General features: G+C 39.5%; 14 protein-coding genes across 18 annotated transcripts in view; 9 read left to right on the forward strand and 5 right to left on the reverse strand.

Moving 5' to 3' along the window:
- zdhhc23b (zDHHC palmitoyltransferase 23b) overlaps positions 1-4,449 on the forward strand; it is a 6,082-nt gene extending 1,633 nt beyond the window's left edge. Inside the window, exons 2-5 of one of the 2 annotated variants that reach the window (XM_079361259.1) lie at positions 849-998; positions 1,493-2,179; positions 2,602-2,769; positions 3,283-4,449. In XM_079361259.1, the coding sequence (XP_079217385.1) occupies positions 859-998; positions 1,493-2,179; positions 2,602-2,769; positions 3,283-3,556 (1,269 nt within the window). In that variant the 5' untranslated portion in view covers positions 849-858 and the 3' untranslated portion in view covers positions 3,557-4,449. Of the gene's footprint in view, positions 1-844; positions 999-1,492; positions 2,180-2,601; positions 2,770-3,282 lie in introns of both variants that reach the window. The other variant, XM_079361258.1, reaches the window with a different exon arrangement.
- ccdc191 (coiled-coil domain containing 191) lies at positions 4,311-15,636 on the reverse strand. The gene is made up of 17 exons (XM_079361280.1): positions 15,370-15,636; positions 14,780-14,818; positions 14,402-14,537; positions 14,130-14,285; positions 13,137-13,315; positions 12,811-13,034; positions 12,241-12,385; positions 11,957-12,147; positions 11,615-11,867; positions 10,701-11,122; positions 8,739-8,830; positions 8,327-8,409; positions 8,124-8,225; positions 7,824-7,967; positions 6,552-6,704; positions 5,622-5,776; positions 4,311-4,696 (listed from the first exon to the last, which is right to left on the reverse strand). Exons 1-17 carry the CDS (start codon positions 15,442-15,444, stop codon positions 4,555-4,557), a joined length of 2,691 nt encoding a protein of 896 aa, XP_079217406.1. The 5' UTR covers positions 15,445-15,636; the 3' UTR covers positions 4,311-4,554.
- A 309-nt stretch (positions 15,637-15,945) lies between these two features.
- On the forward strand, positions 15,946-27,499 carry qtrt2 (queuine tRNA-ribosyltransferase accessory subunit 2). Of its 2 annotated transcripts, none has more exons than XM_079361256.1 (8): positions 15,946-16,488; positions 16,570-16,625; positions 18,034-18,110; positions 19,104-19,313; positions 20,749-20,948; positions 22,798-22,967; positions 26,464-26,578; positions 26,729-27,499. In XM_079361256.1, the coding sequence occupies exons 1-8, from the start codon at positions 16,232-16,234 to the stop codon at positions 26,970-26,972; spliced, it is 1,329 nt and encodes a 442-aa protein (XP_079217382.1). In that variant the 5' UTR covers positions 15,946-16,231; the 3' UTR covers positions 26,973-27,499. The 2 variants fall into 2 exon arrangements, with proteins under 2 accessions (XP_079217382.1, XP_079217383.1); XM_079361257.1 differs by having other exon boundaries at positions 22,798-22,949.
- An 18,899-nt stretch (positions 27,500-46,398) lies between these two features.
- On the reverse strand, positions 46,399-65,766 carry drd3 (dopamine receptor D3). The gene is made up of 9 exons (XM_079360737.1): positions 65,566-65,766; positions 63,476-63,802; positions 58,663-58,775; positions 56,465-56,601; positions 54,701-54,894; positions 51,640-51,705; positions 50,870-50,926; positions 49,723-50,092; positions 46,399-47,531 (listed from the first exon to the last, which is right to left on the reverse strand). The coding sequence occupies exons 2-9, from the start codon at positions 63,758-63,760 to the stop codon at positions 47,335-47,337; spliced, it is 1,419 nt and encodes a 472-aa protein (XP_079216863.1). The 5' UTR covers positions 63,761-63,802; positions 65,566-65,766; the 3' UTR covers positions 46,399-47,334.
- A 2,280-nt stretch (positions 65,767-68,046) lies between these two features.
- LOC306834690 (thiosulfate:glutathione sulfurtransferase) lies at positions 68,047-70,827 on the reverse strand. Its single transcript, XM_079360773.1, has 4 exons — positions 70,608-70,827; positions 68,932-69,054; positions 68,687-68,849; positions 68,047-68,364 (listed from the first exon to the last, which is right to left on the reverse strand). The coding sequence occupies exons 1-4, from the start codon at positions 70,789-70,791 to the stop codon at positions 68,310-68,312; spliced, it is 525 nt and encodes a 174-aa protein (XP_079216899.1). The 5' UTR covers positions 70,792-70,827; the 3' UTR covers positions 68,047-68,309.
- A 2,361-nt stretch (positions 70,828-73,188) lies between these two features.
- On the forward strand, positions 73,189-75,020 carry LOC306834968 (cystatin-B-like). Its single transcript, XM_079361314.1, has 3 exons — positions 73,189-73,363; positions 73,469-73,570; positions 74,684-75,020. The coding sequence occupies exons 1-3, from the start codon at positions 73,292-73,294 to the stop codon at positions 74,810-74,812; spliced, it is 303 nt and encodes a 100-aa protein (XP_079217440.1). The 5' UTR covers positions 73,189-73,291; the 3' UTR covers positions 74,813-75,020.
- Positions 75,021-80,522: 5,502 nt separating this feature from the next.
- On the reverse strand, positions 80,523-83,413 carry mix23 (mitochondrial matrix import factor 23). The gene is made up of 6 exons (XM_079361696.1): positions 83,359-83,413; positions 83,117-83,224; positions 82,343-82,468; positions 82,099-82,245; positions 80,939-80,998; positions 80,523-80,850 (listed from the first exon to the last, which is right to left on the reverse strand). The coding sequence occupies exons 2-6, from the start codon at positions 83,165-83,167 to the stop codon at positions 80,800-80,802; spliced, it is 435 nt and encodes a 144-aa protein (XP_079217822.1). The 5' UTR covers positions 83,168-83,224; positions 83,359-83,413; the 3' UTR covers positions 80,523-80,799.
- A 70-nt stretch (positions 83,414-83,483) lies between these two features.
- Positions 83,484-87,255, forward strand: fam162a (family with sequence similarity 162 member A). The gene is made up of 5 exons (XM_079361056.1): positions 83,484-83,683; positions 84,336-84,437; positions 84,893-85,004; positions 85,479-85,587; positions 86,420-87,255. Exons 1-5 carry the CDS (start codon positions 83,641-83,643, stop codon positions 86,534-86,536), a joined length of 483 nt encoding a protein of 160 aa, XP_079217182.1. The 5' UTR covers positions 83,484-83,640; the 3' UTR covers positions 86,537-87,255.
- Positions 87,256-87,672: 417 nt separating this feature from the next.
- kpna1 (karyopherin alpha 1 (importin alpha 5)) lies at positions 87,673-93,888 on the reverse strand. The gene is made up of 14 exons (XM_079361055.1): positions 93,782-93,888; positions 92,985-93,118; positions 92,751-92,864; positions 92,546-92,645; positions 92,235-92,329; positions 91,890-92,021; positions 91,654-91,742; positions 91,463-91,562; positions 91,131-91,294; positions 90,733-90,811; positions 90,513-90,638; positions 90,293-90,420; positions 89,895-90,070; positions 87,673-89,710 (listed from the first exon to the last, which is right to left on the reverse strand). The coding sequence occupies exons 1-14, from the start codon at positions 93,846-93,848 to the stop codon at positions 89,523-89,525; spliced, it is 1,692 nt and encodes a 563-aa protein (XP_079217181.1). The 5' UTR covers positions 93,849-93,888; the 3' UTR covers positions 87,673-89,522.
- Positions 93,889-95,352: 1,464 nt separating this feature from the next.
- On the forward strand, positions 95,353-96,160 carry LOC306835321 (nanos homolog 2-like; the record flags this gene model as incomplete). The annotated part of the gene is made up of 1 exon (XM_079361789.1): positions 95,353-96,160. One exon carries the CDS (start codon positions 95,353-95,355, stop codon positions 95,839-95,841), a length of 489 nt encoding a protein of 162 aa, XP_079217915.1. The 3' UTR covers positions 95,842-96,160.
- A 1,824-nt stretch (positions 96,161-97,984) lies between these two features.
- LOC306835372 (uncharacterized protein) lies at positions 97,985-100,144 on the forward strand. Its single transcript, XM_079361854.1, has 7 exons — positions 97,985-98,197; positions 98,367-98,511; positions 98,619-98,732; positions 98,945-99,089; positions 99,219-99,367; positions 99,461-99,600; positions 99,719-100,144. The coding sequence occupies exons 1-7, from the start codon at positions 98,098-98,100 to the stop codon at positions 99,868-99,870; spliced, it is 945 nt and encodes a 314-aa protein (XP_079217980.1). The 5' UTR covers positions 97,985-98,097; the 3' UTR covers positions 99,871-100,144.
- A 1,425-nt stretch (positions 100,145-101,569) lies between these two features.
- Positions 101,570-104,378, forward strand: LOC306835102 (uncharacterized protein). 2 transcript variants are annotated; one of them, XM_079361524.1, is made up of 8 exons: positions 101,570-101,740; positions 101,835-101,943; positions 102,066-102,210; positions 102,516-102,629; positions 103,373-103,517; positions 103,633-103,781; positions 103,879-104,018; positions 104,215-104,378. In XM_079361524.1, the coding sequence occupies exons 2-8, from the start codon at positions 101,844-101,846 to the stop codon at positions 104,364-104,366; spliced, it is 945 nt and encodes a 314-aa protein (XP_079217650.1). In that variant the 5' UTR covers positions 101,570-101,740; positions 101,835-101,843; the 3' UTR covers positions 104,367-104,378. The 2 variants fall into 2 exon arrangements, with proteins under 2 accessions (XP_079217650.1, XP_079217649.1); XM_079361523.1 differs by having other exon boundaries at positions 101,570-101,943.
- Positions 104,379-104,989: 611 nt separating this feature from the next.
- Positions 104,990-114,410, forward strand: LOC306835181 (uncharacterized protein). Its single transcript, XM_079361608.1, has 19 exons — positions 104,990-105,295; positions 106,396-106,439; positions 106,758-106,828; positions 106,916-107,052; positions 107,227-107,287; positions 107,397-107,604; positions 107,714-107,803; positions 107,999-108,079; positions 108,304-108,483; positions 108,595-108,935; positions 109,120-109,587; positions 109,755-110,286; positions 110,378-110,448; positions 111,809-112,316; positions 112,408-112,478; positions 113,128-113,268; positions 113,649-113,809; positions 113,893-113,983; positions 114,096-114,410. The coding sequence occupies exons 1-19, from the start codon at positions 105,272-105,274 to the stop codon at positions 114,176-114,178; spliced, it is 3,363 nt and encodes a 1,120-aa protein (XP_079217734.1). The 5' UTR covers positions 104,990-105,271; the 3' UTR covers positions 114,179-114,410.
- A 21,963-nt stretch (positions 114,411-136,373) lies between these two features.
- Positions 136,374-140,606, forward strand: part of vipr1b (vasoactive intestinal peptide receptor 1b) — a 36,324-nt gene continuing 32,091 nt past the window's right edge. For both annotated transcript variants that reach the window (XR_013780560.1, XM_079361420.1), the window contains exon 1: positions 136,374-136,618. Coding sequence is in view for 1 of the 2 variants with exons in the window: in XM_079361420.1 (XP_079217546.1) it covers positions 136,565-136,618 (54 nt within the window). In the remaining variant the exon portion in view is untranslated. The remainder of the gene's footprint in view (positions 136,619-140,606) is intronic.

Genomic DNA, 140,606 nt, shown 5'->3' on the forward strand with positions numbered 1-140,606 from the left:
GCAAGTCAAACGTTTCTACATGCTGGACAGAAACCAGTCTGAGGAGAAACAGGACACAGGGCTGCAGAGCGCCACAGTCGTGCTGTGAATCCTTGCTGCTTTATTCCTTTATCTGTCAGGGAGCAGATGTGCTGCTTTTGACTTCCTCACACTGACACAGCAGTATCTCAACTCATTTAGCCCAATCTGGGCAACGCTGGTGACCTCTCCTGACCTTGAGTCCTGACCTAATTACGGTGAATCAGCCGCTCGCACATTGTTAAAACACAACACACCAAGTCATGCCATGATTTAGCACATCCAGAGGCGAGTTCAATGCCCTCGACCGACATAGTTCAGAGTGAGATGTAAATGATTTGAAGGATTAATCCCACCTTGTGTACTTCAGTCGTGCGATCTGTGAAGGGAACAGTAAAAAAAAAAACCCTGCAGTTGTTGTAAATGCTGCTACCAAGCTCACCTCAGCTCGAATCCACGTTTACCCCTTTAAACAAGCAGCAGGCTGAGACAGCTGAGCTGCTGTCAAATCATTAAAGCCTGACAGATGTGTGACAGATGTGAGGGTGGGAGGTGGACTGGCTATGGTCAAATGAGCAGGGCCCACTTTGCAGTGTTGCGATGTGAAAACGTATTTGGAAAAGCTCCACCATCCAAAACACACTCGCAGAGCTGTTAAGCTGCTGCTGTGTAAAAAAGGTCAGTACTGCAAATGGGCCTTTAGCACTACTTTATCTGCTGCTTAGGCCGACACTGAGCTCAGTTTGATCCATCACACTAATGCTCACAAAAGTTCGGTTTATAATGGTACCAAAAAAAAAAAAATTAAATGTGATTAAATCCTCAGATAGACTGTCTGCCATGAAGAAGAGAGGCAAAAAGGTGCTGGAGGAGGAGGAGGAGACGTTGTGCTGCTGTGAGTATGTGAACACACACGGAGATCGCAGCCACATAGCCGCCTGCTTCTGTGACTGCGAGGACCTGGATGATGCCTGCGACAGGTGAGAAACATTTATTGGATGGACCTGCAGCTCAGGATTATTTTAACTGATGATTTTTCTTATATCGTAAAATGTGTGTGTGTGTGTATATATATATATATATATATATATATATATATATATATATATAGTGCATGTTTACAAATAACAGACAGGCACAGGATAAACTTTAGTCAGCAGTTTAGTCTTGTCATTAAAGCAGAACTGCACAAAATGAAAACCCAGCAGAGCAGCAAGCTTTGTTTATTTAATTTTCTCCAGTCGCTGCTGGTTACTGTGGTCGAACAGACAGATGTAGGATACAGGAGAGCAAATCCCAAAAATTAGTTTGTATATATATACAGTATATATATATATTAGTTTGTTTGAACCCTTGTAAGTCAAAGTCCCTATAAATACAGCTCCTTGCTATAGACGCTGCTAAAGACAACTCTTTAGCTCTACGAGGCCTCTTCCCTCAAAGAAAAGAATTAAACCTTCTTTTACTTCCTCAGGTTTCTCAAGAGGGAGCCTCAGAAATCTGAATCCATGTCCCAGGTGGCTGCAGTGGTCACAGACCGCCTGCGCGTTCCCTGGCTGTGGGGCGGAGCCCGAAAAGTGGACTTGTCCATCATCCCTCCTCTTGTTCTTCTTCCTGTCCTGCTGCGCCTGGCTGCTCTCCACTACCTGCTTGGCATGGTGGTTATGACCGCTCTACCAGTCCTGGTGCTGTGGTACTACTATTTCACACACCGCAAGAAGGGACGGACGCTCTTCTTCCTGAGCCTGGCCCTCTTCTCCCTGGCGTACATGTACTACCTTTTCATCACAGAGGTGTTCCCAAGTGGGAGTATTGGCCTTGTGCAGCTAACGGTGGTAACAGTAGGTGTCTTACTCACCCTGATGGCCCTTATCCACACAAAAAGAGATCCTGGCATCTTGCGTCCAAATCAAGAATCAGTCCACAGCACGGTGAAATATTACGCCCCTCTAGCAGACAGAGACCCCGCAGTCAACGGGGGGAGGCAGGAAGTGACCATGGTATCCAATCGTGCAGGATTGACGGAGCCGGTGGGGGACGAGCTGAAGGAAAGGAACAAAAGGAACTGGTGCCCAGTGTGCAGAGTGGAGCGGCCACCGAGGGCCGGACACTGCCGGATCTGCGGCGTCTGCGTGCTGCGCCTCGACCACCACTGCGTCTGGTGCGTCCTCTCGAATCTCTTCTCGCCTGACTTGTCAGCACTGTTCCTTTGTTTTGTCTCACATCTCAAACGCTGTCGTGTTCTTATTTGTCTTGCTTGTTTTCAATACAAATTGTTTAATAAATATACAAAGCAGCCTTTACATTTTAAAAAAATACCAATGAGCTAGGTACTTCTTTCCAGGAAGTGTTTTTACAGTGTTAGCAACTTTCTCTTTCTTCATTGACATGATTTGTTATTGAGTCAATATAACGTTAACTACAGCAACAAGTGCACATATGTATATTTGCTCATACACTTACAGTACGTGTCTGGTCCTGCATGTGTGTACAGTAATGTAACCCTGTGGTCTCAGTTCAATGTTTTGTCTACCTGTGTGTGTACCTGTGTTTGTGTGTCCCCTCCTGTCGCTGCTTGAGTAGGATTAACGGCTGTGTGGGGCAGGCCAATCACCGCAGCTTCCTGCTTACACTCGTCCTGTTCCTGTCGACGTCCCTGTACGGGATCAGCCTTGTGCTGCAGAGTGTGTGTCCCAAACAACACCTATTCACAGCCCTGCTGTACTGCCCGGGGGTCTACAACCAGTACAGGTACTGAGAAAAAACATGTCCACACTTGATGCACTCGGGTAACTGGATTCCCTCTTTCCCAAACACCTTTTTTTTTTTTTTTTTTTTTCACCTCAGAGAAACACACGAGTGCAGTGTAATTAAGAGTTAAAACTATCTGTTCTGTCACCTCTGTAAGTTCATTTCAACCTCCAGAACAATTAGCTCAACCTTATAATATGAAACGCCGAAGTTGTTCTCACTATCATCACAAATATTAGCATTTTTTTTACTCTCATGGATTTTAAATTGGTCATACAGCACCTTTTTTTTAATAATAAATTCACAAAGCAAAAATATGTAATAAATTGTAATTTCATTTACATTGTAGCATTTACATTGAAGCTGGTTGGTTTCATGTGTACACCTCTTTTACCAAGAAACCATTACAGAGACTAACTGACCATTGAAATGTCAGCTACATGCCATCTGTGCTTTGTTTCATTGTGATTCTCCTGCAGAATTGAGCAACTTTTATCTTTGTCTGTGTTCCAGCACCGCTCTTTGCTTCACCTGTGCCTGGTACTGTAGTATTGTGACGGGCGGCCTGCTCCACTTGCTGGTGGTTCAGGTCATCAACGTCTGCTACAATGTGACCGAGCGCGAGGCTCGAGTCGCCCTGCGAGACAAAACCGCTCGCAGCGCCTGCTGGGGACTCGTCGTGGACACTGGCATCTACTCTCAAGGTTTCTATGACAACTGGGCCGAGTTCATGACCATGGGGGAAAACCTTAATCCCCCCTCTCCCGCTGCAACAGACCTGGTGTGAGAGACTGTTACACAACCATGATTTCAAAAAAATGAGTTTCGAGGTTGTGGTTGCTGTTCTGTTTACGTCCACTTGATGGCAGCATGGCTCCTTTGCTGTTCCACAGCCTCCATGACTGATATCACCCGGCTACTGCAGCCCTGACTTTGACACATAGCAATAATTTCACACCCCAGTGAGATACATTTTCTCCTCTTAATGTCACTGATAACTGGAATCTCCTCTATGCAGCTTTATCCACTCACACTCTAACCGCCTTTCACAGCTGCCTCATTTCACCTCTCATGCCCAGAAAACGTCACCGTTTTCGTCACGCTGATGGTCTTCCCTGGTCTTAATTGTCTTTATGTCTCCCATACATTCTAGTGCCTTGCTTAGAGACATCATACAAAAAAAAAAAACGAGAGAACCATTAGTCTGTTGATGCTCATCAGGGCAATTTTGTCAGAGCCGTAGTAGGTCGAACCTGCACGGAGCGTGCAACATTTGGTCCACATCTACAAACTCCGAACCACAGTCCTCACCAAGCAGGACACCTGACTTCACACATGAAATGTGTTGTGGTTATTTGTCACAGAGTCATACATCACTAATCACATAATCCGGCTCATTAAATTCTACTGCGTATCATTGAATTATCATAATAAATGATTTGCCGGTTATGAGGGGATAAATAGCCACCTTTACTCCTAAGCTACATCAAACTGTATGAAACAACTCTGAAAAACAAATTACAATTCACAGTAATGTCAGCTAGAGAAGTTATCATTATCGCTGCTTTTATAAGTTGTCAAAGAGATTGAAAGTCTTTTATTTGTATCCTGAGCACTTTGTGGGTTTGCCCGTGTTTATTGTCTTTATTTATGATAAATAAATGTGAGGAATAAGCAGTGTGTTCTCTTAAAGTGTGCATACTTGTGTCCTCTCCTAAGTAACTGAGATGTTGTCCGTGTGGTCTTGAGGCGCTCCTCTGACTGTGATGGTTTCCTCCAGAGTCTTTACAGCGGATGGGAGCAGAAATCAGGCAGAATTTGAGTGACTTTCCGGCCCAGCCTCTCCCGTCGCACTTCTTTCTCTCTTTCCTTGCGCAGCTGACATGGAAGCTGCTTCCAGGCCAGGAAGCATCGCTGCTGCACCCGTCTATAGTGCAGGCAGATGGAGGGACAGACGGGAACAAGTAAGTTAGCCATAAAAAATGAATTATGGAGACCTCTGGGTTGATGAGGTCTAATGAGTTTTTCCACGGTGTCACTGCAGGCTTATTGGCGTTGGCAGCCAGTGGAAATACACATACAGACTGTGGTCATTTAGCTAAACTGACTTTTAAAGCTGAACTTCATTTACATTAACATTTTATGACAATAAGTATGAAATCATTGTACCGCAGCTGAAGTAAATATTCATTTAGATCACAATGGGAAAAGGATGAAAAAAAACACTGTTAAATGTGTTTCTACTTTTAAACTATTTAAATGCAAATGTGAAACGTTCCCAAAGACTTATCTTATTGTAAGACTCCACGTGGGACCTAGAATAACACTTCCAGTGTGTCTGTGCTGAAATATTTCAATAACTATGGAGCTCATATAAATAGGTCATTACTTTTACACTCACATCAGCCTGCTTGGTTAATGAAACTACATTTATAACATAAAGGAAGGACTGTATAACACGCGTACATTACAGTGAAGATACAGATGTTTGTTCATTTACGACTAAGTTCTTGGGTCGACGCAAACATAAAGACAATGAACTGTCAAAGCTTGAAGATCTTACACTGTCAAACTTTTCTCATAGCACTTCATTATTAAAGTCAATCTTGAAAGTGGAAAAAAGGCCTTGAATTTCCTCACTTAAACTGATTTGATGTTTTCTAGGAACTGGAGAAACAGTATTTTAATCATCAAACTGACGGTGTTGTTATATGTACACACGTAGTGAAACTTTGAAAAGCCACTGGGCCCAATTTAAACATCACGCCTCGTCAGTGGGTTATGTTTCTGGGGGTGTTAAGGGACACTGCAGCATCCGCAAACTTAACATGGGAAATTCACAGGTAGCAAACCTGTTATTGTGCTCCTGAGACAGCTCCTGACGGTCCCACTCCAGCAGCCTCTCCTGGCTCACATGGTCCAGCAGCGCCAGCAGAAACCTCCTCAGAGTGCAAGTGCGATGATAACGCTCAGCTCTCTCCTCTTGAATCATCCGCCAGTCCTTTAGCTGCAACGGGCAACAATCACTCTTACAGGTACAGTTTGAAGTACGATCATGAATGTTGGTCCTTATTTTGAACCTTGGGAATGCTGGGAAGCACCCAAACCTTCTTTCTCAGGAGAATCCACATCAACACATGTCCAAGTTAGCGTCACATTGTGGATGGAAGTGGCTTAAAGCTCCTTTCAGACTGTGTACACTTTGGAGCGATCAGTGGACCAAGCAGCATGTCTTATCTCTTTGCTGATGCTGTCCATTTTTCAGGACTAAATGTCAAAATAATAATACAAAAAGCTGTTTTAAAAGTCTACAGTTTATCATTTTTTCTGACACCTGTTGCCCAGGAACAATTTTAAATAGCCATTAGAACTAATCAGCCTTGTTGCTGATGACATCATTTATTTTCATATGTCATAATGAGCCATCGATATTAATTTCAGTCAATTTCATGAGCAGTAAAAGATTCCCCCAGGTAGTTTATAGACATTAGAGAAGAAGGAGAAAATCCTCTCTGGTAGTTGATAGGGGAGACTGCCATCCTGTGTGAACACACTGTGGACACTATCTATTCATTTACTTTGATTTGGGGACAGAAAGTGGGCTCCTTCCGGTAGAGGCTCAAGTTTCAAGGTTAAGACTTACATGACAGTGAATAATGACAAATACGGCCAGTAAATTCAAAGTTTGTGGGTGGTAGAAAACATATCTTTATAATGTATTTTAATATCATTTTTAATGACATTTGTGTTTGTGTGTGTGTGTGTGCTGTGTGCACACTCACTCTTTTCCAGCAGCTTAAGCTCCTCTGTAGCAAAATGTGCTGGTACAGTTGGTCAGCAGAAGCTTCCTTGTCAGACAGGGACTCTCTTGCTGATTGCAGCCATCCTTGTGTGCAGCGCCTCAGGAGGACGAGATTATGGTGATGGTCTGCCAGCTGGCGAGGATTGAAAAGAAAAGCGTCGATATGCGCTGATGAATGCATCCAAACTCAATCTCATGTGCCAGGTCGAAAACAATAGAGCGGTGTCAAATGAAAAGCCGCCTGTCTTCGACTGCGTCGCACATTCAGCACAGCGGGTTTCTATTTATCTACGTTACATGAATGCACCGGAGGTTTTGTGTGGTACTGTGCGGACGCGGAAACATTTTGAAGACTTAATGGAGATACTATCAGAGAATGTGGCGAGAAAGCATGTTGATGCTCATAGAGGCAATTTTGTCAAAGCACAGCTGGAGTCGGTCAATCCTGCATAAGCATGTTTCACATGCTTTGGATATGTTCCCTCTCTGTCCTCTTTGAGTATCCAAGAGTTTGAGCAAGTTTTATATCTTTGGCTTGGGATGCTTATTTTGATTCTGAGTATTTCTATTGGAGCCAATTTGACCAGTACTTCAATTTTTTCTTTTTAGACTGGGTGTTATGTGGTGGGTGGTCCCTTATCATCATAACACTCGTGAAAAAATATATTTCGCAGCCAGCTGACATTATGAATAAACGATAATCAAGAAAAATCCTTTCAGGAACAGTGATATAGGTACAAACTAATGAATGCATACAAAGTGGCAGCTGAAGCAAACATACACAGAGTTAATATTCTATCTGTTTGAAGAACTTAAATATCTAAAACACGTCTGGTCCTGCCGTCCATGTTGAAGCTGCAATGCAACATTCAAGACACCACTATCACGGTTAAATCTGCTTTGAGCAGATTTCAGTACACACACAGTGCTTTTATAGTGCCAGCCACCAAGCCAGACAGCCAAGAAAAATGTATGTTTTTTTTTGTGTATAAGCAACATGCAGGAAGCTTTTTATCCTTCCAAACCTCAGTGTGTTCTGGACTTGGATTTACAGTTGAAGGTCACAATTCTTCCCTCCCCCCTGATTGTGATGCTGTTGTTGCGGGAGGAGGTGTGATGATGGAAAGCTTGATGAGCTCCTCGCACGGTGCCTTGTTCAATTAGGATTTTCATGTGCCCTTCAAAGTTAATGTTAAATTCAAGCTCACCTCCTGGGTCAATAGTGGGTGGGATTAGAGGACAGGTGAATTACCATTATGTTGCGTTGTCTGACTTGTAGGAGGCGTTTCCATGGCGCCAGGCCTTGACGTAGAAGTACGTTTCTGTGGTAGTGTTGGCGTGCCAGCTGAAGGAGCTCCTGTTGCCTTTTCAGTTGCCTCAGATTTTCCTCTTCCCTCTACACAGAAAGAAAGTGACATCATTTAAATTGTCTCCAATTTGTCAGATGTTTTATGCCACTTAGAGTTTCAGAGAATATATATATATCCTCGAGAGAGAGAGATATATATATATATGTATGCATGTATGTATATATATATATATATACTTTTACCTCTCTTTCCTGCTTTTTCTCCTCTCTCTTCTTCTCTGCTGCTAAGCGTTTCTCCTCCTCTTCCTCCCTCTGCCTCTGCTCCTCGGCAGCTTTCATCTCAGCCTGGAAAGAGATATTCATGTCAATTTGTGTTATTCTTACGTTACTGTTTCGGGCTCGTCTTTGGAAACAGTGTGGTGGTCCAAAAAGACAACAACTTGTACCAGTTTTTCCTCTTCCTTCCTCCTTTTCACTTCCTCGATTTCCTTCCTCCTCTCTGCCCGTTGATGTGCACGAGCCTCCATGGCTTCAAGGAGAGAGAGACAGAGGTGAGTGTAGCACAATATTCAGTGAATATTTGATTGTAATTTCATATTTCCGCTCTTTATATTCTGAACACGTAAGTCAGAGCGAGCGTCACACAAGCGCTTCCACTGAATCATTTCAGACCTTAAGGCTTTTATGTACATGCAAATTATTCCTCATTATTGTGAGTCAGGGTTATACGTTTTTTTTGAGAGAAGAGCCACAGCATTCTTTTGCCACTTGTTAAATATATGAGTTTCACATGCAAGGTTTGAAATACGTTGCATGACGTATGTGTATGCTTTTAAGTGAAGAAGTCTGCAGACTGACCCGTGATGATTGGATGTGGACATCTCTGCCGCGTGACAGCTTTCCTCTGAGGTGCACAGACACCTTCAGCTCCTCCAGCAGCTCTCTGTGCTCTGCGACAGTAACAAAAGCCATTGATACAGAAACACAGGCTGGTCATAACCTTGTCTACAACCTCACCTGTTCCTGATTATTGTCTGAAACTTTTCAATTCAGACAGCCAACCTAAACCTAGCTAAGGTGTAAACTAAACTAAGTCTAAATCTAAATCTTTTGAACTCCTTTTTTAAGATTTAGATTTAGACTTAGTTTAGTTAAAACATTTTCTTTTTCTCTTAGAAAGATGGTTATAAGTCTGTTCAACTTTTTCAAATGTATGCAAAAGCCTGTTTCATTTGGCATCCTATGAATATATAATTAAATGAACAATGAGTGAAAAAAAAGATAGATCTTTCACAACCTCCTGACTTTAGCACTCTCCTAGCTTCAAATTCTCTCTGTATTGTGCTCTTTGTATCCCCCCCAGTGCAAGTTGTATTCAAAAGGGAAGGCTATTAAAACATAATGAGTTTTACCCCGATTCATCACGCTGTAGCTGCTGAAAACATTAAGTCTCTACTATTTCACACATATGAGTTATCATCTTAAAAGGATGTTTTTGGGTAAAAAAAAAACCTTTCAACCCTCCATTACCTATTGAGATTTTCACAGACAATGACGTGCCAACAAATTCTCCATTAGTCAGCAGAGTTGAAAGTGGAGCGAGCTAGCCTGAATTTCATTTGGAGCACACACACACACACACACACACACACACACACACACACACACACACACACACACACACACACACACACACACACTAAAAAAAGCTACTATGTCTTTCATTTACATGGCGCTGGCTATGCAGGTTCAGTGTCAGGCCCAAGGACACGCCCACATGTGACCTCGATGCTGCAGGAGCTGGAGGTTGAACACGGACCACTCTACCACTGATTCACTTTTACTCCCGGAATGTTTAGATGTGGAAACAGTTTAAATAACAGAAACACAGATATTTAATCAGTTAGTCAATATAATAGTTTTGTTTAAAAAACTTAAATGCAGGAGTAATGTTTTTAATTTGGTGTCAGTTTCACCTCCTCCCATTCTTCATCCTTTAAAGATCTTTTCATCATTCTCCGCTCTCAATTTCTACTTTGTCCGATTAACTTCCGTTCACGCTATCCTCATCTAATGTCAAGCGCTATATTTTTAAAATTAAAATAATGATGTTTGGCACTAACCTTTTGGATAATTGTATCACACGAGAACATCCTCCTGACTAATATGATACGTTTATCCACCATCCGAGCCTCGAGTAAATTATCATTAACAAATTATTCTGTCAAAAAATAGTAACTCAATAGAAAAATGTTTTGCACTAACAACCATTAAAAAAAACTACAAGGAATTATTGCAGCGTATTTTAGTCTCGATGTCAAACTTGAATATTTTGATGTATGAATAAAGAACGGTGAATAATTTCGGACCTAAACTTATGTTGCAAAAAACGTTATGTAAAGGTAAAGCTGGTCTTAACAAGTAGCTTTATTAACATTTCAAAAGGATTCACTGATGGGGTTTTTTTTTTGGAAACCCTCATAAGCCAAAGTGATGTTGTATTTAACTTTGAAGCCAAAGTTAACTACAACATTAGTGGGTTAGGGTTAACAACATTAGTGTTGTCAGGTTTTCCTTTCCAAGATGGAGACCATTTGACCTTCTGGGTAAGAAAAATCCTCAAACTTTTTAAGGTCAACATTTGTAACACTGAATAGATATTTCGAAAACACTTAGTTGACAATGAACTCGGGTATATTATATTTAAAGAGTAAAACGCCTTTAGTTGATGTTTGAGTAGTTACTTATGAACATTTGTACGTTATATTTGAACTGAACAATCAAGAAGTTGGTTGCTTTGAATTTTCAAAGTGAGTCTACCTCTGGTCTGTGGGCTCAGTGTTGTGACTTTTTGGTCTCTGGCCTCGCAGTACTGAGAGCTGGGTAAGTTGTGCAGTTCTCTCCATGTCCAGCTCCAGGCTCACCATGCTCTGCTCCTCCTTCAGCCGAGTGATCTGCTCCTGCTGCTCCTTCAGCAGGTTCCTCTGCTGCGTGATGATCTGCTGTTGCACGGCATGTCTGTTCTCAAACCTGCTGCCCAGAGACCCGGTGCTCCTTAAACAGGGCACGCCATCGCCCTCACCTCTCCGCCGTACCTCGTGGAGCTCAGCAGCGTTCGGTGCTGCATGATGTCGGGTCACCTGCCAAGGCTCAGTGGGCTGTGTCAGAGCACCCACAGGGGCCTTTCTCTGATGCGGTGCACAAGTGTTAGAGGTCAAGGGGCCTGACTTGTGTTGAACTTCCTGCAGAGGTGGAAATGGAGATGGTGTCTTTAAGTCGTGAACAAAACTAAAGTCAAGTCACGGCTAAAGGGGAGAAACATGGATAATGTATTGAGCTCCTTAATCTTAACTGAGCCTCAGGAGTTGTGAAATATATAAGCAGCAGGGCTCTCGTTTGACCCGTTCAACATGAACTCCTCCAAGTTCAATCTTCTGCTCATGTTTCTTCTGCCCCTCAGGTTCTGGTCCACAACTATGCCTCATCTACTGCTTTATAATTCTTTCTGCTATTCTTTCTATCTGCGCTATACCTTCTCATCCCCTACATATTTTTTACTCCCTCTTTCCGGAATTGTGAATTTTTCAGCAGGAATTTTTTTCTTTTGCTCCTTCAGACTTGCTGAGAAACTTTCAGGTCCTCCGAAGAAAAGTTAAGAATTGGAAAAACAACACTTTCTGTTCAGTTTGGACTCAGTCTCTTGGCATTATGAGGATTTTGAGTGCATCTCTCACCTTATTCGTCCTCACTGGCTTTGTAGATGCAGCCTCAGGTAGGGCCATTATATGCTCATATTTTGGAGTTTCCGTGGCCTTGAGTTTGCCTGTTGTTGCTGCATTGATTAAGGCAGTCATCTTGCGTCTTGTCTCCTGCTGCTGGGCCAAAAGCTCTCGTTGTTCCTTCTCCATCCGACACAGCAGATGCCAGTTATTCAGGAATCGCCGTAACAACCGCCTCCTGTCACTCTCTGCAGCCTGCTGGCATTGTCTAAAGTAAATATTGCATTTTTAAAACGCAGATTTTATAGAAGGACCGCTTTAAGGGCTCTTTAGCATTATGTCTTTTTTAGCTCTTGCCTGTTTTCAGCTCGTAGCTCCTCCTCTGTCCTTGCCACTTCTCGCTGCCTTTGCTGAGCCCACACAACTGCCCGCCATGCTCGCCATGCCCTAAGTTGTGTCTTCCAGTCACAGAGGGCCATGGCCTTACCCAAACGCAGCCTTCGATCCAACACTACAGAATACCATCCAGAGAAATGCTTCTGCAAGCACTGAAAAACAAGCACGAGTTAGCAGATCTAAAACATTACAATTGCTGCACAAACCTGTAACGCAACCTGACACACACAGTCACAGGTTGTTACCTTGAGGTCATGCATGTGAATCTTGGTCATAATTTTCTCTTCATTATGCAGTGGCTTTGTGCCCCTCTGCTGTTGTTTAGAAAGTAGTGGAGGAGCTGACTGCAGGCTTCTTGCTGCCCTCTGTCCTTCCACTCTCTCCCTCTCCCTGTTGAAAAAAAATCCATGCAGTAGACCAGGGCAGTATATAAAGGATTAAAGTCATTGCCAAAGGTTGCAACAGCATGCATACTACTGGATGGTTGGGAGGGCAAAGGTCAATCAGCCAAGCTTTAAATCAATATGTTAAACATTCTTGGATGGTTAGGAGAGGAAATAGTCAATGCGTGATAACAGGCGAGCCTGTTCCAGGAGCTGTGCAGCATGGCCCTGGCTTATGTTCCCTCGACAGGGACACTCCTACAATAATAGTTTGGGTCATGGATTTGGCACATCAAAGACTTACTGTCGAAGAGATTACTGTCAACCACTGGAGCAAATACCAGACAATGAAACCTGGGAAGGGGGGCTGAGGGTCATTACAGCTATGAGCAATTCTGAAACCACTTCAGCAGAGGGGAGCGTTTGCCATACCTCTGTCGAACCAAATGCTCCAGGCCTCTCCTCTCCTCCATCTGGCGTCGCAGCCTCAACATCTCCTGCTGTACCATCTCCTCCTGCCTCCGCACATCCTGCTTCCTCCTCCTCTCCACTTCTTTTTCCCTCCTCTTAGCCTCCTCTCTGGCCCCCCGCTGCGCCTCCCTCTCTCTCTGTTGTCTGTGCCTCTCAGCCTCCCGCCGTGCCCTGTTCTCCCGCACCTTCAGTGTAAACCACAGACAATTAGTCTAATTCAGAACAACTATGTTTCACACATTGTTTCACATCTCATTTGTGTCTTGAGTAATTAGGAAATCGCGCACCTGCAAGTGTCGAGCTTCCATGGTCACAATCGGGTCTCTAAACCTCTTCTTTGTTTGTCCTACATCCAGAGTCAATTCCTCCATAGCATCAGAGTCAAGCGCCTCCCGCTCCATCAGGTCTTGAAGGAAGCTGCTAACAGCACTCTGCTCTTCTTCCTCAGCTAAGCAGTTGTATAGATCTATGGGAATCAAAGGGGTAATATGTGAAATCTGAAAGAGCCCCATGATACATAAATCCATGTACCTTTGTGCTTTAAATTATTGCTGCCTGTTATTCAGCATCACCTGAGCATAACCTGAGGTTGTTGATGAAAATCCTTTCCCTTCCACAGTGTGAAAGTCATTGAACCAAGAGTCAGCGCTTCTTTGCAAGATTATCGATCACAAAAAAACATTTGTTAAGTATGAGTAGAATTTAATAGGTTTTAAACCGCTTTTGTGCAACTTTTCAGATTTGCCAGTCACTTGTTAAAAAGTCACAAGATTACAGTATGGATCTGCTGTATGAGGGACTATGGAACTTAAAATACCAAAAGCGAGCACACTGTCAAAAGAGAATAAAACAGAAAAGAAAGAAAAAATATTCAATAATTACTGATATGTATTTTAAGCAATTGTAACATCCCTGCTTGTAGATTTTCAAATCATACTCACATATATCAAAATAACTAAGAAAGAACAAAGGAAAAGATCCATTTTAAATAATTGTGATAACCTGATAGTCAGACTTTGACTTTGTTTTAGACTGATATAAATGCACAAAACTTCTGTTGTTGTGTAGTCTGTGAATAGTTTGAATAGCTGTTTATGTTTATTTCAGAACATTAGGCATGCACTGTAGAAGCATTTAGTACAAACCTTACCGTAAATAATATAAATATAAAACCTCCTTTTCTAAATTATTGCTAAGTAAATCATGTTCAAGGCTTGATGAATTCAAACAATGAACATATAAATTGGACATGAAGCACAGTTTCTGTCCTTGATTCATACCATCAAAGTTGTTGTATTTCAGGTCAGCAGGTTGATCACTAGCCAATGCAACAGGACTTCTCCCAGCAGAGCACACTGTGTCATCCTCCTCCTCCTCCTCCAGCTCCATCTCCAGGCGCAACTTACTGCTTAGCCAATCACCAAGTAGAGCCTGAGCTGCAAAAAGACAACCACTTTTTTTTTTACCCTGCTGCTGCCCAGATTGAACCTTTTATATTAAACGTAACACTTCTCCTGCGGCCCCTTGTTATTTTTTCCATTGGCTGACCTACCTTCACTGTAAGCGTCATCATGGTCTCTTAACTGGTCAGAGCTGTGCAGAGGCATCGAGAGGCTGTTGTTGCCTGAATGAGGTTTCTTTTTGGAGAAGACTTTGGATACAGCCAACTCTGAAGCCATCTCCACACGCTGCATAGAACAACACAGACCCATGAACTTGAGGTTATTTTAACTATCAATAATCTGATAATTACTGATTAATTACTGCTCAGTCCATAAATGGTGAAAAAAAAACAACACAGAAAACATCCCTAAATTAAAGTCCCTTTTTGTCCACTTATCCTTTAAAATCAAAAAGAAACATATTACAGAAATACAAAAACAGCTATCATAACAATGTAAACTAACAGCTTCACAATATGTTTTCTCACCTTCCTCCACTGATCAATATCTCCGTTTTTCACATGTACCTGTCCATAAAAGAAAAACAAATTCAAGAGTAAGTTTGCAAGGACATGGAAATAAGGTCCATGGAAATTCTTTTCTCAGTTTGCAGATACCTTGAGCTGTAAGCCTTGTGTGCATATTAAAGTCTGAGCATAGCCCTAATGTCTGCAAATTATTTCACAGGACAGCTAAGCTGTTCCCTTGAATCAGCAGATTACTTTAAATTCATATCCCAGACGTCCAGAAGTTGGTGCTTAGCTGGGAGGGATTCTGCTATCTCTGTCTCATGCAGGCATGAGTAGGTTATAGTAATCTGAAAGAGGCCATTTATATGACAGTTGTCCCGTCATGAACAATGCCTTCATACATAGTATTAACCAATAGGGACAATTTTACAATCATGCTAAATAGTCTAGGTCTAGGAGATTTGATATTAATGGGGGAAATGTCTAAAACGTTAACATTTACAGAAACGTTTTGCTTTTTTTCATCTTGAATGATTTATTCAGAAAAGTCAGCCACAGTTGATTTGACAGTTATTACACAAGCCTTATAACTCCTGATTTTAATTTACCTTGTGTGCAGATGTTTGACTCTTTCCGAGCTTGCTCCAGTTAAACAGGTGAGGATTGTGACCTGAGAACGTCATCTGTTTGGAGATATTTAACTCTCTGCTCCTGTAATCGATTACAAACTATAGATATGTTTTCCCCCCAAACTCTACTTTTAGTGGGAAAAACAGTTCAAATGTATTCAAACATAACATGCAAAGAAGTCACCACAAAGTACCAAAGCAAACACGAACTGAACGCCTAACTGCCATCACTGTCACATGGGATACTGGGTAATGTAGTGGGTTAACCCAGTTTATAGACTTATTTTACAATTATCTGAAGATTTCAGGACTACATGTCCCACTACGCTTTCTTTGTCGTTCATTCGCTTCTCTGGTAACCATAGCAACGTCGTCCAATCCTCCAAATGAGTCAAATTGTGTTAGAAAATTTACTGAAAAAGGCAACTTAAGAAATATCATTGGTTATTTTTATTTATAACCAAGCAATAGAATAACTTTTTGCTTTGATTAAAAAAAAACAAATTCGTTTTGTAGAAGTGGGCAGCTGGTGATGACGTCACATTTCCTCGACTTGCAGATCTGTCAGAGAGTTGAGTTTTTAGAGAAGCGAGAGAAAGATGGGGGATTTTTTACGTTCAAATAAATTAAGACTTCAAACCAGGACCGGTTTTTAATGCGTAGTTCGTCGTTTAAACGCAGTACAAGTCTCGACTCGGCAAAACCAAGACTCAAGTCGTAACACGTGAGTGACTCACGTGGCTACCTAATTCGCATGCTTCTTCCGACCAACATTAGCTGACGTCGGCTGGGTTCATTGTTACTCAAAGTCTTTATAGGTAAAGTTGTTGTACGTCAGTATATGAAAGTCAGTCTGTATTTGGACACATCGGCTGCTCCTGTGGCTGGCAGCAGGATGAAGATGGAGCTGTCCCGAGTGATCCATGGAAGTGTTCGGCTGGGTGTGTTGAAGGGTCTCGGCAGGACGGGACAGCATTCTCTAGAGATCCCGGGGTGTCTGTTGTACACACACTTGGGAACAGTACCACACCTTACCCAGGACACTCTGCACACTCTGAGCAACCTGCCGTCCGTCACACAGGTCACCCTGTCCAATATGTAAGCTGAAGTCATCACACACTGACAACTCAAAGTATGTCTGAAGTCTAGAGTCCCTCCTCATCCTGTTGTTTCCTTTAGAGCAGAACACCAGGAAGTGATGGAGGAGTTTAAGGACGGATTCACCAAGTTTTCAGGTACATTTTCTTCCATCCATAAATCTGATTGGTTGTAAATATTAGTATTGTGGGACCTGAAACTGCTCAGAGTAAACAGCTTTGATTGGACATGATTTTGAAAGTCTCCCGAGGATAATCAAATGGTAAAATACTACTACATTATGAGCTTTTGTCTTACTGAAAACCAAACATTTTTGTTTACATGTTTTGTGTACATGAATGAAGCAGATTTGCATAAAAAGCTTTACAAAGCGCTGGAGTCTTAAATGCCAAGAGTCAAGACTTTATACGGCACAATGTTCTTTTTTTAGTGAGTTATGTTTCCACTGAGATTAAACAAGGCAGGAAACAGGTACATTGTAGAGTGTGGCTACCTGTGATTAAAGACTTGTTACCACAGCAACCGGTCAACAAAGACAACAGTAAGCAATGAGTATCCAACCACTCATTAAGTGCAGGTTGAATATATATCATATACTTAAAGCTTAAAAACAGTAAGTTAGTGAAGTCTGTGGGGTATTTTTCTGTCTTCAAGCTCAACATTATTTGATGTGTCAAGTTTACTAATTTATTTTAGCAGCTATATATTTGAAGGCATGATGTTGGAAATGGAAAATGTAAAAATCCCTTACAGCAGACGGTGACACACCCACTCACATTACATCTACAGATGTCACATTTCTATATTTCTCACGTTGCTGAAAGGGGTTCCTCCATGATTGTTTTTGAACACCCTGCAGTAGTCGTATTGGCTAAGAGGGGAAAACATCAGATGTATGACTCATTGATTGATGTAAATGTTATTCATGCACACTGTGTACATATACACCAAAGAGCTTAAGATGTATGAATAAATTTGTGCTGGCTAAATTGAAAACGCTAGAGCAAATTGCCTGAGAATGTGCAGTGTTTCATTCAATATTGGCAAGCTGATTAGCACCGTGACTACAAAAGTGCTGCTGCTCTGAGTGATATTAAAATGCCCCAGAGTACGACCTCGTTCGTCTTTGCTGTACAACAGTAAACTTTATTCTGCCTCAGGCAAAGACATTTGAAATTAGAAATCTAACCACTGTAGCGCCACTTGTGGTGAGCTGTCAGAGGATTACTACTGCTCTGTCTCTTAAGTCCCTGAAGGGAAGGGCATTGATTGAATAATTAGAATTATTAGGAGTATTTTCTGCTATGAAGCCTTTTGTTTCCTGCACCTTTTGATCATCTGCTGCAGCTGTGTTTGCTGATAAGACCACACCTCATTCCTCTCCTCAGACGCGGAGTCTCCACATTAACATGAAATAATGAAGCATTTCACCCCGTCACCTCGCTACGTGCTCGGCCTGTGTTGGTTGTAACAAATTGTCTGTTTTTATTTTTTTTTCCCACCGTCGAAGTGACGCGCTGTAATTTTGTTTCATGTGCTGAGCAGGTCTTCATGACACAGTGTTGTATTGCTCTCTGCACGACCCTGCGACCCGATGCCCGACAGGTTACACCACCAACAAGGTGAGACCTTTTCTCTAAGACAAAAATATAATGACACATTTTTGGTTAAAATCTAATCTATGATGCCGAGAATTAGATTTTAGACTTTTGTTACCACTTTCATGTCTATGCACTGTTAAAGCCATTCCTAGTCCTATTGTCTTCGAGACATTTTTTTGTAGAGATGGACCTATTGTTCCAGTCGTATTGTACTGCAGCCGTTTAAAGGAGTTTTTTGGGTGCCAGCGGGTATCTTAACCAACAACCTATTTAAAAGTTTGTTACCAGTTGATTAAAAGGGACGTCTTCTCCCATGATTTATTACCTCAAGTAACATTTTCCCTATGAGTAAATGCCCTGCATTTTTAATTTTTTTCTTCTTTTTTTTGTCATTAAAGTATTTTTTTTTTCATTCATTCATTTGTAAACAACATTAAGTAGCAAACAAACCAACGACAGACAAACAGAGAGAAACAACCGAAAAACCTCTACAAAAAAGAAAAAAGAAAACTACAAAAATAAAACATGGGCACCAACCTTTGAAATGTTAAAATGTTCTTTTTTTTTTTTTTTTTTTTTTTTGATCTGACAGTAGCCATTTAAAGTTTGGGGCTCTCTAAAAGAATTTGGTTTCACCTCGAGAGGGCTTTTAAGCTGTCCATCTTTTTTTTATAGTCAGTAGTCCTGCCCAGGGAGCATTTGCCAGAAAATCAGCCCCAGTAATATTATTCCACATAGCCGTATTGTATTGAGCTCAGGGGAGAAAGGGAATGATCCTGCTTAAATACAGAACTAGTCCAGCAGTTCTCTTCCTACAGTAGTCTTTATGCTAAGATAAGCTAACTGACAGTCTGTAGATGTTTATATTCAGCTCTTATCAGAAAGTGAATGAGCCGTCCTTTGAGTGCTACTATAAAGAGGAATGTATCCAAGCACATTTCTAAAAATACCTAAGTTCCTGTGTATCATCACAGGTGTCTTCTCATATTGATCTCCTCTTTGTGTTCTTCGTAGACGGTTTCAGTGTGGGGCAGCGGTGGGCGAATAGAGCTGACAGTGGACAAGTTCATGGCGCTCCAGAAGGCCGTGAAACCGGACTGGTACCAGAGCATGGCAGACGGAGAGACGTGGCAGAACAGCACCTCTCGGAAAAGAGTCCGCAAGTCAGTGGATCGAACGCTGGCCCACTTGGATGAGTGTCTGCTCATTCACCAGAAATCCCAGGTGCACACACAATCTGCAGCCTTCACACGCACGCACACACACACACACACTTTTCTCTTACATTGGTGAATCAGTCATGCACGGCACGCGCTCAAAGGACAGGTATTGATGTTTGCTGTCGTTGTGCAGCCGTGCCTCGGCTGGAAACACAGCGAGATTAGAAGATGTACGTTATCAGTGTCTGTGTTTTTAAGGTTCAGCTTCATGCATGACTAATGAAATCAACTGAGATAATGTTTTTTTTCTTTATTTTTTTTTTCTTTTAAAGCACTAAGTCGATTCTTCCTTTCATGATTGAGAAGAAAACACTGATCCAACATGAAGAGGTGCAGAAGAACCCTCATCACGAGACATATTTCACTTTGAGTTACGAGATAACATATTCTATCCAGTACTCCTTAAACACCTGTGAATGTGTTAGCTTTCACATGAATGATTATTTAAAACAGTTCACTGCTTGTTGAACTTTGAGAAGTGCTATGTTTGTGAGACACAAGACAGAAACAAAACACCAACGAAAACATGAGAAATCAGCAGCAAAAGAATCAACCCATGTAATGAACCCACCAGAAGACAACAACTCCATGCACGAGACCAGGAGGACCAAAGATGTGAAATAATACAAGAGGTCGAATCAGTCAAAGATATAAAAGCTCTCAAAAGAAGGAAAAGCCTTAAAACGAGATAAGAGCAAATACAAATAGACAGTAATAATAACTAACCCTAACAAAAGCAGTAAAAACATTTCAATGTGGTATCATAATAACAGATTAATAGTGGTGAAAACAAAAAAAGAAGAGATTAAATCAGTTGAAGTAGATGCAGTCAAAAAAGGAATGGTGATGGATAAAAGCAGGGAAAGAACTTGAGAATGTTTCGGGAAACATCAAATAAACAAGACGGTGACTTTAAAAGAGTGTCTGATTCTGCTCTCTCCTTACACCTCGTCAGCCGCTTCATTCCAGAGCTGAGTGGCTGCTATGACCAAAACATGATCTCCCCCAGCGTGAAGCCTTTGGAGCCTTGGTTTTTAAACCACCAGAAGGAACTTACCTTTTGATGATACCAAGAAATAAAATGGCGTCCCCCCCCTGCTGCTAGAAGTAGGTCATTAGTTACCTTGAGGAGGCTGTGCTACAGCACACTCTGAAAGTGGATTGACAAATCTTCAAGAGGTTATTCTTAGACATATTTTGAGACTTTGTACTCAATCAGCTGTTTCTTCCCTTCTCGTGATATTAGTGTTGCGTTACAAAAAAAGTCTATTTTTCTGCACACGAGAAAATATATTCCACTTATGCAGCATGTTTGCCTTTACAAAAGCTTGAGATGATTTTCAGAGAGTTTTTTTCCCACTCTCTTGCCTCTTGTTTTTTGCTCCCCCTTCTATCTCTCAGCGTTTCTGTCGGCTGTATAAACTGTCTCTCCTTTGCAGGAGTTGGAGGGAGTGGAGGTGTTCGGGGTTGTGGAGGGAGGAGACATCCTGGAGGAGAGGCTCCGCTCAGCCAGAGAGACCGCCAAGAGACCTGTGGCTGGATTCTGCCTGGACGGCCTTCAAACGGGCGCAATTGACCAAAACCTGAGGACCCAGCTCATCACAGCTGTGACCAAGGAGCTGCCTGAGGACAAACCCATGTGAGTCCTGCTGATGAACATGTGAGAAAGTGTCCATTGATTATAGATATATATATATATAGAGAGAGAGGTCATCAGTTTGACTGAAAGGCAGTCCCTGAAGCAGCCAAGAAAAAGAAGCCTGCCTACAGCAGATCCACTATGGAGCTGAGAAACATGGAACACAAAGGCAGGCAGGGTGATTATTCAGCAGATCACCATCAGCCTGAAGGGATGTCCTGCAGTGGATCTATAAACCTAATGCCTGCCAGGATAAAATGAATGATGTTTAAATCAATAAATGTGTTCAAAGTGATGTCTTCTAACAGCTTACATGATCAATCTGCAGCTGAAGATTACTGTCAGCCTGATGATCACGTTCCAGCTATTCACAGTTTGGTGTAAAATGTCCAGCAAGTAAACAAATGAATTCAGTTAAGAAAGGAAAAACTTGTATATAAAAAAAAAACTAGTGCAGCAGTGGAGATTAAGATGCAGCGAGCGAGGCCGGCATGGCAGGATGTGAGCAACACAGTGTGATGCACAGATTAATGGGCCAAGTTAGTGAGTCCTGCCCACTCAGTAAATGATCCATCCTGATTGATTACAAGTTAGGTGCGTTATGCCACATTACATACAGCAAAGAGAGCGTGACATTATTCTCTAGAGATGGTTGTTTTCTCCTCTTTTACATGAATGAATCAGAGCTGAGAGGATTTGTGGATTATTCATCATCAGAAATTAGGGTGTTTTATTTAATGATCACTTTTATTGAGTGTCAGTTCGATTGCCTGCTCCTGGAGATGTTCTGTGTTATTATCGTTTAAATGAAATATCTTTTGGTTTTGGAGTGTTTTTTTAACCTTTTTACCAAACCAGGAAAGAAACTTGACATTTCAAATCTAATTTTCAAGAGTTTCTTTTCAACTGGCAGCAGCACAAAATGAATGGCCTGTTGCTGATACAGCCATTTTTTTCCCCAGAAATGTCAAACAAAAAAAATTATTCATTAAGTTTTGTAAATCTGTACTTTTATTTTTATCATTTATGTATTTTTAAAATCTTTCTACTGTTAGCTCGTGGCTCGGAGAGAAATGTCTTTTAAATTTTTCTGTATGTCCTGCGCAAAAATCGACAGATGTCCTGGACCTTATTCTTAGTATCATATTATACATTTAAATTTAAGCAGGATTGAGGTATTCTTCAGAAGACACTATTTACAAATGTAAAGCACAAGATAGACAAGAGGAGCTGTTTAGTTCACAGAGGGTTCTTCACAAGATCTTTACATATCGGGCACTTCATTTTGATCTTTATCTTACAAATAGACTTGGTGCTTTATTAATGTTCAAACACGTAACTCACACATATTGTGATGCCTTTGGATTTTTTTTGCGTGATCGTAATTCTCCACAAGATATTAAAAGGATTTCCTTTGAAGGGCGCTTTTCTCCCAAAGCTGCCCGTTCACTTCCAGCTTGTCAGAGACCTTTGAGTGGAGGCTTCCCACATTAGTGCTCCTCTCTTCGACTTGATGGAGGAGCTGTGGATCTGAGTTTCAGAGGAAGTTTCCTGTTCAGGGTGATAGTCTGTATCCTCGAGCTCTGTGCCGACTTCTCTTAAGTTTTCCTTTGACAAGCTCTTCTCGAATACTGTCGAGTAAACAAGTCGAGAGGAGGAACTATTGACATTGAACGTTGACGCCACAAGGCAAACATCAGACGGAGCTGAAAAGCACAAAAGATTCTGCTGGGGGTTTTCCTCTTGTCGGGCAGTCCATATCATCAAACAATTGTGTTTTTGAAAGGAATTTGAATGGTCACTTTTGGTTTTAATGTCTGGCTTTTTTTTGCTGTCGTGTCACCCTCAGACTGCTGCAGGGCGTAGGACGACCTGATGAGGTGCTGGCGTGCGTGGAGGCCGGCGTGGACCTGTTTGAGAGTTTCTTCCCTTTCCAAGTAACAGAGCGGGGCTGTGCTCTCGTCTTCAGCTTTGATATCTCCCCGGATCCAGAGCGCGCAGGTAGAGCGCCCCCTAAAGGTGTGGTGGATAATTGCCCTGAATAAAACACTTTGACAACTTCCTGATTATACTTATGTAGAGGCTAAATCAACCTCTCAGCCAGCCGTACAAAGCTATCACAATACATCTTTGCTAATGTTCGCCATACATTGAAAAAGACATTCATTGTGCCCAAGGACGAAAGCAAGATATTTTTTAATTACTGATTTAATTTAAACAAAAACATGCGTCTGAAATTTGTTTACATTCTGCTTCTCCAACATTCCCGTTTCTGAAGTTTTCCTTTCACATATACATAGTTTGATTTCCTGCAGGGCTCATTCTTGTCTCAGAGAACAGAGGAGTATTCTTCTTTCTGAGTAGGGACCCACCCAACACTCACTCTTATTAGATATTGAACATGTGCAGTAAAGCATTATGACATTTTAATTCCTTGTATTTACGTAATGGGTTAAATTACCAACGTTATAATAAACCAGTTTTTTTTCAAACCAAACGATCTTTCACGTCAAAGACCTTCTATAGCCACAAAATGACTCTTGGAGACTATGCTGTTTCGTAGCAAATTGTCCCTTACAGATGGAAAACAGTGTTCCTCATAAGAAGCTTGCAGTATATGATAGCCGAGAGCAAACTGGCATGTCATGATGTCATTTGGAGATTTGGTAAGAGTGTCTCTTTCACAAAGATTCAATTGGGTGAGAATAAAATGGGACTGAAATGTGGTGGGGAAATATTACTCATCTTACTATTAAAGTATATAGCATCATTTATGGTTTGTCAATATGCAGAGAAAACGAGAACAGAGGTATGAATGTTATAAAATGAGGCTCACGTCTATATTTGTAATGGTGCACGGTCACTAATCAAAACACAGAACTGATGATTGGAGCTCAATAATTAGCACGTCAGGCCTATGTTAATTTCTATAGGAGGAGTCTGTGATGTTGAGCTGGATACACTTACAGTTTTCTGGTACTTATATAATGTAAACAGGAATTCACAACAAAGCAAAGTCTAATTACAGCCTGCTGTGCCAGACTTAAATGGTTTAGACCTTGCAGACTTTGCCAAAGGAAGAACAACTCTTCATCTACATTCATTTGTTGAGCGTAAGGAAAAGGCTGCCTTTCCAGTCTCTTGTCATGTAATGAATAATAAAGGAGTGTGAGTCCCAGAGGGTAGATGTCTTATATGTTCAAAGTATACATTGGCCTTTTTGTCTGTGTGAAGTTGCTAATGTTGCTGGTATATTCTAGCCCCAGGTCAATTGGAATAATTGGGAGAAATATTTTCATCTGCTGAAATGAAATCAATGAAAAATGTCTTGACAGTGCCGATATGTGCATGTTTAACTTCAGGCTTGTTGTTGTTCTTTGTGCCACAAGTGAACCCAGGAGAAATGTAATGATAAAAGCTTTTGGACTTGGGCCCGCCGAAGACTTGTTTCATTAAAAAGTAGTTTGACAGACTGAGTGAAGTTTGGTATCCAGCAGTAGTGTCAGGCAGTACTAATCAATTCTGCGCATGGAGCATAATGGAGTTCAATGGGGATGGGGGCAGTGATGGTGTCAAACCTGAAGAGCAATTTCTAATTCCCCACTCAGCCAATTACAGGGCTTCACGGGGGGATGTCAACACCCTCACTTCCCAGTTAAGACCCTTTTTGAAACTCCAGACCTCATGCTAATTCACCCCATTGCTCTTTTCCTTCCTTCTCAACCTTACAGAACGTTCTTTATAGCTCTTAACGTTTTTTTATTTTTCCAAATCCTCTTTTCTGCTGCTTCCACACATTTAGCCTCCACTAAACCACAACATACAAACGTACTGGTCTGTATTTAGTCAGAGATGAGTTAATGACTGAACCTGTTACATAGAAAACTGGAATAATAAATAAAATGTGTATTATTTTAAAGCACTGTTTATTGTTTAAGATAATCAAATTAGGTGAGTCTTGAATCTTGAGGATAAATTAAACTACTGCAGTCTGGCCTTGAATTTTTTTTTTTTTTGTTCAAAAATACTTCTGATACAAAAAGCTCTCAATAGTTGAATTTTAAACAACATATGGATAAATAAAGAGATAGATGTAATGAGAATGAAGAAAAAAAGTATTGGAAACTACTTTGGATTCAAATTCAAAAAACTTTATTTGTCCCCGGGGGGGCAATTCAAGGGCACACAGAGCAGCAAATAACGACAACATTTAACCAATCAACAAAGAATAAAGTGTCAAAGAAGAATAAGTGTCAAGAATACAATCACAGAGTTAGGTACAAGGAAGCAGAGAGTAAAGTGTCTAACTAGCCTAGCTTATCAGATAAGCAACATGTACTACGTTAGTTGAAATATCTAGTAAAGGCCAGCAGTTGACAGCCTGAGTTTTTAAAATACTATGTAGATACTTTTACCTTTTAATAATTGAATGTGTTATAAGTATTAATAAAGCACGAGTAAACTGTAAAGCAAACAGATGTAAAAGTAATATGAGTGAACTAGTTGTGCTGAGCTAACTCACTTAACTTATCTTAAATAGCTAACTAGCTTAAACAAATGTAGGCTCTGCGGCAACAACCCTTGTGTTAAACCAGTGATTTGATGATGTTAAGCTAATTAATTACCACATTTAGATGAGATTAAGTAGCTAATTTGTTCCTAAATGTAAAGAATTAAAGATACGTTGAAATGTGTTTTCAGACCAGTTACTGAATTCTGCATCCCAATGTTTTTTGTTTTATTTGTTCACTTTATGTAATTCTGCAATAATGTGGAAATAATTATTCAAAAAGCAAAACATCAAGGTTTGAACAGCTTTCTTTGAATAAATAGCTTTAAAACTTAAAGCCCTTTTTCTCAGCCTCACCGTTTTTGTAGTTTACTGTGCTCTGTTTGTGAGCCAGAATTCCTGCACAAGTTCCTGGGTCCTGGTCAAGCCTCATTTGTCCCTTTTTTACTCTCATTCTTATCAGCCCCTCCTTATGGCACATACACACACCACCACCAAGCTCTAATAGTTTCATGCTTTGTTCATACACATACACAGCTGCTTCAACTGTTTCAGTTTGCTCTTAATCCTTTTTAATCCACATCTTTAATTAAATGCTACACTCTTTAAAAAAAAATGTTCTTCTTCTTCTCTTCCTTTGTTTTATGTTATATTCCCTGAATCCCAGGTTTGTAGCCAGAGAGATATTTAAGTGTTCCCTCCAGCTAACATCAACAGCATCCTTCACATACATTTCCCCATTCTCACTCTCAGTCTGTAGGGAACACGCGTTTGTGTAGCATGTAAGCTATCATAAGGCACAGAGAATGTAGGACACTTGGTGTTTAAAAGGGGTCAGCCCAGTGTTTCGTTGCAGTCGTTCGGCTTAATAAGCACTGTGGTTCTGTATGTAGTGACATATTCCTACTGAAGTTTTACATTATGTTGTGAAAAGTAAATGGTATGCTGTGCCTGATGTATCTTACATATTACATGTATCAATGTGTATATGCTTTTTATTTGAAGTGCTGGAGCTGGACGAAAAGAGGAACACAGTGGGGGAGAAGCTGCACAACAGAGATGTGAACCTTGATGATCAAACACAGATGACATCCTTTGAGATCAATCTCAACGACAAGAGGTTTGTTGTGGCTATTATCAAACCTCATCGCCTTTTTAATCAGCAGTCTCTGCAGAATTTCTCTTTTCATATGCTTATGGAAACAATTGATTTTCATTAAGGCTTCCTGTTTCTAAATCGTGATTGAACTTTCTTTGAACCCCTCTCCAGGTACCATGACGACTTCAGACCCCTGGTGGAGGGGTGTGGCTGCTACTGCTGCAAAAACCACCAGAGGGCATACCTACACCACCTGCTGGTGACCAATGAGCTGCTGGCTGGAGTCCTGCTCATGATTCACAACACAGCCCACTATCACGGCTTCTTTGGGGCCCTCAGAAATGCGCTGGCCACTGATAAACTAGACCTCCTCAAGAGACGGGTGCTTAAGGAGAGAAAGGTCTTAGACGGATAAATCAGAGAGCGATAGTAGAATGATTGATCTTGCTGTTCCTCCAAAGATCACTACACTCAGCCAGAGGCAATCCAAGCTCTATCTCGCTCTTCCCAGTTCATTCAGGATACCTTGAGACTGAGTCACATGCCTCCCAAGAAAAGAAGATTGGATGTATAAAGAGCAGAAGCGATAAAGACAACAGTCTAATGATTGTCTCTAGAGGAGGACTTGTGTATTGATCTGAGCTGATAGCCAGGAATCAGAGATGGGGTTTTTGGGGCCAGAGAGGGAAAGAAGCAGCATAAAAGGTCAAGAGGAATCTGCATTAAGAAACAGTGTGATGGATGGTGGTGGACTATCGACTTTGAGTAGGTCTCTATGCCTCCTGTTGTCTGATTGCAGGTCACCAATATCCTTCGGACTCATTAGCAGAAAAATATTGACATAGTAAAAAATGTTGTTGACTAGTTTTTAAAGAGGGGAAAACTGAACCATAGATCTCCTTCATCTGCTGTTTTATATTAAAAATCAATCTTATAATGTGATTAATTTTTGGTTTTGATTTGCTTCTTGTCATTCCATGTTATTTATCTGTCTCTGGGAATATTTGTCACATCTCAGTTAAATACCTTGATAGAAAAGCATCTTACACACACAGATTTGACTTGAGCTTGTATGATGAGATTGTGTTTGCATCAGACACGGGTGCTGTGGTTGTCGTCTCTCGTGAGTTTCAGGGGGGGGTTAGCTGAAGGTCTGTGATGACAGCTCTTCTATTCCAGCTGTGGTGGAAGGATAAAGATCAAATAAAGATATGGGTCTCTTGAAGGTTAAGAGATATAATAGACTGCCAGGCCATGTGGATGTCTGGGGGACGTGGGGAGTGGGAGGGACCGTAGAGTATGGTGGGATTATGAATCAGCAATGAGGACTTTGATAGTACCTGTGGGTTACCTTTACCACACTCAAAGCAAACTTCACAAAACAGCTAGAAGACGCTTCATTGTCTGTGAGTTGCATAAAAACTTTTTTTTTGTTTTAATATAAAATGCGTCTGAAAGATGAAGACTAAAAATTGAACAAATGAAACCCTGAATCAAAGCAGTTAATGGTCTGTTATTGTGATAGCAGTAGTAAAGGTTGTAAGACCAAACACCGAGAAGGTCATCCAAGTAGAAAAGATTATTTATGGATTTTAGCTTCCTTTACTTACAGAGCTGCTGGACAGATCTACTGCTGAGTTCTTTAAAATCTCTTTTTAAATGATTCCCTTTAAAGGAAGATTTCTTGGTTATATCGATATTTAGGCTCAGTAAAAGCTGACAACTGCTGAGTAAAAACTGTAAAATCTATATAACTGTACTCTTGATATTCATCGAGCTTGTGACCTTCAACTGTAAGATAATGTGGAATTTAAGTGATTGCAAAAAAGATGGAGGACTGCACGTTAAATATGAATAAAAATAAGAGAATAGCAGGAGGAGGAAGGGTGTAAAGCAGGAAGATACGTGTGAGAATGAGTTGAAATGGTTCTAGTTGACAAAAGATGTGAAGCTTTTCAAAAAAAAAGTTACTCTTACAGATGCCATAGTCATTAAGGTTGGTAAAAATGTGCTTAACGTTTTATGTTTAGGTAAGTTTGCTTTTTCCATCCGCTCTGTGAAATCAGGAATTCAGCTAAAGCCACAGATTTGATCTGAAATCAGCTGTTCTGTGTTGACTTCTGCAGCCTCTGTGGATCACAGCTGTATAACAAGATGAACTAGAAAACTTTTGTAGGGCCATAGCAAAGAGGTAGCATGTTTATTTTATGCTCATGGAAAACAAACTTTGTTTTCAAGGTGTTCACACACCTGGTTTAACGTAGTGCTTAGAGTAGGTTTACACAAACTGGTTAAAAGTGAATGAGAGGGCAGGACATGAGTCCCCCCCCCTTAAAAAACCTTAACTTCCACCAGTTTGGGAAAACTTTTTAATAACCCTTTCAATAATAAATTAAAAAAATTACAGTTTCTCATTATCTAGAAACCTTAAATGTACCCCAATTATGTCTTGGACATACAGTGTCAAAATGAAGCCCCCTAACAGCCAACATGAGTGCGCAAATAGAAAAAAATGGACTTCCTGTGCCCCATACTTAAAATAGATTAACCAAGAATGCGAAAAGTCAAAGAAAATAAATGTAGCACAATCAGGCTCATAGGAAGTGACAAAACAATCCTCATTCTGACTTGTTATCAGAGGAAAATAAAACACATGACATGTATGGATATCTGCGTTATGTTTCTCTGATAATCATTCTCTAAGAGGGAATGTTTATGTAATAAATGACAATCCAACAAGTTACAGCTTTGTATTAAGGCGAACATAACATCACTTTGACCTCCATGCACTCCACACAGCAGCATCTCACAATGTGTTATGTTCAATATACACAACTCCATACATCAGGTTAACATGACTGCACCACAACACCCAGACAGATGTGAGGAGTTTAATCCTCAATCACATCAAATCAAATGGCAGTGCTGCAAAGGAAACCACTTTAATTTGTGAGTATATTTCACTCTCATCCACATGGAGTCATGTTTGTTCTCTGGATGATGTCAGTCCAGCTCTGTAATGCAAAGCTCTTATCACAAATTATCCAGATCACATCCTTTTTATGAGGATCAAGTACTTAACTGAAAGCAGTTTTTTCACCAAAAAGCTAAAGTGTCAAATACAACTTTAAATGATTTATTAACCTTGATTTGATTCTATGAAGCGATAATTTCTATCAAAGATTTGAATATGTATGAGAAGTAGACGGGAGTTGATGTTTTTCTGTGTGCCTCATTTTCAGCAGCGTTCAGTGACATTGGCACTATGTCGATGTAAAAGAGCTCTGAATGACACAGTCAGCAGGGGGCCGTCACTGCTCATTTCAACTAATTATAAAGATGAAGAGCGGTATTCAGGCTGGATCACTACAAGCTGCTTTTCTCTCTCTCCACTCTTCTGGACAAGTTTTGCAGCGTGAGCCAAGCCACACATTTGTCTCACACTTCACATGGCAGCAGGATTGTTATCTGCTGTTGTTGCTGCTGCTGCACAACAGGAACAAGTTCAGCTGCCGTCCCAAAACAACAGAAAGCCTAATAAAGGCAGCGGTGTTTGGTGCAGCGAGTGTTTTCCGTTGAGGAAATTATTTCCAGAGAAGGGCTGTTATCAGGGAGGGATTGTGTTGTCAGAGAAGGGCATCCAGAGTCCTTACAGGAGTGAGAGAGTGCCAGTGCTTTTATCTTTGAGCGACATGTCTCAGTGATGTGTAGATGCTTAAAATACGTATTTGAATTGGAAATACTTTATTAAGGGAAATTTGGTTTACACTCTGTTATTTTAGGGACATGCTTCTTACTTTGGGGTCCAGTGCCTTGCTCAAGGGCAGTGCTTGAGAAGTGCCCTGGCACCTCGTCAGCTACCAGAACAACTTCGGTCTTTTGGTCTGCAGGGCTGCTGCTTGTCAACAGGCATGACAGGCAACTGCTTGGGGCCCCAGACCAGTAGGGGGGCCCAGAGGGCTGACAAACTTTTGAATGAGGAAGCAACTTTTACAATGACAGTACATCTGAACACATTCTCTCTTTTTTCCCTGGTGAGCAGGGGTCGGTGGACCCCCGAAATAACTTTTGCCTAGGGCCCCAACAAACGCTAGAATCACCAATAATGATTGGAACAAAAGACGGAAGTTATCGGTGACCCTTTGGTTCCAAGCCCAAGTCCCTACAGGCTGAGCTACTATGAAACACAATAACAAAAAAAATAAAGACTGATGAGAATCATCAGAAAACATAAATGCTTTAGTACAAAAAAGTACCAAGAATATACTAAATTAGTACTAAGAAACACAAAAGTACTTTAAAGAGACAGTCAAATCCATACAGAAACATGACAAAGAGCAGTGCCGAGAGTGTCTTTGTCAGATTGAAAATAAAAAACTAATTAAAAAAAACACTCTGAAACTTCAAAGAGAGACTAAATGGCTGCAAAAAGGTGCTAATGAGACACCAGACAATCACTTCAGAGAAAATCAGCTCTCTGAGGTTTTACTCTATGTTGGAAGGGTGAAGGTCTTCTTCTTCATGTCTGTTCTCAGGAGTCTGTTGTCAATATCGGACCCTCACTACAACTAAGTGTAAACTATACGTTTTCAGGATAAAACACTTTACAGTCACATTGCATTAGAGATTGTTCTGTCATTTCAGTCAGTCATTCACCAATCAGACAACCATGAACAAGCTAAGCAACAACTGTCTCTTCAGCTAGTGACCCTCTCCTCTGTCCCCATGGTAACCTCAGGCCACCAGCAAGGAGCAGCCGTGACTCTTGCCACTTTGCCGGCTATAAATAATCGCTAAACAGGAGGCCAAATACCGTATTACCTCCCTGTTGTATTTCCTGACACGTTTATGCACATAAATCATCAGGTGACGGTGTGTTAAATCAGATGGGACCGTAAGTGAATACTATACCAGGCCTTTATCTCTGCACATTATCATGTATAAGTGTAGGTTAAAGTAATGTGCTGGAATACAGAGAAGAGGTCATAACTCATTAAAGCACCAGGCTTATTGGTTAACATACCTCATGACCTTCTGCCCCAGTGTCTCGTGTGAATTTAATTGGATGTGATATAAAACTAGTAAAGGCAAGATAGTTTTCACTTTGTTGAACTGTGAGTTTCTTTTTCTTTTTTTATTGTATGCTGCTATTTTTTCTGTGGTGAAGAGATAACCCTCCTGTCTCTAAATAGTTAGCGCGCACTAACCTAATATAAAAGAGTAGTCCTAAATGTCACTGTTTATACTATAACAAGGCGGTTTATACCCTGCTGGAAAGACCACTTTTGATGACAATTTTACATATGACATATTTCTGTCTCTGTGTTGAATGATCTATCGAGCAATAGTAAGCCATCTATACATTAGTAAAACTGACACATCTAATGGAAAAAATAGTGTGAGAACTCAATTTAAAAGATCACAAAAAAATGAAAATTACAAATCTGTGGAGCCAAAGAAAACTAGATTTAAGGAGCCTCTAGCTTGACTTTTAATGATTAATCATACCGACTCTTCTTTTGGACTCGTGTTTCCACTCTTGACTGTGCTCACACTAATTCATTGACTGCCAGTGTAAGAAAAAGTGCAGCAGTGTTTCCTTGAGTGTAAGTTGGTCATATTTTGTTCGGAGAAGTGTTTGCCTCTGAGTCAGCAAAATGGTACTCTGGAGTAAGAAAAATGGTTGACTTTTTAGACAAAATTAAATGCTTTTTCTGACATGTATTTGTCAAACCGGTCGATAGCAGAAAGATTCACCCGGGGACGCTGAGGCAACAAGCATTTTTCATTTTTGGCAGCTTTAAATTGTGGGCGGTACAATCCATCTGTACAGTGATCCAGTTCTTAAATGCATGGTTATTTTGAGATGTAGGCGTTACTATCCAGGGAGCTTATGAAAAAATCTTTTCACAGAGTAAGTAAGAATAAGTCTAATGTTTTATTAATTACTGGTTAATTAAATGTTGCAGAAGGTCAGCTTTTGCTTCTGTGTTTTCTGTGTTCAGCTTAAGCAGGCTTCTCATTTCTGTTGGTCTGCTGCCCCACAGGTCACAGGAAGTTGAACGAAAGGTCAGCTGTGTTAGGTTTAGTAGGACAGTGGACGGATGAAAAGGCCACAAAGGATTTGACCTTTACTGATGAGCTTCAGCTGGAAGACTGGGAAGGAAAAAAAATAAGAAATGAACGTCTCAGTCAGGGTAATCTCATGTCTGAGCTTTTTGTTGAAATAAAAGTAAGGAGAGATTTATCAAAGAAGGGAAAAGTTGAGCTTTATAGGACATGATTGGCTGTACCTGAAGTGTTTACAGCTGCAGTAGAGGATCTCCAAGGCAGCCTCCCTGGAGTCTCTCTGATTGGCCTTAGCTTGAAACCCCTCCTCACAATGAGCAATGATTGAGGGGTTTATCTTCTTCTAATTGCACGAAACATGTTGAATATAACCTTGAGGGGATTGTTTAAGATTTCCATGAGGAGTTTAAGAGGGTAATTTGTAATGCACCTTCAAAGCAGTTGCGTTTGATTGCCATTGTTGTTTATTGCTTGTGTGCTGCTTGTTTGAAGGAGAATAATATGAGCGGCAAAGAATGAATTAATGAGAGAATTTATTGAACGTGATCACCCTGCCATCCATCAAACTGCTTGCATAGATTCAACAGCCAAGGATCTATTTTCATTAAAGGGATACTTAACCCATTTGCATGAAGCTTTGTATCATTAGAAACATGGTAGTAGTGCTGAATGGTCGTGAATCCAGCCCTCATTTTGACCTGAGACGAGAAAAATATGTTTTTCTTTGCCTGGAAGTTTTCTTCATGTGATGCAATATGACGCTTTTTGCATCACATGAAGAAAACTTCATGTATCGTATGAAGGGATAAACGTATCCCTTTAATGTCAAGTCATAATTCTGGGTGGTTTGATGATAAATATGAATTTATTATATATAAATAGACAACATAGACAGTATGTCTTAATTGTATACTACACATTTTCTCACACATTGTTAAGTGCTTGGATGAGGAAATTTGAATACTAATTAACAAAATTGAGGTTTTGCCGTCTTATTTGCATTTTTAATCAGCAAACTATCCTTTCAAGGAACAGTGTGTTCGTATAAGTGTTTACAAAAATCAGCACACATTTGCGGTATACCTTTCAGTTGGTTCATGCTTCGACGATGGCAGGAGGCTCAACATTTACGTGGTGTGATTGGCTGTGTTGAGCCAATCACACCACCAGCCAAAATCAGTGGAATTTGATTGTAATGACAGCCTACAGGGGGTTTGTTCTCAACAGCCTGTTCCTCATCCTGGTTCATAAAAAGCAAAAGAAGCTTGTTGTCTTTGAGCATGTTTTAATAGCTTCTATATGAGTGGGACTATCTTCGTATTTTGCTAACTTTATGAGTCAGTATATTTTTTTCTGAGAATCTCTGGAACATTTCTTTTTTTTTTTTTTTCTATCAAAGGCTTACAGTAGCTTTTTACATGTAAAAGTTAATCCTGGGTGGAGAGAAAGACAGACATGAAGGAATGAGGGGATCATACAGAAATGACAGGCGGCAGCAGCCTTTGAAGGATCAGGCGACCAGTATATAAAGTGAATTTTAAAATGAGCAACAGATATATGATCCTTCTGCTCTTGAACATGACGATGTCTCTCCTCTCGCCCTTGCTGTCTGAAGACAGCCGTTAGTAGAGAATTAAAAGTTTATCTGCATTTGAAGGAACATCAGAAGCAGACACACTTGCCAAGCTTTAATATCACAATTCTGTCTCAACATTGGGTTCACTTGCTTAATATATATATTTTTTTTAATTAGAAAAAGCTATACAACTAATAATAATTGTATCTTTAGAATGTATTTTTTACTAATGAAAGTTGACGCCAAAGCTGGCAAATCTTAGAGAGCACATCTTGGGTCTTACCTTCTATCTCAATTTCTTGGCACTCTGTCCACTGTTGAGTCTGGTTCTGTGGTTTCTGTCTGATGAAGGGAGTTTTTTTTTCTCGTTGTCATGCTTGCTCATTGGTGGGTTAATGTTTGGTCATTGTAAACTGTATAAGAAAGATTTTGGATGTGCTCTTTTGGTTTAGTGTAATGGAAAAGCTTTTGTTGTGATTTTTTTATGTATATAGAAATATGTCATAAGCACGTATAAAGAGGTTGAGCTGACCATTATTTAGGATTTATATCAGTACATACAGAAATGAATGGATGGCTTATCTTACATGATACTACTGCTGCCATATACTGCACATTTCAACTGAAAACCCCCAGCAAAACATTTTACTTACACTTTGACAGATTTAGACCACCTTACAATCTGATTTTGTTTTTGTTTTCATGTAGACGTGATGTTTTTTTGTAATAGCCTACAATAAAAATAAAGTGCCTATCCGTTCCTGTGATGGACCCCAAACAACATTTTGTCTGTGGGAACCGTATTCCTCAATAAAACAGCATTTGAGCTGGTTTGATCACAAACATCACCCCAACTTTGATCTCAAATTAAAACTGCAAACAAAAACTGTCTGTCTCAATCTGTTAGCTAAAAACAGCTGCTAGTGTTGAGCTAATAACATCAAAGTCACTTGGGAAATATGTTGTATGTTTTTTACTGGTTGCTTAATTAGATAAATACTTTCACAAGCTGCCTGAGGAAAAATGTCTGCAGGCTTCAGGATCCACAAAAACAATATTTTAGGTGTTAGTATGTAATTTCTTTTGATCTGCCATAAAGTATAAACATTTTTAATTTAACGAGAATAAAGACTTTTCTGTCCCCAAACTTTTTTTTAAATAAACATCTGTTTTTCTTTGGGCCGTGATTGGCTGCCACTAATCAAGATTTAACAAATCCTACACATTTTCCTCTGAAATTGCAGGATTGTATAAAAAAGCATACAGCCATTGAGCAGAAGAAAAAAAATACCTCAGTAATTCTCTTTATTCAGACACAATCAAAAAAAGATACCCAATGCAAAACAACAGAAAAAGTTACATTAAATGGAGGTCATCATGGCACCTGTCTGGTGCTGTTAAACACAAGCTTTAGACAGGGTCTAAAAAGTGCACTTCATGGTGTGATTGTTTTTAGAGGCTAAAACATTTTTTGCTGCAGATTCCACCCTGGTGCATAGCTTAGCTTATGTGGTGGCAGCCTTGACTTTCTAAAGATTGACACTGACATAAGTCCCCACTTGGATAAATGGTGGAGCCATATGAGATTGAAGTCCCAGCCCTTCTGCAAAATGAATATTTATCATGCGGATGAAATGGCAGATTCACCTAATTGGCACGGGTTTGAAGTGGACACATTTTTATGGCATAAAATAACAAAATAAAACTTCACTTCAAAATGTAACACTTTGTCATAAATCCGCATTTACTTCAAAAGAAACATTTATGAAATAGGGAAACACTAAATTTCTCAACGTGTCTTCTGTTTTGGGCGGGAAACCTTGGGAAGTTTGATTGTTGCTGTTGTTTTGATAGACGCGACAACATTCATTCAATTAAAAGGCTATTTTCTTGTGACTCCATTAAACAAGATACATCAGTTGCAGATACTGTGTTCAGTCAGATGTCATCCGCTGTCTTAAACCACCTTAATCATTAAATTCTACACAATCTGTGATTAGGATCCTTCAACCCACGCTGAGGGGAGTGTGCGTTTCTGTGAATGATGGAGCTCGAGCGTACGTTCAAACTCTGGCATCAGTCCAGTGTTTTGATGTCTTTCGCTGATGAAAAGGCTGTCAGGCAGTTGCTTGTAGACACAAATCTCTGCTGTTGTCCTCTTCCCACCACAAGTCTTGAGCACATAACAGTTACTCAAACCCCAGTGGGAGATTTGACAGAGAAATACCAGCAGCAGTGTGATCAGTGGAGCAGATGATAGTAAATGTAAACTAGGATTTTTGCATCAGGTTTCCAACAATGTCTGTCTCGACACACAAAGTAATTTAAAATGCATGAGATGGGGCCACTGTATGCACATGTCCAATCAGCACTATTCCTCCTTCTTCAAGTATCATTACTGAGGGAATGTGTGTGACATCCATATCATTTACTGTATTCAAACATTTGCACGAGGGTGATTCAAAAGACATTTCAATTGCTGTGTGGTAAATTGTTCACTCTCAAGTTAATTTGAGGTTGCAGAATAAAATGTGTAGGTGGAAAGTTTGCGTGATCTTAATTTGTATGCTTGTTATAACTAATTCATTACAAATGAGCAAAAGGCTTATTGATAGGTGTATGATGAAGTTTGTTAAATTATTTCATTTAAAAAATAAACCAGATCAGATTGTCCAAGAAAAACAGATACAGAAACACAAATCACAGAATTGGTTAAAATAGCTGAGTGTACAGGATCTGTATTATTGTTTCAGGCTGATGGTCCCTGAGGCTCTTTGCCTTATGAATACTGGTTCCCTTAGGCGATATCGCTGTCACAACATCTTACGTCTCTGTCATACAAAGACACAAGGGAGGCCGCTTTATTTTCAAACTGACCATATGACAATTCAAGGTTGATGACAAAAAACAACCCACAGTGGATGGGGAGTTCTGATGTCATTCACAGAAGCTCGATACGTTTTCTTCACTTAATATAAAAATCTGTTTGGAATCTTATTGTCACAACAGACATCGTATAGCAAGCCCTTTTGACATTTAAGTATTTGTGATAATAGCAAATGTATATATCAATAATTTCTTTTTGACATGTTAGGATTTCAAGCCGACATATCCACAATGTAAAGTAACAATTCTAATTAAAGATATCTACAATTCATTTTTCACTCGGGGAAATGGTCATTGTAGATATCTTGTCAGCCTGACTTGTTTAATGTTAAAAGGACTCTGACTTCGCAACAAAATGTTAATTCATAAGACAATCTGCATTAATCGTACTGCAATCCCTGTACTTTTTGTCCAAAGTATGATGATTAAAAGATAACCTAGCAGGGCTTATATCACTTCCCTACATCAAACTCTTTTGCCTTTTGTTTGAAATCCACATTTGTTAAAAGGTAACACCGATTGTCACTCCTTATCAGATGTTACTGATTGTTACCATGGAAACACAGCTCTAAGCCAACCTGACATTAAATGCATTATGTTATTATGTCCAGTTTCCCCTAAATTTAAATAACGAAATACAAAATTATGACCGAACTGACATACTTTTATGAATCATGTTAAAGTCATGCTGGGGTGCTGATGACAACTTTGCCTCAGCTTTAAGATTATTTTTCTATTTTAGGAGTAATTGTTGTGCATGTAGTGATTCAAAGCCATGTGTTCTCTGTGACTTTGCTTTTCGGTATTGTTGCGGGTTGTTACCCAGCAATCTGGGTCAGGTTGTTGTTGGCGTAGATGGGGAGGTCAGATATAGAGTTGCAGGGTGGCTGCAGGGGCAGAAGAACAGCTGGGCGTAACAGTATACTGCCTGCAGTTGAAGAAAGGCCATGCAACCCTCTGTGTGTGCACTTTGTATGTGTGTTAGTGCTATACTCTTTATGCATGGGAATTTGTCGTTATTTGGTCATGATTGAACACTTTTTTAAACTAATTTGCACGCAACCTCTTCTCTTCTCGTTGTGCATCACCAGTGACGTTCGTCTGGTTAGAAGAAACCTGCTAAAAATATGGTACTCATCATAATCTCCACACAAATGCCTCCATACAAAAGGAAGGAAAAAAGGAAAGCAAGGGATAACAGAGCTAAAGGGAAATCAGGATTGGGCAAATGTTTTGATTGAGATTGAGAAAAACAATTAAGGTGACACATTGAGAGGGAGAGACACCATTTACTTTCTGTGACTGAGGGACATTGTTAGCATTTAGTCATTGATTGAAATTGCTCCTACACTGTTTAGATGTCCCTTTTGTAATTGCTAGAGTATACAGACACAGGCATGCACACACACACACACACACACACACACACACACACACACACACACACACACACTTCTCTATGGGAGGAATTTCGTGGAATGAAAGTTATGTATTTGCGCTCATCGATTGAACATTGTTCCCCGGGGAATCAATCTGCACATTTAATGAATATGATTCCCAGGACTAATAGAAACTAGTGGATGCCTGCAGCTGAGAGAGTCAGAGTGTATAATGGTGGCGAGGAAAGCAGGAAGGTGAGAGACTTACAGGAGATCGGCATAAGAAATAAATGAGGCCTAAAGCAAAGACTGAGCAAGGAGTGGAAGAATGTGATTATTTAAAGTTAGGACACAAAGTGTGCACAGTGGTACAACTATGTCATTTACATAAGCCCAAAGAAATAGCTGGAAATTTAACTTGCATGTAATAATAAATAAATGTACTGTCTGCAGATGTTTATAGCTTGATTAGCCAAAATTCTATGAAAAATATCTAATCTGTCTAAATCCAAAGGTACCAACACTGACATCTCGTTAATTTGTTCACAGAGTCTCTTTTTTTCCTAGTCAGCTTCTGAAAAATTCAAGTTTTGCTCGTCAGGGCAAAACTCGATTATATTGGTCCCTGAATTAAGGGAAGACAAAGTAAAGACACCCAAATAATTAAGCTCATGTGGGTTTTTATGAAATATGACAGTATAGTTTGACAGGCTTATACATTATACAGAGCAGTATTCTTGCATGTGTAGCTGCTGACATAATATACAGTATTTGTTGTATTGCAAAATGTTCTTAAATTGTTCTCACAGTCTCTGGAGATGTGTGTTGAAAAAGTAATTATGCTGATATCACAGTTAAGAGTCTCATCAGGCATCGACACATTTCTGGGAAAAAATAAACTGTCAGGGAAACTTTTTAAAAAATGTCTCATTTGCTCTTTAAACCTCGACTGTTTCTTAAAGCTGTGCAAGCATGGCAGATCACTTTTTGATTGACACTTTCTCGCTGATTAAGTGACATCTGTCTTGAGTTGATTGACATCTTTCCGGCTCACAACGCTGGTGCTTGAGACAATCAGTGTGGTGAAACTTTTCAGATTCAGAGAAGCAAGCAGGAGCACCCACATATCTGAAAATTATTACTTTTCAAATGAATGGTCACTCACTGGTGAGCTACAAAATGCTTGATATCCAAGACATAGTTAGCTAAGATCTAAGTTCTCTCAAGGCCTTGATGGCTCTGAAGCATCAGCTACTGGTGTGTAATACCTGATATGAACTCCCTACAGCGGTCAAAGAAGGATCAATAATACTGAACTCCAGAAGACATTTACTGACAGTAAATATACAATCACCTCTGTGAAATTCAAAATCCAACACTGAGTTAATCAACATAACATGTTTTTCATTGTTGTAAATTAACCTTATCATTCACATCTAATTTATTTTTAGATAATATGATATGATATACATTTACACTTTAAATAATAAAATTGTCTTTGTAGTTGTTTTTCCTGAAGTTTTGATAACTACTAAATATAAATCCATACTAGATGTTGAAAACTATTCCAAATGTATATCTCACAATCTTAAACTCACCTCAACCTTGGTTCATTCATATCCCATGTTGTTGTTTCGCCTTGCTTCCGTTCGTGCTGCAATCTTATCAATTATAGATTTTTTCGTTGCTGTCAGAAAATGGGCAGATGGCATGAGAGAGTGTCGGTTGCTGCTTGTGACTCATGATTAGTAGAAGCGTGACATTTCTTGGCCCTGATTGGCTGTGTCTCTTTATGCTCACTACATTATTTGGATAATTCAACAGTGGTTTTAATATATACTTTTCCTAATATATTTGTACCAAAAATGTCCTATCTTCCAGCCCATATAGACTGCAGTAAAAGCATTCAGTGTTCAAATGGTCACTATTGCTTCACAGTGTCCACAACCTGAGGTGCAACAGAAACAATCAAATCACTACAACTACAGCCTGACACACGGAAGAAAAAAAAACAAAACAACAAATGTGATTCCAAAGTAGAATGAGCAGGAAATGAAACAATTAAGACAAACTGACACAGGAGAAGGCAAGAAATAAGGAAGGACATTCAATCTGAGGCGGGGACCAGTTTAGTATGGCTGTCGGACTCTACAGCTTGGCGCTGGAGTCACGTGCTGAATATCTCAGAGAAAATAGGGAGCAGAGTGGGAATTGGAATCAACAGCAAGCAGGATAGACAGCAAAGAGGTCTTGCAGGATACAAAGAGATAGAATGTGTGTCTTCGTGCAGAAGACGGAGGCATCTCTGTGCTTGTGAAGGTGTAATAACACACCAGAAGTAAACCCTGACTCTGGAAATATGGGAAGCTGGGAAGACCCACTAATGAGGAAAGAGAGGATTTTTTTTGTTTCTGTTCATGACTGTATTGAAGGATTTTTATCAGCAGCCTGCTTAAAATGAACAACGTGCATGAGAACAGTATATAATTAGTAGCCATTATGTTGGCAAAGGTCTAAATGTGAGGTAATTATATCATATAAATTATATATTTTCTGTATGTACTTTGGCGCTTAAAGGAGTAAAATAATCACCAAGGCTTTCCGTGACCATCTACTTGTGATTCTTCTGCCTCATTGGTGCACTTGAGTAAAGGCACATTTTTCTCACTATAGTTACACACAGCAAGTCCCTGGCAATCCTGCTAAATTGTACAAGAATGTCTCACTTAATTGCCCAATAGATGGACAGAATAATGGACGCCCAGGTGCTGTGGGTCCAAAGTGAAAGGCGTGACCAAGCATGGAAGGCATTACTTGTGCACGCTGACTCCTGATACATTATTGAATGTGTGCCTCTATTTTAAGTGTGCAGCTTATCTGCTGCTAAGTTCAATTTAAAAGATATTGTAGGTCCTTTGCCAATAAAATAATCATTTTATTGGCATAATTTCCCCAGAATTAATCGTCTCTCAGGGGAAATACAGGAGGATGTTAACCCGTGCAGCACTCCCAACTAAGAGGGAGAGCGGACAGCAGGTATCGAGGGGCTGTTCTGCCTCTATCTCACCCTGCTTCTCCTGCTCATTATTCCAAAAGTGGCACCCGGGTTGAGCCTTTGACTCACAGATAATAATCACATTTGGCATTGTGATGGTAATTCTCAGGGCAGCAGTGTTTGCACTTTAATCTCTTTCACGTGAGAGAATCTAGAGAAGCATCGAAAACCCAGCACTCACCCTGAGGTGGCAGAGTACATTGGCTTCTACAGAAGACCTTGAGAGTGACAGCATGCTGAGAGCTTTCTGAGCTGACCTCTGAATTTGGTGTGTGTACTAGTGCTAACTGTGTGTGAAGGTTTCTCAGGGGCTTATCAGGTGATCACGTTGTGCTTTATTGACTCTTCAGTCTTCACACAGAATTTACAATTAATGATACATTGTCAACTCATGTGTAGCATACAGATATCAGAATATAGAACAGGTTCCTTTTAGCATCTTGAGGTATCTTGCTGTTGTAATTCTCTTTGAAAAGTCCTTCTTGCAACCTTCCCTTCACTCTTATTTACCAACAGTCTGCATCACTAACCACCTGGAACTAATTACATCTAATCATGCTAAATAGTTACCTGAAATACTCAGTGATGCTAATTCATGTAAGTCACGAAACACATGAAGAGCATTTGCCTCAAGAGTCCTTCATGTGCCTCATGAGTCCTTCTCTCCTAACACCTTCTCACAAGAGCAAGATAAATACAGCAGGGGATTAATGAAGGAAAGAGGAGGGAGTGGGATGAATGCCTTCACCTTTTCTTTTTTTTCTTTCGACACTAAGTATGTAGATAACATGCTATTTGTGAGTGTCCAGGCTGTTGGTAGAGATTAAATAATGGAAAGTCCAATCACTCTTGGTGATTAATGTTTACGTCCCTGTAACGTTTCACCTTCAATCTGAATGTTGAAGAGGGTTGTGGGGGTACTTAGTGGTCCCCCTCTGTTTTGTCTTCCGAGGAGGCATTGCAGGGGCCAGACGGGATTAACTGAGCCAGTGGGAGAGAGCAGCGCTGTGTTTGTGCATGTCTGACCTTGTGTGTATGTGGAGCTGCCGATGTGCCGTGCTTCTGCAATACTGAAACATAATGTGAATTCACTGACTTGGATTAGAATATTGCACTATTGCGGATTGAATATAAAAGTACAAAGACGTGATGACAGCTGAGTTACAAAGTCTAAAAGAGTGAATTTGATAATACAATCAGACCTAAAACCACCTTAACACCCTGAAAGGTTTAAGGCATTGTTAAAAAATAGTTTTCTTATTGCCCAAAGTTAAAGGACAAAAACTGTATCACTTACATGTGTGTCTTTATAAAGCTATAACCTGGCACTGTAGAAGCATTGGAAACGGGAAACAGCTGGCTTTATTCTATTCAAAGAAAAACAATTACCTGCTTGACTTATACTTATCTATCTATCTATCTATCTATCTATCTATCTATCTATCTATCTATCTATCTATCTATCTATCTATCTATCTATCTATCTATCTATCTATCTATCTATCTATCTATCTTAATGACTGCAAATGAAATACCCTGTAATTTTAAAAGGTGATAGACTGCCCTTCATGTTAACACTCACAGACGTACATTTTTAGCCTGACAAAACAACAACAGATGCTAAATTTAAGCTAGCAAAGAAAAAAAGAAATCAGAGTTTATGTTGGTTCGCTTAAAACCAGTTTATATTATCCTCAGAGATTTCCCATTGTGTACAGTGCTGAGACGAAGCTAATGTAACCATCTGCTGGTTGCAGCTATGGACTAGGCCTACTTAAAGCACAGATATGAGATTTGCAGTTTTATGGATCAACTCATCTGACTCTTGGAGGAAATGTAACATGCATTTTTCTCCCATGTCGAATTTTTCTTTCAACCTTGTGTTGACCAGTTTTTTTCGTGTTTAAACATATTTTGTCTCATCTGCATGATTATAATAGCAGACTTCACACAAATGAAGTACATGTTTGTTTGTGAATGAGAGAGAGAGAGAGAGAGAGAAATACATTACTGTTTATACGGTTTATCTTACTTACTGTGCAATCAAATCTACATAACTCATTTCTCAAACCCTCCTCACATGTGACCTTCTGAACTTTGAAATGGCATCAAATTATAGGTAAAGGCAGCATGTGTGTAAAGTACAGGGAGGGAGAGAGAGAGAGAGAGAGAGAGAGAGAGAGAGAGGAGGATGATTATTTTGCTACTCTGACTGGTTGGAGGAAAACAGGGGGAGGTATCTGTGAAAGGAGAGGGACAGACTGAATGTCAGTCAGTGCCTGTAGCCATCGTCTTTGTGCAATCACATCTTCATTAACCCATGCTAAACACTACAAGCTGATCACATATGTTTGTCCACCCACAGAAATGCACAAAGGCTTTCATATCTCTGCATGTTTAAAAACCTCTGCAGCATATGTAAAGCAAAAGATGAGACGTTTACATCTAAATTGAACTCACAGGAGTCTGAAAAATAATCCAATTCAAATTAAAGTTTAGGTAATGACACAGCCCCCTAAAAAGATGTAATTCTTTAAGTAATGTTTTGCTTTTCACTGCCTTGAGGCTATCTCATGAAATATCCAGTTTTCAGCTATGTTGAAAAATGCAGTTAATCCAGTGCACACAGTGCTCCTCCACTGTGTGCACTGGATTAACTAATTGGAGGAGGAACATCGAGAGAAAACTAAAACTAACACAGGAGTCATCAGACTTTCCATAACTGGTTTGCCAGAAGCCAGCTTTATATCATGCATGGGTGGATGTCAATATTCAGATTCAAACACGTTTTTATTTATAACAATCCTCAAAATAGAGTGATTCTTGGCCAGGACCAATACGATTCCTCACAGTCAAGGGAGAACCCTTGAAAATGTAATTTGTGAATGCATTGGTGAGTAACTGACGGCTCTGATGGTGAGGCAGGGGGATCAGGGGAATTGAGAAACATCAGTTAATCCACACACTGTGGTTGCAGTGGGCATGAGGACGGAGTTCCTCACTGCTCTGCAATTAATTTACCAGCCTTAAAGCTCCACTGTGGCTCCAAAGAGCTTCTAAACATACATTAATTTGTGAATCCTGTGCAGATAAACAGCTCCCATATTGTACAATTGGGTCCAATGCCTTGTGTTGTTAATTAGACAGTATACACATATCTGCAAAGAAAAACTATTCAAATGGGATCCAAGCAAAAGTTTGAGTCTTTTTTGAAGAAGAAAATCACTGTTTGAATTTATTGCATAAACAAGTGTCTATCCTGCCGTTTCTGTAAAGTTGGGATGTGAAGCGCGTTTAATTCCAAAAGACTTTCAGTAACCTTGAGAGCGCGCTCCAAACCAGAGGGATCCAACCTGAGGGATCTTTACTGGTTTTTTTTTTTTTTTTACATGAGTTAAATGTTTGATTTTGGAGTATTTTGACTTCATTATTGTACAATGGGAGGAGGTAGAGACATGTCGCCCATCTCTTTATACAGTCAGGCGTTAAACGGTCAAATAAAAAGTAAAGGAGGGGGACACTTTTTCAGATCCATGATCAACTGCATCACATTCATCATTTTTGTTCATACACCATCTCACTGAGACCTGTTTACACAAGTCCCATCATCCACTGCACATACATGCTCATTATAAAACCACATTTGTGCTTGCACATATAGAACACAGCTTATTCTAACAGCCAATGATTTCATCCCCCAAGTATGTGCTTATCATCCAGATATATTTGTTTGTTTGTTTGTTTACATGAGTGGTGCAGGTGTATATTCATAAAAAATTACATCATCCCTTTTTCTATTGTTACTCCAACATACTGTTGTCTTGTTTGTTGTTCGGTCTGTCATTTAATCAATGACACAAGCTTGTAACCCTTTCCTCCACTAGTATTTTTTGAGAAACAGGGCGTATTTTAGGCTCACTAATAAAACACACGTCACTGTTTGATCCGTCAAACCACTTCATTAAGTCATCTAAAGAACATCCCTGTCTCTGCGGTCAGCAGAAGAGCCCATAGCCTGTGGGGCCTTGAAACTCATATGCAGATCATTTACAGTAAAAATTGAATGAGTGACTTTAATTAGTGTATTTGAATGACTGCAAATAATATAGCGACATGTGTGCACAGCTGTGCAGCTTTAACACCCCCAATAAGATCTTTGATTTAATTACTTCTTATTCAAATCCAATTAGGAGACAGATGAGTGAATGCCTCTTCTAATCACGATGAAATCTTGACATCAGTGTCTTTTGTGCTGATGACACCCCTGTTAATATGCTTCTGTTATAATTAGTGTGTTTTTAAAAAAAAATAGAGTTTCTAGTGAAGGGATAAAAGAATTATTGATGTTTACGATTATGGACCTGCACAATAATCAAGACTGAAAGGTTTTCCTCACCAACGCACCTGGTAAATCATTTCCATATTCTCAGTGGAACGATGCCGAGTTGACGTAATGGCACAGAGTGTCAGGGGAGCAGGTGTTTCTGCCTCTCAGAGAAATAAGAGAGCTTGAGACGTAGGCTGAGAACGACTGACAACCCCCACCCTGCTCCTCCTTTCATTTTTGTTGCAGCTGTTATCAATCCATCAACAGCCTTTTTTGATCCTTGCTCTTTCTTTCCATTTCTCATCTGTTAGGCTTTACTTTTTACCAGCTCTCCCATCTTCCTTGATCTTGTCCTGTTTTCCTCTCCTGGTTCTGTGCCTCTGTTTTCTGCTTCTCTTTTGGTCTCTAAATCTCAAAATATCCGGTTCGCTCACATTAGTCCCTCCATCGTTCCTCCACTGACACTTTTGATCAAAACATTTAGAGCCACACATGCTAACATAAAATGTGTGATACAAAACATGTATAGATGGATGCTCTCACGCTTGTCAAACATTTAATGTTTTTTATTTTATTTACAACACTCTCCACGGCGACCTGCATGGTTTACAATCCAGCTTGATTTGTTAAGACCACAAAGCTCGTTTTTTCATCTGCTCACCAGAGAAGCCAGTAGCCAGCTTTATATCATTAATGAGAGGATGCCAATATCAGACAGTCCCTTTAAAAAAAAAAACACTGAGGGTTTTCACTGTGCATTACAACAAACATTTTACATTTTTCTTTAAATCCACATTGAGCAAAATGTCTCCACATCTATATTTATAACAATCCTCGAAATAGAGTGATTCTTCGCCGAGACCAATACGATTCCTCACAGTCAAGGGAGGACCCTTGAAAATTTGATTTGTGCATGCACTGGTGAGTAACTGACGGCTCTGATGGTGAGGCGGGGGGATCGGGGGAATTGAGAAACATCAGTTAATCCCCACACTGTGGTTGCAGTGGGCATGAGGACGGAGTTCCTCACTGCTCTGCAATCAATGTACCAGCCTTAAAGCTCCACTGTGGCTCCAAAGATCCAAAGAGCTTCTAAACATACATTAATTTGTGAATCCTGTGCAGATAAACAGCTCCCGTATTGTACAAGTGAGTCCAATGCCTTGTGCCTTGAGCTGTTAATTAGACAGTATGCACATGTCTTATCTGAAAAGAAGAACTGTTCAAATGGGATCCAAGCCCAGTGAGGGAGCAAAAGTTTGAGTCTTTTTTGAAGAAGAAAATCCCTTCGTTTGTTTACTTTTGTTGCATAACCAAGTGTCTGCTGTCCTGTTGTGTCTGTAAAGCTGGGATGTGAAGCGTGTTTAATTCCCTTCCATTACCCGCATACATCTGTGGTTACAGTTTGTAAAATGCATGGAAAGAGCGTTTCTGCTCAAGTGCACAGCATCATTTCCGTTTTAATTTCCTGGTGCTCTGTCTCCCTCAGCAGCTGAGGATCTTAATGAAGGCCCGTCTGAACTCGATGTTGAAGGTGGTGTAGATAATGGGGTTGAGGGCACTGTTGACATACCCCAACCAGGTGAATGCACTATAAAGCCCAGGAGGCACGTAGCACGTCCTGCAGTGGGTGTTCACAATGTGAGTCACAAAGAAAGGCAGCCAGCAGATGAGAAAGACTCCTTGAGCAGCCAGAGAGCAGAATGAAACAGGAAACACAAGAGCACACATGTAAGCACAGGGTTAACAGCGTATTGTCTTCTGTAACAACAGGTTCTTCAACTACGGTAATAACAAAGCATTACTTCACTCTAATGTATAATGTAATGTAATGTAATGTAACAGTGATAATGTAATGTAACAGTGACTTTAGTAATTATTTCTTAATCATCAGCCACTTAAGTACCATATGTGGCACAAACACATCCACTGTTCAGGAGTTTTAATGATCTTGTATCTAAAGTTTGAGGCACATTCCTGTTATTTACTTTGTTTCAAAAAGTCACAATTGTCAAGCCAAACTTGTTTCTGAGGTATCCTTACATCTAAAAGTGTGTAAAATGTTCTCCTAAAAGTGACAAACATAAAACATAGCATGGCAAAAATAAATAATAAATATAAGAAATAATAATAAATATAATAACATTGGAAGAAGTATTACTGCTTCACATTTCACAATGATAAGGAGGCTGACCACTCTGTAATACAGGCTGCTTTTTTAAACTCTTGTTAGAATTTATTGGACACTAGTTTTGACAGTGGATAAAAAGGGTTCTGTTTTCTTTTGTTTCCTTTTTTAATTTGTAAATGACCTTGGACTAGCTTTCATAAGGGAAATAAAGAATGGCTTTAAGCTTTGTTAAAACTTCACTGTGTTGTTCTGGTTGTCTTAGAAACACTGTGTTTGAGGTGTTCACAAAGCATGTGCTGTGTCTCCTTGAAAAACATGTGGAAGGATTCAGTTGAAGTGGCAGCGGCTGAGAAAGGTCACATGTGAAGACTCCAACAAGCAGGAGAAACGCTACCGGACTTGACAGCCGACCCGAAGCCCTTGAACTTGAATAAAAACCGGTTATTACCATTTTTGTTGAAATCTAACCAATGACCCGAGAACTTAACTTACAGATGATGTATGGGCTTTTTGCACCGCACGACTGTCCAGGGCGCACAAGGCTTGTAGCCTTGCAGAAAAAAAGTGCAAGTGAGATTACCTAACCTTGTATTACCCAGTCATGAAACCCATTCCCTTATTGTCACTTTCTATATTCTTGCTTTTCATCAAAGTCCAGGCTAAGGCTAGCTTTTCTCTCACAACGTAAGCGCAAACCTGCGGAAAGCCACTATGCAAAACGCGTTGTTTCCTTCAATGTTTTCTATGCAATCAACTTTAAAGTCATTCTGAACAATCCTGGTGTGTGCTGGACCAACCTGATCATACAAATATCCTTATATACTGTCATACTGTTTTTTCTCTCTACACAGAATGTTTTTCCTCGCATCGATCAAAGCCTGCAGATACACTAATGGTCAACAGAAACCAGAACATTTCACATATTAAAGTCTAGTCGTGCATGTACAGCTTCGACATGTATATGTTGTTTCTGCAAATAGAGCTTAGTGTTGGCTAATTTGAAATCTTCTGTCTACTTTTATTTCAGGAGACAGAGCAGCAGCTGGACCTACAGTTGGCCTGCTTTTGTTTGCTTTTGTGTAAAAAGTAGAACACCTAATGTTTCTTAAGTGACTTTGAATTTTGAGTGGTTCATTTGCTGTTATAATGTGCTTTAAAAATGGTTTATCAAAAACACGTTCTGTACACAGAACAGCAGCAAACAGGACAGAGTTTATTATTTGTAAGCAACTTTAAATGCTGCAGCATTGTTGAAACACGGATAAAACTTTAATTGGGGTCAAGAGCAAAGCAGTGGTCAGCCAGATGAAAAGCAGGTGGGAAGTGGGCAGGACGGACATAATTTCCTGTGTGTGCCAGACTTATCACTGACAGCAGCGTAACGTAATCAGACACCTCTGATTACACTTTTGTTAGCGAGATCTTCGATGTGCCAGGTCTAACTGGACCGGGCTTCCAGCAACCTGCCTGATAATTAGAGCGTGTAGAAGCCTTGTCAGGAGCTACAGCGTGTGTCGGAACACACACTGTGAACCCCAAACTAGCCAGACATTTTTATTTTGACATTTCAGGTTGATTTATTTGGGATCTACAAAATGTGAGGCAAATGAGCCAAAGTCATCACGAGGGCAGAACAGCTGACTTAATTAACTCTGTCTGTTTTTCCATTTATGATATTGTCTGCTTTAGAGTTAACCATGACATTTACATTTTCATTTCCTCAGCTTACAGTCTCAACTTACCAAGAACAATGGCAAGCATCTGTGTGGCCTTTTTCTCCCGTGCGTGCATGCTCCTGAATCGTTGATTGTTGTGAGAATAAGGGTTCGCCCGCAGTGACGTGTGTGTTCGTCCATTAGACAGATCCTTCACCTCGCAGCTCATCCTGACAGCAGGCTTTTCTTTCTGATTGTGCTCCTCTGCCTCTTCCCCTCGCTCCTGGTCCAACTCCAGCTCTGTGGGTCCGCAAGAAGCGTGGCTGATGCTGCAGCAGTTCTGTGTGTCAACCGGGGGCAGCATAAAGTTCTCCACAGGTCCCGTCTTTTGGCGTTTCCCCCACAGGCATCCAGACAGAAAGTTGGGCTTGGATAGAGCTGAAGGCTCCACACTCTGCTGTCAGGACAAAACAGACTCTATCAGCAAACATGTTCAAGCACAATTAAATACAATATGTTGTATCAAGATTATCACATCATTAAAATGTATTTATGTAAATGAAGGAACAACTTATATGTAACTTTAAAGGTTGCAGTTGATCAAACAAACTTCCTGCTCTGCAGTTCCTCTTTGCCTTATAGACTGTTGACGCATCTTTCAGCTCATTGATTTTATGGTATTTCTTTCTTTGTTTTTTTTTACTTCAGGCTGAACAAATGCAGCGGGTACAACTATTCTTGATAGATATTTCTGATCAACGTTGAGTGCTGTTGCTTCACACCAAACATGCAGCAGATAGCAGACAAAGTTAGCAACAAGCAAGTAAACAAACAGGAGCTTTTGTGATCTCTAAATCGACCTGGATATTTTGTGGGTGAATATTCAGTTTTGTTTGTCAGGAAACAAGATTAAATATTGTGTTTAGTTATTGTGTTGAAAGTTTTTTTGTTGAACATAATGTGTCAGTGTTGTGTACTTGCTGTATGTTTCTGCTTTTTTTCATACCTTTATTAGAGAAAGAGGACAGTGGATAGAGTTGGAAATTTGGCGTGAGAAGCAAGTAACGAGCCAAAGGTCGGATTGGAACTCAGACCTCCTACTTTGAACACAATAGTCTGCCTCTGTACATGGGTTGCTCGAACTAACCACTAGGCCACCCATGCCCAAGTGTTGTGTACAAGAGTATGTTGTCCTGCATTCCCAAAAATCGGTAAATGTTGGAATGTAACTTACATTTGTTTGTTCTTGAGCCTTTATTCCTTCAAGGTTAGTATCTTTTCCTGCCCAAACCTTGATGTGAAAACATCAGAAATTGAGTGATTCTTCAGCATGTTCACTTCTGTACAAATGGAAGGTTATGGCCAATTTATCTTAGGAGTGCTGCTCAGATTGACTGAAAATGGTGGAAAACACCAATCCAAGATTTTAAACCAAAGTTAGTACTCAATACACATTAATATGACTTTCTGTATATTAACTGTAAAAGTCCCTTTTGTTTTCTAAAGCCCCATATTTGTACTGGTAAAAAAATCAATAAATTCAACAAAGCAGCCTAAGAGCTTTTCACCTTAAGAGTAATAAGACGGGTTTTAAGTATTGTGCAACAAGTGCCTCAACACTGCCGATAAATTCTCACATACATAGTTTTCATCTTCTCATACCTAGTGTTCTTAAATTTACAGATTGTATTTCTCTATGTCCTTGACCAGTTTGAGGATGATACAGGCGCTGCAGTGCGTCCTGTAGCAGGTGAGACAATCCAACATGCCAAGCTTCAGAATCACAATTTCTGCTTCTCCTCAGACTCCCTGGCATTGTCCGCAGAGCAGAACAAAAGTGTGCATGATGATAAACACAGACAGACACTCATGTGTGGCACAGTGCAAAAATATGCCAACAAGGCAGGCATTATAGATTGTCTTCAGCAAGTCTGAAGCAATGAAAAAAAAAAACACAAGCTGCATGACGGTTGTGTTGGAGCTTTTGGTTGGAAATAAACCCACCACTTTAATTCTGATGGGTGACAGGTCCTGCCTCGCCTTGGGAGTCTCCTCTTGTAAACAGGTCTCCTAGGGGAGCAGAGAGAAGATATAGAAATATTTGCCTGATAAATGCTCAAGCTTTTTAATCCAAGCATTCATATGCCATCAAATAAAAAAAACAAAAACACAAATCTTTCTTGTTATTCCTAGGGGGGTTCTCTATAATTCATCTATATTCATTTAGGTTCAGCAAATCTTGTACATAAAATATAATGGGAATAAAGGATCTCTACATTTTCAGTCACTCCCACTCCAAACACTGCATGTCTCAGGTTAAGTCCAAAAGTTAAGATAGTGGCCTTTCCATCATAAACTCTTTTCCATTATAACTCTCTCTGATAACTCTGCACTGCTTGGATCTTACAACAACAGGTGTGCCTACTGAGGCTCAACCAAAACCAATTATCTGCAACCTGCTTTTAAATAGTGAGCCCATTATGTATTTGTATGCATTGACGGTGAAGGGTAGAGTGGTATGAACCCTAACCCTACGCCTTTTTTATACTCCATAGTTTAAACATAGAGCTGACACAGATGCACAGAATCTGACCCTGTGTCCTTGCTACTGGCTTAAAGATAGGGCTGTCATTTGATAGATAGAACTGGGGCAAATATTAGAGTGGTGAGCGGGATCAAAGAACTGACAGCTGTTTTGCACTGTAATTACTCCACTATTTAAAGAAATCCTCCTGGTCATGGAATATCCATGTATCAATCAATCAATCTATTTATATGTAGCTCCTCCAAAACACAGAACTGAATACAATCATCTTAATTAAACTACTTTCAACTTGAAAGTCCATTTTAATTAGAAAGCCTCAGTTTACATAGACAGCTGTGTTAGCTGTTTATGACTGTAATCGCTATACAAACACTTTACTGTGATTATCTGACAGGCCTGTTCCACTCAACCTAAATTCTCAAAGCAGCCTGGGGGGGAAAAATCACAAAGCTTTCGTTTCCTAGTAAGGGAAAAATTAGATTCCTGGTTCCTCTGACATCTCATCAGAACTCTTGTACTAGCAAACACCTTAAAGAAAGGCATGCATGTAAGAAAAAGACCCAGTGCTTCTGACAGCAGCAGGATATTTTTATACTCTTTTGTGCCAATTATGGTGATGTGGAGGAGGAATTACATTTAAGGGATTTGCTCTTAAAAGGAAAAGACAAGGTGAGGGCGTCCAACAGAAAAAATGCAATATCAAGGTCATTTGTAATTTGCAAGCCAGAGGGAATGATTGAACGAGTGAGACTGACTGAAAGTACATGAAAAAATATGGTAAAATATAAGGTGCAGTATAAGAAGAAAACTGACTTAAAAAAAAAACAAATGTCGCCCTTGAGCACGAGTTAATGGTAGTGCTCATTAATTAGCTCGTAGTTTCACATTGCATGTACATTTACACAAAATGACCATGATCTAAAAACGCATACGTGGTGTTCATATAAGCAGTGAGTACAGTATGTTATTCTTCTTTTCTATAGTCCCGCAAACAGCTTTTAAGCAAAGGGATGAGGTGGCCGGCTTGTCTGTGTGAACACGATGTAAATACGTCTCAAACTTCATTACAGACAGGTGGACTCGGGTGTCACACTCATTGCAGAACATCATGACTCAGAGGTATTTTCAGAGGATGTACTGGATTTCTGCTGTATTGTTGTCAAATGGTGCTCATACAGCCTTCACAGGTGTCTATTGGTTTTAACTAATGGCTGTACTGATGGATACTGAAAACATTGCAATGCTTTTCAGATCAGAAAGATGCTGTGTCCTTGCGTCCTTGCGCAGACTGCCAGTTAGTTATAGAGTTAATTTAAAAGCCTATTTAAAGTCCACAACAGTTTGGCCCCAACTTTTCTTTCTGACCTTTTAACCCCTCATGTACCACCACAGACTTTGAGTTCCTCAAATGCTGCTCTCCTAGTGGTTCCAAAGTCCTGCTTAAAAAGACAAAAGTGACAGAGCCTTTGCCACAGCCTCCCAGATGAGATTGCAAGGACTGTTTCCTCTTTAAAGTCCCTTTTAAAAACACGCTTTCATAGTCCAGCCTTCATGTGATCATTTATTTTAATCCTCCCACTCCATCTGTTATTGTTACATTTTACTGTGTTTCCTGTTTTTTGGTTGTTTTTACATGTGGCGATTTCTGTCCTATGATTGAGTTTCATGACTCTGTTGTTTTATCCTGTAAAGCACTTTATTAATCTTGTTTTGGAATGGTGCTGTATAAATAAAGTTTATTATTAATGACAGACTCAAGAGGGCCTTAGCATTCAACAAGGATATGGCTGCCAGTGTTAGTCAGTGATAAATTAATCACAATACAAATGAGTTATTATAATGATCAGGTCTACAGTTATAACTGCTACAATAAGATAAGCCACGATAATCAAAAGGCATCAAGTCAGCAGTCATAAATCATATTAAATCCTTACTAAAAACATCATGCTCAAGCTTCGCTACTATATGGTTAATAACAACTGATTTGGAGTTTTTAAATGTTTGATCATGAGTACAAATATTAAAATCTTTCTTTATAAAGTGTGCCTTATTAGAAAGTACAAGTTAAGAAGCAGAGAAATAGAGAAAAAAGCGGCCAAATCTTAAAGGCAGAGTTGGTCATTTTTGAAAACTTGAATGATTTTGAACATAGCATTCCCTCAGTGCTCTGTCTGAACACACCCCCTCCCCTCTGTGCTTCCTCACTTACACACATACATTGGTCCAGAAGTGGACCACAGCTCATGCTTTGAGTGTTGTGCATGCTTGGGGTAGAGAATGAGCAGGGAGACAGGGAGGCATGATCCGTTTATCAAATTGGTATCTCTTGACAGACATTGGTCAAAGTTTTTACAGGCTTACAACTGCTAAAGATGACAGATATTCTTTGTTGCTTTTTTAGATCACATCTGATATTCATTTCTTTCAGGACCTAAAGACAATTTCAACCAAAATTAAAAAAGAAGAAATGTATCTGGAAAAAATGACTAACACTTTCTTTAAATTAAAATGTAATCTTACCACATAAGGCGGCGTCATGCCTGGCTGCACCTTCCCGCTGACCTGGCCAAAGGTAATCCTCTTCCGTCGCATCCTAAGGAAGACGTAGATGCGGATATAGACCAGAAGAGTGACGATAAACGGCAGGTAGAAGGACACCACAGAGGAGTAGATCACAAATTCAGGGTTGGAGATCGAGCACACCAAAGGGTCATCTACATCAAAAAATAAACCATCATTATGCGAGACAGCTTTTAAATCGGGGAACATATAACAATAACAGGGACAGAAGTATATGTGTACATACACACACACACACTGAGGGCAGCGACTCTGTGATGGAGGGATAATTGATTCAGCCATAATTGGATCATAAATTCAGTATAGGGGACAATTTGACATAATAATATGTGTATAGATCGGTTATTGAATCATAATTCCAGAGTTAAATATCTGATGTGCTATTAGTGCTGTAAATTGAAGTTGGAACAAAAGGGCACAGGCCTTCACCACAGCTGAGACATGCATATTGCATGTCAGTAGCATGAACAAACTAAAGAGATTTGCTTCTCCCTGGATGTTACTCTGGATCAATACCACATACCTCAATACACTAAGAGATGAAAACAGGAACAGACAGGTACAATCTATTTTTAGGTACACTCCAAACCACCTTCAGTGTCTACATTTATATTATGAAGCCATTTGTTTGCCCCATATACATAATATGTCTTGTCAAGGTCCTCTTTTTCAATTCTACTCTCTTGAAGGATGATAAAGTATCTGTCCTGGACCTGACGTGAACCCTTCTGTTTGTCCTTCTCCTATACTGATGGCTGGTTGCACTCTGACAAAACAGCCAAATTCCTCTAATCACAAGCCATTTTATGCATCAGTGTGAATGGACTAAACAACACGCCTTTATCTCTGTGAGGAGCTTTACATTGTGTCCCACTAATGCTCTTCATTGTGTATGTGAAGCCCGGCAACAATGTGCTGATAGCTATTGAAATCAAATGGCAACTACTGGCATCTTGGTGTTTCTCTGTCCAGCTTGTGTTTTTTTTGGTCGATTTTTTTTCGTTTGTTCTTCCTATACATCACTCTGATCAAACGGCATCACATTTGCTGCTGTATAGACCAACAATAATCCCCTCAAAGATACTCTAGAATCCCTTAAGAGACTTGTGCTTATGTATTATAGATATGTCATCACGAGCGTCAAACTTGGGAGATGGATCTTCTCTGTTGTGCCGACTGATGTTTTCTCTTTTGAACATTTTGATATATTTTGTTTATGAACAATTTCAAAAGTCAAATCTAACATGCAGTAATTTTTCTCATTTTATGTTTTTTTTCCTCCATTTTTTTCATTTCATGTACTCTTTTTTCCCACTGAGCTTCTCTTAAGACTGTTCCTACTTGAGGCATTCCCATCTTGTTCAAGTTCAACATGCTCCAGCTTTCCATTAACAGGCTTAAAATGAAGTCTCTTTATCAGTGGCTACTTGGAAATTCCGACATTCAAGACAGAGTCACAGGAGACATGATCAAACATGTTCAAATGCTGACTAGTGCAGGGCTCACCATGAGAAGCAAAACGACATGCTGAATTGGAGGATCCCATTTGGGATTGCATTTCATGTCCCACCACTGACCAGCTACTAGAGTGAAGTTTGACCCACATTTTCACAACAATTGCCTACATGCTTTTTATTCTCCTCTGCATCCTCATTTACTTGACTCTCTGCGAGACATAAAGATCAAGTTTGTATAATTCCTGACCTGTAGTGTTGAAACCAAACAACAAGGGACAGGAGACAGCGAAGGCCAGCACCCAGACGGTGGCAATCATCATAAAAACTCTCTTCCTGGAGCGATGGGTGGTATTGTACAAGACAGGCATCACCACTGCTGTGTACCTGCAGAGACATACACATTAGGGTCTTTGCTCGCATGTTTCTATCAATTGGATGTAACATTTCAATGAAGAAAATGTGCCATAAACCAAGGTAATATATATATATATATAATTAGAGGGAGAAAAAGAGCCTTCCTGAGAAGAATTAGACTTCGAGGGTTCCAAGAAATACACTGCTGGGAGAAAGCGGGTAATACAAAGACCACCAGTGGAGCAGCAAACCGGGAATTTTCATTCTGAAACAATTTGGGTATTCAGCAATAAACTTAGTGGAGCTTGATTTAAGAGTTAATCAGCGCACTGTACGCCAAGAGTGTATAATGAGTCCCAGGAAAACTAGGTTCAGCAATAGCTTAGATGAAGCAGCAATTATTCTGGACCCCGACCCGAAATGGATGTGATGTTGTTTAGAGCCAGATAACTGCCAGGATTGTTTATCTTCATCAGACTAATTACACTGGATCTTCTCTGGGCAAAATGTAGAGGCGAAAGCCAGAGCGCAGACACTGACTCAAAATATTCCTCCCTACGTGCTTCACGTCTCCTACGATGCTGCCATGTGTTTAAATAAAAGCAAAGCAGAATAAGTGCTGTAAGAACAAAACAACATACATGATTTATTGATCAAGAGCAGCTTTATGTTAAACTGTTTAAATGAACACAAAGGCTTGCCTCCTCAGATCTGAGAAAGCACTTGACCTACGCAGTAAATACTGGTGAAACACAGAAGTGCTGCTCACCTTGAAATTGTATAGTCTCAAGTGATACTTTATTTTACCAGGAGAAAAATATACCTTTCCTATAAGCAACATTTAACACATAAGCTTGTAAATATAAAATGCTGTCACATAGGCCATATTAAGGGCTTCTGTTACACAATAAACACAATAAATGTCACAGAAGGTGATCATTGCTTTGCTTTGATTTAGCACCATACAAAGAAAATGATACAGTACACTAGTCTTAATCAAGATAAACTATGTAATGTTTTGTATAATGCAAGCTTATCACATTTACCCTAGTTATTCTTTTAGCCCCAATAATCTGTTTGCCACTTTACATTGATTTATGAATTGTATATCTTCTCATATGAGGAAGTTCATTCATCCACTATCTTTGGGTCTTTACCAAGTCCTGAGGGAAGTATCTGGCTCTGTTAGCAAAAGCTACACTTTTTTTTTTTTTTTTATCATCAATGCTTTACTTGCTTGTCCTTTGGTGCTGTGGAGTTAGTATATTGTTCGATTACAAAATCAATAAGGTTTAACATTGTAACTTAGTAATTCAAAGTTTTCAAAATACAAAGGGATGTATAAATTAACAACACAGGAGCCAACTTATTTGTCAGAGGAGAAAAGTCCTTGACACATTAAAATGAATAAAATCCCAAAAGTAATGGATGTGTAGTGAACATGAAAATGTTAGGGCAGTTACTTCTATGCCCTGCTGGTAATCGAGCTCTGTACATGATGTAGCTTAATTTAAAAAGCACTCATTAAAAAGTCTTAAAAAAAGGCAGAAGAATTCTTTTGTCTATGTACGGATAAATCTAAATGTCTGTATGACTGCTGTATTTATTCCATGAACTCTTGTTGCCTCTGGCATGCAGGTTCATAAACTCTTGAGCTCTATTAAATATTAACCTGTGACACAATAAAAAAACACAAATAAATAATGTAAAAATAAATAAATAAAGCAAATAAATAATGTAAATACTGGGTGCACATATATAGAGTAATGGCTTTAAATGATGTGCTGCACAGTTTCAGCATTAATGTAAACAAATGGCAGCAATTAGCCTAGATGAAAACATAAGCAAGTCTGAACCCAGAACAGCAAATCACAGAGTGCATAAAATAAGTTTTCATTCACAGACATGTACACACATCCAATGGATCTCTCTCAGCGAAGTTTGGGAGATTCTATAAGGTGAGATGAAGAAGTGAATAACACCTGGAGATACAGCAACCTCATGTGGATACAGGACATGTCATGGCAACATCTGTCACTGCATCCAGAAGGGAAACGCACACATGCACACACACAAACAGAGCACACTCACCTGTCAATGCTGATAGCACACAGGTTGAGGATACTGGCGGTGCACATCATCACATCTAGCGTGACAAAGATGTTACAGTACAGCCGGCTGAAAAGCCAGGCACCGCCGACCACCTGTACAGGTACAGACACGCAGATAAACACACATTTCTTTCCTGTGAAGCAGCTATACACGCACACACTTGTGCATGTAACATGAAAGGAAAGGTGTAAGAGAGAAAATGTTTACATGGAGGTATTTTAAATGTACCTATTCAAACAGCAACCATTATTCCTGTGAAATTACTCTCCAAGCGGGGAATCTAAATACTGCATTTCATGCCAATGTGCTCTTTAGGCTTTAACTGGTGTTCGGTTAGTGATCTGTCAGCATTTTGTTTTTCACAATTTCCTCACCAAAGTGCTAAACGAAGACCGAAATAAGGACATATTTTGGTTACAACACAGCCACGATCAGACAACAGCTTAAATTATGTTATTTCTGTTAGCTAGGATGTGGCTCAATGCTAATATAAGCATCCTCAGTAACCCCTTTCTAAACCAGTGGCCTCCACCTACACACCTTTCCTGCTAAGTCCTGCTCAGACTGACAGGCTTTCACTTAGGCTCTGTAATGCCTGGTAATAACTGTCTGACAAAGATGAATGGGACCAAAGCTCCTTGGCCTGACTGCCGAATCTCTTGTGTTCGAGGGGAATGGACGCCTACTTACACAGAGGTGGCAGGACCATATACACTCACACAAGCTCACAGACAAGTACAAATATACAAATTAATAGGACCTTTATTGCATTCATCACAATTGTCACAATACATGACATGGTCATATTGTTAATTTTGGAGCTATTTGCATTGTTTTGCAATTTAATTATTGGACATTTAAGAATGATTTTTTTCTTCCAGAACATATAGGATGAAATAGTTTAATATTTTTATCGTAGTGAACTTTATATTGGACTAAATGCCTTGTTTCAAATGTGTCGTTTAAGAAACTTTTTAAATTTGCCTGGACATTGACATTTTTGACCCTGTGTACGATTTCACTTCCTTTTTGCTACATTAGCTGCTTTCATTTTATCTTTATTTTGTTGTTGTTGAGAAAGTCGATAAGGAAAAATAGACAAATAATGTCAGCATTTTTCCTGCTGCATACTGGGGTTACTAGGATTAAATGATGTGGATGTTTTAGCAGCCAGTGAGGGTGTGATTTATTACACTATTAAACCATGTTATGGGAAGAGAGGGACCTACATTTTAGCAGGCCGACCCTTATTAACTCGATGCATTATTTCTAAATTTCATATAAGTTCTAACAGACTATTTGCATCAGATAAGTTTGAGAGAGTATAATAGGAAGCTATAGGTCTATGCATTTCAGTATTTCTTAACAAATAATTTTTGTGTCCTGATAGTAAAAACTTGATCAACAAATTATTGTGTATGAGCAACAGAGCAACTTATATTTAAAACAATTAAATACATTTGTACAGTTGTATATGCCACAAACCTTTTGCTGAATAATTTGGAATTGAGAACCTGTAAAGAGACAATACTAGCATATCATTGCCTCTGCATCATCAGTTCTCTTTTAATCTCTCAAAAATGGTCATGTCATGGATGCAGAATCTTAATGAAAACTTTGATTTTAATCCTAAACCAAAAACATCACCCAGAAAGCTGCTTAAGCAAAGAGACAAAAAAACACCCTCTACTATCATGTTTCTAATCTTAGCTCAGGCATTTGGTGCTGCTACCATAGAAATAACAGTAACACAAAAAGTAAATGTACAGAATGTACAGAGTTACTTGTTTGTACTCAGTCACAGCCCACAAAAAAGTACAAGCACACATGGAGGAATATGATTAACATTGTGTGCACAATTTAGGACTAAGATGCAGAAGAGTCAGTGCAAACTTCATATTGACTGTGATGGAAAATATAAGCTCTATACGTTCAAAGTCATAAAGTATGCTTATTTTTTAATTGAAAATACACAGCAGGAGCAGATAACTTTAGGACAGAAGATTGGGTATATGTAAGAGGAGGAAATGTGTGTTGTAATGTTTTCCATTTAGTAAAAGTAAAAATGATTAGCATAATTATAATGCTTTTACTACAAACTTTTGACCAAATACTAACCATTTAATTGTGTGTTTTCCTTTATATCTCATTCAACATAACACAATATGAAGTTGGCTTTAAAAAGGAGTGTATTCCTCACAAAAAAATCGACCTGTACTTGCCACAATGCCACAACAAAATTAGCTAGCCAGTAGATGCAGCAAATTTAAGATACCATTATCATTAGGATTAAAGTCTCTCATTCCCATTGTGTTGCACTATGTCACATGAATGTTTGTAGAGGAGTGGTAACAATGCTGGTCTTAGCTGTTTTCTAATAGTAGCTAATAAGATATCTAATAAATTGTTTTAACATGATTTTCTTTTCCAATTTCTCAATCACCGAGGTTTGACCTCAGAGGGAAATGGTTGCTATTTGAATATAGTTAATTAAGCTGATTTCCGGAGTCATGCAGGTTGTAGATTTTCTGAGGCAGAGTGGTATCTTTTCGGATGAAATTAGTGAGCGTTCAGTCATTGCTGCCAATGACAATGATGACAATAACTTCCTTCAAGTACGAGTCTTAAATCAACTTCATGACCGAAGGGTATATGGTCAGTAAATGTTGAGGATGGGAAGAAGGAAACTCTGTCTTTTGTCTACACACCTGCAAAAGAACACCAGGACCCTCTGGTCACACCAAACTAATCCCAAGTTTTTAGGGTGCTGGTGCTCTCAGTGCTTTTGATTATAAAGTTCTCCCCCTCACTGCAACCTAGGATTTTTTTTTTTTTTTAATATCTCATATATGACTGACCTTTAAATTCCAGCTCAATTAATGAATATAATGATGTTGTATCATGAGAGACTCTCAATTACCCATTCCCTATGCAAGGTCTCCCATGGACTCATAAATTAAAAAGTGTAGCACATGCTCTTGCAGCAGACTGCCCGCATGGAAATGAACCTCATGACTGAATCCTGTTGAGGTTTCAGTCTCCCTCAAACCTTCACAGGATAATCATCTTAAATGTGTCTGCTTCTGCTCAATGAATGTGTTCATTTTCGTATTCTGCTTGACCTGAGGTTGAATCGTCTGCATGCTGTGAGGAGAAAGTAGGAGCTTTCTGCTGACAGTTAGCAAACCTGGGACACCAAGGTGGCTGTTTGTTAAACATAACTGGACCTCCACCTCATGGCTTTTAAACCTCATGTCTGTAAACACCTGTCCTTGAGCAAAGCTTTTGGTACCCCTGGGCTTCGAGCATGTTATTCCCCACACGCACAAGCCTGTCTGTAGGAATAGGTGTACAAATGGGACACTTCTGTAGTACATTTTCAGAGTGCAGCATATTACTTTGAAGAAAAGTGAAGGCCTGAAGGTCATGTATACTTTTAATGGAGTTAGTAAACAGCAAGTGACCCCTGGATAGAGGCAGAGAAAATTAACAATTAGCAATCAAGCTATGTTGCACAAATAATCTGTGGAGCGAAAACCAAAATTAACATCTACCATCAATAGCAGATTGCCTTACAGGTTTGATCAAAATTAAATCAGAGGTAGTTGCTTCTTCATAATTTGAAGCTCAGCCACTTCTTCAAGCAGATGACGACATTAATTTTAATTTATATTCAACATGTCCTTTAGCAATTATGTATAATCTACATGAATAGCGGAGAACCAACTAAACTACCCTTTATCATCCTTACTATGTTCCCATCAACTAGACTTGTGTCACTATCTAATAAGCTCCAAATGACCCTCATCCTTCTTCTAGACTGCTGCTCTCCATTTTTTTTTTGCACAAGGCCACTTTGTCTCCCACACAACTTCTTTTCTTTTTTGCTCTGCTAATGTCTACTCTCCAATGCTGGCTCCCCACCCACTGCAAAGCATTTCCTTTCTCTCTCACACCCTCTGTACTTTAAATTTACTTTCCCTGTTTTCTTTTAGGGGTATACATCAGTGATTACCCACATTTATTTGTTGTACCACAGGGTGTCTACAGTTTCCAGGGGGTTGGTCGGCCCATAAACCAGAGAAAATGAAAACACCATAATGCAGATAAAAGATTGTAGCGAAACTATTAAGCAGGCAGGCAAATAACTTAAAGCAATTTTAAAAGCTTTGATCAAAAAAGTTGACTTTTAGGTTAAGTAAAAAATTCTGAAACTGACGCTTGCAAATTACATATGAAATGTCTTGCATATAGATATAGGCTACAAAAACAAGTGAAATCATTAGCTAACCATAACATTTGTAAAGGTTAGCTTAAAGTAATATGAAGGGATAAAGAGTTGAAATACTTCAGTAGTCAGCTAAAATAGTTTTGCTTAAAATTGCAATTTTATTTAGTTAGATTCATCAGGCCTTTCTCGATTGGTAAAAGTAACAAACTGTTGAAATTGTTAGCTGTGCTAATGGGTGGGTCTCAGTTGTTGAAATAGTTAATGCAAATGTTTTAATGTTAAAAGTAGGGCTGACAGCTTAAAGTTTAGGGGGGAGCTGGAATGAAAGTAATCGATTAAATAGTTGGCTATTGAAATACCTACATGTAAAGTACAGTTCAGTGTAAGTTCAGTGGTATTATTTATCACACACTGAAATGTATGTGGTTTTACATAACATCCAATTTAAAATAAAGGACATTAAATATGTTCCACCCCTGCACAGAAAAACTAAATTAGGCACCTCAAACCGATGCATTTTAGCCCTAATGTTTGGAAGCACAGACATCATGACCCACTTACCTCCAGGTACACAGCCCAGGGCATGACCAGAGAAGCTACCAACAGGTCGGCAACAGCCAGGCTGACCACAAGGTAGTTGGTGGTGGTCTGGAGGGAACGCTCCCTCAACACAGCCAGACACACCAGCACATTTCCAAACACTATGGCCAAGATGAGCAGCGAGTACAGCATGGCGTAATAGTTTCGTTCATCCTGCCCTGATGCCTCCGAGCTCTCATTTCTCTCTTCCCATCTGAGTTGGTCCGATTCGTTCCAGAGCTGCTCTGTGCTGCTGTACATCGCCATGTAGGCTTCCCGGTGACATGGGAGGTTGGATTCTTGGCAGACCTAGACAAAGTGCAGTTTAGCGTTAAACCTTTCATCATGTAACTCCCTTTCTAATGGATCAACATGCAAGCACAGATATAACATTTCTCATATTTCATCAGCCAGCTGAAGGACGATATTTGCTATCAGATGTTAGCGGTTGGATCATTTCAGGTCAGAGGCCTGCTGGGAAACTTCACCTGGCTCATAATGCATTTCAGCAGTATCCTTTGCTGTATATCACTTATATGTTTGCTGTGCACAAGTGTTTTCTTGAGAGGAGAGGAATGTAAGCACATATTGATGCCTCTTCAAGGTGCAGCTCTCTGGCTCCAGTATGGACCTTTAGCTCCATAAAGACTCAGCAGAAATTCATGCACTTAAAGCCAATTTTATAGACGGTGTAATGCACTTATGATTGCTCCAACATGATTTTCAAATGTTTCCCTGTCATTCTTGTAAATGGCTTTGAACATGCCAAAAAAAGGCAGAAACAAGAAAGAAGAGATGCAAGGTAAATAAGGGGCTGGCAGTGTGCCTCTGAGCAGTCACAGAGGTTAGATCATCAGGGAGGAGTAATAAGTTAGTGCTGCCACCCTAAGAGGTTTGATTGGCTCTGGTCCCGGACTCTGCTTCTATACGCTCCATCCTTCCTCTCATTATTCCCAATCCGCCCTCTCTGGCTTGAAACCAGATAACAGTGCTGCGATAATGCTCACACCTGTGCTGATGTTATAAAAAACGGATCCATCTTATTCAGCTCCACCTCTCAGCCTCTTTCTGTGACAGAAATAGGGAAAAGACACTGAGAAACATTTTTAGACCTGGCTCTTACCCAGGAGCCTTTTAAAGATTCCCTCAGTCTATAATTCCCCCTCAGTTCCTCCCCAGTGGCTCCAGTATCATAGGATTCTTTAGCAAAGAATCTGAAGAAGCTAAGCAACACCAGCCACTGATACCGATCACCTTGAAGTCTCCTAAGTGAGGACAGTCGAGTGTGTCCAAAATGAGGTGATAATAACAAGGAACACAAAACATTAAACCACATTTATACACAAGCACACATGATCATACACACACATGAATAATTAATCCATAGGCCACTGGTGATGTGATACAAGGCTGCAAAGTGCTACATTACATGATTTGCTTACTTACTTAATTTCTTGTGCTAATTGGAAGCGATTTCCTGCGTATTGTCTTGTTGGCTCAACCTCCCTCTCTTGGACAAAACCTGACTGTTAGAGTGCAGTATCAGTAAGTGGTTGTGAATATGAAAAAAATGGTCGCTCAAATCCATGCACACACTCACATGTATGCAGTGTTAAGTTACAGCATAAGGCTCAGAAGTGTGGACTGTCTTTAACTGCATATACACCAATGACAGCCTAGTTATCAGAGGATTTACCATAAATTAATGAATTAGTGCTATGCAGCAATAAAAAAACAAAACCTTAACAGCAAAGTTTTTTACCTCATTTAAATGTATTATAAGTGCCATGGAATCTTTATTTCAGTCAATCCTTGATCGGAAAATTCAATTAGACCCCGTGATCGCGCACATTATCGCGCTTTAAATCATTCTTCGAGGAAAATTGGGGTCGAAACATTGTCAAGTCACACAGAGGATGAGCCAAGATAATTTTCACCATACTGAAGACATGCACAACAAGCCATTTATCAAACAAAGCAGCAGAATTCAATTAAACGCACCGCTGGAGAAGAAGTACAAAACAATCAAATATAGAGGTTTACTGATTCCATAAGTCAACAAAATTACATACCTGTTACAGTTTCACAGTAAATAGTGCATGGGACGCCATCAAGGAAAACATCTTCAGTCCAGAGTTAAAAGTTATCCATCCGGTTATCGCGTCCAGCGCAACGATGGAAGCATGAGCGCGCTCGGTGCCATTGCGCGAATATGACTGTGGAAAGCTCTGACAGTCTCACCAGCCGCACACTCGCTCACTTCGTTTCCCTCCTAAAAGCTCTGTGGCTCTGTGAGAACCGATATAACGCACGCTGAGATTTTTTTCACGCTTTAATTGAGCATTTTACTCAACTGGAGCTGGTGCGTGCGTCAGAGAAGTCAGGTGTGCCCTTTTAGTGATGCAGGGCATATAAAGGTGACCCAATAATACAACTCCTTGTTTAACGTCCACATAAAAAGCTGCTTTTTCATTTCAATAATGCGAAAATGTTCAGATGAAAAAAATGCCACACTGAATAAGCTTGAGTTGTGAATATTACAATGTTTAGTTTCATTCCTGTCCCAGGGCTGTATTCCTCCGCGTGACCCTGAACCATGTTTGGGTCGCGTTTTGCTGCAAGAGACAATCGCATAAAAATAGTCTTTTGTTGGCCTCATAAAGCTACTAGACGAGATGACCAGTAAGACCTTCACAGTGTAAATTAGGTCACTATGGGTCTGTGTATGAAAAAAAAAATGTATAGACTGACACACTTTAGTTATTGCATCCTTTGGGTCCACTTCCAGCCCCCCCTTCAAGTCAGAAAAAGTAGTGCAGAAAAAAAGACAAGCCTTTTCTAACTTCTCCCTTTACCAGCCCTTGTGCTTTATTTTGTTATCTTACACACATTTAAAAAAAAAAAGATAAGATTAATAAACTCCGCATCGTCGAACCAATGTAAAGTCTTACCAAGGGAAGATGTTTTCCCCCAAGCAGCTCCAACTTGCAGAGTTCAATTTCAATTAAAAATTAGAGGAATTTCAACAGACCTTTTTGTACATGTCGATTTAAATTAGCCTACTTTGACTGTTGGGAGGCAAGAAAAGAAAAGAAAGCTCATGATTCTGGATATTTTTTATTAACTGGCCTCATACACAGCCGGTGTTGGTTTAATGACAAAGCCTCCTCTGAAGTGCAGCTATTTAAAAGCATGAAGCAGCAGGAGTTGGATGGCCCGTTGGACGTAACCACAGCACGCAGCTGACAAACAGCCCAACCAGACCATTTTTCACTACCAACCTGGAGTCAGTTTGTGTTTTAACTCTTATTTAAAGTGTCCTGAATGTCCTTGGTGCTTATTGAAAAGTGAACCGTTCGTCTCCACAGCAGTTAAAACCTCCTGTGCAGCTGAATGAGAAACCAAACCCACACTGCAGCTGGCATGAACCCACACGAAATTGATGACGTGACAGCTCATGACAAATGCTACATTTTGACTTGTATACGACTTGCGTGTGGACCATATTGAAGAGCACATACATCGCTGTCTTTACTCCAAACGTTTCCTTCTATGCACATTATGCAACATTCAGGAAATCCATCTCAGTCTCTCCGAAATGGATGGCAGCTACTGGAAGGGTATAACCTTTTTGTAAAGACAACTGCCAGTCCAGCATCATGATTTATGAAAGGGACGTAAACGTGCAAAACGTCAAGGTGGTTTTGAATAGAGGCTCCTCCTAATTGCTTTTTTCATGGTCACTGCAGACCTGTGATGTATCATCCCACAATGGTGCATCACATCACATTCAGTCCCTTAGTGATGAGTTCACTCAGTCACACACACACACACACACACACACACACACACACACACACACACACAGATGTTTTGTAAACAGCTTTGGTAAGTTGGAAAGAACAACGGAAAGAAAAAGGTGATGAGTGGGGTATCTGCTTTCCCTATGAATGACAGTTTGAGGGTTTGTATGGACCTTGTGCATATTGGGCTCTTGACATCTGCTCACAGAGCTGTTACTCACTGGATCTGACTGATAGCAGTGTGAAGGTCAGACCTGAGAGAGCTCTGCTACAATAACGATAAAGGACAGTGGTGGGAACAGTGGAAATACACATTTTCAGAAAGGGTTTAAATGTTGCTGCCATCCAGTGGTCCAAAGAGGAAACTGCTTCCATCCCACACAAAAACACAAGTTGGGTATAAATCCAGACCATGCATGCTTCAGCTTTTCAGTCTAAATGTACTATTTAAAAAAATAGGAAAGCATATCCAAGACATATTAAAGGTGAACTTGGGATACATGCAATACATGAGATAACTAAATATTCCCTTGGTTTGTCACAAGAGAATAAGCAAGAAGCTTTAGTATAAAACAAAAAATCTCTCTGCACACACACACACACAATTTTTTTCAATCTTATATTATTTCATATTGTAGCTCTAAACTGTGGCAAGTACTTAAAACAAACAAATTAGCACAATCAAACTACAACAATTACTGCATAGAACTGGGAAAACAAACTGAGGACAAACTGGAGGCCTAAAAAGACTGGTTAAAATGTTTGTTTAATTTGCATAAACTACTTTACATTTATCAGTTGGTCATAAATCAATGTAATGGGGCAAAAAAGTCTGGAGCAAACAGTTAATGAGTAAAATGTAAAAGAAAGGATCAATGTAAATTCTCAATTGTAGCTTATTAACGGACTCAATGATCTGTAAGTCAGTTTAGCTCACAAGCAACACATGTGCCATCTCTTATTAATATTCTGTAGATGTCTCTTTTTCTTCTTCTTTTTTCCACTTGAGTTGATCATTTTCCTTCTTGCTCTGCCCACTCAATGTACCCTCCTTTATAATGTCTCACCCTGAGAGAAAGAAGCACAAAGAAGAGCTTAGTCGCAGAACACTTGTTTGTTTTTCTACTAAAAGGTCATCCAGTGTTCAACGAACCAAAGCAGCATCCGAACATTGACCTCCAGATGAAGCACTGTTTAATAATTAAATAACACATTAAGTGATCCTGTTGTGTGGTTAAGCAGGGTACACATTTAATTCAGTTAGTGATGTGATTCAAACAATGAGGTCCCTTTTTATTTATTTACCCTTTTTAAATATCACCTTCAGCATCTAATACAACAGTTTCAGAGCTTGAAAATGTTTCCTGTGTGTTTATCTGCTTTTTTTCACCTCATAAACCCCAGCTGACGGGCGATGTTCAGCGCTGTGTTACTCCTGTAGCCACTTCTGCAGTACAACACTATATTATCATCATCTTTCCCAGGAGCTCTCACGTCAAATTTCTGCTGAAAGTGCTCTGGGGAAAGCAGCAGAGACTCCTCCAGGGTACCCACTGATAAACAAAAGCCATATAGATCAAAACGAATAATGGACAATCACTGTTTTGTGAAATTCGTACATATATTGACTCTTACGCGGGATGTTGACTGAATCTGGGATGCGTCCAGCCTGGTACTCATCAGGACTTCTCACATCAAACAGCTGAATGTCTCTGGTTGACAGCATGGTCTTCAGCTGGGAGTAGGTCACGACTGAAGCTGAGAAACATCAACAATTACAAACACTTTAGTGTTTAAAACAAAAAACAAAATCAGTCCTTCAACTTACACATGTTTTTCCTATAAACTTACTATCCAGTGTTTGGACAGTAACTGATGGTAATTTAGTTTAAAGTAAAGGTCATGGAAGCTGTTGCTCGAAGGATAATCTACGCCTCTCACAGAACATAACTGAGCCGTTTACCGACCCATTGTTGTGCGTTTGAAACAAAAATGCCCAGGTCAAGCAAAACCTTCTGTTTCAAACAATCACACCAGGAACACTGGATGCCCATTTTTCACTCCATTCAGTCTGACAATGTTGCCGCAGTGGTGAAAGAAATCCTCAGATGTTAAGTAAAAATTTCAACAGAAATACTCCTTTAAAAGAAAAACTTACACCTGTCCACATGTACACTAGTCAACATACAGAACTGCACTCATCAGAATGTCACACTACCAGAAAAATGAAAGGTGTGCATTTTAACAGTGACTCACCTGTTCAACCAGTTCAGTTTATTCTGTTTATTGAAAGATTACAATGCTGTATGAATTCTGATATAGCTGGAAGTCTCTTCCCATGTATTGCACAAAATAAAACTTTCAACTGTTTTTTGGCTGTATTTTTTTTCATATTGAGGCTATTTACTATTCTAGTCAGCTATGTTGTGTCATGGTTGATGAAAAAACAGGAGGAGGACCCAATCACACTTATTTTCTTAAACAAAAACTTACTTAAATGCCATTTCAAAAAGTCCAAAAGAAGAAAACACAAGGAATCAAGGACCAGCAAACGACTGACAATACTAACATGGACTCACATACCACAATAATCTGACAATGCGAGTTAAGGAACACAGAGACTAAATAGACAGAGGTCATCAAACACAGGCGAGACCAAAAAGACACAGGCGAAAGACAATCAAGACTGAGGGAAACAGAGAGAGAGGCCGGAATGAACGCAAGACCAGAAACACTGAGGACCACCTACAAATTAAATCATGAAACACTGAAGACACTAAACAAGAGAAACAAGAATATGAAATTATAAAATGAAACGCCAAACTAGTAACACTAGGGAAAAATTAAGAACTAATACAAAATAAAAAATGAAAACTAAAATACTATACTAAGCCAAATAATGACATATTAGTGGTAGTAACCTATCTTATGAATTATAATTAGCCTATTAACGCATTGATGTGCACTGGTGGTAAACAAGCTATTTTAGCAATAATCAAAGTTTTGTCAAAATCAAAATTTCTGAATTAACACATTTTATCAAATCAATATAGCGTATAATTGTTGGAGGCTATATTGATTAAATAATGAAACACAAGAGACATAAAGCTAAAATAGGCTACTCAATGTCTAACTTTTTTCAGCAACATGGCCCACCTTACTCCTCCAGTTAGAGTAGGTCTAACTTGAACAGAAGTAGGCCTACAGTAAACAGAATTAAGAGCAACTGTAACATAATAAAATACATATAATTCAGGACTATGTCATTCTTGTTAGACATAGACGACCAGGTGATGACTTTTATTTATTACCGTTATGATCAGAAGCTTCTCCGCGTGCGGGACTCGATGTGGTGAACGTCCAGATAACGGAGCCGACAGTCGAATAAGACCTGCGGTTTACTTCTGCAACAACCTGACAGAAACTCCGTGACAAGGCAAGAGAGAGCATGCTGAAGACCAGTGCTCTGTGCACACTGGCTGCAGGGGAAAGCATAATTCAAGTGTGATAACACTCTCACAGCCGACTTTCTTCTTCTGTCTACACTAAACAAATAATGTAACGCCATCTTCAGGTGTTAAACGTTACAGGTCTCAGAGGTCTGTTCTTAAACCCCCTGAAGGTCATTTACATTGGCTATTGATTATTGAATTAAATGTTGAAATTGTATTCAACAATCTCCCCTCTCAGATAAATAAAGTATGTAAACAATTTATTTGGATATGTTTATGCAGAACATATCTCATATAGGCCTACAATTTTATAAAAGTCCTCTGTTTCAACTCTAACACTTAAAAAACAAGATAATATATCAACCTTTCTGAATGACACACATCACAAACCCATCCAAAGAAATACTACTTTGGTTACATTCCCTGTTTGTGTGATTTTGCAATTCCCCTCAACATTTAACTGGAAATTTCTCAGGAGGGTGTGTGTGTTTAACTTTAGAAACCAGGGGAAACTCTGATGGATAACTAAGCCACTGTGAAGGGAAATATTTAGTGTATGCTACCTCTTTATCACTGAACTTTAGTCAGTGTCCAACAAAGCACATTTTTCCTGTCACTGAGATCTCCAAGCATATCACAGAGCTGCCTCAGTGTTAGAGGAAAGTCCAACCAAAGTAAGAGTAAAGTAAGACATACCTCTCCAGGAAAAGAAAGTTTGTCTTAAATTTCATGGGGCTTTCTCTTGTAGTTTTAAAGAAAAAAATCCAGATAAAAGTAGTGGACTGAACAACAAACGGGATGAGAAGCCATGCTGTATTTTTGTGTGAACAACGTTTTTCAGAATTTAGGTTCAGTATAAGTAATCAGGATTAAAAGATGTGTTGAGGAAGTGACTTGACATAAAACCAAAATACAATGGTATTACATTACATCAAGAGCCTGAAAGAACCTGGACAGAGTCTAATAATTATATATACTAATTTATAAATGCATGACGAAAATGATTGTCACGTGGCTGATTTAGTACTGTTCCTCAGATGTCCTCTTTGAGTTCCCCTTTGCTTATAACTACTCCTCCAGCCAGAGTTATCCTTATTCGCTTTGCCTGATGAGCCTGAGGAGTGTGTGATTTTCTGCACAGTTTCACCATTTTCTGGAACAGGAAAGATTAGATTTATGACAGTTACATTGTGAGTGGTCCAGATTTAGTATCTCTTACTCTGAAACAACGATGTCAGTTTAAACATAGATATTTGCGATAGCATTCTTTCATGAAAAACTCAAGGTATCCATAAAGTAATTACTGACAGGAGTCAGTTTGCTTTAAATGGTCAAAACGCCTGCCATATGCTCAGTGAGAGCTAAACATCAGGGTGAGCTCGGACCCAAACCCAATAGTTTATTATTGGATGATCTGCTCTGCCTCCTGAGTGTTGTTCTATGAGCTGTCAGATAAATGGGTATCAGGTTATAAGCCCATTTTTTCAGTCTGATATACAGTCAGCAAGAAATATAAAATAGGTATACTGTAGAAGCAACTGGGGCGCACCTGATGTAGAGAGGAGTCCACTGGTTGCAGGCTCAAATCCTGAGGATATACGGTTTACATCCCTGCAAAATCTCTCCATTGCTGTCTACATCAGCTTTCCAATCAAATTAAGGCAATAATGCAATAAATAAATACGTTAAAAACCTACTTAAGTAAAGGAAAAGTATAAACATTTACTTGAATACAGTAATTCAATAAGTTATGTGTTATGGGCTATGCCAACCTTACAAATAATCAAAAGAAAGGTTTTTAAAGAATCAAGAATTAATCCTCTGGATGATTTAAACATTTTTTATAAAAGCTGTTGTGATCAAAGAGAATGTGTCCTATATTTATCACCAAGTCACCATTTTATTAAATGCAAACTGCAGAGATGCTTTCAGTCCTGATTGATCACAACTCTGTTTGTGCACTGCTGCACTCAGGCAGAGATCTCTGCAGAGGAATACAAGAGAGAATAACAGCTTCTGAAACTGTTTATGCAAGCACATGACTAATCTTTGATCCTCAAAATCCCCAGACATCAAAACCACAAGTGCTTTACAACTTCTTCATCTTGAACCTGTTAGTATTGCACAATGTTAACAATAACCCAACATCATGACTTTTAGGCGGTGCTCAGAATAAGTCTACAACATGTCAACACAGCCGCGCCTCGGACTGATCCACGTCCTCTCAAATGAGGGCTACTCGGTAAACAATAAAATTATATTTTTCAAAACTATCCTTTCCAAAATTTCAAACATTTCCCTATAATAATAAAATGTGCCTCTTTACATAGTTGATTTATATTTTCCGGTTTTAATTTTTAAGCCGGTTTGTGTGACATCCAAAAGCCCCCCCCCCTCCACCCCGCATAGATGGTATAATCCGATGACGCTCCAAAACAGAGTCATATGATTTCCCGACTCAACTTGAGCGTCTGTCTGATTCAGAGCTCACCCTTTCAAGTCGTGTTTTCGTTAACATTTCCTCCAAGAAAACAAAAATCAAAATGCCGATGTTATGTGGAGGGACTGCGCCACCGAGCGAGGCCGACAGCGCAATCCAGCAGCTTTGTGAAGGCGTAAGCAGAAAAAGATTCTTATTATTTTTTTAAATATTTGGACTTTTTTGTGCAGAGTATCAGGTTCATGTTTTTCTATGCCATCACCACTACTCTCCTTTTCAGATAAAGGAGCAGACAGAGGAAAAGACAGGGAAGAAATACGATGTTTTCCAAGCTAAGACCTACACGAAGCAGGTCGTGGCTGGGACCAACTATTTCATCAAGGTAATTCTTATTTACAACAAAGGGCACAATAGCAAGAGGCTGCTATTTATCCATGTAAACCACTGCCTGAGTCTGCACTGCAGCACTAAGGACAATGTATCGTTGTTTCGGTTTTCAAGCCTGTAACTTTAAAGGTTTTGGTTCACTTGTCATCACTCTTGACTCACAGCAGTGCTTTCATTAACAGCACAAAGTTTGTGTGTCAGCAGCGCACACACACACTGTTCAGACACATACTCAAACAATGGATATCATCTAAACAACATTGCTTACATGAATAGATCTTAACTGGGTGATTGTTTGATTATGTTGCAAAACACTCAAATCAATGCATCTGGTTTGTCCAGATGCTATATCCACATCAAATAAACTTTGGATAAAATATATAACTATATATATGACAGTGCCGACTTGCTAGTTAACATATAACAGCTGTAACTCGATTGGCATCATGTGACTCCTTAGGAACAGATTTTTTTTTTTTTTTTATATATATGACAATGAGTCATGGCAGTCATGACTCATTATAAGGAAGTGCATACACTTCATCATGGTTGACTTTTGTTATCAAGACTTAAGATTAACTTTGTTATTATACAAAGTGAGACATCTGTCATGGGCTCTTTACCTGTGTTGCTGCCATAAATGATCATCATGCCTTTCAGAAGAGAGAGAACATTCACGTTAAAAAAAAAAACTACTTCTACTTTTTGTCAACTCGCTGTTAAAATAGATTACAAGATTGATCTCATATCAAGTAGTGAATGAAGAGTTTCAATATAACAGATGGTGCAATTTAACAGTGCAAATGAGTCCTGTATAAATAAATCAAAGAATTGTAACAAATGGTCTATCAAAAGTTGTCATAAATGGATTAATCATTAAATTATTAGTAATCTCTGTTCAATTAATTGTCTGTCTTAATTAGTATTTAATAGAGCCTTTAATTCTGATCTTTTTTTTTTTTATCTAACAGTTATTCTAGCAGTTGAATATAATTGACATTACACCATGTCTTCTTCTTCATAGAGGGTCAGATTAATTCTGGTCCCTTCGAGTAGCAAAGAAAACATTGTATATTACAGATCTCATGAGACTTTTGTTTCATTGCAGGTCCATGTGGGAGGAGACGACCATCTTCACCTCTTTGTTCACCAGAAACTTCCATGTTATGGAGGTGAAATCTCAGTGATGAGACTGCAGGAGTCTAAGAGCCTGCACGACCCAATCGGGTACTTTTAAAGGGAACAGCGCCTTGATGTGTAGACTGCAGTCTCATTCATGAACCAGAGCTCCACCAACTATCATGACCCATATGTTAAACATTGTTACATGCAGTTCTCAGTCCATACTGTTTGTGTACTTTAGATCATCTTTTTCAAAGCATGTCAGAATGGAACTATTTTTTACTAAATGAATGAATAAATAATTCAGAATTTTGGTTATTCTATTGAGTGTTGCTTGTCTTTCTTTGGTAACTAATGTTTGAAAACAACTACATTACTACAGGCCATGGACATGAGCTGAAATACATTTCCCCCTAAAATGAAGTGAAGGCAAAAAAAAATAAAAAATACTTCATTTGTGTAAGGTTTTGTGGAAAGTAAGCGGCCTCAGACTGATAACATAATTTAAGGGTGTTAAGATCGTGCCGTCGCCTTCTGAAGCCGTTACAGTCTACTGTATGCCATGTCAAACACTTTTGGAAGGACACACCTTTTCCATGTTGATTTGATTTCTCTTATATTCGTACTTCAACAGTCCTACATCTTCCATTCACAGGCAGATTATGAGCGTCATGGTTCACCTCCAATGCCGTGGGTGTGTCTTGTAGATGTATGTTTAACCTATAGAATGTGCTTTTGTCCAAACAAAAGGGACCCATACATCTTATTAATATGACTCATGCATAAGTATGACAGCTGGGTGTGGTTCATGACTAAACCTGTGAAATAACACGTTCAGGGTAGCAATGTCCATTGTTTGGACACATTTTGTCTTTAGGGAAGACGACACCCAACAAAAACATCTCAAATGTAAAGACTGGAAAAACTGTTTTCAAGAAATGCAAATTATTCTTTTTCTACTGTTTTAGAGAAGTGAATTTCTCCATGAGAACTCAAATATGTTTTCTTTTCAGGCGATTCTTTGATTTCAGTTTGAAACATTCAAAAAATAACCAAAAAACACTTCATCAGATGTGAACTCTTCCATCAGAAACAATATCCCAGCGTAACTAGTTGAGCATATTTACAGTAGAGACCATGTCAGTGAACTATGAGGGCAAAAAAACTAAAAGGAAATAATCGTTCACTAATTGTGATATTGATTTAAGGTCCTACAGTCCATTATATTATTTCATTTTATTTGAACTTTTTACAAGAGGTGACTTTTATGTAAGAGTGACAGTTTTAAATCTGCTTCCACTTCCACATCTGGAATAAAGCAGAGAGCCCTGCAACTCTCTGAACACCTGCACTGAGAGACTCATGAACAAAGGGCTTAATGCATTATCAGCTCAGACTGGGCTTGTGTTGTCTACCTGTCTTTTCTTCTTTATCCCATAGTCTCCAAAGAAAGAGGTTCAGAGGGATTTTTTAACAGAAAGTACAGGTTCAATGTCTGAGGAGTTAGCTGAACCTGCTGACTGATTCAGTTGACTTTATGACTTGTGATTCTATTTTGACTTGTGGCAGATTATAAGCCTGTAAACAAGTGTTGTCGTTGATGGAGTTACCAGGTAAGCTATCACATCATAAGTATGTACAATACAAGGACCCTGCACCTGACTCTTTTTCTTTGATCATATATCCTGTAGCCGAGACTTTCCTGAATGCTGTGACATGCCAAAATGTCTGCTGGGAGAAAGACTGACATCACAGAAGTGGAAGGGTGAACGTGTAAATAACACTGCGGTAAAATACATTATAGAATAGAATAGAATAGAATAGAATACAATAGAATGCTATTATTGTCACTATACAAATTGTACAACGAGATTACTTGGCTTCACCTTAAAGTGCACACAGCTAAAAACAACAACAAGAAGAAAAGTATGGGTCAAAAAAAAAGAAAAAAGAGGGACCCTAGTTAACAGAAGGTGGGATATGTACATTTGTGGTACATTTGAAAAGCATTAGGCCTCAGTTAATTTTTACTGTTTAAAAGTTAAAAATCTCATTCTCATTAATTTCTCAGCATGATTTTAAAAAGACTTTATCTCAATGGCAGAAAAGTGGAGCTGAAGAGGTTTCAGGTATGAAAGATTTGAGTTTATCTCCTAAAAAAATATCTTCAGACTGCAAGAGGATTTGATGAGATGTCAAGGGTATCATGGACTGTGTTATATTATGTTTTTTGTTTGTATACTTTTTACAGCAATCTGGAATTGTAAAATATTGAGTTCTCTATATAACTTTTGAACCAGCATCATCCTCGCAGCACGAGCTACATCGTGTGAACATAGTAAAACCTTGTCAGACTTTTTGGGCTGAACATTGAAAACATTGAAGTCCTGTTCACTGAACCAACTCAGTCCTCATAACCTGAATTCGTCTGAAACCAAGAATTCAAAGAGCCCTCCCTGTTATCCTTTTAGTCAGATGATAGAAATGGAACAGACCTGACTAAGACAATGCAGCTGTCAGACACATCTCTGTCCGCTTCATCTTGTGACTTATGTTCCTCTTTTGAAAGCACATTCTACTGAGCAAAAGAAAAAACTAAATATTTAAAGATATGTTATGTTTGACCAAGCGCTAATTAATGAATTTGTTTATTTGACCGTTTTTTATCCAGGAAAAGTCCCAATGAGGTTTTTTCAAGGGAGTCCTGCAGAAAAGTTCTTTGATAGGACCCTAAAGTCCATTAACTTTTCTTGTGTTATTTGTGTCCTCTTTTTGGAAGTTTAATAGACACAGTATATGCAAAAAAAAAGAAAAAGAAAGATGTAACGATGTAACGATACATTCCGAAGAGAAAAATGTTGTGAATGATCACTGATTTAATCGCATTAAAGGAACAAAGAAAGACAATGTTTTTTTATTTTTTATTTTCACAACTTTAAAATTGACTTTAGCTGTTGTCGCCTGAACATGTGACCTCAGTTTCCATTTCTAAGATTACACAAGTTCCAAGGAATTCGGCTGACCTCAGGTCAATAAGGTCAATTATTACAACTATTGCAAAGGCTGACTGAATGCCAGAAACCCTTGTCTTGTTGCAACACATTTAGCAGGAACGCAATCCTACGCTTGACATCATTAAGTAAAGGTCAACGTTCAATGTTGTAAGGATTAAGAAGTGCATGTTTGCTTTAATGCTAAAAGTTAGATAAAAACTTTGATACCAGCATCATGTCTTCTGGGGAAATCTAAGCCACATTAGAGTACAGCCTAGAACAGTGGTTCTCATCTGGTCTAGAATAAGGACTAATCATCTCCTTTAAGAAAAATTGTGATCCATATTTCTGTTATTTTTCAACACATGAGATTTCCGTCAATGGTGAGACCCAGGGAAAAAAAAGTTTTTGGATAGTTTTTTTTTTTTTACATTAATGAAGTGTTAGGGCAGCTAAAAACAACTTGCAAATAAAAGAATGCAAATTTATTTTTTTTGAAGTAATATGTCTACTGTATTGAACAACAGGACATTGGGGTTCTAAAATGGGACCCAAGCCAAATTTGAACATATAAAATTAATTTGACATACTAAGTACATTACAGTACCAAATAAAAACATAACTATTAAATGTGAAATTTTCATTTTGTTCCCTTTATGAACATTTCATTATCTACTTCTATTCTTTGGACATTATAATGTAGTATGTCACCAAACCAAACGTCAAACATTTCAGGGCCAATAATTAACTAGAATTACTTGCATTTCATATTAAAAAAATACATCTACTATTATACTGTTCATGTTCTTCTTATAGGCTATATATACATGTGAATGTTTCACACAGAAATACAATCCCTTATGTTTGTAAGAAGAAGATTACCCATGTCTGTGATATGTGTTGCACACAAAAATCATGTTGAAAAAAAGTATCTTCTTTGATGTTTTTTCCTCTTAAAAAATGAACACCTGTATATATCTAGATAGTTATATCTGGCTGATTTAGAGATATATTTGATTAGAATATGATTAACTCAATATGAAGAAAGTTCTTTGGAAAGAGTTTCAACATTAGCTGGAATCTGGGAGTAAATCATAAAAGATGTGTGGCACTAACCCCACATGTACCGAAGCTCCGCCCAGTGTGTCATGTAGCGGCATTTAAACAGTATAAATATGTCTAACAGAGAGCTTCAAATGCACACAACAAGCAGAGTCAACTTTGTGATCATGGATCCTTACGGTGAAGAGAAGACTGCTACTGATGACATTCAGAACATTTGTACACTGGTGAGCTTCAGTTTAATGATATTCCTGATGACTTTTTGGGCTCTGCATTCACATCCAATTTGATTTCATTCACACACAGCTGAAGACTGAAGTGGAGGAAAAGACGGATAAAACATTTCAAGTATTCACAGCATCGCTCTACAGGAGTCTGTATGTGGATGGATTTATCTACCTTATAAAGGTAATAGAAGTTATTTGTAATTCTTTGGAAGGAAAATGAAGAAAGCTACGTAAAACTACAGTAATATATAGACTGAACAAAAGCTTAAGTCAAGGTGACTCTGTACAAATTCTTGCCTGCAGGTTGAAGTGGGAGCGGAAAGTGCCATTCATCTGAAAGTTTACCACAAACTCAACGAACAAACAAAAATCGACAAACTGCTTGATCTGCAGGAGGGCCACAAGCAACACGATCCCATCAAATCTTTCTGATGTGACGGCACGGCCTGATTCAACTGCTCACTGCCTCCACGCTGCAGCTTCATCACATCAGTCACTGTCTCTCTTCACCCTGTAATGATTTACACAGAAATATTCCTTTACAATCATGTTGTAGGCAGTGCTGCTTTTCCAATATCTGAATGCATAGAGTAAAACAGGACCATTGGAAAGAGGTTGAATTGAGTTTTGTTTTTTTTAAAGGAAAAATAAAGAATGCATTTGAAAATGAAAGGCATTGTGTTTGTCGACTGTTGTAGGCAATGTGAGCAGACAGCAACACATGATGGGAGGCTCTTTGACTGAGCTGAACGACTAAAATCCTCTGATTTCTAAACCTAGAAGAAACAACTTGAAGCTGAAAAGACACACACAAAGGCAGCCTTCACTTGAGCCGCTAGCATGCGAGCATTAGTTTCAGATTCAAAACAAAGTCAGAGCATGGCTTGTAGGTTCACATGGCCTGATGATGGAGTTGGATTCAAGGTTAGGATTCATCAAAGGTATTTTATTTATCCCCGAGTGAAAATGTATCTGTAAAAAAAAAAAAAAAAATTAGTTTAGATATTTCACTCCACAAATGAACTGTTGGTGTTGTCAGAGGAAGAGTCAGAGAATCTCCAAAAATCTGAGGTTACTTTACCTGCTCGTCAAAGTGGTTGGATCAACGACCAACCAGATGATGTGAAAGTCCAACTTTGACGGGGTGAGGGCGGCAGGAGCTCAGTCTGTATGAGAACAGGAGGATCGCTGCTTCAAGTCCTGGTGCGGCCCAAGCCTGGAAATTGTTCTGATAGCTGGAGATGTGCCAGATCACTTCATGAGCACTGCTGAGGTGCTCTTGAGCAAAGCACTGATTCCGTACCCACCAGCTCAGGAACGCTGACTGTGAGCGGTGTCCTCACTCTGCTCTCATCTCTCCATTAGAGTGTGTCGGATCCTGTTTGTGCATGCGTGTAATTCAGCCTATGTGTGTGAAGCATGTTCAATAACAGATCGTAACATTGATCATGATGATCATGACTTACATATCTTCTTCTTCTGCTTCTTAAAAAACAGCAACACTGATTTCCTCAAACGAATCACAAAGGAATACAAATCACAATTCTCTTGAAAACATTTCATTGTCTTTAAAAAAAATATCTTTTTATACAATGTTTGTCATCAAAGAAGCACACGGTTGACTGATTTACAGCGGTGGCAAAGAAATACAATAATCACAATGGAATACATGTGTGTTGGAGAAGAGGTCAGAAGGGGGTCCTGGTGGTCCTGGTGGTCCCCCCCCTCCCCTGCAGTCAGGACTCAGCTGCAGCTCACAGCTTCAGCTCCAGTCTGGGTTTGAACCTCGGGTGAAGCGGCTCCTCTGGTCACACCGAGCTTCACTTCACCTTTGGAGGTGTGTAGTGGATTCTGCACCTTTCATTGAAAACCTGAGAACCAGGAAGTCACATTTAAAACCAATTCCCTCATGTGTGATAGACGGACACTGTGACCGAAGTACGGTCAATGTGAGCATACCTTCAGACTTCTGTCGCTGACAACCTCTTCAACATTCAGCTCTGACTGCATCAGCTTTAACTGGAGAGCAGGAAGAAAGAACACATCAAATCAAGATGTTTTTAATGAATGGATGACAACAACACGTCATACTCAACACTATCCCCTACACATTCATTATCATAACTCCACTTTAATCCTCTGTTTTAGCTGCATTTCAAATTAAGAAATATATCTACTAGGACTTGAATTTCCCTCGGGATCAATAAAGTATCTATCTATCTATCTATCTATCTATCTATTACATACGTTACATTTACAAAAAGGGGCACTCCAGAGATTGAAAATGACTTTTAGTGGGAACTTGCAAGAGTCAAAAATAAAAGGATGGTTGTGGTTAAAGCCCTTGAGCAAGGCACCAAGCACCCCCTGGAAAGGCAGAGTGCCCGCCGGGGGGCTGCTCCCTCACTGTGACATCTCTTCATTAGTGCATAGGATCCTGTTTGTGCATGTGTACTGTATCTATGTATGTGTGTGTTGCATGATTGCACAGAGTTTCAAAAAAACAATTTCCCCTTTAGGGATCAATAAAGTAAATCTTCTTCTTTGTGGCAAGAAAAAATGACTTTGATATTACAGTTCCCAAAGGCATCCTGAATGCATCCCACTTTAGACGTCCTTGAAACGCTCTCAACTTACAAACCCTGCAAAAGTAGTTTGTAATGTAAGCTTCTTTTTCTTTTTTTATACTTTTAAATAAACAAACTGAGAGTTATGTGCCAAATCCAGATAACCCTAATGACATCACAGGAGCAGGATCATCCTCAGAGCTAAACAGCCGTCAGAAAAGCACCTTACAGTGAGTCTGTCACCTGCAGATAGACCTACATGGCTATAATCGACAGCTTGGAAGTCCTGAAAACAGTTTCAGCTCATAGGACTTGTTGTTAATATTCCTAGTAATCAGCACTTCCTGGATTTGAGTGGGAAGAGGGGAGGAGGTGAAAGAAGGATAAGGGGGAGGGGAAAGAAAGAGGAGAGAGATTGACGTATTGAGGATTTGAGAGGCAGTCTGTGGTCGGTGACGTGTCGCCTCCTTGTTCTTTATTGACGACTGATACTGCTGGCTTGGAAAAGCCCGCTCAGCAGTTCAGGTAGACGTACTGAAAACAGTGACTTACTTTGGTCTGCTCCTTCCTGAGTTGTTTGATGAGCGCCAGGTTATCGCTGTCTTTCGCTCTTTCTTGCCGCAGTTGTCCCACCACCTGAGATGTCTGAGCTATGCAGGACTTAATAGCTTTGTCTCGGTTCAGATGGGCCTCCATCATCTGTAAAAAAAAAAAAAAAAACACACACACAAAAAAACCCAACGTTATTACTACAAAGAAACTTAAAAACACAATATTGCTGCGCGGTCACACTCACAGACTCATAGAGCTGTTTGCAGGTCTGTGTAGCGTCCACTTTGCCTGAGAAGGAGACTGTGGGCACCGTGGTGTTCAGAGAGTGGACGATACGGTCATCTATGTTGCGCATCGCCTTCAGCACCTCCTGAGAAACCAAACAAAAAGATATCTAGCAGCTTTAGTTTAACTATAAAGATGAAAACAAGGACTAGAAGTTTACAAAAACAGACTTTTCAACCGTCCAACACGCGTCATTAAAAATTTGTTTATTTACAGTATTTCTTTATGTTTTATTTTTATTAATTATTAATTAATTTGTATCTAAATTTTATCTTCAAAAACGGTTTTTATCTCAACTTGTTTTAGCCTCTTAAATTGCGTATTGCTTTTTTGTACCTGTGTAAAGGACTTTGAATTACCTGGTGTCTGAAAGGTGCTATATAAATAAACGTACCTTACCTGAAAAATGAATATTTAATGAAAAATGAATATAAGTATGACAGATCACAACCACAGCTGTTAGTTCCAACTGAAGAGACATTTCCTCTCTGGTATGTTTGGCATACATTCATGTGGAAACATGTGATGGTTAGTTTGAAACAGCATGCTGTGTGTTTGCAGAGCTGCTGATCCTGTCAGGCTGCAGAAACTCTTCAAAGAGTTCACACTGATCAACAGGGTCAAGCTCAAATAAACCACACAGCGTGGGAAATAACAAACTAGTTTGATCCCGAGCCTACCCACTGAGTCTGAAGTTTTCACAGACTGATTCATTATGGGTCTCATTTTTTACCTGAAACATTGAAAAGTCCTCACAGTCTAAAGTTCCGACGGGCGCCGCCATAGTGGATTGCAGGGGTCCAAGAGAGACAGAAGGAGAAGAGGCTGTTTAAGAAAGTGCCTGAAAGAAATACATCTCTGTCAACATGTTCAGTGTATATGATAATAAACACAGAAGAGTTGCATAACTTGATGAAATGCTCCAGTACGTGTAATGTGTCTTATCCCATAATAAAAGCCGAACCGTATCCTTACCGATCATCCTTGTGATGCCTAAACACAACTAACACAAGAATCAAGTCACAATGAAGAGTGCTTGCTCAATCCAGTAAAGTGTTTTTTTTTTTCATTTGTCAACAGGCACATATCAGGGCCTCCTTTCCTTATGTGACGGGGTCCTGTGTGTGCTGTTCGTAGTCGTGTTGGTGTGCAGAGTTGACTTTGAACAGCTGACTGGAAATGCTGCGAGCTGCGTCTTTAACAGCCTGAAAGACAAGCTGCACGTTACTTAACCTAAAACAAAACTAAAAAACAAACATGAATTTTGTCGGATCTCGTCTCTCCATCGGCAACTTCGTTGGTTCGTCTCTTAAATATTCTTGAAATATGGGTTGTCTTCCTGATTACTTGTCCCTTCCTCTTGTTACTTCAATTAGTTATGTTATTTGCTTCTATTTCAGTTTGATCTTTTTATGATTTTGGACATGTATTTGTCTTTTCAGCTGTGCTCTTGTTGACAGATAACCTGGAGGTAGTTCCTGTATTGTGAAACTGCATTTTTATGCAGCTTTAGTCTGAAGTTTGACTGAAATCTCGTTGTTTTATTATTGTTATTTTTGCTTTATTTCTACCAACCACGCCCCTCATCTATATTAATGGTGGTTCAACCATCATTATTGTAAATGTCATGATGTCTTGAGTAATTTCTGTCATCATAAATCACGTTGTTGAAGCATCTCAGCTATGATGAGCTTTTCTTAAAAGACATGATGATACAGTAAATTGAACCTTGTTGCTTCCTGAATGAAGCCACAGAGCGCCTATGATAGATAGATAGATAGATAGATACTTTATTGATCCCGAGGGAAATTCAAGATCCAGAGAGGAGTATTTAGAAATCTTTCAGCACATCAACAATCCCGACATGATATAACGTTTAATCTTTAGTTGCAGCCACAATTAATTTATGTATCCCATGTTCTCAAGTATATATGCATGTTACATTCCAACAGGTCAGCGGTGCAGACAGGTATCTGAAACATGGAGCCTCAGAGGGATGTGTAATAAACCACAGGAGACCAAAGCAGAGCCTCCAGCTGCAGCCCCAGCACATGGTAGAGTTTGAGTTTGTTGGTAGACACGTCCTTTTTTATCTTTGTCTCATACATGCAATAAAAAACTAAACACAATCCATAACAACTACTGAAATGTACCACCACCAGTTCGCTCTTTTAACCTCATTCCTGAATCGCCTAATGATGTTTAATTTATATTTGTCTCTAAATTTATCCTTTTTGTTGCTTAGAATTATTGTTGGTTATTTATATAAACAGACACATTCACATATGGACTGTTAGATGATTCGGTACACAGATCACTTGTTGCCACAGCGAGTGTGTGAAAGTTTTCTTAAGTCCCCCAAAGGGAGGAGAGCCACAGGAAGAGGGGTCACAGTTTAGGCTGATGGAGCTGACGACTGGGGCTTGTGAAACTAAACCTCTTTGCCTGTTTTTGTTTGAAAGATGTCAATAAGTGAAGTCAAACTCTGTTTGTTTGTTCTTACATGCAGCATCCCGTGCGAGTTTCAGAGTCCCAGGCTACAAGCCCTCTGAGCTGGACAGGAAGATACTGCTCTGGTCTGGACGATTTAAGTCAGCAGACCAGATACCAGAACTTGTGTCGTAAGTAGCCTCTTCCTGTTTATACCGGAGCCTGGAGAACACTCTGGCTGATTGGTTCCTTGCCTGATGTAGTTAAGATGCATCACAAGAACAGAGCTAGCTATAAGTGGATGTTGCTGTGGCTCACTGATGCTCCAAAACAGTCACAGTTCAAAACAAGGCATCTGTGTGGCTGGAGGTAATTATTGCTGTTTCTGACATCAGGGTGGAGCAGTTGATCTTCTCCAGAGATTAAAAAAAAATTAAAAAAAAATCTGGTTGTTGTCACACTATGAACTGCAGGCCTCTCGCACTCAGTGCACTAAGTCTCCATTAAAATCAATGATTGTAATTTGTGTTGACGTAACAGGCTGAGCTGAGCATGAATAGATGAACTTAACACAGGAACATATATCACTGCAGAGACATGTTTCTACCAGTGTTTTTATTTATGTCATTAATCTGGCTACAATGGTTTTTGTGCACCTGCCACAGGTTTGAGATGATCGACGCTGCCAGAAACAAAGTCAGAGTGAAGGCCTGCTATGTGATGATGGGAGTCACCATTGGAGCCTGTCTGGTGATGGTTTTCCTGGGCAAACGGGTGAGTGACAGAAGAAGACCAGAGGGTGTACTTTAAAACAGGATTCATAAGTCAGCTGTGTATGTTGAGCCTACTCCAGAGTCTCTGTTTATTTGTATTTTTTACATGTAAATAAGTATACTGGAGTGTTAATTAAGTAGTGGAGAAGAGGTAGGTTTAAATAAGGTTATGCTTCATGCTACTCCTTTTCAGACATGTTGGGTTCATATTAATATTGTTTTCATTATTCATTTCATTTCATTTGTTTGTTTTACTTTATTGTGCTACTTGCACATGTCCAAAACACATTTCAGAATCAGAGTTCAAGAAGGTGGCTCCTTCTTTTTGCTTGGATTGATCACCATGGTAACTTACTCTGCAACCGCTTTAAGTTCAGAGTTTATCTTGTCGTAAGAGCAATGCTCTTTAATAATACATCTTTACTGAGAGATTCTCTACGTGAAAATGGGGTGCCCTGATTGACATTTTTTGAACGTTTACATGACTTGTTTGCTACACCAATAAAGACCACACTTGTTTTCTTATTTGTACGAGAAGTTTTTTTTTTTTTACTTAAGTAGGCAGATGTGATTGCTCCTGTTTGTACCTCGTCTACCTTTGTGTATTTTGCTGCTGCCTGGTTAAATAAATTTTTAAAAAAAAGGCCAGGGTTAACAGAGATAGTTGATGTTTTGTGGTGCACTTAAACCACTAAAAATGATTTTGGCAAAAAGAACTGTTTTGAGTCAAAATGTCGTGTTTACAGCTCTTTCTTACCTTGAAACAAATTTACAGACGATGTGACAACATAATTTTAGTGATCTTATTCATGATTTGACTTTTTGTGTTGCAGGCTGCAGGTAGGCACGAGTCCCTGACAGGACAAAACATGGAGAAAAAGGCCAGATGGAGGGAGGAACTACAGAGAGAGAAGGAGGCTGCCCTGGCTCTGTCTGAGAAGGCCCAGTGATGGAGGGCAACAACACAAGTGCACCATTTCCCCTAAAAAAAAAAAACACCAGGCCGCTAGTGACCCTGTCCTCACTGTATTTATCACAACCTCTGAGCTCGCTCCTCCCGCCCTGGATGGCGAGCTCTGCTACATCAGAGCAGCTGATTCTTGGTAGAATTAAAATCTGAAGATTGACCTTAACAAACACAAGTGGAATATAGAATCATTTAGAAAGTCTGATATACGGTTGAATCTTTTCAGCGGATGCATTGAAGTTCTGAAGTGAGATGTTTTGGAGGGGAACAGAAACACTTGAGTGTAACATTTTAAGAGGGAATATTCAAACATAATAGAACCTGGTGCTGTGACGGAGCTGTAAGGATTTTGATTCTTTTTTTTTTTTTTTTTCAAGTGCAATACTTACATCCAAACAAGAATCTCAACTCCCATTAGGAATCAACAATGTCATTGATGTTTCCTGTAAACATTCAAAACCCACCTGTTGAGCTGCCTCAGGTAGCACTCTACACACGTTTGCCTCACATGAGGCGGGGCTCTCAATGATCTCCTCTTTCTGAGGGGAACATAAAGTGAAGCAGATAGGATCCATCCATACTACAGTCTGTCAGGACCGTCATCATGTCATTAAAATGTTTTTTTCCTTAACTGATGTGAGGCCTATTTTGTATATAGTGAACCCCCCCCCAAAAAAGTCCAATAAAGTCAAGTTTCAGAACTCTGTTTGTTTGACTCACCTGGTTTGGTTTCATTTTACCTGCAGGTTTTAAGATTAGGATCCTTGATGTTGAGGAGTGTGTGATGCAGTGAGGGGCTGAAAGGACGTTTTAAAGGCCAGTTTGATACTGGATTAATCATGACGGATTTCAAAACAAACAAAATGAGGGACTTCACAAATGTCTGAATTGATTTATCTGTCGGGTTTCCTTTTCGGGTTTTGAAAGTTTACAAAATAAGAATTTGACATTTTGACCCAGGCTTCTAAAAACGTTCATTTGCCGTCTTTAATTTGTAAATCAAGTGTGAAACCAGCTGTAATCACTTCTTCAGTTGCGTTTGGATGTCCTGATAAAGGAATTACTTACCGGCAGCTTCAACCCTGTAAAGTCACAACAATGAAACTGATTCATTTACACTGTGGTTCATGAAACGGCTTTTATGCAAATGGCATAACGGGACAGCTGCACAAACTCAGTACAACAAACAGTAATTAACATGTAGAGCTGGTCATCTTTTTGAGATTCGGACAAAAGATAAGCGAAAGAGAACTTTGTAAACAAACATTCAGTTTTCCATTAGCTAAGGTGACCACCAGTATTTTCAAGTTTGTATCTGGGATTTAGTTGAAATTATTTGGAAGAATTTCTGGAGGACAATGGCACCATCAGCAACATGACAGATGCTAACCCCAACTAAGAAAAGAACATGTTTTAAAAAAAGACCCAGACTTCATACCCAATAGCTCAAATATGTTTCGATGATTTGGCATGATCAGATTGGAAAATCCTACATGAACGCCTGTTGGAAAGTCATGTTTTAGACTGCTAACAGTTTAACGGCCAGTTTTCCAGAAAAGTCTTATTTACTTTGTCACAATAAAGTTCTTCTAGCTTTGCTGAGGCAGAATGAGCTTCTGATTGTTTTTAGTGTGCTAACAGTTTCAGTCCACAATCTGCTTAAATCCCTTCGTAAGAAGGGTCGACTCGTGAAGGGATCGTTGTCATACCAGGATGGGAGCGAGGATTCCGACCACGCCTCTTTACGCCTCGCTTCCTGAGGAGGGAAGAGCTGCGTCGTCAACCAATTAAATAGTCAAATGTAAAAACTACGGTATATACTCCGAGAGCATGTGTCAGTCTTGAACTAAAGTGCTGCAAATGAAATGAAAATATGGAAAGATAATAAAAATTCCCCGCTCGTCTACCGCCGGACAGATTCCAGGGTTAAAATAAGTCTGTGTGGTCTCGTCCAAGTCTGTCTAATTGTCTCAGTGCAAGGGAAGACTCCAATTCCCATTGTTCCATGGGGTTATTATTCACATCACACAAGAGGCAGGAGGCAGTCTCAACTCTTCAGGATGGAGCCTGTGCAGGTGGAGAGTCCCGTTGCTGGATAAAGGAATGCATGATATGAGATTCCCGGAGGAACATGAGCAGCCTCATTTGCCACCAACAAGCTCCACCTCTCCGTCATTTACCTAATTTGTCCATCCACGGTCACTTGTAGAATAAGTCGAAGAGCAGGAGAGGTCGATTCAACCTCCTGTTTTTGAGTAATTTCAGTGCCTTTTGTTGAGGTCAGTTGGGTCCTTTGGGGTGGAACTCCCATGGTCAAACGTGTTGTCAGCGCCTCGTGGCCAGTCCAGTGCTAAGGTAAGATCATTCTTCTTTGTGTTTGTGGGCGGTGGGGGGGAAAGGAGGTCAAAATCACGTCCACGTTTGTCTGTCTTGCCAGTCATAAATGCTTCAATCAGACGAGCAGTGCAGTCTTACAAACTTCCAATTAATCAGAGAGACGGATCCTACGGGGACACGGAGAGGAGGAGATAACCCGGAGAGTGAGGAAAGGTCGGCGTTACGTAAAACTCTGCTAGTTAGAGATGCTGGGGCCGTAACAGGTAGGTGGAGTTCAGGCGCAGAGCAGAGGTGATCTTGGCCTGAAACTGAATGATGTGGGGGGGGGAACCTTCACAAACTGGCTGACAGGACTGCAGAACGTGACCCACGCTGGAGCTACCCACGCACACGTGCTCCTGTGATGTTACATTTTTCATAATCATGATTAGTGATTAAATTGATCTCTCTGACGATGAGAAGGGGAGTAAGGAAGGAAGGAAGGAAGGAAGGAAGGAAGGAGGGGAGCCGAGGGTCTTCCTTGTCGTCGCGACCCTTAATGACTGCAGTGGGCAGAGGGTGAGAGAAATGAGCTGAGGTGAGGATGAAGATGGAGCGAGGGAGGGAGGGAGGGAGGGAGGGAGGATCGAGTATTATAGCTGGAAGCCTTCCATCGGAGCCTCGCACTGCTGGAAGAGGAACTGCTGCTGCTGCAGGTCGACGGCGGGGGCCAGAGACGGGTCCTCGTCCTCCGTGTTAAAGTAGCGCTCGATCAAGTCGAAGGCTTTCTGGTAGATTTCCTGGTTCTCGTGGCCCTGCAGAAACTCCAGCTTGTCCAGACCTGAGAAAGAGGAAGAAATGTATCATGTTCACCATCAAGCCTATTGATTATTAACTGCCAGCAACAGAAGTCATTCATCAACGGTGTATTTACCCAGCTGAAACATCTAAAGCACATTGGTGAATCAGGTGTGTAGATGAAGAAGCATTAATGTAATCTTTAGAATTGTGTCCATTACACTAACCATAGGCTTCTTCAATGAGTGCACAGTAGGGGTTGATGCCTCCGCCCCTCTTGGCCTCGAGTTCTCCCAGTCGTAGGATGTTCTCGATGCCATTCAGAGCCACCTGAACTATCTTCGAGTCCATAAGTGTGAGCAGGTCACACAGAGGCTTTATACAGCCCAGCTCCACTAGGTGCCTGCAGAGAGCAACACACACACACACACACACACACACAGACACAAAAGCAACCATGTGAAGGCATATAATGGTTTTTGTGCTCGCCCATGGTTTAAATCGTAAAAGACACACTTGCGTGAAATGATCAAACTAAAGCGCAGTCACTGAGACAGCAAATGGAGCTTTTGTCATATCAATGCCAGTGTGTTTAAGAGAAACCATGTGTGTCCCATTAGCTTACCTAATTTGCTCAGCAGAGCCCCCTGAGGTGGCATTAGTAATAGCCCAGGCTGCCTCCTTTCTTGTGCGAAACTCTGCTACCTGCAGGATATTGATGAGAGGAGGCAGCAGACCTGCATCTATCACCATCTACAAAGAGAGAAAATATGATTAAAAAAAGGTTAAAAAAATAAAACCACTTCCAGATGAATACCCTTCACACTGACGTACAGTGCACGCACCTGTATTTGTGCTCGGTTTCCAGCGGTGATGTTGGAGATGGTCCAGCAGGCTTCCTTCTTGATGGACTCCTTTGGGCTGCTCAGGAGGTGAAGGAGGGACTGCAGTGCAGAGCAGTTTAAAATCACCTAGGCGGGGACACAAAACACAAAGACAGATTTATGTTGAAGTATTGAGTGACCGCCTTCAAAGGTAGCAGGTGTGTGCATTCACTGCTTTTACCTGTGTCTGTAGATCATCTCCAGTGACTATGTTTCCCACAGCTCGCAGTGCAGGAGAAACCACTTTATAATCAGTGTGCCTAGAAGAATACAAGAGTTGTAATGTTGTTATGTTCAACTGCTAAGATCTTGTTTCAGAACCCTGAAATGGATACAGATACAAAAGGTTTTTTCTTTAAGTGTCAGACACAAATATTTGTTCAATCTTTCTCTCTGCTCTTCACTTACTTCTGACTTGATGGAGTTCTTTACATGAAGTCCCTGACTTTTTCTTTTCATGCATTTTTGGAACTTGAATAATGAATGGATATTTTCAGTAATAGAACGCACGTAACCGTCCATGTGAAAACGGCTCATGCTACACAATTACAAGTGTGTCTGATATAGCCAAAGTCTTACATGAGTAACTCCACCAGCCTGCGACAGACTCCTGAGTCAATAACTGCCTGGATTTTGTCATTTGGGCCATCGGACAGGTAAGACAGCGCCCAGCATGCATCTGCCAGGATGTCCGTGTCATTAACAAACAGCAGCCAGGACAGGACACTGAGACATGGGGACACCTGGAGAACAGAACAGGACAAAGAAATTTAGAGGGAAAGCTTTTCCAGTTAAGACATAACCAACTTCATAGAGAGATTATAGACCTGCTTAATGTGAGATTAGGATACACTTGAGCAGTTTGAGAAGGGTGTTGTTGCCATAGCGATATGTTTAGCTTGGACATTTACCTTAGCAAAGTCTGGAGGTGGGTTCTTTCCTCTGCACAGGTTTGAGAGCGCCCACACTGCATTCCTCATCATCGTTAGACGATTCTGTTTGGCCAACAACCTGCAGAAGGACAAAATATGTTACTCCTTATTCTTTAAGTGCTATAAGAAGATGTAGGAGAAAGTGGAGGAAAGTGTGAGTCTGTACTTACTGCACCAGAGATGGCAGGATGTTGCAGTCTATGACAAAGTCTCTGCATTCTGTGCTGTCTCCGGCTATGTTCCCCAAAGCCCAAACTGCCTGATGGGACAACCAATAAATCAGGTCAGCTTTAATCAACCAGGGAGGTTAACAAAGTGAATGTTATTATTTACGTGAATGTAATACTGAGAAGTTTAAGCGACTGTCTGTGGGAAATGACGATCAGTCGGACAGCATCCTCCTCACCTGTTCTTGTACGTCTTCAAAATCTGAGCAGAGCATCTCTATGAAAATGGGCACAGCTCCTGCCTGGATTACCACGCGAGTCTGATGCGATGTTCCTGATGCGATGTTGGTCAAAACCCACGCAGCCTCAAACTACATCAAGAGTCAAAAATGGACGTTTATGACACATTTATAATGTTGGGTTACATTTAACAGCAATCGATGGTTTTCACCGGAACTAAACACAAAAGCATTTGAAGCTCATTACTAATGCACAAAAACCAAAGTGCAGTAAATCAAAGCAGCTTCAAGGCTCTTTTGCGGTGTAAGCATCTGCACACCTGCACTACTACTGAAGAAAAGTACCTGCAATGTGCAGTTTTCTCTCCTCTTAAGGAACTCTACGAAGCGCTCCACCACACCTGGAGTGGCAATGACTTCATCAATGGGTGGGTTGGGCTCTGTTTAAGAGAGAAGGGAGGTGAAAAAAACTAATATTAAATAATTATACTGAAATATATTTTACAGCATTTTCTTATCAATCGACAAAGAATTACTCAACTAATAATAATAATAATTTTTAAAAAAAGGCAAACCATCAAAAAAAAAAAAAAAATCAAGCTCAAAGAGGAGAAAAGAATCTGTGAGGAATAATATGTCTTGTATCGTTCCCCTACCTTTAGAAAGGAGCTTCCTAAAGCGCTGAGTGCCTATTAGTTGCTGCTCAGGGGTGCTAGAGAATATCATCTGAGTCATATCCTCAGAGATCACCCCACCCTGTACAGCAAAGAGAGAGAGATGTATTCATATGTGAAGAAGATGGATAGCAGATTTGTTTTTATTAGTACCACAGACCAGATTGGTGAATGTAACTCTTCTCACCATGAGTGGGTCAATGTTGTTCGCTTGGGACTCCAGGTAGCCACTGTCGGCCATCCCATCTTCGTCAGGGAGGCCATCGTCCTCCACTGTGGCAACATTCCTCCTCTTGAAAAGCTGTAATTGAATACAATTCAGATAAACAGGATTTTGGCCCAGGTACATTCACTAAGTAGTCAGAATACCTTAACGGTATTTTAAAGGAGATCAAAATGATTTCTTGAACACTCGTCTAACCTGTTCATCCTTCTTCTGTTTGCGGAGCTGTAGGCCTTCCTCTTCCCTCCGTCTTCTCATCTCATCTGTGTTGAGGGACTTGTTCTTGTAGCTCTTGAGTCGAGCATTGTCCTTACCCTGACTCATTGTGCAGCCTGTGTAGGACACATAGGAACATCACAAGATATGTAAACAGACCAAGGTTGGATAAGTCCCCCAACCTGAAGCAGACACCTTTATTAATAAGATGTAAATTAATAATAAAGACCAACAGCTTAAGATAGATAGATAGATAAATAGATAGATAGATAGATAGATAGATAGATTAGGTCATCTATTCTCTGCGTGTCATTGATGAGAAAACCCAAGTCTTACTATGGAGGGTAACTATGTTAATACTAAAACATTTCATGCATTATATTAACCTTAATAAAGCAACATCTTGAGGATATTAGCTAGCTGGTTAGCTTTCTTCCTCTTGACACTGCGTGATTGACAACCAAGAAACAGTGTTATCTCTTGAAGCAGAGTTTTGCAAGCACCATGTATTTACAAATAATCAAATCACAAGACAATATCAGGTTAATTCAGCACAAGTCCCCATTAAGATAAAACTAAGTCAGCGAGCAAGCTAATGTCACAGTCCGCCGTTAGCATAGCCGAATTAGCTAACGTTAGCTCTAAATGTAACGATAAAGTTATCTAATACGACTGTCTAATGTATTACAAATACTGCGAACAGTATTGTGTTAATAATATACTCATTAAAAAAGAGTTAAAGTGTATAAACTCTGTACATAAAAACAACATTTACTGACCTGTCAAATTTGGCTCAATAATCCCCTTATTCGCTAGGCCAGCCGTCGCCGGTACGGTAGTGCGCATGCGTGATATTTGACGCACCCCCCCACACCACCACACAACCTCTCCCGCACCCCGCCCCACCCACGCGACTCCTCTGCGTTGTAAATACCGAGGAAATCATCATTTAAAACATTATGTATACACACTATCAGTCTAACACTTTCAGCATTGTTTTTAAATATATATTTGCTTCCAATAAACCAACGTGCTCTGGTTGGAGTTCTTGTTTATAAGCTGTGCCCATACGCACTGCACACAGCGACAAAAACAAACAGTGATTACAGTATTACATGGAGTCAAAGAGTCACAGTCCCCATGATAACTTAAGGGAGGCTTTAATGCAGCCGTCGGCTCCTCAGAAAAAAAAGGCTTGTGCCAGGTGTGAGGTTGAATTTAAACTTTTAACAATGATACAGTTTGGAGAGGAGACGCTCCGGCGCCAGCGGTCACCAGGTGGGTCGACTGACAAGTAGTCTAATGTGAGAGGTGACTAACACAGCCAACAGAGAACGATACAGAAAGAAGAGAAAGATACAGAAAATATATAGAAAAAATATATATGTACACACACACACATAAAAGTAAAATAGATTTACAATAAGAGAGAAAATATAACAGCAAGCTGTAGGCTATCGGCCTATAGGCTTTATGTAAACAGTTTCATTTTACCTTGAAAAAACGAGAGAGAGAGAGAGAGAGAGAGAGAGAGATGATTATTGTTGACAGTCAGTAATGAACTTTGCATGACCCATGTTGAGCTATTCAGGGCATAACAGGTGCACTACCTGCAGCATTTTAAAACCAACGTTTTTTTTGTGTACAATGCCAAAACACAAACACAGACCATGAATACACTTTCAAGTTATCAGTTTTGCTTAAAGTGTATTTATTCAGTTATTAAGTTGTAATGTATCATTTAAAAGCAGTTGCAGTGTTTTGAGTGATGGTACTGTAGGTCAATAGAGATTTTCTGTAACCTAATCCAATAACAAACAAAACACGGGTACAGCAACATGTCTTTTAGTTTAACACTAAATTCTTTCTATGGAAAATGGATGGGCTAGGCAAATTTATTTATAAAGCACCATTCATAGAAGCAATTCAGAAATGCTGCATCTCAAAAAAAATTCTAAAGAAATACGACATAAAACAATAATCCGCACTAAATTGTAAAATAAAAAATGCATGATCCCAAGCAAATAAATAAATGTGATAGTACTAACCCTAAAAATAAAGACAATGAAATGAAGAGATAAAAACAACGAATACCAAATGGAGAGGTTTTTTATTTTTTTTTAATCTAGCAGAGGTCACAAACTGGGTCATATCAAAGCCCAACTCCAGATTACAGACTCCTTCGATAAAAGGAGACCCTCAAAAACTGCTACAATACCATTAATTCACTGCAGACACCTGCCATCAACTTGTCTACTGTCTGAGCCAAACATTGTTGCGCAAGTCTTTTTCAGCCATCTATAAATATGAGAAGCCCTCCAGGAGAAGCACAAACCGACTATTTCAAAATATGAAAACTATGGAAAAAGAAATCCGAAGCTCTTTCACTTCCAACCGGGACTGCTTTGACATGTGGCACGACTACATGAACCTGGGCAGGCTGCTGGAGACACTGTGTGCAAACCAAGAGGGGGACCACAGAGGCACCGAGGGGCCAAAGACAGACAGAGGAGAACCGTGCCGCATCCAAACCACTCGGCTGGAGGAGTGCACGAGCCCCACAAGGACGAGCTCAGTCAGCAGCCTTTCGGACACGAGCTGTAGCGGTGGGACCTCGTCCTCGGATTACTGCCGTTTTTGCAAGCAAAACGGAGAGACTGTACGCGTTTACCGCTCCCACAGACTGAAGGCGGAGGATGGCAAAGTCAGCTGCCCGATCCTCCGGAGCTACACCTGCCCAATCTGTGAGGCCACCGGCGACCACGCGCACACGCGCCGCTACTGTCCTCGCGCGCAGGGGAAGGAGGCGCTACTGATAAGAGAATACAGGTTCTGGTAACGAACTCAGAGACTAAGGACGAGTCTGTATATAATTGCCATGTGTTCGTGTTTACATAGTCTTTGTTTTCTGGTTTCTCAAAGTGTAGCCTACACACGTGCAGTAACAAAATAAATGTTGTGTTTGTTGTGCGTTTGTGTTTGCGTTAAGAGGCTGCAGGCTACAAAGGTGATTAACCTGCATAGTTTTAATTCCCATCTGTCGAACGTTAAAAACACAAATGTAAAAAAAAAAAAAACTATGTTAAAAAACAAAACAAATTGTGAAACCAGCTTCTGTTAGGCTGTACCTATCAATAATAAATATGGAGAAAGTTAAAGATGTGGTCTTGTTTGTTTTAAGAAACATAGGAAACGAGGAAAATTGTCTTCTTTTTTTAATCTTAAAGCTACTTTTGAGAAATATTCCAAGCTAGTTTTGACACTACTAAATTATTAAAAGAATGTGATGATCCACAAAACATTTAAACCTAAACATGCCTTATTGATCTTTTTCCACAGATAGGCTTTTTATTTTCAAAACCTTTACAGCCTTTGTGATCCACCTTTTTTAAACATGTTGCTGATATAAAATTCAAACTTGGCAATTAATTTGAACAAATCCATGAAATGTCTCAATTTCAACATTTTGATATTTGCAATTTCTTCAATTAAATGGGATTTCAGTGTTTTTCAAATCATCTGTTTTCATTGACATTTTACAAATCTTCCCAACCTTGCAAACATGGTTGTAGATGGGAAATGTAATCTATCACATTAGTGCTCTAAATACTTTATCATATGAAATGTAAAATAAGGTGTTAGCATGTATCTGCTAAACAAAAAGTTATGGAGGGAAAACATTTCAAAAGCATCATATTTTGCAAAACTATAGCACTAAGTTAATTTTCAAAAATACACAGATGAAGACATATAACTGCTTCATTACACAACATAAGCAAGGTGGGATGGGAATCAGTTGGACAGCATTTTATAACTCATTATATCATGACTATAAAAGATCAATCCTGCACACCCCCTCAGTTACAAAAGCATTGAACAATGTGACAATCTGCTGTTACCAAACATCATTAAACAATAACTACACTGAGAGCAAGTTACTCTCGCTTATGTTATGAGAGAAATATAACAGGTGTAAAATAATGTTGTAGTTACCTTATTTATAATGTCCAATATTTACAGAGTGAGATATTCTCAGGTCTAAATATGTTACCTACCTAGAAGTAAAATAGAGTAAAATGAATGTGGTAACTGTATCTCAGGTTTAGTGGTAGCATAATCATTCATATCCTCTGTCCAGGGTGTGGTTAAGGTAAAAAAAAAAAAAAAAAAGCTGTAACAAGCCTTACATTTTTTTTATAATAGGTTCATAGATTCATAGAGTCTCTGTAGTGTTTGGTCTACACAATCTTTAAGCAGGTTTTTAATGGTTGGAAAATGTTAAACTTTAAAGTAATGGACAGACACATACACATACGTACCATACAGTGCTGTAAGACACGAGAATTCCAGAAATAAAAAAAGAAGAATTTGTCTACTTGCCCCAAAACAATCTCAGCCAGCAGAGGAAAAAAAAAGTCCTTTGCCGATATATTCAATGCGGTCTCTCAGACAACAGACACCCAAATTCTTTTTCATTACACATTTGTGAACATTAGATGGTAAACCAAACACAATTCCCTCTGTTTTCTTTTTAGACGTGTGTATTTTCATCTCACACCTCACTCTTCTATTATAAAATCTAGAGAAGTGACCTTCATTATTTAACTCAGATAAATCATATGAGGCTGCAATTGGCTATATCATAAAAGAAAACAACAAAGGTCATGTCTGTCAGTTACAAAAACTGAATGATAAAGTTGTGTTACCAAACACGTCCGCAAAGTCTAGCTGTTATATCAATGTTTACAATTAAACAACGCACTTATAAAGCAGATGATTATTAACCAATAGGATAACGAAGGAAACATCTGCTTGCTGTTATGGCATACACGTATGTACACGTGCTGAGGAGTCATAAAAGCCTCAGTGTTACTCAAGCAGCTTTAATTGATGCAATACAAGTCTCTCCTCGACCCTGGGCTGGTTTACTTTTTCACTGCTCCTGTCCTTTTTCACACACAACGCACGGTAGGTGAAAAGTGTCCTTATTCATGCTTAAAATCCTGCCAAATATTACATATGTCAAAAACTGCTAATATTTTACATTTGTTTATATTTTGCAATACTTTTGTACTTTTCAGGTAACTTTTCCAAGATGGCAAAACACAAAATTAGCCTTGTGGTTGCACTTGTGATGGCACTTCTTTTATTCATCGTCACCATGGTGTTCACTGGTCTGGCAGCATCTGGAAAAAGTTAGTTCTGGTGTTGTAACGATATGTTCTGTAAGATTGAATGATTGAACCTACTGTAAAGCTGTGAGAATACTACCCGATTTGTGAACCTCACAAGTTTATTAAGTTAACTTTTGTCAGAATGTTGCTGACATAATTCATGTGATTTTTCCATTTTTTCCCCCCTCAGCTCCGTTTTTGAACACAACGGGTGATGTTTCAGACACATTTGTGACCATGATCACACCATCAGGATGGACCTTTACCATATGGGGGATCATCTACACCTTCCTGGCTTTGGTGTTGGCCTATGCCATCTCTGGCATTTTCAGAAAGTAAGTCACTCTTTCTGATACTATTAAAATGTGCACTCATAAAGAATGGTTATTTTAGATGGTAATGCTTCGCTGAAGTTAAATACCCGATCTCCATCTCTCTTTAGGAACGCCTATGGCTACGTGTACTGCAGCCCTGCAGTTTTGTCGCATGGATTTTACCTGGCCTGGTGCTGCAATCTCATTTTCAACATCACATGGTTGTTCCTGTGGGACAGAACGTAAGACAGAACTATTTCTCTACCTGCTATCTCAATCAACTAAAATGAATGTGAAGTTATTTTGATAGTCTTGGCTTAATCTGTAGTGTCTTAACCCCAAGTCTCACAGTGGCACCTTGAATTGTATTTTATAGTAGAGGCTGTTTGAGACTGAATGTATCATATGTTCTGCAGGCAGAAACTATACATAATTATATATTTTTTCTTTAAAGGATAATGCCTGCTGGTCTGCTTCTCCTCATCCTCGTTGCGTTGAGTAATTACGCCATGATTCTCTTATCATGCCACGGCCTCCACAGCTACGGACCCTGGCTCAGCAAATATCACAAAGTAGACCTGTGGCTACATCGTGTGTTGGTCAGTATCACAGCTCAAATATATGCTCACCTGCAACCTCGTCAGCTGCCTCATTCTCCTTCTTTCTAAAAGACATTCCACATATATCATACAGTATCATCTTAACAATTTTTGTTGTCTGTCATGCAGGTCCAGAATGGTATTGCCATATATGCAACATGGACAACCATTGCTTCCCACGTTAATCTGACTATTGTGTTGGTGGATAGTGCAAACATGTCCCAATCGGATGCAGCCATTGTTGCACTCTCTGTTTTGACTGTGTTGCTGTTGGTGTGGTAAGTGTATATTAGAGGGAAACAAATAAACAATTTTTGTTGAAAGAAGTTCATAAAATAAGGTTATTTCTGTTTGTGTTTGATCTGTTACAGGTTTATTCTGGAAAACTCTGTCCTGGACAAACATGTGAGGTACATTCTCTCCATTTACCCGTCTGCGATCTGGGCTCTGACGGGGGTGTTTGATGAAAACTATTCGGCTGCTTTTCCTTCTCCCACTGACAAATTCATTGGTGAGAAACTACAAAGAAACAATCACATTTACAACACAATCGTCACACAGGAAGTTATACCTAAATTCAGGACACATGGTATGCACACTAACTTTTTGATATTTTGTCTCCTCTGAAGTTTCTCTGTTGGCCATCGCCTGTGTCCTGTTTGCTGCTCGTTTGGTTTTGGTGATCTGGAGGCACATCAAAAAACCATATTATAAAGACGTCGACCCAGATGACATGTCACCAATGGAGATCGCTAACGGGCTTAAAAACATTTTTAAGTAACAATGATGAAAATCATTATTTCTTATCATATTGTCTTACATATTATTTCTGTATGATGTATTTCTAATGCTTTGTAAATATTATGCCTTTTCCTTTGGTGAACCTACAAAAGTGATCAAAGAGACAGAACTATTTCTCTACCTGATAATGCCAACATGTCATTGCATGTTTTGTTCTACTTACTGAAAATAAATGGGTTTATTTTGTAAAATCATTTTGTGAGTAATTTAAGGAACATAAAAGATAACCAATAAACAAAACACAACAAAACAAATCAACTGATCAATAATGTCCTTGTTGAGTCTCTTGTGATGCATGGTGTCAACTACATAATGAACGCCTAATATAAATTCATTATCATTAATTATGTGCAGTACGTTAGTATAAATACCCCTGAAATATTTCCACTTGTTGTCATGTTGCCACAGAAAAATTATCATTATTTTTTAAAATTATTATGGGGTTGTAAGGCATTATGGACTAAAACAAAATATTCCATAAGATTTGTGAAATGCAGTTACAATAAAATACAATATGCGATTCATTGCACCTTGATTCTGATTATATCACGATAAAGCGATTTTTCTATAAGACAATCGTATATATACATGGTATAAAAAAATAAATTTAAAAAAATCAGTGTTGTAAACCTTGCTGCACCGCAGCCCTGCCAGCACAAATAGGAGAGGGAATGGTCAATTTTCTTATTTTTTTTCAATTTTTTATTTTTCTACTTGCTGGTAACTAAAACCTAGGAATAATTTCAATTTAAAGAATTATATATCTTACACTGTCAGTTAAAGCTGTTGTGTTGTTTTAAAACAGTGTCACTGTGCATTAATCAGTGATATGCCCAAGTCCCTCTCCCTCCTCTTTACGTTCAACTAAAGGTTGAGTTCTGGACCTTGACCAGCAAAGCCCCAATCAAACAGTCATAAGAAACCGAAGACACCAGCAATAGCACATACTGCTTTTTTACTGTGAATAACAAATATATTTATTTAATGCATATATCAATTATTTGTTTTCTTTTCAAGACAAAGCTCAGATTTGCCCATCAAGAAACCACATTTAAGGCCTTTCATATCAAAGCATTGTTTCAAATGACCTTCAATGATGCAATGATTAGTCTACTTGTTAAAATAAACTAAGCTTTCAAACGTTGATGGATGCCTTTTTTTTAATTCCATGAAACCATTCATAGTTTGTTTTATGATTCACTTCACCGTAGTAGACATGTTTACAAGATAGCGGCGCACGTGACGCATGGAGTGGTCATAAAACTTTCTTGTTACACAACTAGCTTTTGTATAAAGTGCGCAGCGCCCTGTTCTGCTCACAGTTAATCTGATTTCTCACACCGGTGTCTGCAGAGAGAGGTATGTATGGTTTTACTTTATTAGTACTTTATCATATGAGAACATTTTTTTTGTTTTTTATTTGCTGCCATAATTATATAACCCTGGAGGACACGTGAACCTCCCTGAGGTTACTCAGGTGTACTTCAGTCAGTCTCTTCAGCTATTGAAATCCGAATTCTTTGAATTAAAAATCACACTTTTTATATATAGATAATGTGGGTAAAGGTAGTAGGGGGTTTTAAAATGCAGGTAAGTGAGGTGAGTGATGTAGAAAGAACAGGGGAGGTGTGTACTGAGCATGTACAGTAGGTAAAGTCAACATAAGCAGGTCAGACAGGTGAGGCTGTGGAGATGATGGAACAAGGCGTTTCTTTAAAAGTTGGTATTTTATAAAACATGTAAATGTAAAAATGTGTAAATGGCCTTTGTACCTTCTACATTGCTATCTCTACCTTGTGGTTGTCAGGTTCAAGTGCAGTTCATCACCACTGAAGCTGGAACTTTCTTAGGTGTTGAAATCTGCTTATTGAATGTCCTATTGTATGCATGTGTGAACTACAAAATCTTCAACACCTTTGCTTCATCTTCATTTTTTTTAAACAGTCAAACACAATGGCAAAACATGATCCTGGACGTATTGCTGCTATTGTGGTGTTTGTTGTCGGCTTTGTAATAAGTTTGGTGTTCAACGGGCTCTCTGTAGTTGGAATCGGTAAGTCAATTTTTTTTTTTTAGCCAAACTTCTCAAGGAATTTCAGTGCTATTGTAAATATCCCTTGTAAGGTTGTTGAGGAAACACTTTTCTGACTTATTATGAGACCCTTTCTTCCCTAGGTCCTTATAAAACCACCACAGCCAATGTGTCGGCTGTGTTTGACACACAGCTCACACCTTCAGGATGGACTTTCAACATCTGGAGCGTCATCTATGTGTGGCTGACGATCATGGTTATCTACATCGTCATAGGACTGTTCAGAAAGTAAGTAAAGAAACATGAACATATCGATAAACTTTCATAAAAGGTCCAACCAGATTGGAAACACAAATGCAAATAGTAATGGTGACTGTGATATTCCTTTTTAAAGTGCTAGACGTGGACCATACCCGTTATAATACTGCATATACTGAAACTTAAACCACCAGTTAGCAAGTACTTCCTTGAGACAGAAACCTTGAGCAGAACTGGAGTCATTGGTGTACAGCCATCTGCCAAAACAACCTCTTCTTGAAAAGTGGGATTAAAAGGAGACAGAGTTAATCAGCTGTGCTTCTTTCTTCTTGCAGGAACGGTTATGGCTACGTCTACTGCAGCCCTCCAGTGCTGCCTTACGGTTTCTTCATCAGCTGGTGCATCAATCTGTGTTTTAACATTGGATGGCTGATTGTTTGGGACAGAGGGTAAGAGTATACCTTCTACATTTGAAAGTTAATTTAAGATTAGATAACTAAAGACAAGACACAAGCGATTCGATATGAAATGTAACGATACAAAGCAACACAACATGAAACGATACAAAAGGATACAATAAAATAATATATAGTGACCCCCCCCCCCCCCAAAAAAAAAGTAAATACCAGTAAAGTGATATGTATTATGCAAGGCGTATTTCCTGATTTCAAGAATAAGAAAAAAAAGTGAAACTATTTCATACTGTGTTCTTTCATTGTGTTGAAATCATACACTGAAATGAGCCAATACATTAAATATGAAAACATGAAAAAGAAACTGTAAAGTCACGTTGTTCTAAAGGATCACGATACAGGTTGGTAATCTACCTGCTGGCCAATGATTCCTGCCTAACCGCTGCCGGTGTCTGTATCTGTAGGTGTGCTTCAGAGAGGCCTCTGTCTCAAGATGCCTCCCATAACCATAAGCCAAGAAACACATAGCAACACAAGTCTCTTAATTATTTCCATACATTTTCCAAAAAATCCTCCAAATGTTCACCATAACTAATACACATCATAACTTCTATGTTTTAAATTGTATATAATTAATTCAGTAAATGGATTCAAAATTAATAGAAATACTAAAATAAAAATGTATGCATAGGCTGCTTATATGACAAGTGCAGTTTTTTTCTCAAAGAGGGCATATGTAGGACAATGATAACCATGTGCGTGTTTTTGCTTCACTAAAGGATCATGATTGCTGCGTTTGTTTTTCTCATCTTGGTCATCTGCACAAACTACTCCATGATTTGCTTCATCTGCCATGGACTTCATGTTTATGGACCCTGGCTCAAGAAGTACCACAACGCAGACCTGTGGTGCTACCGTGTGATTGTTAGTATGAACAATCACAGAGCGGCTTTTGCTTGACTCACATTAAATTCTAGCTTATACCATGTGGCTGACTTTGTTTTAAGTATATAAACTCAGTGTGAATTTCTATTCGTAGGTCCAGAATGCTGTGATGATATACACAACATGGACAACAATTGCAACACTGATCAACCTGACCATAGTGCTGACTTATGATGCTGGGATGTCTCCAACGGATGCTGCCACCATCTCCTACTCTGTTCTGGCTGTTGTGCTGCTTGTGTGGTGTGTTCACTGAGCTTGGAAAATTATGTAACAGAGAATACATACAGGATCATCTGTGAGATTAAGAAATAATGTGTCTGTGCTGCGTGTTTTACAGGTTTGTATTGGAAAACCTGGTCCTGGACAAACACGTGCGCTACATCCTCGTCGTCTACCCTGTTGTGATCTGGGCGCTGAGTGGAAACCTGGACAAAAACTATGACGCAAAGTCACCAAGCCGCAATGGCGTCTTCATAGGTAGGACTGAGGGCAATTTATAATCTCTACCATAAATCAGTTTATAAACATTCAACCAAATAATTACTATCATTATGAATATCTGAAACATTACAGATGTGATGGCAGTTAACACTTTTAGCCTTTCATATATGAGTACATACATGAATATTTGTGACCACACACCTCTCTTTAATGAATGATTTTACTCTTTCAGTTGTGCTGCTGGCTCTAGCCTGTGTCCTGTTTGCCTTTCGGATAGTTATTGTGATTTGGAGGACCATCAAACAACCGCTGTACGAAGACGCCAGTCCTGAAGCCCTGGAACCAATGGAGAAGGCCGGAAAACAGAAAAAGATCTTCCGCTAATCATTTAATGACATTACAATCAGATACTGACACTTCGGAAATAACGTACAGTTTTTATTGCACCATTACCTTCTCCTTGGGAGGACAAATGTTAGATTTGGCAAATCTTGACAAATACTAATGAATAATTTCTGATTGTAAAGTATGATTGTAAGTTCACTTCAGCATATTATTATTTTGTAAATACTTTAACTCTGGATGACTCATCAATGAACCTTATATTTCTCTTTTTTTATCATATTTATTCCTTTCACAACTCATAACGACGGCTAAGGAAACTATTATAACACTGCATAGAGGCCCTACAGTGTTATTATCCATAGGCTGTGTGTTGTAAGCATTTCCCATAGTTCATTGTGTGGTTGTTTTTTTATCAAATGATAATTTGTTTTTGAATGTTTAGTGCAATGTACTCACTTTGACATGCAGTATTTTTTTTTCTATTAAAACAAAGCCAGAGTTGTACACTTGAATAGCATGAATACAACAGAACACGACAACAATAAATGCTCAACACAAAACAAAGTGTAGCTGTTCTTAATACTCCGGTACTGTAGGTGGCGGTATGCACCTTTGCATTTAGGATTACAACCCTCCAAAAAGCACAAAGAAGAAGGAACACAGGACCTGGCTCTCAGTGCGCGGGATATTACAAATTGTAAACAGCGCGATTGTTATGCTAACGCTAACGTTGGCTCTCAGATTGGCGAAAGAGTCGTCTTTAAAACATGTTTAGGATTATAATATAGTTCTTTAGTTGATATTAATAGAGAGAAAAATAAGCAACCCGATTAAGAACAGTTATTTAAACGAAATAAGCGCTATGTTTCTGTTAACGTCGATCTTACCGTTGTAAAAGAAATCATACCAACGCTAAAAAGCAGCCGAACTATAAACACATTTAAATGGAGACGAAGTACCCGACTTTGGTAAGTCAAAGTCTTTACTGAAAATACATGTATTTGTATCTTTAGCTTCAAAATGTGAGCAGCAGGCTGACTGTTTTTAAACCATGAACATGTTAGCTTACACTTACAGCAGCGAGTTACACAGAGATCCCTGATCTTATTTAACACAGTTTAAACATCAAGAAGAGCTTTTAAAAGCCATGTTTGTTTCTGTCTTTATTAATGTAGTCAGAAAACACATCGACTAGTCACAGTAAAACACAACAAGGCACAGACGAAGCCTTAAACCAGGATGAACTGAGTCCACACACAGGAGAAAAACACAAAGACATTCATTATCAGACATGATCACAAGTGTTCAAACTAAAGTCAGTTAATACACGTCTACATGCATATACTTAAATATACACCTTATCTGTAATGACCCTTTGTTAGTTTATCTGTAGACGTCCTGTTTGTAAACATTTCTCATCTCAGACATCATCAGATTTGATGTGAAATACAATAAGCTCCAGGTTACCTTTAATGATTGTATGCTTATATTTCTGAAAAATAAAACCAAGACGGGGTGGTGTGAGTGAAATGTTTTGGGTTTTTTTTAAATGGAGGAGTCAGCAAGTCTGTTGAGAAATCTGTCGTACAAATTCATCTGCCGACTGAATGATTCTCAAAGTGATAAATCCTGACAAATCGTCGTCTCAGCACTGTAAGACACCCGTCACCTCTGTGGAAGCATTGGTGGAATTGTCTCTGTGCTGCTGTATGTCTCTCAAATGGACTTTTATACTTTAATGTAAAAGCACCGTGATTCATGCTCGACATTCAGCTTCACTAACAAAGTTGATCTGCTTGAAGAGACTGTTTCCAAGTCAACGCAGTATGAAACGGATCTTTATTACTTACTAAAGCAACAGTATGCGATGAGATACACCTGGTTACTTTCTGGAAGTTAACTTGCGACTCATGGAAAGAAATGAGGGTGTTTTTATGATATCCTACATTGTATTCTCCGACAGTTATTTTGCTTCATCAGCCTGTAAACTATTCAGGTGTTGTTGTTGTTATCTTTACCCTTTCATACAAAGCAAACAGAATGACAGTAGATGTAACTGTGTTCACAGAAGAGGCCGAAGAGGAAGCTCTGCTACCTTACCAACTCAAACAGGTATCTATGGAAATCTTCTTACTTAAACCCGTGTGTTTTTAGTGCTTATCATGTGTGCTGCTGAGTGAGCAAAATGCGACAGAAATGAAATGTGGCTGTCTGCAGTAGTTTCATGTATCTACCTTGATGAGCGTCCTCGTGTCTGATTCAGCTGCATAAAGACACTTGTGTACTGAACGTAATAACAGTGGGCCTCATCCTCTTTGGATCTCTGACTCTGCTTCGTCTGGGAGAACATTTTGTTTGACCCGGACTTGATGTGTTTTCGTTTGTCATGAAGTTGCAATGGCACGTTAAACCTGACTTTTGTGTTTTCAGTCCGTCTAAAAAGTGGACGGGAGCGCTGACTCCAACTTTGGGAGACATCGATAAACTATTTGATGACCTGGGTGAGTTTGCTTTTGGCATCTTTGCTTGTTTGTTTTTTTTCCTCTCACTTTGGTGATATTAACCTTTGTTTACTTTGTCCTTCTTAGATTCACCCTCAATTGTTGATGATGACCTCATGCCGCCCTCTCTTCTGCTCCAGACCTTCAATAATGAGAGACAAACAGAGGTGCCAGCAGTCCCACAGAAAGGACAAACATTGGAAAAACTTCCTGGAAGCCATATGGTAATGTACAATCAGACTGCAGATAAATAGTCCTGCATCCGTCTCCCTTATTAAAGGTTATTAAAGATCGGTTTTTTTTGTTTGTTTTTTGTGCAGCAGAGCTTCAGTCTGTCTGTCATCGATGCTCTGAGCTGATGAGTCTGTCATTAAAAGTGTTTGTTGTGTAACCGACAGGGTCCGAAAGGAGACGTCCCGCGTCCTGCAACAAGGTCGCCCAGTCCTCGCCTTGACATCGGTAAGAGACTCAGATCTTTTTGAAGAAGTACGTCGCCTCTCTATGCCGCCTCGTAACGAGTGCTACGGCTGATCTCTCTCTAAAGAGCTCTGCTCGTCTCTGTTTCCAGATTTGGACTTCCAGTTCAAAACGCACGGGTCAATGAAGACATCCAGTCCCATTGAGGAGAACATGGCGGTGGAACAGGACGCGGAAGTGGACAAGGAAAAAGACCGAGCTGTGTCCCCGATTCTCTTTCCCTGTGAAGATGAGGAGGAGGAAGAGGAGGAGCATCTGTCCAACCAGAAACTGCAGACAAAGAAGCACGTCACAAAAGAGTTAGTATAAATCAACATCTTTGAACGCTAAATGTTTTCACACTAAGATAATACTAAGCCTGTCTTTTTGAGCCGGTGTGTTTTATTTAATCCTCGTTTTCTGTTGAAGGGATGACTTTGATCTGGAGTCTCCTCCGAACAGGGTGTCTTTAAGCAAACCGAAGATGTCCTGTCACAAACAAGAGTCGGAGGCTCCGAGGTGAGGGACGTTCTCACTCTTAATGTCATGACTGTCTGCTCTCTGAATTGAGCAATACAAAAGGAGACCGCTTCAGTGTAGCGGGTCCATGTCGTGTTTGAAGCCTGATACATACTCCTCAGATGTTTTCCTTTTTTACATTGAACTTCTGTACATGTGATTTTTTTTATTTTTTTTTTATCCCCCCCTCGGCAGCAAAGCGAGTCATCCAGTCAAAGGAACGTCATCCAGTAAAACTCAAACTCAAACACACGTTTCAAAAGGAAAACCAGAAAGGCAAGAAGGGATGATATTTGAGTGTTTAGAAGAAGCGTTAACGTTAGAGCTCTTTAAATCACACAATACTGATGCCTCATTGGCTTTGAGTTTGCTTCAGGAAGATTGTACCCGCGTGAGAAAGGTTGACGTCCCGAGAGGCTTTGAAGAGATGAGTGAACGAAGAAGCGTGTCAGTCGTAATGTCATCAGAACTCCTCTGCGCTCTTTCCGTTTCATTTCCAGGCAAGAAAAGAGCGAGGCACACATCCCTGCAGTGGGACAGGATCTGAAACTGGCAGCGTCCGACAAGAAGTCGGGAAGTGATCACAAGCGGCCGTCCGCCGAGGTCTCCACTCGTGACGGAAAAGACATGACGACTTTTCTGAAGAAGCTTCGAGAAGCTGGACTTTCCAAACCTGCGTGGTGAGTGAGCAGTACGAGTACAACCTTCACACATTGTGTTTGTTGGTTTTGGGGTGGAAAATAACTTCGACGTACAAAGAGCAAACGATAAATAATTATTTTGATGTTTAGTTCCAAGAAGTCTCAGTTGCCTGTAAAAGTACCCACTCCTCCTCCTGAGCCAGAGGAGGACTTCCTGATCCTGGAGGATGAACCTCCTCTTTGGATTTCCATTCCGACAAAAAGTGCCGCCAGCAAGAAACCGAGCAGAAAGTTGAGCTCTGACAAAGACGGCCCGACAGACGAGGGGGCGAAGGAGAGCCCGAAGTCTGGGAAAGAAAATGCCAAGACGGGCAGGGCGAAGTCGTCAAAGTGGGGCAGGAAGGTGACGCAGGAGTCTGACGAAAGGAAGGAGGCTGTGAAGGAACCGAGGAAGGAGTACAATGGTGCAGAAGAGCAGGACTCTGCATCAGGTGAGGAAGAGCTGCTCTAAAAATCCCTTTTCATTGACTCGCCACATTTTGTATAAACATCAGTGTTTCTTTAAATACTGCTCTCGTACTCTCAGGGAACAGGAAGTGTTCATTCTGTTTTTTTTTTTTTTAATTAAATTTGAGATAAGTGTTAAATGTTGATAAATCTTTCACATCTTCACAGAATTGGATTCTGAAACCGTGAAGTCCGAAGCCAAAAGCGATTTCTCCTATGGAAAGGATGAAGAGCAAGAGACGCCACCTGTGTCTGACGGCACTAACGACGACCACGTGAGCGGGAAAAGGAAGCTGATCGGACAGCGGAGGGAAAGTTCCTCGGAAGAAACGGAAGCCACAGACGACTTGCCGGCAGCAAGGAAGCAGAGAAAGAAGCAGAACAACGAGGAGCCCATCACGGCGATAAAGAGGAGGAAGCAGTCGGCGCTGTCGTCCAATCAGAATACAAACAAAGTTAAAGAAAAGAGCAGAAAGACAACGGGGAAAGAAAGAGCAACAGCGGAAGAAGGCGAGCAGCAGTACGAGGACTTGGATGAAGGCTCTAGTCCTCTGGACCTTTCACACAGAAGCCTCAGCCTCAGCAGAGGTAAGACCCATGAAGAGGCACCACTAGAACTATTGAAAGATTACATTTCAAAATAAAAGTCCTGCGTTTGATGTGTGACGAGCAAAGCGTGGCTGGACTAATAGAAGTTTTTGTTCCGCCCGGGAAACGCTCGTGACAGCGGAGAGAATCCTCACGTCTCTACCGTCGATGTTATCTTGACTTTTAAAAACCAACACTCCTTGTATCTGATTGAGCTGTTTGTATTTTTCTCTTCACAGGGGATCAGGTGTTTCCTCGAGTGTATCATCCCGTCTCTACTGGCGTCACCCCAGCGCCTACTTCTCCCAGAAGGCCGGGGGAGCAGCTCAGGACAGCAGAATCAGCCAAACGGATTAGGAAACGTCTGGGTGACTGGTGGACAGTCGACGGCCTGACGGAGGAAGCAAAAAAAATCTCGTCAAAGCCGCAGCAGAGTCCTCAGAAGGAAAGCAAAAAGAAGAGCAAACGGAGCAGTGGCTCGAAACTTGGGACTCCTAAAAATGGTAACGCAGCAGTCTCATCCAAACCAGCAGAGGGAGCTGCTGTTCCTTCTATGAAGGGGAAGCCGCTGTCAGCTCCCAAGACTGTCAAACGCTCTCTGGCCACGTTTAAAGACATTTTCAGTTCAGCTGCAGAGACCCCGACTGTGGCGAGCAGCAGACGAGCAGGTCAGAAAAAGTCTGTGGAGTTGAACAGCGCCCCACGCCACGACAGCCCACAGGACGACAAGTGTGAGCAAGAGGAAACGTAAGGGAGCTCGTCCAGCCCGATAACAGTCCAGAATATTTGTCACTGCCGTCCTTTTTCATTCTTGTTCTCTCTTTCTTTGTTCTGGCAGTTTGACCCCCTTCAGAAGTGGACCGGTCTCCATGGTTGAGCTGCAGGAGTACAAGGAGCATGACACCATGAGTATGTTTCTTTCAGTTAGAAGAGATGTGTGACGAGCAAAGCGTGGCTGGACTATTCATAGATGTAATGTATGAGACTGACGCTGTCTATTCGAGCTGACGTGCAGCGTGGCCGCCATCTTGGATGGGTCTCCGGTCCGCCCGCTCTGCATTCATCTCTATTCAGGAAGCTCTATCCTCGATTACAATAATCATCATAACTCCCCGAATTTCTAACAGAGTTTCACACGGTTTGGTTTGTTACAAACAGCAGAAATATAGTTACGATACAGGACGTTTGACACGTTGAAAAATACGTGTTTTCATGCAAAAAGACTTTGTATTCTGCTCTAACAAAGACATATGGTAGGCTATGGCTTATTGATAAATGTATATATGAATTAATTTGATATTTTAGTGAAGAAACAAGTATGATTGTTCATTTGAATTAATTTCTTCCAGAAGATTCTCCCTCTCTCAAAGAAAAGTGTTTGGTGTATTATAGCACTGCATATGTGCAGACACACATTATTTGTTACTCATAACATCAGTGGCAGCAGCATCACAATGAGAAAGTGTGTGTGTCAGTGAAGGAGTGTGTGTGTGTGTGTGTTTATAATATAATACATAAACACCTTTCAGGAGGACACACAGGGACTGTACAACAATCAAGTGTTCACTCGTGTATTTATTTACAACATATAAAAAGTTGATATGTGAGTACGTCTAAAAAGAGTTGCAGGAAGAAAGGGAGAGACGTCGATATGACCAGAGCCATGATGCTCACAGCTGATTGGTTAAGGACGTTAAATCGCAGCAAACAGGGGCGTGTGGTCGGTCACAGTCTGGAGTCTCACTTTAACTTTGTGATTTATAAATAACAGTGAAATAAACAGGAGCTCAAGTTAGTTCATACATGACTATAAAAACTTCAAATAGAGCTGAAAAGAAAACATTCCGTTAGATGTGTTTCTAAGTAACGTTGGTTACAATGACAAAACAATATATATGGTAAAAAAATAAATAAAAAAATTATATATATATATATATATATATACTTGTGAAAGATAATCTGATGTGATCTGTTATCAATATTGCATCGGTTATTGCAATTAAAACTGCATAAAATACCGACATAGTGACTCGCTCTCTATTGATTCCTATGGACTCTGATGCTAGTGTAGAGCAAAGAGACCCATCCAATATGGCGGCGATGTTTCATGCGTTCCAGGCGTCTACGTGTATTATGTCTATGGGACTAATAGAAGTTTGTGTTCCGCCCGGGAAACGCTCATGACGTCTCTACCGTCGATGTTATCTTGACTTTTAAAAACCAACACTCCTTGTATCTGGTTGAGCTGTTTGTATTTTTCTCTTCACAGGGGATCAGGTGTTTCCTCGAGTGTATCATCCCGTCTCTACTGGCGTCACCCCAGCGCCTACTTCTCCCAGAAGGCCGGGGGAGCAGCTCAGGACAGCAGAATCAGCCAAACGGATTAGGAAACCTCCGGGTGACTGGTGGACAGTCGACGGCCTGACGGAGGAAGCAAAAAAAATCTCGTCAAAGCCGCAGCAGAGTCCTCAGAAGGAAAGCAAAAAGAAGAGCAAACGGAGCAGTGGCTCGAAACTTGGGACTCCTAAAAATGGTAACGCAGCAGTCTCATCCAAACCAGCAGAGGGAGCTGCTGTTCCTTCTATGAAGGGGAAGCCGCGGTCAGCTCCCAAGACTGTCAAACGCTCCCTGGCCCCGTTTAAAGACATTTTCAGTTCAGCTGCAGAGACCCCGACTGTGGCGAGCAGCAGACGAGCAGGTCAGAAAAAGTCTGTGGAGGTGAACAGCGCCCCACGCCACGACAGCCCACAGGACGACATGTGTGAGCAAGAGGAAATGTAAGGGAGCTCGTCCAGCCCGATAACAGTCCAGAATATTTGTCACTGCCGTCCTTTTTCATTCTTGTTCTCTCTTTCTTTGTTCTGGCAGTTCGACCCCCTTCAGAAGTGGACCGGTCTCCATGGTTGAGCTGCAGGAGTACAAGGAGCATGACACCATGAGTATGTTTCTTTCACGGTCTGGGTTCCATTTCTAACATGCTCAAAAAATAAATAAAATAAAACACAACTGCTTAGATTGTTTTAAAATAATCAGTGTTGTAAAAGTCACTGATGTACACTTAAGGTTCTCAAGCTCAGGAACAAAACGTAAAAGGTGTCACTGCAGCTTCTCTCATTGGCTGTTCCTCACTATCTAAAACACAAGAGCTGCATATCCAGATATCTGCAGCGTGGTGATTGTTTTACCACGTGCAGACTGAGCTGTGTTCACACTCCTGGAAATGTCCCCAAATGTTTATTTTTGTTTTCAGGCTGAGCTGGCACTCGGCCAGTTTGAATTTCGTGCACATCATGAATCAGTGACACTCTGTGTGAGTGCACGTGTGAAAAAGACATTGCTGGCTGTATCTCATCAGAGGACACAGCAGAAGAATAGATTTATGGTTGATTGTAAGGAAACATGCGAGAATGAGCAGTGTGAGCTCAATGAAATCATAAAGGCACATTTTGACAAGTTTCAGTCAGCCCAATCTTTACACTGAGCCCGCTTGTGTGCCGCGTGGGCCGATCGCAAACATTACATCCTGCGGCGTCTTCTGATTGAGCCGAATAACGAAGTGTCGCCTTTTCTCTTGACTTTCTCTTCAAGCTCCGCCGTCCTCCAGCGCCGGCGATGCCCTGTGTGCGTCCGACCTGTGCGCCCCTCCCCTCAAGCCGCTCGCGTTGCAACCCAAGGATGAGGCCAACCTCACAGAGTGGTTGAAGAGTCTATGGGCGGTCTCTGACGATAGTAAGGAAATATCATTTCTTATTTAAAAAGCCACCGTTTAAGATGATGAAACAAAGTTGGTCCAAGAACTTTTTCTTTTTTTTCTCCCAAATATCAGTTTGGTCACTTGCACTTCTTCTGAGCAGGTTTAATGTTAAAACCTCTTTCACAGAGTCTCTGTGAACTGGACATTAAAATGTCATCAATCAGAAATGAATATATGTGAGATAATATGCAGAACACCCATGATGCATCATTCTGACACCTTAATTAACTTTCTCTACTTTTGATGATCGACAACATTTTGAATCAAACTGAATAGTGATCACATTGATTCTTGTTAACGGAGAATTAAGGTTAAGTTCGATGTGTTGTGACTTATTTATTTTTCATCCTCTCAGAAGGGACTGAAGTCACTCCGGAGCACTTTGACTGGTACTTCTATCAGGGCCGAGCGATGGGCTTCATGGTGGACCTGAACTCTGGAACCATCTGTAACGGAAAAATCCTGCTGGGCTCCTTCATGAAGAAGCCTCTGTGGGTGGATCACAGCGCCACATCAGTCAGTAAACCTCTTCTCGTGTTCTTTATTTTCTATTCCCCGTTGTCCTGTTACTCATTTCTCTCACCCTCTCTCTGTCAAAGGTTTTTAACCTATTAACCAGCTCGGTGAGTGTAACCGTTGACGGCAGCAGGTCAAGCTTCAACCCAGGACAGTCCTTCATGGTGCCGTGTGGTAAGATTAATATCTACATGCATATTTTTAGACAAATTCAAATGTTTGAGTGATAGCTTTACTTTTTATTAAGTGTCTTTTATTGAGTGCTGTTCCTGCTCTGTTCACACAGGTCACGCTTACTGCATCCAAAACATCAGTGCGCAGCCTGCAGTTCTCTACTTCACCAGGATATTAACACAAAGTTTGGACTAAAGCTGGCACCGTGATTGGGGCTCAATCACCAATCTCCGACTTTGTTCAAATCCTCAAACTCCTGAATATTTACAAAGAAACAAAAAGACCGATTTGAATGGACCCGTTTGCGGATGAGCACATGTGACCTGTAGATAGATGTAATGTCTTTAATAACTCAGTTGATGGTTAGCCATGATTTCTGTGATAAACTGAGAACAAAACATGAAATAATAAAATGTTGTGCTTTGTAGTCCTGGAGTCTGATTTGAATGATTGGATCATGGTGTCTGTCGTCATAGTACTAATGTTGTTCTACCTTCAGATTTACAAACGTCTCAATGTGTTGATAATGAAGTACGCAAAATGTTCACCTCACGTTGGATTTGCAGCGTCGGTGTTTTGCTTGTTTCTGCTTCCTACTCTTGCCTTCAACAATCAAACTCAAAACAACTCTTTTCTCACACTGCATTGTGGGTAATGTAGGCACCAAGGGTTAATAGGGGAATGTATTGAAGGCGTTTTGATTCAATGTGATTTGATACCACAAGGTAATTAAGGTTCTTCATCAGTCGTAAAGCCTTCAGTGCAAAATGCCACCACTGTGTTACACCGAGTGAACACTGCTTCTCTGTATACCAGTGAGGATGCTGTTAATAACGGTACAGCAGCCCTCAGCGGTACATGCCTCCATACATTCTGTTTGTCTGTTTTCTCATGATAACGCGTCGGTTCTAGTTTAATTTATTTTGTATCCCCTGAGTGGTACAAAGCAAACAGAGAGGCTTAATAAACCTTATGACTGGAGCAATGGCAGCAAGGCCTTTCACAGTGACCTTAGGCGTACTGATTTGTTTTCTAGATTACCAAAAGAGGATCCCTTTATCACACCAACACATGCTTAGTTGCTGTAAGAAAACAAGACAAGTTCTATGATGGATTAAGAGATTGAATGAAATGTATGGAGGCAAATCTGTTTGTGTACATGATGTTGATATTATATGAAGAATGAATCATACCTACATCCAGAGAGTATTTCTCTGTGATCCTCCGCAGAGCCTGAAAATGTCACACTGAAGATAAACCCTTCAGGTTTTCCTCAGATACAGTGTTTTCAAATGTGGCCCATCAGCCGCGTGTGATATCAATCCCTCTCCTCTGTTAAATGCAACATGAGGAAAACTTTTCAGAGAAGTTGTAACACATAAAAGTGAAAAATAAAGAAAAAAGCCCGCTTCTAAAAGTGGGGTAACCTCTGAGGATGAAAAAATAAACTGGATCCTCAAAGTCTGTTTTAACCACCTGGACGGAAAAAAGTATTCTTTCAGCTTGTTGATTTTACAAAATCATGAATAAAGATTACTGCCAACAAGCACCCTTGCTGGAATATATAAGCCCTGGAGCGTGGGAAAAATGTTAGATATGTGTTGACTGCAAATGTCTTTCAACCAGATTGTTGTGGACGATTCTGAAGTAAAGCTGCGGTGTGTTACTGCAACATTCCTGGGTTAATAACGTCATATTTAATAGAAACAAATGACACGCTGATGCATAAAAGGCATAACCTGATCTAAAAATGGAAATGTTACCCTTCAGTAAACAGCGGCTTTTGACAGTTTTATTTTGAGAAACACTACCTTTGCTATCACGCGGACACAAAAACAACTCAACACACTAACTGTCATAAAACATCATTTAGTCCCCGAGCCCTCCCATATCAACTAAAAAGATACTGTTACTAATATGTTCCCTCAACAAGGGTGCCCAGATTGCTCGATGAAATTTAAATAAGCTACACAGTGATTTTGCTGCTTCTAATGAACTAAGAGAAATTATTTTATTTTACAAATAAGACCTTCAATAGCATGCTCCTGGATAAATGATCAAGTCTTTTCCGTTTGAGAAGTCTGACTGGCCTTCATCACAGTCACAGAAGTGAAAGCTGTTTTGGCCACCTTTGATTCTGATTCTTAGTATACACCTGACAGACCTTGCAGGGTCTTGAATTATAAATATTCTGCCTGTAACCAACATCTGTGCAGTGCGATGTTTGAGATGGGCTTCAACGGTGTCTTTCTTTGTAATAAAAGGAGCAGGGACAAGGTGTTTGTGTTTACAATGAACATGTTAAGAAGAGAGAGTTTGATTTTAAAGCTTTTAGTGAGTTGGGTAAATCTCTTTGACTTATTTTTTGTGCCTATTTTTACTTGTTAAGCAGAGCTTCGAGATAGCTCACTGTATCAGCAGCCTTTGCTGATGAAAAAGGAGGTAATGCTGATTTTCTCGAGTGTTCGGTCCAGTATCAGGTCCCCAAAGCCAAAGAGTTCCAATGAATTCATTTCAATTAAAAAAAACGTTTGTCCCAGCAATTCCAAAGCACACTGAGCAGAGAATAAACAAAATACAGCAACATACCCTTATTAATCAGATTAAGCCTTAAAAGGATTTTTAATCACTATAGTTGTGGACATTTTCATCCATCTGCTTGACATCAACAAAGATGATAAGTTTACTGAACTAAACCTTTCCAGCTTTTTTGTCAGAATTTATTTAAACAAAGTAACAGAAGTAACTCATAAAAAATGTGATTTCAACCTGAAGTTTGAGACAGTTTTCACCTCACTTTTAAGAGCACTGTTTGTGCTTCACCATTGCATCAGTCTGAGTATTGGTTTGCACGACTAAACTTGTGATTCAGTTGTTATACATCAACACATCAAGAGTGAAACTCAGGGCAAAAATCCAATAATCAGCGAAAAAAAGTGAAAATTGAGAAGTTTATTTTGTGGTTGCTGCGTTAACATCAGGTGAAGTGCAAATGTGGAATTTCTTCCTGAATATTGTTTAAGTGGCAAGACAGCCACTGAATAATGTAATAGTGAGAGTCTGCCTTACATCAAGCTTGAACTCACCCCTCAAAATGTTATTTGTGTCTCACTTTGCTAGCCCTTAATGTGTCTCGTATTTAACTCTCCTTTAAACACAAACCTTAAGGGCTTGATCTGCAGCTATTTAATTACAGATATTCATCCGTGATATTTATTACGTTTTTGTTTTTATCTGGAGACATCTTTCTTGCCAGGCAGTGTTTTTCTTTTAGAGATAAAAGTGTCATTTGTTATAACTGAGTGTGCATATTTCTTGATCTTGAGCTTTTATTATCCCTAAGGCATTCAAATCTGACAGAATCATCTTAAACTCTGCAAGTGTTCAAATCTCTGAATAATAAATGAGACCCGCTGCACCGTGAGTCTTTAGATGCAGGAAGAAAAAAACCCCGAATAAACCTGTTGGCTGGCCAACAGAGTCAATAATCAGCGTATATTTATTACGCTTCACTTCTCTGAGCTTTGCATGCCATGAATTCATTTGTCCTCACAAAGGCTATACAGATTTTCTGCGATCAGTCTAGGTCTCAGTTCTTGGAACAAAGCTGTAGCATTCAGTATGATTTCCTTCCTTTGTTGAAGTTGGCGCTGAACATTTGTTTGGGTCCACATCTGAGCCAAAAAGGTTGCTCCGTGAATCATCATGTAACAAATTAGGAATTATTTAAGGACATTTACTTTCATTTCAACATTTATATCAAACACACTCTAAAAGCAAAGATAGAGGTGATTTAATGGCAACATGTGCAACTATTGCTCACATCTTCACCTTGAATTACTCAGCAAAGCACAAAAAGGTTGAACTCTAAATCCATCTGCCCCCCTCCTCTACATGAGTTGTTTTTTCAGCGAGAGACAACAAGAGCCCGATAAAATCTCGACACTATAATAACTTTAACTGCTGGTTATTAAAGGGTCCAAATTCTTACTGATGTCGACATTGGTGTTTATTCTTCACATACTGGAGAGTATCAAAGAATGCAGTGAAAACATGCAAAGTTGAAATGTGACAATTTTCAGCCTATGGAGCTGTCTCTATTTTGTTGTGAAATATGTAGTATTTGTAATGTAGTAAATCAGCTTTCTAGTATGGTGACTTAATCAGTCATGTTCTGAGCAGCAGAATCATGAAAGACGAGACGACACCTTTCTCACCCTCCATATGTCTGTGGCACTGTTGGAAACCACATACTGCCGTGCTTTTCAGAAGAAAAGGGCTTTCAAAAGTGCATAAAGAGGACCCTGAAAAACGTCCTTGACATTTTCAGATCCAGTTTCATATTGATTTTTTTGTTGTTGTTGTGAATTTGTGTATTGTGGCAAATGTTTGGACAATAGAGGAAAACTTACTCAAACAGTTTTGTGGCTCACATTATTCACTGTATCTACAAAATTAAACAGGATGCTTTGCCCTTTCAAAAGCAGATCTAATTATACAGTTTGTGTTTGGAACAAGCACGATCAAAGAAACTGTTCCCTTGATCTAAACAAGTATTTTTAGTACAATAGGAATATGATGATGTAAACAACATATTTTTAGCTGTACTTTTTTACCATTTTTTTTGTTGTGAAAAAGACTCGCTTCACATGGAGCAGTCCCAATCTCTGTTTGGCCCCCTTTAGTTTCAATTCCATATTGATCTCTCATATTAATTATGTCTACCAGTCACAGCCTTTAGCAGCCGAGCTAAACGCAGCCTCATCACATCCACCTGCAGCCTCCCTGCTTAATGGACACCTGGTCCTCTTGTATTCTCAGAGGGAAAAGCTCACAGCTTTTGAATAAAGTTTCTCTTGACAATATAATAAAGGACTTCTAAGGTTCTGTAGAACAGATGTGAGAGTTACAGTCTTGATGGGGCCTCTGGGAGATACAAAATCCCCTGCATCTAAAATTCCAATTATCTTTTGGCAGCTAGTTCGGCAGCTTTAACGTTACAGGGTTTGTTGAGAATTATCATCTGAAAAGAAAATCAATGAACAAGCTAAATATTACAGTTGCCCCCGCTTGTTTTCTTCTCCTTGATTAAAGGAAAAGACATTTTTCATGTGCTGTCTCTCTGAGTATTCACTCTGGACAGTAACCTTGAATTCACTGCACACTCAATGTTCCATCTGAACACTTTGAAAACTGCAAATAAAAGATGACAACATCACTAGACATTCGTAAAAGAGTTCATCAGGGCATTATATTTCTATTTAGAGTCAAATCGAGGTAGAAACTATCAATCCCCATGCTGAGTACATTTTTTTAATCTGTACATATGAAGAAAATAAGAAACGAGGATTAATAAATAAATAAAGAAAATGCAACAGATAACATATAATTGATAAAAAGTCATCATTCTAACCTTCTAACTTTCCCTCTTTGTCTGAGCACTGCCTCCAAGCCCTCCACTCGAGGTCCTACAGAAGGTTCCTGACCAGCCTGCTGCTCCTTTTTACCTTGTCTCTTTATCCTGCTGTCAACCTGTTGCATTTGTCTCACACTCTGGAGGCACATCAAGCATTAGTGATGGATACAAAGCTTAAACAGCTAAAAAGCAAAAGCTTAAATGTTGAATAATATAGGCAGGAGTGATGGATGAATACTCTGCATGTTTTATTTTTCAGTCTGAATAAGAACTTTTCAAGCTGGCGTTGAGCGATGACAACTAGGACAGGACAGTGAAATAGATTTATATGCAAATGTCTGTAAACCCATCTGTACCTCTACTCTACATATGTTGTTTTTCAGCAAACAGAAACCACAACTCCAAAACCTTTGTCCCTTGCCTATTGATTCTGTTTACTGATGATTCAGAATCTGTGAGAGTAGCTGATGATTAATAGAACTCTTGAGTAAGGAAGCTTAAAACAATATATTTTTTAGTGTGTATAAATCATAAGAGTAGGGAGCAACAGCGTATAGAATCGGTGCCGTCACAGGTTCCAGTTTAACCCTCGACATTTTCCACGTCTTTCCCAACTCTCTCCTATACTATCCAATAAAAAAAATATATCCTAAAATGGACGAAGAATACAAGGTTAAACCAAACACAAGGGAGAAGGTGAATATGGTTGAAATGACTGTCAAAACAGGAAAGATAAAGATGTTGAAGTGCGACCTATTCCTTATAGAGGAAACTGTTGAGGTGTCCAAAAGTAATGGACAAATATTAAAAATAGGCCAACACTATTAATACAAAGTTGTGGACAAAGCAGTACCATTTACGTCTTTGTAGATCTTGTCCTCGAGGTATAGGCAGTGTTATCTTACGACAAATCCTGTCGTCATTTCTTTTAACATTCAAATATTCGACTGATTGACAAAGATTTGTAGTGGAAAATTTGCTGCAGTGTGCTGTTAATAATCGCTTACAGGACTTGTAGAATTCATTAGCATTCAAGAAGCTACAAAGAAACTCTCAATCTTCATGCTGATAGACTTGTTTGCTTTTGTTTGGATATAAAGAGGCTTCAATTTTCATTTCATTTGGTTTGATTACCAGCTAAAAACTTATGCAGGAGCTTTAAAGTGATAAATAATTGGTTATTAAATCCAAATTCTGCAGCTGTCCAAGTGGTATTGGTACTCATCAATCTAAATGAATCCACAAGTCATTGAACTACATCAGGACCAGGTTCTCCAAAGAAACACGGATGTTGCAGACAGCCGTGTGAAAACAATACAACAACAACTTTTCTAATCTGATAGTTATCAAAATATCACAGCAAATGGACATTGTCATATGTCAAATATTCTGTACTTAATGTTTATGGAAGCAGACTTGCTGATTTCCTCATGACATCCTTCACTTTATTAACAGAAACAGTGACACACTAATAGACTTTTAAATTACCCACCTGCCTTATAACCTATGTCAGGGATTGGCTGCCCTTCTGGTGACGTCGTGGCAGACAACACCCAAAACAAACTTCTCACTCAATGAGTGACTGCTTTGGGAGTTTGAAAAGCCACAGTTATAAAAAAAAACGAGAGTTTAGGTCACAATAAAAGATAAAAGGAAGGGGAACTTTATAATTGGTGTCTTTCTGCAGCAGCAGTTCCCAGTCGTGTGCTATTGAGATATCCAGGATTTTGGTTCAATCAGAAAGCAACAGATTGAGTGTCTCGTGGTTCGAAGTTATGCTGTCTGAGTCTGGGGTCTCTTTTTCTTGCATTTGATCCAATTAAAGCGGGCTGCTCTCTGGGAAGGAAGCCATGACATCCCAGGTTCATTTTCCCCAGAGCATTACTGCATGTCATTACCTTGCTGCTTTCCTATTTCCTTGCCCTCCACGTTAGTTAAGCAGAAATACCTGAAAGTCAATTTTGACATTTAAAGATTTTTTTTGTCATACTCCAAACAAACACAAATTCATCACATTTTAAATAGTTTATCTATTTATAGTATTTTAGCAAGCGAGAGTCAGGGAACATGACATTGCGCATGTGGACAGAGAAGAATCACAAACTTAACAAAGGATATGTTTGTGATTGACTATGCAGGAAGAAGACATTCTGCCCATGTCCAAAGAGGGGCTGAAAAAAAAAACATTTTTAAACTAATTAAATCGTAAAATCGGTAATAAAGACATGGCATAAAACTTATTCACAGTAAAAAAAAAATATTCATTAAATACTTGTAGCTCTGCCATCAATCTTAATTTCATAGATGTATGAATAAAACGATGTAATTTGGTTTTATAAAGGTAAAGATCCTTTTGCTTGAGTAAACAATTCTCTAGAAAGCAAGGTATGGTGTGAAAATGTATTATAAAATCAATAGAACAATGAACTAAAAAGATTTAATCCGTGAGTAAAGATTTATAAATCTGATTGGCAATATCCAGATGACTGTCTTTTCTGTGCTCAGGTCTTTAATTTAATAAACTAAAAGTGATCTCCTTAATGTCAGTTTTAAAAAGAAGAATCAACAGGAACCTTTAGGGTTTAATGATGGTTCTCAATCTCTCTAAAGCCTGTGTGTTACAAATACTATTCACTTATCTATTATTAAGCTATTACCAAGACTCTATCATCAAGTCATTTCACAAAGTCCCTTGATTTTGTCCCTATTGTTTTGCAAGTTGCAGGAATGATTCACATCGATAAAGCAGATTATAAAAGGCCCACGGTCAGATGAAATATCTGGAATTGGTATCTTATTTTGTAATCCAGAGCAAACCAGATCACAACCACTCAGTTCATTTTCAGTCATACTAAAAAAGGTGCTGCCTCCAAGGCCTTTAATGTTGCTTTGCATTATGCACGTGTTTATGTTATTCTGTCCACTTGAGCTCATATTGTTTGATGCTTGTTTCATCACTGCTCTTGAGGACAATATGATGCAACATCTATATTTTTTGTTTTCTTATTTCCCATTTTAATTTATGTTGAACTCCACTGATCGGTTGCTTTTGCAGACATAACATCTGGTTGTAAACACATTTCTTTGAAGCTTCTTCTTATACTGCAGGGTGTCTTGCAAACTGACAATATCTTTGTCGTGATTTAGTGCATAGTCATGTTGGTTGTGTGCATGAGCCCCCATGTGAAGGAGGGTCCCTTCTCTTGCATCCTACAGTTAATCTCTCACTCTGAGACAGGCCTGGAATAAAAAATAACATCAATAAATTCACAGAGGGGGATAGGGAGGGGGTGTATAGTGGGCAATCATGACACTAAGTCGATCTGAGCGAGTGAGATACTGACAAAAACATGTCTGATAATAAATCCATTCATTAGAATCTTGCACGATACGGCTCAACATTTTTTAACTTTATCTTCAGTATAAGACGATGTTTGCTTCCTTATTTGAGCAACGTAATATGACGCTCAAATAGACAGATCTGCTTTCTCTGAGATCAATTCATCCACAGGTTGTATTTCAGTTTTTGTTTATTCAGAATAATACTCTCAGTAACAAACACAGCTCTTCTCCATAATCAATATTTTCCATTTTATTTTTACAGACACATTCAAGGTGAAACACAGTTCAGTTTTGTGCGGTCTCAATAAAAGTTACATCATTTCTGTTTTGTTTTCAGCTACAATGAAGCTGCTGTTCGCATAGTCTGAGTTGAATAACTGTGCCATTGACCTCGGTATAATAATGCCACATGATGCCACACAATGCACTCTATAACATTTTCTCTTGAAAAAAAAAAAAGGTAACTTAACATAGACATTTTTCCAAACCCTGTATATCATCTTACATGGTTATCTCATCAGAATTACGTCCATTTTGTGACTTGTGCCTCACATTGTGCAACAACAATTTACATCCTGCGTAAGCACTTGGAAATGTAAAAACTTCAATTCTGCTAGTTGGACAAGTTTCAGCCTCAAAGCCTGAGGATGGGAAAGAGAGAGAGAAAACAAACAAATTATGAAAAAAAAAAAAAAAGACTCAAGCAGGTTGACTGCAGCTCTGCAATACAAATGGAAAAGAACCTTCAGGAAGAGGAAGCAGAAGAATGCAGAGGAGGACATGAGGAGCTCACTTGCAGTAACAGAGGTTGTTTTGTGACTGTCGGTATACTTTCTTCCACCCTTACCTCCCACCTGTTTTCCTAGACAGGATGTTCACGATTAGAAACCGAGGACAGGATAGTCACGTTCGGGTTGTATTTCTGGCTCCAATCAAAGTAAAGTCGCTGGCGCCCTGTGGAGGGATGTTGTGTTGGGAAGCTCATCAGAGGCTGTTTAAGGAGGACTGCCCACTCTTCCTGTCACACTCATAAAGCATCCAATTAGTGTAAAAGCTCTGTGAATCTTCCCTCTGTCACCTTGTGAAAGGGACATTTTAGAGACAGACATAATGGTGTTGAAAAGCAGCCAGGAGACTCTAAAATCCATCTGTTGTCTGACAGAGTACATTAATAGGCAAGAGATACTGACTCAGCTCTCTTAGGTATGCCACTGCCCTCTTAGGCCCTGACTCAAAAGCCAAAGATGAAAAACGGTAAAAAAATTATAAAGCTTTTTATTGTTTAAGAGGAAAAAAAATGTCCCCTGAATTGCATTAATTGTGTTATGAAGGTGAAACAAAGTTTGAGGGGAACAAAAATTGGACATTTCAGGAAAAACCACCCTTAAGAGTTAAAAACAATGTTCTGCATCCACCTTTCTTTGTACCATCAGTGATTTAAGATGAAGCGGTGCATTTTCCCCCACTTCCCCTCAGTCAGTCTTATCTATTTCTTCCTTAGCTGAGGTTTTTTTCAACCTTGAATGATTGATGTCAGCATGTTGCCTTCAGCGGTGTGCTACAGGTGTCAGTGAGTAACATCTATATGTTATCTGTTGATGTTGCATTATGATCTGTTAATTAAATATTAATTCAATCTGTTTACATTTAAGATCATTTAAAATGTGTCTAATTTAAAACTTTAGTTAATATTCACCGTATCCACACAACAGCTCTTTCCCTCATGTTCAGATTAAGAATCTTAAAGGCTTTTATTGTCATACTGATAGTCTACCTTTCAGGTTTTAACTTGAACGTAAAAAAATAAGTATTTTTTTTTTTTATGATTCACTGCTTTCAGATTAACCAGCAACTGAAAACACAATGGATGCTTTGATTCTAAAGGGTCATTGTGGGGCTTTTTCAAGTTATAATAAATTGGAGAACTTTCAGTTTACATTAGCATTAACACTTCATAGCTAATGTCACTTTAGCTGAAGGGGTAGGTTGTGACCTAAGTTGACTATGCTGGCTTGCAAAAACAAATAGATGACAGTAAAATGGTAAATTCCTAACAAAACTGCTGGCAAAAATGTAGATCTTTATCGTCTTCTAGTATTAGCCTACATTATAACATAGTTAGCATGGGTGAATGCTAATGTGAGATGTTTACTAATTGTGGTGAATGAGATATTATTTATGAAACTTGATGTGTTTTTTAGTTGTGAGTGATGATAAATCAGAAAGTGGTGAAATGAAAACAATTGCTCTGATTAACTACATTTAAAAATAGGCTACAACTTGTATCATAGAACAGGATGTTGGGGCATATGACAAAATTCAATCTCCCACCCTGAGGGTGATATTAGAGGAAAATATGGCTGCAGTGGAAACATAAAATAGCATATATCTGTCATGGTTTGGTTCTGTTTCATCTTTTTAGTTTTCATGCTGTCCTTAGTGTTCTGTTTGTTTCCTCGTGTTGATTGTTTCCCTTTGTAATAATTCAGCCCAGTCTCACAGTTTGCATACAAATAACACAACATTGTAATATTGTGCAATGCATACGCCAAATTGCAATTTTGCATGCATATGATACGCCTTACAACACATTCCGACTGGTTAAGGTTAGGAAAAGGGATTGGGAGAGGTTTGAATAGTTGTCTATGGGTAACCCCTTGACTCCTCCTGACGAAAGTTAGGGATTGGCGTATCACATGCACGCAAAATTGCAATTTGGCGTATGCATGGCACGACATTACAATGCCGTGTTATTTGTACGCAAAACTGTGAGACTGGGCTGAATTATTCGAAACGTCTACAACAATTATTAACAACCGATTTTACACAGGAATTCCCTTTAGAATCATTGAAAAGTGATATTTATGTTGGCTTCAATTCTCTGGTATTGGTTCTGCTGCCTTTGCTGTGGATAATCAAGAAAGGGGGGAAATGTTTCAGATCAGAATGCGGAAAACTGTATTGTTGTGGGACACTGTGCCGTGCCAAAAACAAGACTCCTGATTAACAGCAGCTGGATATAACTGGATGACATGCACGTCACAACACAGAACTCCACCATTCAAGGCACACAGAGGGTGGTATGATTGTCTTTGGTGTGAATGACTGCACCTCATGTGATTACAGGATCCTCTGACCACAGTGGGCCACTGACCATTGTGTGTATATGTGGTTTACTGTGATTGAAGAGTAAATGACATCCTAAGCAGTAAATGCACGTTTTTCCCACGGGTGCTATAGAAGCAAAATGGCCAGGCCGTGGTCTTTAATGTGTGTTCTGTGATTAACCACCCACTTTTAGACTTAGTGTTCAAAGCTGTAGAGAATGTTGTATTATAGGAAATCATTGCTGTTCCTGAGGTTACCAGCCGATGTTGGCACTTCAATCAGTTGTAGCTGCATGAACGTATGTAAGAACATTTTCTTGTTTTATGTGGTTTCAGCGCCTTCCTTGAATGAATACAAATCAAACTTTCACAGTTTTTACAAAGGCATAATAAGAGGCAAGGGTTATTTGGCTGACAGGTTAAAGCATTGCAGTTGTCTGCTTGGAGGCTTATATCCATTAATAAACCTTAAACTATTTGCTGTGTGTGTGGTTTTCGTTATGTAGAATATGCTAGCTGGATGATGAACTTCACATGATATAAGTCGGTTTCGGCCTTTTGGCCTTGTCTGTGTTTTATACAGTCCATAGTTATAACATATACAACAGTCTTCCAAAATCAGGGAGCTGTTTGTCCACTAAGTGCACATCTTCCTGTGTGATTATAATTGAAGAGACAGGCAGCTCAAGCTGTCATGCAGCCCTTAGGTTGAGCTAGGGGTATGATGATGATGACTGAGGAGTAACAAACCCGGAACAAACTCAGCAGCATTTTCTTTGAGTGTTTGTATGCATCAAAGGAGTTCAATCTTGTAACTTTTTCTTATGTATCTGCATCCTTTTTGTTAAATTGTATCTTGTTTGAGGTTGTGAGAAGATGGCGGTAAATTTATTTTGAAATGTTCATGGTTCTGGGAAAAAAGTTTTCGAGTTCCACACGAGTTGTGATAAAAATAAAATAAATCAAGAGCGGGAATCGAGAACCCTGCAGTCTGTAGGCTGTAAGTGGAAGAAAAAAAACATGTCTAGAAATTGCCATGCATGGTGAATGTATTTACATCATGAATTATCATCATGTGCAGTTAGTTTCTTATTTTGTTTCTTTGTTTTCTGCTAACTCAAAATGGTGTGCCCCCTCTTGCGTGATTAAATGTCTTTTTTAAGGATACAATCCATCACAGACAATAATCAAAGAGTGTGATGTATGTCAAGAGAAAAATACAAGAGTGAGCACAGAGTTTGTCTACAAGAGCCCCATAGCGATGTTAAAATATTTAACTGTTGAGTTTACAATTCCTCCTCTGGCACCACTTACTTTATTGATCTATGATATAGTCAGACAGATCAAATTGGTGTGAAGATGAGTCCCTGGGGGCAGCACAGGATCAAACAGTGTTTATGCATTGATACTAGTATGAGAAACAGATTTTTACTAAACTGCATGCTATTTATGATAGAAAATTTGGCCACAGTTTAAAAATTTCTGGCAGTGTTATACTTTAACATTTCCTTTATAGTGGTTTTCCTGCTCTGAACTTCCCACTTAAGCATGGTTGGGGATTATTGCCTTTATTATGAACTAGATGTTTTGTGGTATGTGCAGCCGTAAAAAAACTGTGACTGACAGCGATGACGCTGGGGAAACACAGCCGAGGATAATTTTCAGTTTTAGAGAATAAGATTCTCTCTTTAAAATGTACTCACTTAGACTTCAGCTGACACCACCTAGAGAGCTGCTGGCCAAACAGAACGTGCCTGTAGTCAAAACTGTCAATGTCTTTATTTATTGGTTTGTTTCTTTTCACAAACAGCTCACAAGTGAGCCTGTTCCTTCCATCAGAGATATAATTACAGCAGACAGTCCCATATGCATATTGAATCTTCTCTGCTGAGAACAGAGGAACACTTGACTTTAAAATTATGGAAACACTATACACTAACATATCTAGTATGACAGATCTTATCATGCTATTCATGCTGCCCGATGGATGCAGATACAAACAACGAGAAATGACTCGCTGTGCTGATTTGACACTGCAGTCACAAACAGCCCTGCATGCACAATAATGCTTCCATTTCTTCCCTTGAAAGTGTAAACCTTGATCTGGATGGCTAACCTTTGAAAGCGGCATTGTCACCTATGTCGTTTTGTAAACTGGCAATATGCAGTTCCTTTGAAAAGTGAGGCTTTTTACATGATGCACAATAATGTTCCATTAAATAGCCATGCAAGAGTAAATGGACAACAACAACAACAAACAACAAAGTCATGTTTGAAAAAACTGCTTCTTCAGCAACCATTACTATGATTAACAGAGAGGCATACATTACTCACTCATCACTGAAAATACCTATATGCTATAAATGGCAGCCAACAGGCAATTAGCCATTTTTGCATGTTGGCATGTTTGCGCCTCAACCCTCTGTGGGCATGTTGTTTCATTGGGAAGTCATATTATGAACTATTAGCCTGGCATCTATACCAAAGCATTTAAGTCATTTTTCTGGATCCATGTAAATGCCGGGTTCTCTACCAAAACGTTGTCAACCTTTAAGACAACCTTTGTTTTTATGAACACAAAGTATTCAATATTTAGCCTTAGACCAGAAATCATGGAAATATTATATATCTTTGAAAAATGTGTTACACTGTATACATCTATGAAAGTTTTACATTGGATTGAAACATTCAATGCCTAAATATGGCCTTTCCATCATATTTGTTCCCATTTCCTTAAATTGGTTTTAGCTAAAAGTTCAGCCTGTTCAAGAGGAAAATAGACCAACAGTGACTGATTGAAATAGTCAGACAACAAGTGTCTCAAAACTGCCCCTTAGTGCTTGTCTGCTGGTGTTGTACATCTCAGACAGACCAAGGCCAGTATTAAGATTTATTGTTTCAGTTCAGCTTCTCTCAAGTGGTTTCACTGTTAGTGTCAGATCTCTGCTGCCATGACGCTCTTAGAAAACTCACTCACAGTTGCTGAAGTTTAAATAATGCTGATTACCATTTGATATGTCCCAATGAAAACATCACATATCAAAACTTAAGATTTTGAACGAACTACTTAAGATTTGTACCAACAGTATAAACCCTGACAAGTTCTGACTTTGTATGCCAGGAAACAGAAACAAATGCTGTGTTTTTTTACACTGAGAAACTGAAATGACGATATGTGAATCGTATCGTAACAATTTGAATCTTATATTTCTTGCAAGTGAGTAAGAGTTCGAAAGGCTGCAAACAGAGATGTGAAATTACAAGACACAAGATAATGTTTCAATTTTAGCCCTCAATGAAAGCTGTCGAGCAAAGATTTTCAGGAAAATGACTCTTATTCAGTACTGCTAGGGTTTAAAAATTGGCCAATTTAGTTTTGATTGCAGAGGCGGCTCTTCAGGTCCTTACAAAGAGTTCAGTACAGATCATCCTGCGAGCACAGCCTTGTATAGAATTGTACTGAACACTTGTTTTTATATGTTGTGTGAAGTGGATGGGGACATTTATCAGAAAACATTTCAGATAAAACCCTTCTGTCTGTAGCACGGCACATCTTGATTTATAAAAATGTACTCTCGACTTAATGTTTAGTCCGTTTTGGATCATGCATCAACTGGAATTACAGAGTTTCTTTTTTTAACTCATGTTTTAATATTGTAAGGCCTATGGTCTATATGCTAGCATCTACCATGGTAGCATCTGTTTCAAGGCATACCAGCATCAGTGTAAGACTGCATCAACAGCAATGCCTCAAGCTATTTTGCCCAGCATGCTAACACTGGGCTTTGCTGAGTGGTTCCTGAAGCAGAGTTTTGAAGCCAGGGGGTCACAATATTAGACATATTGTCTCAAACTAACTTTTGGCGAGAGTTGGAGCTTGGGTTGGTCTTTAGCTTTCTGTACAACAGCTTCAACACACCCACCTTTAAACCTGAATCAGCATCACCCAATTATCAAAAACCCCTTACCCTGAAAAAAATTAATATGGGGTGAAGGCAATAAAAATCACACCCTGCCCAATGAGTACAGACAAAGACATCAGCTGTTCAGATGAAACCTGTTTTTATGCTTCAATGTTTTTATTAAATCTTTGGAACATGCCATTCAACATACAATCTCTTTCTTATTTTTATTTTTGACTGAACAAGCAGGAAGAAGGAAAGAAACATCAGGGGGAAAAAGTGCAACTTGAATATTTGCATCCCCTTCTCAGAAAGATGCCTCCAGAAATGTTTTAAATGTTTTAAAAATATTTGAACAACAGACTGCTAGTATGGGGAACAACATGCTTATTTGCGTGATAAGCCATATCCTTGGTGCAAGTTGTTTCAGCCTGTTAGTTGTCTGAGCATCTGGTCTTTAATCCTTCTGGACGCCTTCCTGTGAAGGTATTCTTGGCACATAAACTGGGAGAAAAATGAGCAAACTATGGAGGGATTAATGATCCAATCTGGCACTGAATCATCTAGGCATTCCCCAGGAACAGAAAGACTGGAGCCAGTGTGACATGGAGAATCATGATAAATATTTGTGTGAATTTATATCTATATAATGTAATGAAAATGTTCATATGTAAGGGTGTATGGGTCAGATCTGAAAATAAAAATGTAAATGTAAAATGTAAATGCTTTAAAATCACAAGCTCTATGAAGATTAGTCATATCATTTCCACTGCCCGTATCCATTTTCCCCAGATATTGTAGACTCCGAGGTTATTCAATTACTTTCAAAGGTCATAACCATTTTACACCCTAGAACCGCAATTATTACTCTGGGGTCAAAGGCGAGGTCTTGGTGTGAAATAGCATTCAGCTGAGCTAATTTCCCCACTGGGAGCTGTGAGTAAGGAGCCACTCTTTGTCAAACACAGACTTATTTAGAACCTAAAGGAGATTTGATGGAGGGTACAGTCACACTGACTTTTGTGCAGTCACTTTGCTCTCGTTTTTATCATTTTCTAATCCTTCAACCAAGTGACAAATACCTACAGCTTATCAGGAAACGATCTGGAATAAAAAAATAAAAAAAACAACATCATTCTTGGCAGGGTTAAGTATAATTGATTATCTGTCATACCTCATCAACAACATAAGTAACACTTTCTTAACGACAGTGTCATAATTCTGGCAATTATAGTGATTTCCTGGTTGCAAAGTACTAAATTATCCCCTCTTAAAGTTAATTAACAGTTCAAGGCTCTGTGGTTGTCCTTGAGATGGTTCTTTGCTCATTCAAATGCCTGGTCTCTGATTGCTAATTTATGTGTGTCTTCTCACTTCCTGTCAAACTGTTTTCACCTCAGGAAACATATGATTCCTAAATGGCTTCCTTTTAAAACTGTTTTTTTTTTTTTTTTTAATCCATGTAAAAAACAACGATTAGAGTATCGATAGTCAGCAGAGGCTGGCACATGTAGAGTAAGTCAAAGTGTAGGTAGATTATAAAAGATGACAGCTGATTGATTATACCACATCTGCTCTGCTGCTTTTCTTCACTTCAACACAGAGGAAATGCTTTAGCAATGTTTAGTAAATCTCAGCTACAAGAAGAGCAGCAGCCAAGCTGATGTACAAACTATCCATTGACTGGTGTGGAGCCTTTAAGAAACAGGGCTTATCCTCCACATCCAGACCGTGCTGGAAGCTAGAAGCTGGAAATCTGTTTGGCACTCAAATATAAATCCACACTTGTCCAAAAGCCTCCTCAGGTAAATCACTGCATGTGTTGCTGCACTTGCCACAGAGCCATTGCCTTACCAATTGCCTTCACTCTTATGTATGGAAATGTACACAACCTATATCTCCTTACCCAGACAAAGCTTAGGTATTCAGTCCACTAGGAAGAAAAGGATTACATGTTATGTGGATGTGAAGATCACCTATGTTGCACCCTCACCACAGAAGCAGTGTCTTTAATTGCTAGATGGTGCCGAAAGTGGTCCTTGAGTTTGACAAAACCATATTATTTGAGTATTATTTACATGATTTTCGAAACAATGTGTTTGTGAATTCCTCAATGTTTGGAATTGATGGCATTACAAAAACCTTGATGATTCTTTCTCTCTCATCTTTCCCTGCCTTAAATAAGCTCCAACGTCCGGAGTCCAGATAAGACAGAGAGCCAGGCAGATTGAGATGTGATTGACAGCCGTAGTTATCCTTACAACATATAAATAATCACAACACGGAGAAGCATAAAGCTTCATATACTACTTGGAAGGGAAATGTAAAAAAAACAACAACAAAAAAAACGCCAGCCATGATATACAACTGCTCAGTCCTGATTTTGGGACTAAACTGTGTCATATATTGACGTTGCTGCCGCCTTCATCTTTGTGCCTCTCCTGAACAGCCAATGAAAAAGTACACCACACTTCCCATCAATTTTTTTCCCCTCCATGTGATCTCGATTTTTCTCAATTCAATTTCCTCTATTTGATCTAAATCAGCAATGGCCCTCTCATTTTCTCCCCATTGTTAACAGATTACAAAGAGATGTTCCTGATTCAAAATTATTTAGGATGGCCAAAAGGCTCAGATGTAGAAACTCGCTTCCAATTTCCTCCCATCTATTCTGTCCAGTCCACTCAGATAGCTCAGATGGCAGTGGTCCTGCCTTCATAATGTGTTTCTATAACAACTGCTGACAAAATCACACAGTATCACACACTGTCTATATAAATGGAGGCAGACGAGTCCAACATGTTGTTTGGGGTCTAAATAAACCACCACAGTGGGGTAGAGGATCACTGGAAAAATGATTGTGAGGATTCAACAATGATAACAGTCATATCCAACACTGGTAGCCTATCTGTCTGTTTAAAACTCTGCACTTTGTTTAAACATACAGTTGAATGAAATGTTCCTCAGCTTTCACCCTGAGCGCATGTATTAAATAGAATCACTTTTGTTCTGAAAATAAAAACGTTTGTTAACATCAGGAACATATTTACAGATCTTCTTTCACATAAACTTTATGATTTTTTTCCTTGGCCTGTGGTATGCCTGGGTCCACCCTTTAAGTGCTTAGGGTTGGAGTCTAACCAAGACAGTCCCCTTTGAGGACTATAGCCTCTGTACATGGGGTGAGCAATTTGACTGATAGGCCCTCCTGCTCCTCAGATGCTATATGATTTAATGAAAAATAGCTGTATAATTTATATTTAATAACTTTGAGAACCTTCCCACATCACACCAGTGTAAGTATCCTGCTGTGTAAGCTCAGGCATTTGTTTGCTAGCATTTTTGTTTGACATGCTGTTTTTTGACTAGAAGGCATACAGTGAAGCCATTGAAACCAGACTTACAGTATGTTGTAAATGTAGTTATGTTAAATCTTTGTTAAGCTAGAAAATCTCTTACTTAAACCCACACCTGGTTGAAATCCGGCTACATAAACAAAAAAGTAAAAACGTAATGTTGTAGTAATCAAAATTGATCTTGGTCTCAAGACCACCAGGCTGTTCTTGTCTGTCATCACAGTGATTAAAAGAAAAAAGTGCCTTTATAAAACAGTCATCTGTTTATATTTATTCCTCAGTTATGCTCCAGCCTTCCCAGTGTTACGGTCTAAGTGAGTGACACGGCCCCTGGACACAAGATGAGGATTTTTTTTTGGTATTTTTTCTGCCTTGGTCTTGGTCGTGACTTGGTCTCTATTCCTAAATGTGTGGGTTTTGTCTCAGCCAGAACACTCTGGTCTTGGGTAGGTCTTGGTCACGGTTAGTGTGGTCTATGCAACACGAGTAAAAAGTGCATGATGTCTCAATAACAGTGTGACTAACTCATTTCCCCTTCCCTCTGAAGTCAAGGAAACAGTTTACCCTGCCTGCAGATAATGTGATGCGTTCATGTATTATTGACTGTTGCTTCTGGATAGTTGAAACAGGTAGCTCCATTACAGTATAAAGAATTTTGACCTTACAAAGACAGAAATCCTCTGTGTGGCTCAATTTCTTATTCCATGGTCTGCTAGTCTAATATATTACCCCGCTTGATGTAAAGGTCAAATCTGTTTCAACGACTGCTGGGTAGAAAAAGATCCCTATCCTCTAATTGTCTCTTTCAAAATGAAAGGCTGCTCTCTCCTGATCGGGTGAAAAACTATGACTGATTTCAACAGTTTACACTCTTCAGTAGATTCAGGAAAAATTAAATCAGAATCAGAAATCGAATTAAGAAATCAGAATCAGCTTAATTGGCCAAATATCTTTAGCACAAATTTAACTAGACTGTGCTATCTTTGTACAAAGATAAAGCATTAAATATCAACATTAAACTCCAAAATAAACAAGTATTTAAAGACTAACATGCACAAGAATAAATAATATGATAGTGCAGTGGTGATTTGTGCAATAGCCTTTACAAGAGTTTTCATAGGTGGTAATTTAAATACAATAAAAATATTATATAGTCATGCATATGTACAACCTGTCTCCTGGTTGTTTAAATATATAACATGACTTCACATATTATCACGTGATATTAAAGATTAACTCGTGAATATTTCATTGCCTGTTGCTTGCTTTACATCATTCAGTTACTTGTAAAATCTTCATGTGCTGCTACTATTATTTCACAGCAACTTGTTATTACGTGTCCACAAGCCATTGTGTTCTCTTCACATTATTCATCACTATAGTTTCTTGTCACGTAAGAGCATGTTCCAACACAATCATAGCTACCCAGTCAAAAGATTGTTCCTGCACAGCGATACATAGTTAAGGTATTGTTGAAAATAAAATAATTCATGATCGTATTCATGCTCATTAGACCTGGTCCATGAAGTGACGCCACAAACAAACGTATGTTCTTTGTGTTGATGCATGTCGTGTGTGTGTGTGTGTGTGCATGTCCAAAGTTTTTTTCTAATCAATATTAATGGATGGGTTCATGCAGAGAAATATTCTAACAGGGTAATCTCAGCTGGCCACGGAGCCATGAGCACAGAGCTCGTGAGGTCCAGTCAGGTGTGAATGGAGGTCAATCAGACGAGACACTGACAGCTCGAGTGTGACACTGTGGCTTTAGAAGATGAAGAACAGCGGATGTCTGATATTGCAGCTGGCAATCTGCAGGATGATGGGTGTGTTTCTGTGACTGCAGGGGTGCTGCAAGGGCCCATAGATATTTTTTTACTCCCTGTTGTGACCCAATAAAACCAACTGGTTGCCCACTGTCAGTGCCAAAGCGACAATCCAGTAAAGTGAAACTAAGTGAACAAAGGGGCACAAAATAAAATCTGTCTTCTCTTTCTCCATCTTCTCTTTTTATGTTTTGTTCATGACTGGTATGGACATGCATCACATTATTTGTGGTTACAGTTTTCTCATCTTTATGCATCAGCCACATGATGCAACAGTGCAATTTGGGTAATGGACTTTTTATCATGCAAAGTAAGCATCTCTTAATGGATTTCTCGTTTCACAAAGCATTTTTTTAACCATTGCTTTACAGATCCAGCCGTTTTATTCCCACATTAGGGTAAAGAGTTAGCCCTTCTTCTTCGGATCTGTTATTGTTGGCTGCAACAATCGGATTCATCAATCATCCCAACCTGCTAAATGTAACTATTACCCTCTCTGACGATCCTATGTTCAGCCTTGAAATAGAGAAAACACAATCAAGAAGAATCAAGAAGTGTTTATTGTCATGTTCACATGTACAATGAAATTCATACTTTGCCGTCCACAAGGAATGCCAACAATAAAAATAGTAAAAAATAGTAACAATTAAAAGTAGAAAAATTAAAAAAAAAAGTAAAATGTACATAAATATGGAAATGTGAAAGCAGAAGTTCAAATAGCATTTCAACTGTGATATAAAAAAATAATAATAATGTGATATGTGCAAGCTGAGCATGATATGAGATTGTTAAACTCATTTCACACTTACATACCTCCAGCCTGAATAGAGGACTGTGAACAGTCGGCGCTGGGGGTGGGTGGGGTCTTTGAGGATGGAGGCAGCTCTCCTGTGGACTCTGCGGTGGCTCTGCCGAGAAAGCAGTGAAGTCTTACATTGTCCTACAGGGAGCTCTACATGCTTGCAAATGTGTTGGTTTCCAGTGTTTGAATCAAAAATAGCCCCTTGGATATGTTTCTTTTTTTTTTTTTTTTTTATCACAGAGGTCTAATATTTATTTAAAATTCCGAGTCTCATAATAACACTATCATATCCAGGTTTGATTGTGTTGTTTATATCAAACTTCTTTATGAGCACTGCATGCAGCTCCAGCGTCCTTTCTTCTACTGCTTCATTCAGCCACCTGAAGTGGTGTAAAAATATTTGGGCTTTGAATCCTTATGAACAAAACACAAATCATTAGCTTTCTTCTTCCCTAGAACATCCTCCTAACACCTAAATGAGTCCATCCCCAGCGGCCTGACAGACTTGTTAACAAACTGACCCTTGGGACACACAGGCTGGAGTTGTGAATGGGTGGTGCAAAGAGAGGAGGAGGAGGAGGAGGAGAAGGAGGGGTTGAACAGTAAAACAGACGCAGCTCTCCGTAGTGAGGACTGGAGCGCTCACAGAGAAGCGCAGCAGTCCAGTGGGGCAGCAGCACAGCGCTGTCTGCACAAATAACCTTTAAATACAAGCGGAGCAGCGTCTCAGCTCTTCTTAAGACACGTAAATACAACCTCGCGTCCTCCACACAGGTTTTTACAGGAGTTTTATGAACATCGAGTTGACTTGAATTTAAAAAGAATACGAAATGGATGCTTCACAGCTGTTCTTTCTGCTGCTACTCTACGGATATCTGCCAAAAGTAAGTGGGTTATATTTTTTGGGAACATTTTTTCGTCAAGGAAACTTCACTTATTATAGTTATAAAGAATCATATCTATCTATCTATCTATCTATCTATCTATCTATCTATCTATCTATCTATCTATCTATCTATCTATCTATCTATCTATCTATCTATCTATCTATCTATCTATCTATCTATCTATCTATCTGAATAAGTCAAATTACTGTTCAGACTGGTGAGCACACATTTTCTGATTGCTGATTTATTGTTTTATGAAATATCTGTACCCATTAGTTCCTACATTTTAATTGATATCGTTTCCTTTCTAATTTGGATAATTGGACTGATTGGAGGGAAATCCTTTGAGCATATGGCTTACCTTTCAGTGCCTCACTGCTATGCGAGACAACTGTATACATAAGGGTAGTTGACAAAGAGGCTTTTCTGCAGTTATGCTTTGCTTTACAGATCTCAAAGAACGTGCATTGGAAACTAAATGACTTTCTGAAAAGACTCATATGTATGAGCTTTTAACTGAATCCATGAAGCAGCGTATTGGCCTCTTCTTTTTAGGCCTGGGGAATGTCGGACCTTCATTGTATTTTATCAATAGAGAAATGTCTAATGTGCTCTGCAGCTGCTCACTCTTTTAAGTCCTGTCAGGGATTGACTTATAGCTGAATGCAATTTAGAGTAATTTTGTCTGAAATTAATTGAAGTTTTTTGTATGATTCAGAACATACACTGGTAAATTGAAAAGCAGTTTGATTAAAAGGAGCTTAAACTACTTGATCATGAAAACGTGTGTAGCCTATCTCAATTCAAGGTGTCATTTGTTTTCTTATTTTTGTGACTCTGTTTAGCAACAGTGTTCAAACATTTCATGGTTAACAGATGTGCTCTTGCTGTGCTACACCTTTCTTCTTTAAAATAATACAAGTTAAAATTTTTCATCAGTATATTTCGATAGGTAATAAGGTATCATCAGAACAACCAGCTCAACTCAACTTTTGATTATTTGTAGAGCACCTTTCATACGTTAAGACATTTGAGTTCTTCACAAACACTGATAGGACATAACAGAAATTGAAAGCTAATAGATACAATTACAAAGATTTACCAGCATCTTGCTGAAAAGAAAATTACACCTTAGGCTGATCTCAAATCTCAATATTTGGCCAATGAGAAATTCTGAAATCCAGCGTACATCAAACCTTGTTTGGTTGACATCAAATTTCCATGCTGGGAGTCAATCAAATCCAAAATGTGTCCTTACATCAAATCCCCAAATTACGCTGATGTTGAATCTGTAAAATCTTCATGTTGTGATGACATTAAATCATGATGTTGGAGTGGTGTCAAATCCTGATGTTGTGCTGACCTCAAATCCTGACCTCTCACTGACATCAAATCACTGCTCGGCTGAAATCCAATCCAGACATTGAGCCATGTCATGGTTTGGTTTTGTTTCTGCGTTTGGTTTTGTTTTCGTTTTCCTTGGTGTTCTGTTGTTTCCCTTGTGTGTTTTAATGTTTCATAGTCTTGTGTTTACTATAGTCTTTAGTGTGTTTCCCTGTTGCCTGTAACTTTATTTCATGTGTTGTGTTTTAAGTCTAGTCTTTAGTGTTTCCTGTTTTATTTTGTAGATCTGGTTTTGGTAGTGTTGTCAGTGTTGAGTTTTACTTTGTACTTGTCCTCAGTGTTCTGGTCTTGTGCTCTTTGTTCCTTGTGTTTCCGTCCTGTCTGATTACCCTGATTGTTCTCACCTGTGTCCAATTAACCCTGTCTATTTAGTCTCTGTGTTTTTCCCCAGTCTCTTGTTCATTGTCTCTGGTAGTCAGTTTGTCGTTTGTCTGATGTGCATGTTTCCTGGATTTTTATTTGGATGTTTCCTGCTCCTCGATTTTGTCTTTTGTCTTTGGATCCTCTCTGTTCCTCGATTCTTGGATTTAGTTTTGAGTAAGTTTTGTGCTTTTGCCTTTTGATTTTGAGTTTAGCTCTTGCTTTAAATACATCTTTTGTTTGCTGCAATTGGGTCCTCCTCCCTGTGTTTCTGCCCTTGCCGTGGCCCGTGACAAGCTAATGTTAAATCAAGTTGGGCTGGCATTAAAACTCGAGAGTATGCCAACAAAAAGTTGTGACGGGCTTAAATTAGACAATCAAATCGCCAAATCAAGCTTATTTTATATCATTTAATTGAGATCAAATCCCAAAGTTGGTTTGAAGTCTAAAACAAATGTTTGTTTGACACTGAATCAAACCCAGCTTTTGAATTGTTTGTTGTGTTGGTGGTATAGCCTTGTTGATCTTAGAGTTCAGTGTTTTGTCGATTTCAAAGCCAAACGTTGTTTCCGTCACAACCCAATGTTGTCTTGATGTCAAAGTTCAGTTTATTTTAGACAACTTTTTGATGGACAGTCCAACATGTACACACTCTACCCAAAGTGAAAGAACACGAGCTGACAACTGGAGAGGCATAAGCATGATGTATTGTACACAATTCCCTTCGGTGAAGTGTAGAACAGGGATTAAAAACATGAGTCAGTCTTGTCAACACTCAAACACAAGCTTCGCCTTTCAATGAACTGTCAGCTCGCCTGTTTTTGTGTTGTTTTTTTTGGGGGGGGGGTTAACATATAATTAAATGAGGCAGTGCCGGTGGACATTTGAAATGATAATAGCCTTAGTGGCGGCGGCTGGGACTCAGTGATAGTTGGTATTCTCTCTACCAGAAGGTGGAGTGTCCTCGGGCAAGTCACTTAACCACAAGTTGCTCCCGCTCCTTCGTTGGTGGTGTGAGACTTTGTATGAATTGATTAGTTAATACTGATGGAAACTTTAAGGAGCAGCCTCTTCCAGCTGTGTAAGTGAGTTGGTGTTACCGGCTGTGTGAAAGCATTTTGTGTTGTCAGACTAGAGCTCCATTTACCCTTCACCATTTAAAAAGGGAAGAAATGGTTTCTTCCCCTTGCGAGCAGCTCTGCACTAACAAACTTTCAAATGAATGTGATGTTTTCACCTGCAGTCTATCGCTTTGCTTTGGAGACTTGTCATAGATTGACAATTTGATTAATTTCTTACTAAAGCAATCTAATGGCTGGTCTGTCAAGGGTGTAACTGTTAGTACGTTTTCTTGTCTCTTAATTGCAGTAATATTACATATTCAGCTCGAGCATAAATCACTGTCAGAAACGTTTCCCTTGTCTATTATATCTCTAGGACTTAGAATACGTAAGAGGATTAGACATTCCCTGAAATAATGATGTTGTTATCAATGCTCTCCCTCTTTGTGTAATCTGGCTTGATTCACAATATAATATGAGCTCTGATAAACTGCCTCGATGCACTGTAGATAGTTTGATCTCAGAAGCCCATAGGTTCAAATCTACCTTCCGCTATTATGACTCTTTTCTCCACTGAAGCATTAAAGGGTCATGTGATCTGTTGCAACTGGTGTGCCAAAAAAAAACCCCTAACACTTTCTCTCCAAATTAAACTGAGCCTCTGGCTTAAACATCACTGTAGTGATGATTTATTGACTTGATAATGCACACAAGCAAGAATCTTACAGTAGGGCAGCTAATTGACTCAGCTGAAATTATTTTAATATTGTAACCATTGTACTGTTTCTCCTCTTCTGTGAAGAATAAAGCTGCATCTTGTCAGTGGAAAAAGGGAAAACCTCCGATTTTATTTTTTGTCACGTTTTGTCCTCCATGCAAATGTCCATTCATGTTTGACTAGTCTTTACATCTGTTTTTGCTGACCACATTTACTGCTGATAGAAACATCACTTAGCATCCTAGTGCTCCACAATTTTTAAAAAAGCTTGTTTGACTTGTCTGCCATTTTGGGACCTGGCTGGTAGCTCATGGTGGGTTCCTCAGCCTACTGCTGCAGTTTGTGAGATATGTGCTCCGACGTAGTGAATACTGAACTGAAAGATGTTAAAGCACTTTCTGGAGTTAAGAACTGTATTAATGTTTTTATAACGCTTTGTTGT

This window comes from Symphodus melops (genome assembly GCF_947650265.1).
Source record: "Symphodus melops genome assembly, chromosome: 14".
In the NCBI taxonomy this organism is placed as follows: domain Eukaryota; kingdom Metazoa; phylum Chordata; class Actinopteri; order Labriformes; family Labridae; genus Symphodus; species Symphodus melops.

Bases quoted from the DNA above. Each gene is read 5' to 3' on its own strand.
- ccdc191 (XM_079361280.1), bottom strand. From the start codon at position 15,444: ATGACGTTCTCAGGTCACAATCCTCACCTGTTTAACTGGAGCAAGCTC. The intron at 12,386-12,810 runs GTATGGCAAACG...TTTTTTCAACAG, and splicing joins GAGCATTTGGTTCGACAGAG to GGAGAGGGAGAGAGTGGAAG. The intron at 12,148-12,240 runs GTAACAACCTGT...CTTGTTTTTCAG, and splicing joins TTCACATGCATGACCTCAAG to TGCTTGCAGAAGCATTTCTC.
- qtrt2 (XM_079361256.1), top strand. From the start codon at position 16,232: ATGAAAGTCAGTCTGTATTTGGACACATCGGCTGCTCCTGTGGCTGGC. The intron at 18,111-19,103 runs GTGAGACCTTTT...TGTTCTTCGTAG, and splicing joins CAGGTTACACCACCAACAAG to ACGGTTTCAGTGTGGGGCAG. The intron at 22,968-26,463 runs GTGTGGTGGATA...TTTTATTTGAAG, and splicing joins AGGTAGAGCGCCCCCTAAAG to TGCTGGAGCTGGACGAAAAG.
- drd3 (XM_079360737.1), bottom strand. From the start codon at position 63,760: ATGGCGATGTACAGCAGCACAGAGCAGCTCTGGAACGAATCGGACCAA. The intron at 56,602-58,662 runs GTGAGTGTGCTC...ATGTCTCTGCAG, and splicing joins TGTGCTATCAGCATTGACAG to GTACACAGCAGTGGTGATGC. The intron at 50,093-50,869 runs GTAAGTTACATT...TTGTCCTGACAG, and splicing joins AGGCTCAAGAACAAACAAAT to CAGAGTGTGGAGCCTTCAGC.
- LOC306834690 (XM_079360773.1), bottom strand. From the start codon at position 70,791: ATGCTTTCCCCTGCAGCCAGTGTGCACAGAGCACTGGTCTTCAGCATG. The intron at 68,850-68,931 runs GTAAGAGTCAAT...TTTGTTTATCAG, and splicing joins AGATTCAGTCAACATCCCGC to TGGGTACCCTGGAGGAGTCT. The intron at 68,365-68,686 runs GTGAAAAAAAGC...TCTTTCTCTCAG, and splicing joins CGTCAGCTGGGGTTTATGAG to GGTGAGACATTATAAAGGAG.
- LOC306834968 (XM_079361314.1), top strand. From the start codon at position 73,292: ATGCCGATGTTATGTGGAGGGACTGCGCCACCGAGCGAGGCCGACAGC. The intron at 73,364-73,468 runs GTAAGCAGAAAA...TCTCCTTTTCAG, and splicing joins TCCAGCAGCTTTGTGAAGGC to ATAAAGGAGCAGACAGAGGA. The intron at 73,571-74,683 runs GTAATTCTTATT...GTTTCATTGCAG, and splicing joins GGACCAACTATTTCATCAAG to GTCCATGTGGGAGGAGACGA.
- mix23 (XM_079361696.1), bottom strand. From the start codon at position 83,167: ATGGCGGCGCCCGTCGGAACTTTAGACTGTGAGGACTTTTCAATGTTT. The intron at 82,469-83,116 runs GTAAAAAATGAG...TTGGTTTCTCAG, and splicing joins AGGACTTTTCAATGTTTCAG to GAGGTGCTGAAGGCGATGCG. The intron at 80,851-80,938 runs GTATGCTCACAT...CCTGGTTCTCAG, and splicing joins TCAGCGACAGAAGTCTGAAG to GTTTTCAATGAAAGGTGCAG.
- fam162a (XM_079361056.1), top strand. From the start codon at position 83,641: ATGAATTTTGTCGGATCTCGTCTCTCCATCGGCAACTTCGTTG. The intron at 83,684-84,335 runs GTTCGTCTCTTA...ACATTCCAACAG, and splicing joins CTCCATCGGCAACTTCGTTG to GTCAGCGGTGCAGACAGGTA. The intron at 84,438-84,892 runs GTAGAGTTTGAG...TCTTACATGCAG, and splicing joins AGCTGCAGCCCCAGCACATG to CATCCCGTGCGAGTTTCAGA.
- kpna1 (XM_079361055.1), bottom strand. From the start codon at position 93,848: ATGCGCACTACCGTACCGGCGACGGCTGGCCTAGCGAATAAGGGGATT. The intron at 91,563-91,653 runs GTAAGTACAGAC...GTCCTTCTGCAG, and splicing joins ATCCTGCCATCTCTGGTGCA to GTTGTTGGCCAAACAGAATC. The intron at 90,421-90,512 runs GTGCGTGCACTG...CTCTCTTTGTAG, and splicing joins GAAACCGAGCACAAATACAG to ATGGTGATAGATGCAGGTCT.
- LOC306835372 (XM_079361854.1), top strand. From the start codon at position 98,098: ATGGCAAAACACAAAATTAGCCTTGTGGTTGCACTTGTGATGGCACTT. The intron at 98,198-98,366 runs GTTAGTTCTGGT...TTCCCCCCTCAG, and splicing joins TCTGGCAGCATCTGGAAAAA to CTCCGTTTTTGAACACAACG. The intron at 99,601-99,718 runs GTGAGAAACTAC...TCTCCTCTGAAG, and splicing joins TCCCACTGACAAATTCATTG to TTTCTCTGTTGGCCATCGCC.
- LOC306835102 (XM_079361523.1), top strand. From the start codon at position 101,778: ATGTGTGAACTACAAAATCTTCAACACCTTTGCTTCATCTTCATTTTT. The intron at 101,944-102,065 runs GTAAGTCAATTT...TTTCTTCCCTAG, and splicing joins GCTCTCTGTAGTTGGAATCG to GTCCTTATAAAACCACCACA. The intron at 102,630-103,372 runs GTAAGAGTATAC...GCTTCACTAAAG, and splicing joins CTGATTGTTTGGGACAGAGG to GATCATGATTGCTGCGTTTG.
- LOC306835181 (XM_079361608.1), top strand. From the start codon at position 105,272: ATGGAGACGAAGTACCCGACTTTG. The intron at 107,053-107,226 runs GTAATGTACAAT...TGTAACCGACAG, and splicing joins AACTTCCTGGAAGCCATATG to GGTCCGAAAGGAGACGTCCC. The intron at 110,287-110,377 runs GTAAGGGAGCTC...TTGTTCTGGCAG, and splicing joins AAGTGTGAGCAAGAGGAAAC to TTTGACCCCCTTCAGAAGTG.